Below are 133349 nucleotides of genomic sequence, written 5' to 3'. Positions count from 1 at the left end.
CTCCACCCCTGCTTCCCGCCATGGTAAGCTAAAATAATTAAACACTCGGGGTTTGTTTGCCTACATTGTTTATCCATCCTTGGTTTTGCTTCTATGTTTAACAGAGGAAATAACTCTCTATGATAATGTATCACTACATGCTGGTAACATCAGATAAACTAAGCTGGACAAAAATGTTTTCCTTGGCAATTCTCCACTTTCTTTAATTTGGCCAGGGAACTCGCTTTACTTCTGGAATTGTGAAGACCCCAGTTACATTTGATTGTAACACAAAGAGTTTCACAGTTTTTCTTGTTAAACTCCATGTAAGACTAGGAGAACAATCCTGCCATTCATTTTCCTGCAGTATAATTGAGCTGATAAGCATCAAGCCACACACATCAAAACCCACAGTGAATGTCATTTGCATTCGTTTTCCGCCTTTACAGGAAAAAAAAAAGCAATCTGCTTATCAGCCCCCATCGGAAGCTGCACAATGCTACAGGGATGCATGCTAAAAGCTGATCCCAGGGAAGGAAGAAGGCAGTGCACTTGTGCACTTGGAGGGAGCCCTTTTGGGGTGGAGACAGCATTCCCAGGCACAGCAGGAGGAGCTGGGTGAGCATCAGAGGAGCCACTCCATTCACCCACAGGGACTGGTGTGGGGACACTGCAGCAAGAGAGGGGGGACAGGATCGGGGTTCAGGGATCATCACATGGGAACAGCTTGTGCTGCAGCTCCTCTGTGCCTCCCATCAATGGGTTTCAAGCAACAGGGTCAGCCTGGAGATATCTGGGCACACAGAGAGAGGACAGGGAGGGCTGCTGGAGGTTCTACGCCTCTGCCCCCCAGGTGAGTGTGTGCTGGTGCCTGGGAACGTTCTGGGCTCTGATTTAATCACTCCTTGCATGGCACCCAGGATGCAGCCACAGCTTTGAGACCCTGAAACACTGCAGAGGGCAATGACCTTCACTGTGTGCAGAGTCTGCATAGGTGTGTGGGATGTATGTCCGTGTGTTAACCCATAACACATGAGCTCCTGTGCTATGGGTTAACACAGTGCAGACAACTCACACCACTGCACCGCCAAAGGGTTTTACCTTTTTGTTTGGCACCCAGCACAAAGCTTTGGCCTCATGTGCCCTTTTCTGCCTGAAGGGCAGAGTGTGGCCCTGCCATGGGAGACACAGGACAGCAGCAGGGCTGCAGGTACAGCGTATTTCCCCTTCCTGTCCCACCAAGCGCCTTGAACAGCACTGGCTGGCCTTGCTGCAAGCCCCAGCCCTGCACAGCAAGGGCAGCTCCTCTGCTCATGGTCCCTAACTCATCCAGCCCACACACAGTGAGTCTGCTGCTTCGGGATGCTGCATGTGAGATCTAGGGGCTTCACCCCCCAGATGTGCATTCCTGTGCATTTACTGCACTTGCCCTAAGAGCTGGTGTCTGCTCAAGTGTTGGGCATGCTGAGGATTTCTAGTTTCAAGGGAAGGCCAAGTGCTGTGGAAAGCTGAGCTTTGTTTCCAAGCAGCAAATGCACCTGGCATACAGTAACCCATACTGCTGGAATCTTCCCTGCAGCATATGGACAGACTGAAAGCCTTAAATACACTGGATTGTTTGTTGGGGATTTTTCCCACCCTTTCCTCCCTCCCTTAAGCCAAACATTCATGCAATAAAATATTTCTAGAGCACAATATATAAACAATACACACAATAAAAATAAGAAATTATATGCTCAAGTCAGAAAATAGCTGAACTTAATTTTATAGCCAGATAACTACTTAAGTTTCTGTCCATTTTATTTTGATTTTTTTCAGCTATTAAGGTGTTTTTCTTGCAATAGATTTGACTTATGAGTATTTTGCTTAACACCATTTTCTTAACAGAATACTTGATTTTTTTTTTCTTAGTTATAACCAATGTGTAATTTCTGTGACTTAGAATTTGAACCTCTGATCAAACAACTTAGAAGCAAACTATAATTATGTGCCTTGTGCTGGTGCAGCTGGTGCCAAACCATAGATGAGGAAAAAAGTGATTACAGACAAAGAACAACAGCTTGGTGACTGGGTTTCCTTTGGAGAGAGTCAAAAGAAGTAATTTCTGAGTAAATCCAGAGAAGAATCTGCAGCAGAGACCAGTATCCAATGTTAGGATGGGTCTTGTATAAAATACACAGTCACTCTGTATTGTATATAATATAATGTATAAAAAATCATTACAATTCTGAAGGAGGCTAATGTAGGAGGCACCATATTCCCTCCTGAGGGTCCTCTCCATGCACCATGGTTTCACAGGTCCCTCCATCATCTCCTTTGCTTCACAGCATTGTCCATGAGAAGTGAGGGTGCACTCCTCAGGGACAAGGAGTCGGCACCACAGGCTGAAGAAAGCCCCAGCCTGTGTCCTGCAGTGGGGGTGGGTTTATCTGCCCCTTATACCAGTCTGTAAAAGGGTTGCTGCCCTTCCAGACCTGCTTTGCCCCATTTATTCCATTAAAAACAAGGTGCTGCTGAGCTTTTATTAGGCACTGGACCACCCACACCAAAATGCAATAGTGCTGGACTGGGTCTTTTGGACCTTTGTTTTTCTGGTTCCAGCCCTTAAGATCCAAGAAGGGCTTTAATTATTGTGGTCTGAGTGTAATTCATTCATGTTTTCTCAACTACTTATTCATCTCTTCTGTGGTAGAGATTGCAGACCCAGCTGGCATCAATGAAAACTAAATTTCTTTTTGAAGAATCAGCACTACATTTTTAAATTGCCGCTCTGATACAAGCTAAGATGAAGGGAATATTTTCCCTCTCTCAACTTAAAAGGAAGCAATAATTTTGTCCTTTTATTTGAACACTACTCTATTCCATGATTTTTCTCTCTTTGCCATAGAAATTTTGAAATCAAGTCAAACAACAAAAAGAAAACATGGTACTGTAAATCTTGGACATAAACCCCTACCTTGGACTTTAAAAAATTAAAGTCAAGCAAAAATTAAAGTCAAAGCTCTTCCTCCTCTTTTACATTTAAACTTCCCTGAGACTTCTGCTTTCTAATCTGTAAACAGGAATAATACCTTCCTGTCTCGGAGGACTGCTGTAAGAAGCTTAACTGATTTGTGTTTGTAGGATGTTGGGACATGGCAACATATGCATGGGTATGGATATACATATATGTGCATATTAGTATGCATCTATGGTTTGATTTTTGTGTGCCTCCTGGTTTTTCACTATCTTCCTAAAACACAGGAGATTTCTTGTAGAGAAGATCAGATTGCACACGAATGAAACATATTTTCTTGACACATTTCTTGGTCTTAAGTACCAATGTTTGAAAGTTTTGGTATTTGATAAAATTAGCACAACACAGGCTCAAAACCAGCTCTCACTAGCAATGTATTGTAACATTACCATATCTTTCAAAGCAATCTCAAATGGAAAAGGGAAGTCATACTTCACCTAGATATCCCTTTCCCTCCCTCATTTTCCTGGTTCAAATATCATGTTTCTGAATGTCGTGGTTGAACTCCAGCCCTTTGCAGCTGCTCACTCGCTCTTCCCCAGTGGGACAGGGGAGAGAACCAGAAGGGTGAAAGTGAGGAGCTCATGGGTTGAGGCAAGGACAGTTTAACAGGGAAAGCAAAGGCCACACAGGCCAGCAAAGTAGAACAAGGAATTCATCCACCACTTCCCATGGCAGGCAGGTATCCAGTGAACCCAGGAAAGCTGAGCACCACCACGTGTAATGGTGACTTGAGATGATAAACACCATTAGTCCAAACATCCCCCCCTTCCTTTTTCTTCCCCCAGCTTTATATACTGGTCATGACACCCTATAGTGTGGGATATTCCTCTGCTCACTTGGGTCAGCTGTCCCAGCTGTGTCCCCTCCCAGCCCCCTCACTGGAGGGTGGGTGAGAGGCACAAAGGGCCCTGGTGCTGTGCAAGCCCTGCTCAGCAGTGGCTAACACACCCTGAGTTATCAGCACTGCTTCAGCCATAGCCCCAGACTGGCAGCTATAGAGAAAAGTAACTCTTCCCCAGCCAAAACAGTCCACCAAACTATGATTTTTTGAATTTAAACCAAAGCTGATATCTTCTTTCTGTTGCTTACAACCCTTTGAAAGAACATAAGCAGGGCCCATGACTGTCTTCCCTGCCAAAGCCCACATCAATGTCACCTTTTGTTCCCAGGACTTCAGAGGATGGCTCACCCCTCCTTTTTGCATGCTGCTTTGGGTTTTTGCAGGCACTCTCCTTTCCTCCAGCTTTTGAAACTTTTGAATGGAAACTTCATGGCTGTCAGTACAGGTTGCCCAACAACATATGTTGAAACTGCTTCCCTCAATGATGACAGTCTTACAGTGGGATAACCCTCTGCTCTGGCCTGATCCATACTTCCATTTTAATTTGTCTCCCACAGAGATGTCAACAGGCCTCATTCAAGTCTCAGTCCCTCTCAAACTGCACAACCAGAATTTCCCTTCCAGAAAAGAAAGCAGAACTCCCATTTTAGAATTAAACTCAGACCCTTGCTATTATTATCAGTTATTATTTATTATTATTATCAATAAGTAAATATACACATTTCCATTTGGATGAAGAAATCAGCACATCAGATATATTATTTTCCATTCAAATATGAACTATAAATGTTGATATTTTAATACATATATTTTCATACACTTTCCAGAAAGTGAATTTTTTGGTTTCTTGGTTATGTCTGTTTCTTGTGCTGCTCTGTCAAAATCCCCTCTGCTATTACCTTTTCCCCATCCTTTACACACACCAGAGATTTCACCACCAGCACTCCACTGACAAATCTTGTTGGAACAAGAAGCTGATCAATAAATGATTACAGAAAGCACAGTTTCCATTTTGCAACATGGACCTCCTGGAACTCTACTGCAGAGACTCGTGTCCTAAACAATTTAGAGATGCCATAACATTACTCCTATTTCATTGCATTAAACCACAAATTATAAGCTAGGTTTCTATTCTGGCATTATTCGGCTCCTTCCAATGCAGTTTAACAGCTGGAAATGAGAAGGCAGCAGCTCCTTGTTACCAGGCAACTCTTCCCAACCACCAGCAGCTTGCCCCAGGGATCAGGGCTTGAGAGCTGCTCTGCAGTGACAGCTCTTCTCCCTTCTTCCAAGCCCAGACTGATGCATGGAGGCTGCTTCAGAGCAGAGTTCCCTCTAAGAGCTCAGAGCATTGGCACGAGCTACATCTTGTTAAAACTCTGGTTTTGTCTCTCACTGTCCCGTTATATTGTGTTGTACAGCTGGGAGTTTTTTATTGCTTTGAGTTAATGAGAACAATAAAGAAACATCCTGGTCTTCTGCTAAGAGGCCCTTTTCACAGTCAGCAATGAATATCAGTACTCTCCCTCCTGCCTGGGAGAGGCAGCTCCAACTCAAGTAATGTCTCAGCAACTCCACTTGTCATCTTGGTGTTTCTATTATTCCTGGTGAGGTTTTGTAGAAGGTATTATATGGGCTTATATTTGTTCTTATTGTTTTGCTGCAATATTCTTCTCCTCCTCATGTCATCCTTGAATTTATTTATATTTATAATAGGCTTTATTCACGCAACTAAAAATCCCCTGGGACTCAAGCACGTGTGGAACGCACAGGAATAGAAGCTATGATGACCTCATGGTATATTCATGTACCAATGGCCTAATAAAACACAAATCCTGTCCACCAGCAATGTTTAGGACATCCCTTACATCACTCAAAAGTTCATTCCTCCTCACAATCTGGTTTGGGATTCAGGCCTGTTGAACCCTTGTCCTGTATAAGTCAGAACTGGGCTCTATCTGCCGTCACTGTGTTTTCTCTCAATGTCTTCCTGGCCATTACCCAGGTCACAATAATTTACCCATCATCAGGGTGCCCCTTGTTTTAGCTCAGCACACTTCCTCAGGGCTGAGGACATCAGAGGAAAAAGAAGAAACCTAAGTGTCCATGCTGGTGCAATGCTCCAAAGCAAGATTCAGTTGTCTCAGCTGCAGAGCATCCAGCAGGAAAGCTGATGGTCCTGAAGAGAAATTGGTCCCTTGCAAAGGCTATTCCTTAGCAAAGGTCATTCAGTTCAGCATACAGACATGGGCATGACTGGCATCTGAAGAAAAGAAGCTTTTCTCCTTCTCCCTCCAGCATAATGAATCACTGTCAGAAAATGGGATTTGGATCGCTTATTGAAGAGAGACATTACCTGAAGTCTTTTATGAAATTCTTTTTTAAGTAAATGACATGTGTGAAAGATAAACAACCTTTCTTCTTCATCTCTCTCCATGCAGTCAGCTCCACTTTTTACCCAAGTCTTTGATTCTCTCTCTAATCTACATTTATGTATTCTTTTAATCCATTTCATCATCACGAGAATTAAGCATATTTTGAAACCCTTTTCTTCTTGATTTAATATATGCTAATCACTCAAAAGAATTGTTCAGTATAAGGGCACCTTTTCTGTGATTGTTTTTATTAGAAAATGTTAAACTTGAACACACCAGAGAAGAGGAATTTCATGCCATTTACATTATTAAAGACCTCTGGATGAAATTTCACATTCTGACACAAAAATATTGGCCTGATTTAAACGCAGGCACATGTTTGTGTGGCTCCATGAAGAACTTATATTTAGAAGAGGAGAAAGTACTTTCTCGTATTTATCCCTGAATCCGAAAATAGCTTGAATGCAAGCATGGCTTCTAATTGCTTTTAGTTGCAGTTTCTCATCCTTCTGGCATTCTTTTTCATCATCACTTTCACTCTACATCAGTGTGTGTCTCGGAATAAGGTTTAACATCTTTCAGTGGAGCTGCATGACTCTCCAGTATTACACCGAGTGCCTGGAAATGTTCTTAGAAGGCTCACATCCTATTTTTGTTACCTTCCCACTTTCACTTCTCATCATCACAAATACTTTACAATTTTAATTTATTTTGACTCACTTAACCGCCAGGCATTAAATGAAGCTGATGTGTCCAAAATCTGTTTTTAAAGAGGAAAGCACAGACTGTGCAAAAAGCCCCAGCTCATCTGTGGCAGTGGCACATTAGGAGAAGGTCCAGGTGGATCTACCAAATGGGTTTCCCAAGCAGCAGGGATTGCATTGGTACCATGAAAGATTCCTGTCTTCAAGTCTGGGTTCAGTTCCTGCTGATGGCAAAAAGAAATCTTAAGTTTTTAGTGTGGGAACCCATACTTTTTCTAATTAACTGAGGCCCACGTGGGCAAGCTGCACACACTGCTACAGGAGCTTTTTCATCTTCGGGTGAAACAAAATTACAAATCCTCTGATCTTCAAAATGTCCCTTTTCAGTATGGAATTTTTATGTGATTTTTCCATACAAACAAGATTCGTGTGTGTGTGTGTGTATGTGAAGGCAGTAGGATATTTGGGATTCTAGTTTTTTTATAAAAGTTACCTGCTAGGGCCATTCCAAAGTCATTTATGGTCTGTCTGCCCACAGTAGTTCCAGTTTGTGAGCTCCCTTCTTGGCCTTGTCACACGTGTTGAAAATCAAGACATCTTTCAACCTCTACAAAATTCTTTTTCCAAATGGCAACATAAGGAGACACCAGAGAGACATTTAGTGATGACACAACAGGTGCTTAATCATCAAGCAAGAAACCTACTAGAACTGAATTTAACATCCTCAGCTGGATAACAGACATGTGAAGGCAGGAGTGAGATGAAAGGATCTGGTGTTCCTCCACAGTGCAGTTAAGTCCACAAACTAATGCTTGTATCCCAGAGCTACAGAGGTTGTTTCAAAATGGAGAAAAGCAAAGCTACTTTTTTTTTTTTTAAGGCAGTAAGAAGTAAAAAGCAGAGTCAGTCATGGAAGGTCTTCTCCACAACATCTCGTCACCATAAATACAACAGCCCCATTGGACTCCGTGCCTCCAGTGCTGAGTGGTGACTCAGATTGCACAGAAAACAGACTGCTCCTGCACCCCCACCCCAACCCTTTGGGGTCCTGCAGAGGCGTGTAATAAACCAGGAGCCACCATGTCCTGTGGGCTCTGGCAGGAGGTCTGTGCTGCTGGTTGGTGCCATCCAGTCTGGGAGCTCACCTGTGGATGGCAGTGGCTGGTTCTGCCCAGGAGTTTGCTCGCTGTCTTGCTTGCTGCAGACGGAGTGCCACTGTCCAGGTAAGCAATTTGGTTTTGCTAGTGCCTAAAGACATTTTCAGTCACCATTTTAGTCTCTAATGAAAGGAAATCTCATTCACCTGGAGCCAAGACAGGCACACAGAGAACAAGATGACAGTTCAGAACTTCCTTTCCCTTGAAACTTGCAGTTTATTTCCTGCCATCAGTCCTTGAATTATAGTTGACAACTAAGCAGCAAGTTCCAGACCTTAATGTGCTGAGTATAATTGGCATATGACCAGCCTGTACTGCACTCAGGTCAAGGATCATGGAATCAGCTCTCTTACTCTCAGAGGGATTTTCTGATAAAGTATGCTGCCTTTCACAATCACTTAATTTCTTAAATATTCTGATGTAATCTCATATCCTTCTACTCATAAAATACAAGCAAAAATAGGAATGACACCTTAGGAGCACTTTCAAAGGAAAAATAACTGGAAATGAATGTGGAATGAGCATGTGGAACAGTCACTTGCTCTAAAATCTGAGACACTTTGGCAGTGAGAGACAACTCATAGGATGTCTAACCAATTTTTCCTTGAGGTGAGAAAAGTACTTTACACAGAAGAGAGGTTCCTTCAGAAGTCAAGAACATGCACCTCACAGTGTCCCTGGCTAGGAGGCTGATAGAAGGAAGAAAGGACAGGCTTGGGAATCCCTTCCTCTTGTCCACAATGAATATTTAGAATCATAGAATTGTTTAGGTTGGGAAAAAACTCTAAGATCATCAAATCCGACTGGTATCCCAGCACTTCCAGATCCACCACTGAATCGTGTCCCCAAGTGCCACACCCACACATTTTTGAACACTTCCATGGGTGATGATTCCGCTGATTCCCTGAGCAGCCTGTGCCAATGCCTGACTGTTCTTACCGTGAAGAAATTTTTCCCAATATCCAATCTAAATTTCCCCTGGCACAACTCGAGGCCATTTGTCCTTGTCCTGTGTTTTGTTAACGGGGAGAAGAGACTGACCTCCACCTCACTGTGACCTTCTTTCAGGTGCTTGTAGGTGCCCCCTGAGCCTCCTTTACTCCAGGCTAAACAACCCCAGCCCCCTCAGCCGCTCCTCATCACACTTGTGCTCCAGACCCTCCACCTGCTCCATTGCCCTGCTCCTTCAGCTCTGGAGTTGTGAATATACTCTCTCTATATTCTCTGCTCAGGACATTTTAGTTTCATTCTGCAGTTTGGTGACTACAAATTAGTGGCAGGAACCTAAATGAACTTTGCTCAGTTAAGCCTTCTGCTACACCTCTGCAGCTTGTCTGCACACGACACACTGGTTTCTTTTGGGATTAATGAAGGAAGAGAAACCAAAGGACACCAGTTGGAATTTGGAGTAAGTGTCTCAAGGTCTGTGAACCAATGAACCACTTTTAGATTTTTGATCCTCAATGAACACCTTCTAGTTGTATTTTCAGTCACTTCTCTCCAAACTTGTTAGTTTTGGTGCATATTTCTGGTTAGGGTCTAAAAACCAATGGAAGCTAATCCTGCAGGTTCAGATTTATATTTGGAAACATCTGTGTCTAGATTACTCTAAAATCAAAAGAGAGTCTAAAATGGAACATGCTGAGATACAAGCAGTTCATGTAACATTATTTTAATATTTTCAGCATTATTTTTCTATGCTGTTTTTCATGTTCCCTAAGACATTACTGGGACAGCTGAGACCAGATAACCAAAAAAAAAAAAAAAAATCCGTGAATTCTGAAGAAAATTAAGCTGTTACTTTATTCAACTCATTGCTTAAATCTGCTTTACATGCTACCATGCCAGAGGAATGGAAGGTGGAAAATACAACTATTGAAGAGACTTCTGAGCTCACCAAAATCAGTGTTTGATGTCTGTGCCAAGTAACTTACTGGAAAACATAAAAAAGAATAGAACTGGTGAACTGAATGATATGTTGGAGAAGAATCAGCATTGCATACCAAGAAGGATGTCTTGTTTTGCAAATCCATTTGAGATTCAAGGAATGATATTTATTTAGACAAAAATGGTTAGATACTTGGATTTTAAAAGATTTTTGAGCTGGTCTTTTACCATATGCTCTTAAAGTGTGATCATATGGGATAAACAGAAAAGGATAAAAAAAAAATGTGAGAGAAAGAAAGCTCATCATTAGATTACACAATATAATGCAGTTTCCAGAAGCCACAAAAATTTCTGCTGTTCAACATCTTCAGAAATTTTATGGAGAAGCTTAATTCCATGAGATCAGTTGGCAGACAATACAAAATTCATCTGAACAGACAAATCTTAAACTGGTAATCAAGAATATCAGGAGACCTCTGGCAAAAAAACCCCAACTTTTATCTTGGCTTAGTGAGTAGAATTTACTGGCTGTGAGATCACATCAGTGACAAAAGCATACAAAGATTGTACATCTGGGGATAAGGTGGAAGCTTAGAGGGAAGTCAGAATGGGACAACCTGTTTTGGTAGCAAGAAGCTGTTCAGTTGGCTTGGCTGTATCACCTGATAACACTCTTCATGTGACAGAGTAATAAATGACAAGCAAAATTTAATATACAGACACACAAAAGGACATACCCATGAAAGACAGCCCTCACCTTCTGTATTCACTGGTAAATCTGCACTCAGGAAAGGCCTTTCCACTCAGGAAAGAGATCTCAGACCTCTTGTTCATGGCTTTGTGGAGAGAACAGGTCAAGAAATGACTCATGCAATGTTTGAAAATAGTAAGAAAAAAATAGAAGCAAGAAAGAAGCAGGACACTATTGCTATAATATCATATCTTGAATATTGCATGTAGTTCTGTCCACATTGTCTGAAAAGAAGTATAAATAGAAAGCATACAAGGCAGGATGAAAAGGTGGGGGTGGGGAATGTTTTCTGTTTGAGGGGCTCAGGCTGCAGTCCCAGAGCAGACTATGGATTTACTGCTGTAATCCCACTCCACACCTCTTCCTGCTGTCACTGAGCTGGTTCAGCACAGTAACCTGGTAAAACACACACACACACACACACACACACACACACCAAAAAAGAGAAGAGTTTCCTGCCGGGTGACTGAGCTGAAATGGCACAGCCCCATTTCTGGACATAGGCAGGAGGATACACGACAGAGGGAGGAAAGTGGCAGCCAGTCCTAGGAAATCTCTGCCTTACAGCTGCAGCTTCATAAACCATTTTGGCCAGCTCTGCTGATGAAAGCAGGCCCAAGCTCCTTTGCCTGCAGCTACTCGCTGCCACCCCTGAAAGCCTCTCCCTTTTGGTGTTTGTGCAGCTGTTCAGCAACTCAGTGGGGGAACTGATCTGAAACAAAATTAATCCTTTTTGTTGGATTATTCTGATAGAGTTTGCAGCATGCTAGCACAAGAAACGGATGTGGCCAAAGGATAGAAAAAGCAACAGGGACTGGAAGGACTCCTTTGAGTAATGCTAGCTCAAAGGGGTTTGGAAACAAGTAGAAGACCAAAGCTCCACAGATCAGGAAAAAGGATGGTTCTGAAATCATATGAGAGAGGTCTATAAACTGGTATGGAGGAAACAAATAGGGCATGATCATTCACTATTTCTTAGATGACAAAAATTCAATTACCCTGTAAAATTATTAAGCACTGGATTTAAAACCAGTAAGAAAAATTTGTCTAGCTTTTGTGCAAATTTGAGATCTCCCCACTACTCTTGGAGGCCAGGTGTACCAACAGATCAAAAAGCTATTTGACAAATTCATAGAGAAGTGGTACATTTGTGCCTGCTAGGGTTGCAGCAGATGTCACCTGAGAGCTTTTCCTCTGCACTTCAGGAGCTGAAAACAGAAAGAAAAGGCTTATAATGGTGGTTTATATGTTTTTATACCTCTTACCTGTATCTCTTACCTGTATTGGCCATTGTCAGATAGAAGATACCAGCCTAGGGACAGTGGCTTTGAATGAGGCTGGCTCTTCTGTTTTCACCTACTTTACTTCAACTATGTGATATGAATACATTGTTTACATTTGTCATATTATATTTGCAGTAATCATTGTGGAAACACAAAGTCTGTGTTAGATATACCTAAATAACAAAATAAAACTAGACAAGTTCTTTTTCTGAAACAAATTATGTCCCTGAAGTTTTCTCGAAGAGTGTATAGACATGGTGTTACTGGAGCTATCTGTCACACTTGTCCTTTTACAGAGGAGTACAGACAAAAAGCATGGCTTTAAAGCAGTGGCACTAGATAGCCTAAGAGCACCTCTGAGCTCTGACCCCACAGCTCTAGGTTAACAGGGTTTCCCACGGCGGAAGTGTCCTGTGGAACTTCGGATGGACAAAGGACAGTAAAGCATGGCTCGCCCCATATTGGTAACAAAAGACATTAATCTCTTTCCTGGGGAGTTCATCCTAAAATACTACAACAAACTGAGAATGCGTTTCTGACGAAAACCTGCGTTGGTATGTGGGGAGAGCCCAAGTTTCTAATTTACGGCAGGACTGGGTTGGGTTTGGTGCCAGCTTCTCCCTTCCTAGCGATGAGCCCCGGAGCTATTAAAGAGATGTGCCTGGAGGTGAGGGCGCAGTCTCCCCGCCCGCTCCCCGCGTCCTACCGGCCGCCCATCGGCCCGACTGCCCGCGACCGCCCCCGCCGCTCGGCACGGCCGCTCCCGGGCGGCCGGGCAGGTACGCGGGGCCGGGCCGGGCGGCCGCTCCGCCGCGAGGTGTGTCCCTGAGCAGCGGCTCTGCGGTGCCTTGTGAGGATTGGGCAGGGCGGGCGAGCGGCTCCGCGGCTCCCCCGCCGGGCTCCGCCGCCGCGCTCCCGCAGTAGCAGCGCGCTCGCCGCCCGCGCCGCTCCCGCTCCGCTCCGCTCCCGCCGCGCCGCCAGCGCCCGCCCCGGCCCCGGCCGCCGCCGCATCGTGATGCCGCATCCCGCGGCGCCCCTCGGGGCCGCCCTGCTGCTCGTCCTGCTGGCGGCGGACTCCTCGCAGAGTGAGTACCGCGGGGGGGTTCGTCCCTCCCGCACACGCCGCCGAGCATCCCCCGCCGCCCTGCGTGTGTGCGGGTGCGGGCTGTGCTGCCGGGGCGGGGTGGGGTGCGGGGGGATGCGCGGCTTGGCGGCCGCGGTGAGGGCGGCGGAGGGGTCAGGGGATGCGGGCGAGGGGCCGCGCTGAGGCCGCGGCGACCCACGGGCGGCGCCCCGAGCGGGGAGAGCGCTCGGTGCCCCCCGGAGGGGCGGTCTGGTGTGCGGGGTGGGGGTCGGGGGATCCGGGGCGATCGGGCGGGCTCAGCTGTTCACCGCTGCCTGCCCTTGCTCCCGCTCCTCTCCTCCTCCTCGTCCTGCTCCTGGCCTCCCAGCCGTGCTGCTGCGCGCCCCGGAAGCCGCCCAGTTCCTGCGGCAGAGGCAGCGGCGAGCCTACCAGATCTTCGAGGAGACCAAGCAAGGACACCTGGAGAGGGAGTGCGTGGAGGAGCACTGCAGCAAGGAGGAGGCCCGGGAGGTGTTTGAGAATGACCCAGAGACGGTAAGGACACGGAGCCGCCGCGGAGATCTGGGGGGTTGTCCGGCTCTGCGCTCCCGCCCACCCTCTGTCCGCGGCTGGATGCCAGCTACCGGCACAGCTGGGAAAGGCATCTGGAGGAGGAGGACCCCGGGCCATTAGGTGAATGACTGGAAGACACACTGTGCTCAGCGTGCACAAGGGCAGTGCCAGGGCTGTCCGGTCAGGAGCGTGTCTGCGAGAAGGTCTGAGTGAGCAGCCCAGCCTGGCAGCGGCTGGCAGGACTGCCACTGGAGGGTGGAAGGGTCCTGTTCACCCATGGTCCAAATCCATGGAGCAAGACCAGTGCAACATAATGATACAGCTTCTCTGTCTGGATACCCTGCTCTTCCCTCCAGCTTCCCATCCCAGCTGTATTTAAAATCCCCTTAGTGTTGCAGCATATGTCACAACTGGGCCTTCTCAGACGAATATCCACTCTTAAATCCGTGGGGGCCAATTCAGCTTGGTCAGCATCTTGGAATCAGTAGGTTCAGGACTTGTCACTACAACAGCAGGAGGGCGCATATATGGGAACGTGGTGCTGCTGCACTTCTAACACTGTGGATTCACACAGTTACAGACTGCACACCATACGTGGAGCTGTCTTTTCCAGTCTTATCAAGGTTGACTTTCACTTCAATCTTCTCACTTTGAGCAGCATGCAGATGCTTTACTAAGCTTGGCTTACTCCTCCAGCCACTTTACACTTCCTCTCAACACTGTTTTGGATAGGCTGTTCTCATTGCAAGGACTATCTGGCATTGATTTAGCAGTGGGAAGCGGATTTTCTTGGTGTTCAAACTGAAGCTCAGTTCTGCACAGCATGTTCCTGTTAATGGTATGATGCTCTAGGGAGAAGACAGGACAGAGGCAGGGAGAGAGAGAGAGAGTGAGCACGTGTGTGTGTACACAGAGGCACAAACCACAGGCAGGGGAGGGATTTAGCAGAGGAGATGTTTTATGCTTCAGTAAGACAAGTCTTGACACGTGTGCTTCATTGGCAGCCTCAGCACTGGATAGAGAATGCAGTAGCTTGCTGTCACAAGACAGTAGTAAGCACAGCAAAAGCAAAGTGATGTGGTTTTGACCACCTTTATTTTCGAGATTAATATGGAACACTTGCCCAGGGGGTGTTTAATGTTACACCTTTTCTGTGTACGTGTATTCACATCTGCATGTAGCAGTGTTTGCTTCTGTTCTGCAAAAACTGAGCTACTTCAGAATGTGGATGACTGTAATGGGGTGAGAGTGGCTGGCACAACTACCCTATTTGTGTTGAGTAATATAACTTTAAACTCAATATAAATATTTATCACATAGCAGTGAGTACAGGGAAAACTATGAGTGATTTTGTAGTCTTTTGGAACAAAGGTGATCTAAGGTCATTACTTTTACTAACAGGCTGCTGGCCAAGAAGGTAGCCAAAGGCAATGTATTGATAGTTTAAGGGTAGGATAGTGTAAAAGTATGTCAGGAGTTTTTAACAGTAGTATTTGGTACTGATTTTGTGAATTGTAAAGAATACACAGTTCTCCTACTGAAATGACAATAGTGATATCATTTTGGTTTAAAATCTTTTCGCATATAAATTCTTTAAGATACCATCATACTTTCAGTGTGTTTTGTACGACAATGCTCGCTTTCTGTTATTGCAAGTGATTTTGATTTTTGGTGCATTTCCTTTGCTATTACTGCTAGGTTGCACTCTGTTCTGAAAACCTGAAGAAAGGCTAGATGGGCTTCTGGTGTCTGTGCCCCCTAACATGTCCTTCTACACCAGGACACTTAGATGTGCAGTGACATAAGATCCTACCTTTTCTGAGACACAAACCTCCCAAGAACTGTGAAGTTGCTTGTTATGTCCTACTCCTTGCATTACTTTGCTTCAATTTGATTGAGAAGCAAGTGTGCAGTAATATATCAGGGGGATTTATGGCCCTTCCTCTCCCTTTTGCAATCACTGTGTGACGTGAAAGCAGCAGCGCTGTTCAGTAGCAGCTTTCTAATGCATGGTGGCACAGGTTATGTGTGTGGGCTGTTGCTGCTCTGCACTGGAAGGTTTCACTGTTTTGTAGTGCAAAGGTGACTACTCTTTCAGCAGTAACTGTGGATTTCATGGACAGAGTATTAATTCACAATGGAAGTGTATTTTAAACAGTAGGGAGTTCTTGTGCTGTCATTTCCCTGATGCTGTGTTGTACATCCAGTCCTAGTGACTGACAGAAGATGGAAGCTAGTTGAGACAGACCTGACTTAGGAAAGCCAAAACCTGTTGTAAACAACAGCAAGCTTTTTGAAGAATTACAGTAACTGCAGTCATGCTTCAGTGTATTGCCTGGCTGCAGCTGATCCATGCTGGTAAAGTGAGCTTCTATTGACCAGGGAAATGAAGAGATTGATGTTAACAGAAGAAGATTCCTTGTAGTTTAGGAAGGATGAAATTTCTGTGTGTGCCTGCTGAACCTAGTCATATGGATTAACTATTTAGGTTGTAGCAGAAAGAAGCATCTACAGTACTTTTTGCTCTGTGAGGCTATGGAGGCAAGCCATGACAAACACAGCAGTGCAATCTGTCCTGTTGCATCTCCCAGGTTTTATGCTTTAAATCACCAGATAAGCATCTGTGTGGGCATTTGGCCGTTTACTGTCCCACAGCAGCAATGGTCTTGCAGCCTTGACAACTGAAAGTTAGTTTCAGATTAGTTGATCAATCTTGATGCTTCTCAGTTCAGCCTCAAGGAAGGCTCGTGATGTCAGACCAAAAGTGTTGCCCCTCTTCCCTTTTCCCCTCCATTAGATGCTAATGAATGAGTATGAGTCTTCCTTACCAACCTTGCCATTCTTGACTATCCTGTGGCTGTGCGAGGAGAATTTGAAGGCCTAATTTTAAGACCTATGACCTAAAGATGTGAAAGGAATTTCATTAACTGATTCAATAAAACAGTTCCAGAAGTTGAGGTAAGATGAAGAAAGGTTGTAACAGCTCATGTGATGCTTCTTCCCACGCTTCCCATATCCTTAAGCAGGCAATTGTAACATCTAGCCAAGAATTTTGCGGAAAGATACCGATTTCCTGGACAGAGCAGTAAATGAAATGACATGTCACACACCTATGCCAGAGCACCCTTCTTAATTTTCCATTGTTTCAGTGGTCAGCTTTCCATAACAACACCTGCAGGCAGTCAGCAGAAGATGCACATTCTGTGAAACCTGAATGTGGATTTTGCCACATGTGAGATTGCTTACATCAGCTGCTAAGAATAGTGTATCAGGCGGGGCCCAAGAGCCATTCATGTGCAGGGCAGTGCAGCTTTTGTCTTTTAGGTTACGGAAAATATAAATATCAGCTCGCTCAGACTAGAGGAAGGAAGATCAATTGAAACATTTTTAGATTTATTTTTTTTTAAGAGGCAGAACAAAACTCACTCTGTGCCACTTGTATGACTATACATGGTAAAAGCAAGTAGCCTGGATTAATGAGTCTTGCAGCCTACCTTTTTCATGAAGCTGATTATAGCATCCTTAAACATTACTGCAGAATTCTGGGATGGTTCCTGTTTGTAATTTCATTTATTCTAGAGGTGCCAAACAGAAAAATTAAATATAATATAGAGGTAAAAAAAAAAGAAGGATAGAAAACATCTTGATGGGAGTTATGCAGGCTGTTTCTAAATGTGATCTATTCAAAATACATGCTAGGTGTGATAGATGGGATAAAGTTGCAAAATATCTTGGATACAGAGATAAGAATGTTATCTTATTTAAGATGCTGACAAGGCCTTATAAAAGCAGCACTGCAGAAATATTTGACCTTGGTATGCAGTCAAGGTATTACAGCTTGTTAAGTGACTGATAAACTGCTCTGGAATTTGGTTGACCCGTTCTAAAAATCTGGTCATCCACGCATGTAAAACAAAGGGCAGAAGGGAGTGTAGATCCTGATCTTCTTAGAAACAAAGTATTTCACTGAAGAAAAAAAGTGTCCTTGTGCAAGGAGTTTCTCTGTTTTGAAAGGCTCAGCATAGGGAAGATGTTTGAATGCAGCCTCTTATCCTTTGGTAGCATAGTACAGCATCTGTACCTGCACATCTTGCTTGCTGTTGTTACTGCTGAAGAATTGCTGCTCTTCTGCATAGAAATTGCTGTGCTGAATGCATTGAAAAGTGCTAGGCACACCAGAAACGCTGATGTAGGTCAGCCTGGCCACCTGTGTTTACTGTTTATGGATTTGGCCCTCGGTATTGCACTGTGGAAAGCCAGCTGGTTTCCATGTGTGTGCAGAATGGACATCTGATTCATAGGCAGACACGTGAAAATTCTGGATTTTGAGGGGCTTGCATCCAAAATGTTTTTTAAATCTGCGGCTTGTCAGATACACAAAACACTGGCAGAGAATCACAGCAGAACTTGGAGCTGAAGAGGAACCTACTCCACTGTTCCACTCATGGCAAGGGCAGCAGTGACACCAGACCAAGTTTCTGGGGGCTTTTAGCAATCTTGTCTTGAAAATTACTGATCCTAACAAAACATCCAGCAATGTCAGCGTTCTTTCTGCTAGGCTGGGTTTATTGAGAAGCTGAAATGCAGATGAAGCAATTTGTAGGGTGTGGTAAGGGTCAGTTTGGTTGGTTTTCAGCATGTTGATGGCTCACTGGTTTTATTTTTTATGTGTTCCATAACATGACACGGTCTTGGTAACATAGATGAGCTTCATCCATGGACTAGGGTCATCCAAACTTCATTCTGAGCTTTTAGGAGGCATGCTTGTCAGGCAATGTTTAGATATTATTTCTAAGAATAACAAGGTAGACACAAGCTTGTAAATATTAATCAGTAAAGTATGAAGGCATGTAGAGGGAGGAGAGGAGTTACTGGGACAGTAAAGCAGTGTAAGATTTCTTTGAGTAATTTAGTGAATGTTGTGTAGTCTAGACATGGAAAATACTGATATCATCTTTAGATACAGATGTCATCATCCCTGTATAGAGTATTCCTTTAATAACCAGGCAAAACTCTGGTTTTATTTGCTGTGACAGTTCTTCTCGATATACTGATTTGTTTTGACATTTTGGCAGAGCATGGAGAAAAGGCTAGATTTATAGCTGTATAAATTTCGTTATCTCTTCTTGTTGGTGCAGAGAGAGAGAAAGAGTTATTGGAAAACTCTGTGCTGATGTTTTAACCTGCTTGGACTCAGTACATGTAAGAATGGACTCCCAGGCACAGTGATACCTGCTTAATAGCTTTGAGAAAGAAAATACAGAGATACTTTGGCTTTTGTCCAGGAATGGGTTGAAGGAGAGAAAAAGGAAGTAAAAATCTGAGTGCCCAGTATATGCCACAGCCTGCTGGGATGAGATGCATGTGTCCACCAGGTGCACTCCCTTCCCTTTCTTTCCTTCTCCCTGTAGTTTGGTATAAAAGACAAGGGAGCTTTGTACCAAAATCCAGTGGGTCTAACTGATCTGCAAGACAAAAGGATTGGTACTGTGGACCAGGATGCACCCATCTACTTTGCAGTACAGACACAGTATTTGTTGGCAGTGGTGGTGTTCAGTAGCAGGAGGGTAACAAAAATACTCCTGCCTGCCTTAGGAGGCAGGTCAGGCATTTATTGGCTAAATGCTGCTTTATCAAAAGGTTTTGAGAAGGGTGAGTGAAGTTTGCCATTGGTGGAAGCAGACACAACTCCATCAACTCTACTGGACTCATACCTGCCTGATCTGTATCAGTTTCCACTCATGGGAGAGCAGCCCAGAAATTCAGAATAGACTTGGAAATACTGACACACCACATCACAGACATAGTGCATGTCCTGTGCAGCAGGAGGGAAGGAGCAAGAGAAGACAAAAGGGACTAATATTATGCTGGGGGGCTGTTTGAAGATAGTGTGGAAAAAGGTGCTAACAATGACAAATTGAAGGGGGGGTGGTTATACTGGTTTCAAGATGGTTGATAATGGAAAATATAGATGAAGTTAGGGTAAGTCAGTTTTCTAGAGCAGTACCATAAGTACGTGAGAAGGGAAAAAGTCAATTAAAAATTAAGAAAACAATTTTGTGGTCATTAACTAATTTCATTTTGTTTTTTAAATTAAAAAAAAAACTGAGCAGCCTACTGGGAATTAATATAATTTTTTAGTGCAGCTGCTAATGAATCAGGTAAGAGAAACATTGAATGTGTATAAATTGGCAGCTGTGATTCGTGTGTGTTCCATCCTCTGAGTGAGCTTAATGAATTACAAGCAGTCATTTTCCACTAAGTATGAAGAACAAGGATGGAAGCACGACCACAGATTTAGAAGAAACTGAGAAGGAGCAGAGCAGCAAGGTTTACTTCTCCCCTCACATTGCTTTTCAAGGTTTGGTTTCACACTGGGGATTCAGCTGCTCTAGTAGAGATAAGCAGCTCCTTTGCCTGTTCTTTTCACCCTTCTTGCACAGCGATTTGGGGGACTGCATGGACCACTTAAAGTAACTTAACCTAAAGAAAAGTAGTCTGCAGAGAAAAATGGTAATTTTGCAGCTGGATTGGTTCCCCAGTCCAATGGGGACTGGCAGGGTGGAAAGGACAGCCTGAATTAGGATGGGAAGGCCAGGTGCTGGAAGAGAAACAGAAATGGTTGTCACAGCTCAGCCTGTCAAAGCAATGAATGAACAACCAAGCCTTGGAGAATCTGATTGAAGATTTTCAGCAGGTCTTCCTTCTGTATCTTTGCTTTAATCACAGTTTTGTTATGACTGCTGTTCTATAGGCTCCCCACATGTCTGTGAAATTTACTTATTGATGGGTTTGTGTTTTCTCCCTGCTCCTTTGAGTGTCAGCAGTGGGAACTAGAAGAGCAAAGTTGGGAAGTAAGGAGGATACCCAGAGACGGGAACAAGTGTTGGTGTTGTCTTCACTCTACATATCTGCCAGGACAGAAGGGTACATAAATGAAGAGAGAAAAGGAGAACTGGTCATGCTTGCAGTGCACAGAATCACATGTTCCTGGAAAGCAACCATATTTGGCTGATTCCTGGAATGGGGAGTTGTAGTTCAATTCTAGAAAATATTTAGGACATGAACAGAAAAGCAAAAGTTACTTAATTATGAAAATAATGAACAGGGAAGTAGGAGATCAGATTCTGTCACAAGGGCCTGGTATCATCTAAGATGTCACTTCCCTATTCCTTACTTGCCTGTGCCCTCTGAGTCCAAATCCTTAAATGCCTTAATGTGATTGAGTGCTGTTAGTGTGAGTTGCCACCTCTGCAGATCAAGCAAGATGCAAAGAAACAGTGTGATTACATTACAAGGAGGGGAAAAACTAAAGGGGATAAAATGTCACAGAGCCCATGAGAGATCATAGATATTTAAATCATGTTTGATAGGATATATTACATGTTCTGTTTTAAATATGGCTAACATAATTACAGAGTAAATATAGATGGTGTTGGAGAGACAGCCTTTTACTTATGTTTTGTCGGATACTGTTTCCCTTACTTGGACTAAACTGTCTGAGCAAGTGTTAGTTTACCACATACAAATACTGTAATTCTTGCGAAAGTAAAGATTCAAACAAGCAACATTGAGTGAGATGACATTTGTCATCAAATTGAGATCTTGCACATTATTGCAGCTGGAGGGAAAGTAGCTTTTCAGTTCTGAAGCAGTGGAGGAAACCTCAAGGCATTTGTGATCAGATTTCTGTCAGAATAACTTAAAATCACATGCAACCAATTGGAATCACACTACAAATTATTTTTGTTGAAGTATTTGGCACCAGTTATATCCATTTCACACTGTTTACTGTCTCTAGTAAAACCCTGCCTCAGGCCACCTATAGAAATCATGTCTCCATGCCCCTTGCATCTTTACAAAATGTAAAGTCTCTGTGATATACATAAAAGACAAAAATATTTTTTGTCTTTTGTTTTCTTTCAGTATTTTTTTCCTCCCCTCTAATTATGCATTCCAGTCATTGGTGGTGTTTTCCTCATTGCAGAGAAACAGTTTTTGCTGAAGTGGCACCTCAGTCAGCTATTGGGAAACAGTCTTGCTGTCCAGAACAGAGCAAAGGAAGTTATGATGGGTTTTATTTCAGACTCGAGGGTTCTGCAGAGGTGCCTAGTCTCTATGGGAGATGTCATGCTGGAGAGTATAGTCTTGAATGCTTCTGTTTTGGAAACTTCAACAACCTGGTAGGAGGGGCAGTGCCAGTCTTTGTGCGCCTGAATAGCTGGACAGTGTGAAGGGGATACTTGACAAATGGACAAAACAATCTAAAAGCCACCCTCAGCAGCTGTAACTTGGGTGGTAGGAGATGAGACCTGGAGGCTGCTTTTGGACTGTAATGTGACCTGCTTGCTTCTCTAACTCCTCACTTGCCAGACTGTGGAGAGAAATTCTCTTTGCTCTTCATATGGAGAATACAGATTGCCACAAAGCACAACAGGAAACATATTACCCTGGCTGAGAGGTGGGTCCCTCATGATGAGGAGGAAAGCTTGTGCAGGCAGCATGGCCTTCATTTGAGCATAAACTCTGAAACTACTGATTCTATGTATTTAAAATTCCGAATTGCAGAACTGCTTCATGCCCTGATAGAGGAGGAAGGCCCGTATTGTGCAGTGTGAGATTTGCCGTGCACCTAAAGTCTAGGGCTGAGTTTTGGAAAAAGGAGGAGAGTTCTCAAGCATTACTGAGATTTGCATTCTCAGTTGTAACAGTTGACAGCTAGCAAACACTGAGTTACAGCCAGTTATGGTTGGATGGTGATTTCTTCAAGGATAATGCAAGCCCATAGTGTGGAAACATGAAGAACATTTATAAATGAGGTCTGGCCATGCCCAAGGCAAACATTCAGTCCTGAAGGAAAGAGGAAAAGGGAGAGTTATTATATGGAAATGAGGAAAGGGCATAATGTGGGAGTTGTTGCTACTCTCTTAGATGTAACTAGGTAACTAAGAAAGTGCTTTATAGAAATCACTGTTGCCAGCACAAGTCAGTGAAATGCTCCGGTGTTAGGGGCACTGCAGTCACAGAATCACAGACTGGTTGAGGTTGGCAGGCACCTCTGGAGGCCTTTTGGTCCATCCTCCTTGTCCAAGCAGGGCACCAAGAGCCAGATGTCCCAAAACATGAGCAGCCTTCCTAAAACTACATCTTTTATTTCTGGCCTCTAGAGCTCAAACATGATTTTGGTAAGATTGCGTGCCTTACAGTCTTACCTGACCTGGTACTCAAGCAAAATAAACAGAAGCAGTAAGCAGGCCCTTTTTTCTGAGGTCTACAGTGTTACCAATTGCTTTAAAGAACAGCAACAGTGAGAACATTTTCCTGGTGTGACAGGGTCATTGTTATGTTTTCAGAAGGGCTATTTTTACACAGTGACTCATGTTAACGCCTGCTCTGATTTGGTGTTTTTCCATCTCCTCTGAAAACGCAGCAGGACTAATGCATACCCTGTATAATTACAATAACTTCTGGATTTTACCACTGTGGACTTTGGCCATGGAGTTGAAAATAGATGGTGACCCCATCCCAATGTAGGTTTCCTGTGGCAGGGAGGCTGACATAGATGTTCCTGCCCCTTCCACTGCACAGCTGTGAATTCTTACCTTGATGCTGCTGTTCTCAGTTGTTTCAATGAGAGGCATTGGGGGGGTGGTGCCAGTGAATCCGTTCTTATCATTTGGAAGGAAAAAAGCCAAATATAAAAATGAACAACCTGGGCTTTTGGGGGGTCATTTGCTTGAGTTAGTTTTTTTGAAGATACTTTTTAAATTGTGCTCTCTCTTAGTTATCCAGATTAGGTGTTGTAGTAGCTGTTTTATCAGGGTAATAGCAAGCTCCAGCTGCAGGTGGGAGAGGAACACCTTAGCCCCATGAACAGAATTCTTATGCCCGTTGCTTCGTGTTTTATTTCAACCTTGAAATAAAAGCATGCACTCTCAGATCTTGCAACACTGTTTTGGAAGCAAATAATTGCATTTAATGCATCAGAAGACTTGCTTCCAGCATGTACATATATTTGTGTGAAATGGGTGGGGGCTGTAGAGCTTCTATCTTTTCTGTTAAAGCACAGATCTGTCTCTTGGGCAGCAAGAGAAAGATCTCTGAGCTGAAATAAGCAAGCCAGGACCTGCCTGGAGAGACTGGCCTGGTGCCCTGCTTTCCACCCCACTGAAAGGGCGGAGATGTGTAGATCTTAGGCACTTCCCAGTCCCTCCTGTTTCTTCCTCTTTACCTGAGATCTCTGCTGAGCTGTACTTTGGGTGGCACACCATGTGTAACTCACGGGTGAGTTACAGCTCATACTACAAGTTTGACCTGTAGTGGCAGCAGATAAAAGATGTAATTTACAAAAAGACCATTCGTGTTACTGGGGCACCACAGGCTGCCACTGCCTGCTGCCAGGCCCTCGACTGTTGTGGCTTCTGCCATCCCAGCCATACTGGTTGATAGGTAGAAACCAGACAGACAGAAAGTTTGGTGGGTCACAAAGAAGAGAAGTGGAAAAACATTTAAGTTTTCTTGGGAACAGTCACAGAGGTTGGAATTTTGAGGCTGCATTGGTGATGTTTGGTCTCTTGTGGAGGTTGGAGCTTCTGCAGCCTTTGTCTTCCTTCTGCCTGCACTGGGACATTACTACTGGACAGATGGATTAGAGAGCTTGGTGAGGTCAGTGTCTGAGCAGCAGCTTTTCCAGAGGATGTTTATGTCCAGCATGTATGTGTTTATAGCTTTTTATTTAAAAAGCCAATTGCTCCTGCTTTTATTTTCAGCAGTAATTAGGAAGCAGATCTAAAGAGGAAGGGCTGACCACACTTAAATGTTGACCTTTTTTGTCAGAATCCAAGCTGAAAATTTAACACTTACATAATTCTGTGGTGATTTTTGCCGCCCTAGTGGTAACAGTTAAAGAACTTCCTGTGTTTTGATCCTGTGAACGGTGTGTGACTTTCTGGATGGTGAGAAGTTTATTGAGCCTGAAATTGAAAGTGGCTTGTTGAGAAATCAGCAAAATAGTAACGGAGAATCTTTGCCAACTCCTTCTTAGCAAGCCTCAAAGCATTTCTCCTGGCATTTTTGTAGAATCCTGAAAATACAATTGAACACTTCTAGTAGAAAGAAGATGAGTTGCACACTTTAACAGGGACCCAACCCGGTGTATGATTTTCATTTTCTCTGACATCTGGGGGTCATTAAGCCTTAGTACATCACAGAAGACTGAAAAGACATTGAAGAGTTGAGTGCTCACATGAGAAATAATGTGTATCTGTATCAGGTTAGGCACTGCTTGATTTTTTAACCAAGAAAACTTCTCATCAGCGTTTTTTGAGAAGGACTGCAGTTTGAGCAGGTTCCTTTTCTCAAGGTTTAAGGTCATTCTATATCAATCTTTTCTCTGAATGTAAATGCATTGTCACTGTATTCACAGAAGCCAGGTGTAAGAAAAATTGAATATCGAGAAAGATGAAAAGCGAATCATACAAGAATGAGCAACGTACGAGCCTGTGAGCACGTGTCTTTATTTTAGAATGGTAGTATCAGCAGGTTTTGTAAACCTGGAGAAGTGCTACTGATCAGCAAGTGCCATTGTATATCATAAGCAAATGAGAAAGACAGGGAAAGAAGAGCTGAATTTCTAGTAATAGCCTCCTGTTTAAATCACTTGGCTACATAGTTTGTGGAATGAAACTTGTGGTGGTACAATGCCTTGGAGTTTCACTTATCTGCTGTTCAGCTGGCATTGAATCAATACACAGTCAGTTTGAGTTTGGAAGTTATGTTTACAAAAGTAAATTCTGTACCACTTTTCTAGCACTCAGCTCATTCATCAGAGGTCAAGGAGAAAATGCCTTTGCCACCACTGACATGGAGCGATTAGGCTGATAGCCATGAATATGAAAGCTCCTATTCACTGTCTTGTGAGTGCCAAAATAGTTGTTCTTGTCAGAGTCTGGATTATCCTGTTGGTGGTTAAATACATCTACACATTCTTGTGAAGTACATGGAACAAAGGGGAAATAATGAAAGAAATGTTTGGAATATTGTGCCCCTATCTTTTTCTCCTCATGTGCTAGTTGAAGTTCAGTTTGTGGTTATATATGGCACATATGAGCACCCATCTGAATATTTAGACTGCTTAGATTTATTTTTATTTTGACTGCATTTTTTATGACTTGTCTTTTCCAAACTAAACCTTAAAAAAAAAAAGAGTGAGCAAGGACCATAGTGGGTTCTGAGCTCATCATTCTGATGACACATTACAAGCTGAAGAAACATTTCAAGGCTCAGCCCCAAAAGATGCCAAGCATATCACTCTCATATCAGAATTGAAAATTAACATTAGTATAAGCTGCTGCTTCTGCTTCTTTGCTGATGCTCTCATAATTTAGGCTGAATATTTACATGGTGCATTTAGATAACTGGAGCATATTTGCCAGAAGCAATTGATTCTTCTGGTAAATAACAGCAGTGCAATTGATTGCACTGGACAGTCCAGATCAAACTGAACCATGGTGTGTGCCTGTCCCTGTTGTTTATACATGCCTGTATAGATCCAATCCAAACATCTGTAAAAAGAGGAGAAGATAAAATAGTTTCTTCTCTTGCACATTGTATAGACCAGTTAAATTTTGGAGAATGCAGGGTACTTACTGTCCCAATCTCACTGAAGAAAATGTTATATGGAAATTGCTCCTCTGGCGTAAAAGAGAATTATACTGTGCATATGCTTTCTAATTAGCTGAGAAGTGGTTTATTTTAAAAAAAAGAAAAAAATTAAACACTGATACAGTGCATAAGTTTTTCCTCATTCAATGTCCCAATTACCATTTTAACAGCACTTGAATTAGTGACTTTTATATAATGAAAAACAACATGAAGGTGGGAAAAATTGCTTTTTTCCTGGCCACAAAGTTTTGTATTTTTTTAAGAATGTGATACAATTGTCAGCTTCAGCCAATCTCCCATTCTTCCATGCAGCACAACTGCATTTTTCTGCTGTTTTCCTGCGCTGATGCAAGCAGTCATGTGGCTTGCCAGGCCTCACCAGGCTGGCTGTTCTAACATGCAAGGTTAGATTCACATCACAGCAGCACAATGATGCTGCTCTCACTGTAGGGCTGCACTTTGTGATGCAAAGTCGGGAGCAGTAATACATGACCATGTAGCATGAGAGGAATGGCAATGCCCTTTGCAGACTGGCTTTAGAGAAATGGATGTCAATTTCCCCCCTCTTGCAAAGTGTCATTGCTCCCTTCTTTGAGCATCCAGGATGGGATGTGTGGTACAGCAGTGGGTGCTGTTTGAATTGTAGGGTGCTCCTTGCAAGAGCAAAAAGTACTTTTTCTAGTGCCTGTGGTATTCATGCCCATGTCCTTCACCAGCAGAATGCCTTTGAGGAGGCACAGGGTGACTGAATGATCCTGTACTCTTCCCCCTAGGGTTTTGCTCCAGATTCCCATTCCTTCCCCTACCTCATACCATCAGCAGCAGCTTTATCTCTTGGAGGGTGTCTTCATGCTCAGTCACTGACCACATCAGCTGCCATCAAAAATACCTTGAGACAAACTAATGTTGCTTTACTTTTCAAATGACAAAATGCATGTTTAATACTGTGCTGCTTCTGGTTCTGAATAAAAGGAAATTAGGTGTTTGGAATTATTAAACAGCTCCATACAAGACCACTAAAGTAAGAGCAGCTCTTAAATAGCATGAAAATAGAAGCAAATATGATTCAATAAATCTTTGCTTTTTTTTTTTTCCCTTCTACAGGAATATTTTTACCCGAAATACTTGGGTGAGTTGCAGCTTTTATTTCCACTTTGTAGGAGTGCTGGTATGTGCCTAACACTGGAGCTTGTCACAGCTGAAGTCTGCTAAGGAAAGGGATGGAAATTGATTGCAGTAAACATGCATTGCTAACTTTTAAGATAGACTTTATGTTCCTTATTGTACTTTGAGGTGTGTGTTTTTACTTACGTGTACATTTGCAGACAGAAATGCTCTATGTGTTTACTGCATGTTAAAATCTTGATGTTGCATGTATATCAGTGGCTTGCAGTGTTATGAAATAATTTGTAGTTTTCTACCTTTTTCCCTTTTTAATGAAGTTAGTTTTTAACTAATCTCCTTTTAAAAAGGATATTATTTTTTAAAGAGAAGAGGAAAAGAAGATTTCTTTTTAAAAAAGAAACAGGTGCCTGATTGAACTACTGGCTTATTCTATTAACTGTATCATAGTCATGGCATCATACTGTTTTCTATTTGTGTTAAAAATTATGTATTTAAGATCACAAATGGCACAGTGGGAGAAAAAAACATGTGCTTTTAGATATTTTAAGAAGTTTAGATGGTCAAACTGGAGTAGCTACTACCATAGTTTTAGAATGGTAGTAGCATCTGGTTAAGTGATCATCTTCTTCAAATGGCTTTTAACTGTTGTACATCAAAGCTAAAAGATTTTACTGAACTTCAGAATTTCAAGGCATCTGGGAGATGATAATATTGCATAGATTTTGCATATACCTTCCCAATCCTTTCAGGCCAGGTATCATTTTACGTGCTTTGAACAGCTGTCCTTCACCACTGCAACAATAACAATTTCATTTTCTGTTTTTCAGCTTGCATTCAGAAATATGGGTCGCCGTATACGAGAAATCCAGATTTCCTTACATGTGTTCATAGTAAGCATTTTTGGTTTTTATATTGTAGTTAAATGTTCTCTTATTCTACCTGAAGGTGTGGGACTGGCTCAGCCATCTCTGGTTTTGGTAGTATTTCAATACTGGTCTTTCTATTCTCCAGGCCTAAGACTCCATACCACTAAACAAAATCTTTCCCATTTTATAACCTAATGCCATCTTGCTGTCATGTTTTACTGCTTTGATATTTCATGATGCAAGTTTCTGTCCCACCGGTTTCCCAAAGTTTGAATAACGTGAGAAGCTAGAGGGACAAGAACTAGGAGGTGCCATAAGGCTGTACACAATGTTTGGCCCCTCATTTTCTATTCCCTTCAATGCTAGCTTTGGCTTACCCCATTAAGGAACCTCAAGAAAAGTTTAAAGTCAAACCAGGCTTGTGCCAGCCTTCTTTGCTTTAAGACATCAGTTTCATGTATCATGTGACTATGCTTTGAATATTGCTACCTTTAAAACCTCAAATCAGTTTGGAAGCCAAACTGATAACTTTGTAGAGGATGAATTTTTTGTCCTTCACTAACACTAGAAAAGAAAATGTAATGCATTCTTCTAATACCTTTCTAGTTGCCTTTAGTCAACTTTTTACATTTATAAACATTTTTATATATATATACATTTACATTTAAACAACCTTTTTAAAGACTGAATTCCAAGGTTAATAAGTGGTATGTGAAGAATTTCTCTCATATATTGCAGCAGTATCACTTATGGATGTTGAGTCCTTTGAACTGGGAATTCTCAGACCTGTGGTACCTGTGCTGGCTGCAGTATGCCAGCTAGTCCAAAGTGGGATGTGAGGCTGAATGCTTACATTTTCTTGTGCATGTGGCACAGCAAAGAGGCAGGAGTTTCTGCTGAAAATGTTGATATTGACTGGGAACACTTGTTCCAAACAGCTAATCAGGGTCTCAGAAATAAGAGTCTAAAGGGTAGTGATGAAAAAAATCTGCAAAAATAAAAGCTGAATGATTGTTTTTAGGGATTTCTGCCCATTGCAGATGAAGTGGTTTGGAAAGAAAATGATAATATTTTCCCCCATTAAAATATTAACAGGTTTTTAAATGGCTGAGTTTTGGCTAGCCATCATCAGTTCACAGGAGAAGTAACAGAGAAGCAGCCTGAAACATGCTTGGAAGCATGACAGGCTTCGTGCTTGGCCAGTTCTAGTGTGCCTCTTAATTTTTCACAGATGCTGCCAAAAGACTGTGTAGCTCTATGGGTTTGTGCTTGCAAGACACTTCTAAACTTTGTTTCTTAACAGCCTTTCTCCTCTCAAAACAAGGTAGTGGAATGTTCTTTTAACATGGTGTACAAAGCTACCGAGCAGCCTAAGGGCTGGAGGGTGACTGACTGCACAAGTTTATACTGGAAATCAGGCAGAAATTTTAAGTATGACAGTGATTAGACAGGTTAGACAGAATATGTGAGGACTCCTAATTTCATAAACTCTTGAGATCAGGTTACAACTAGGACTCCCCTCCAGATTCAGAGGATTTTATACAGTGTGTAAATAGATATTTGCATCATGGGTGCTTACATGAGCAGTATTCCCATCAGAGTTAGCAGAGAGTTCATCTCCTCTGGTTCTAGAGGGATTCCCCCAGCCAAACTGTGTCTGCTCTGAGGAGACCTGAGTCCCTCCACAGACTCTGGTTGTTGTACTATCTCCACTGACTGCACTGAGTATTTATAATTGCTTTGCAGATAGATGCTTACTTTACACATGGATACCGATACTTTCTCTGCATATCTGGATCTTTTTCTAAAAGGGATCCTTCAGGTTATCCAGGGATTAAGGATTTGGTTCTGCAAGGCTCTGGAAAGCTCTACAGGACTTTTGGGAAATGAAGCTACACATGGCCTTAAAAAACACCATGAGATTTTTGTTACATATGCTTGCCTGCTTTTTGCTATTAAATTACTGAGTGTAATATTATTTGCAGCCTAGCATTTTATGAAGTTTCAATATGAACCATTTTTTGTGTATCAAAAAATAAATTCACAGAACAAAGTAATGACCTGAAAGTGACAGTCAGCAGGCATAAGCAAAGTCTTGTTTCCATATAGATTTCAAGGATGGAATTGGTAGTTTTATTCTGTGTCTGCACTTATGAGCTTCATAGGTGCTATCAGACACAGCTCAAAGCACATGGAAAGGTCATGCTCATCACTACTTTTAACAGCTTTGCTAAAATCTGTCATATAAATTAATAGTAACAAAAGCTCAGTTTTTTTCTTTTGCAATGCTTTCAATCAGGAGCACCTTCTATGAAGCCAGCAGAATAACACAACTGTGAAGCCACCAGAAGAGTCTAAGAGATTGTCTTATGTTCTCAAACTCTCGTGATAAGAGGGAGCAAACAATCAGCACAGTGCTGATGTGATAGAAATCTCTGTGGTTGATATCCATGTATTATACCCTGGGTTGTTACCCTGCAAGGCATGTCAGAATCCAGTTTGAGGGCAAGAATCAGAAACTTGTGGATATACCAGATAAATTGTGCATAACCCTGTTGACTGGATTTCCTTATCAAATGACTGAAAACACTGCCATATTTAGGAGGTTTGGTATGTGCTGCTAAAAAAAACCCCAAACTTTGCTTACTATACCCAAACCATTCTGTTTAATGTAAACATTCTGATCTGTCTAGGACAAGGAACATCCAGGACAGGCTTGCTCTCTTGTGGCTCATTGCCACCTTAACCTGGCCTCTCCTGCCCCAGCTCCTCCCCCTCCAGCAGTGCGTCAGCTGGGATTTACTGGGAGCTGTTCTGGCAGCTGGATGTTAAGACAGCCCACGTAGCTGTGTTTTGTTTTGTGTGGCCTGGCCTCTGTGGCTGTGCCTTTGCCCCAGCTCTGCACATCTGGAAGATTTTGTCTGAACATCAGGAAATGCTTTTTCATTGTGAGAGTGAACCAGAACTGGCACAGGTTGCCCAGGGAGCTTGTGGAGTCAGCATCCCTGGGATAATCAAAAGCCTTCTGGCCATGGTCCTGAGCTGTAGGTGGCCCTGCCTGAGCAGGGAGGTGGCACAAGTGACCTCGGAGATGCCTGCCAACCTCAACCACCTGAGATTTAAATCCAAAAGTCAGTCAGTGCAAACAAAAGTGCTGTTCAGCGCTTCATGAGACATCAAATGGAGCTGCTACTGCCTGCACTCACAGAAGTGTTAAAGTTCTTCACAGCAGCTGGTCATGACAGTGACTTTCAGGATCACACAGAGGAAGCTAAGAGGCATGTAGCAGGATAATAATCCTGACAAAAGTAGGAGTCTTTTCTGAGTTTGAGAAGTCTGATGGGGCAGCTAATCTACAAACGGTTCCTCTCCCAGAAGCCTCCCTGTCGTGCTACAAAGTCATGTTTAGAATATCAAGAGTCCATACTGGACTCAGCAGAACCAGTGCATGGAAACCAGTGCAGGTCTTTTCTGCTGCTGCTCACTTAGTGTGTACAAATTGGGCACTTTCAAATGCTGAGAGGAGATATGAGAAAAGAAAGGGTCCTGAGCTTTTCAATCTGCAGAATGAGCTCCTGCACTGTTCCTTCTGGTTAAAGTTGTGGAAACAGTTCACACATTCATGTTTTTTGAAGACCACTGATCTAGAACACTGGTGTTAACAGGTTACTGCTACATGATAGCTACCAACTCATTTTTTGGGGAAACAAGGGTGTTCTCTCATCCTGCCTTTAGCCACTTCTGTGAAGCACTGTCCCTGGGTGTTGTGCAGGTAAGTGGGTGGGTGATTTTGGACAGGTGACTACAGTTGGTGAGTAGTTACATGATACTTTGAGATTTATTCCTTCAGTTGTTCCCAAAGTGTGGTGACTACTCTCCTGCTTATTTCCAATGAGGAAACTCATTGCCAAGTCCTGGAACTTGGCTTAAAAATCCCCATATGAACATTGTGCCCTTTGTAAACAGGATTAATGGTTTGCTATTCCTTGGCTGTTGAAATACAGGTATTCCTTTTTTATTTTCATTCTACATAATAGAAAATATCTATCAAGAATTTAATCTAAAAACTTTTGCTAGCTAGAAATCTATCAGCCCTGGTAAGATCCTCAGTTCAACTACCAAAGGTGATTGAAAAGGGTACCCATCCTTTCTTGAGTACTTTAGTTGATACTGCTTTTTTTATTTTTCTCAAAAATTAGTGAGAGTAGAAAAATAAGCTACTTTAAGTTATTTCTTTCAAGATGTGTCCTTCAGATATGGGGGTGGTAGCTCACTCCCTTTTGCAATTAAGTGAATTCCACTGCATGTGCTCTGCAAAATTCCTGACACAGTTTGTTTGGCATGTGAGCACTAAGAATTAGCTGATACTAATAAAAAATAAAATCAAATACTAATAAAATACTTGCCAGGTGCAAGTATTTTTGAGTGATTCCCTAATACTGTTTAGGCTTCCCGTCTTCTAATGAGAGTGAAACACCTGGTTGTCAGTGACTTCAATGTATTGTTCTGTTTTGTTTTGGTTTTTTTATTCCTTGTGGAAATCAGATTTGCCAAACCAGTGTTCTCCCAATCCTTGTCACAAAGAAGGGACTGTGAAATGCGAGGATCTCAAGGGGGATTTCTATTGTGAATGCAAGCGTGGCTGGCAGGGAAAGAAATGTGAAAAAGGTAATTTGGTTTCATTGTCTTTTATTCTTGTAACAAAGATATTTTTGGTTTTGCTGTATTCTCTAATGGTCACTGATGCTGTGCTGCACAATTCAAAAGTCACAGAACTGAACCTAGGTTACACATTGTTCAAGTTTTTACCCTTCTGGGAAACAGGTAGTTTTTTCACATCTGCATTTTTATATGACTCTAATGGAGCTCAGCTTGGTCTTGGCAAGGTAATCCAAGAAGCTATGGTCCAACATTCTGCTCCACCCCTCTGAAAGCAGCAGCAGCAGAAATAGAGTAGTAGTGGCTTTTCAAGCAGAGCTGCATCAGCTGCTGCTGTGAACCCTGGTGTAACACATCACAGACCACAGAGCCCAAGAAGCTGGCCCATCTTCCCATCTAGCATCCCTGCAGTGGGAACAATGACTTCCAGCTGGCAAGTTGAGGTTTGAGTCTGATGATACACAGATTGATAAAATTAGTCTGTTGAAGCCTCCTTGCTAGTCTGACCTTATTCCATGTCCACTTAATTCCACATATTCCATTGGTGTATTTCCATCACCTCAAAAGAGAATTTCAGACAGAAACTATTCATGTAAGAAGTTCCAGCTGCCCACGGAGTTTTCTCTACAAGATATCTTCCCTCCTCTTGTTTTCTGGTTTCTTTGGTTCTTTTTCTTCTGCCTGCAAGGCTTCCTGTCAGGGCCACTGCTTTTTTACTTGCCAATAGTAAGTAATGACTAGAAATTGTATTCAGCCAGTCTAGAATTGTGGCGACCAAGACAGCAGGAGATCCAAGCCTTTCCTTCTCATGTAAATATTGTGAAGAGTTTATAAGATCACTCAAGCATCTTATTTAATCAATTCAGAAAGCAGACCAGTCAGTATCCAGTTGGCTTTGAGAGCTCAGACACTGATCAGTCTGAATCATATTTCTTTATTTTCTTACAAAACACCATGACATGCTGTTCTACCCATCAGTAGCTCTGGAGTCCCATAGACAAGCATAATGAGCAGGTAGGGTAGATTGAGGGTGAAACTCAGGCTCTGCTGGATTTTACAGGCTTTTGCTGCCAATTTCAGTGGGGCACAGTTAATCTCACAAATGTTCAGCAGGTGTGAACTTGGAACTTCCTCTGTTCTCATAAGTTCTGTAATAGTAACAATATAGTGTTCCTGTTTTATTTAAAGCTTTTGTCCTGACCTTACTGGCCATAGCATAATTTGAGTACTTAGTTATGATATAAAATACAAAACTAGTTTGCTTCTGCAAACAAGCTTCTTTGCCTCCACAGTGACTAAAGATACTTTTATGTATTCTCAGAGCTGTGAAGGAGATACTATTCAGTCACAGATCCTTCTCCCTCCCCCCTTTTTTTTGTAAGTTAAACAAACTTGAGCTTATACACATGAAATGTTTGAACAAAATCTTTGTGCTTTTTGCTTTCACTGTGTTGCATCTGTAATACTTTTCTTGTTTGGTCTTTCTCCTTCCCAATGCCCATTGCACTGTGACCCTGTAGATTATTTACAGATGTGAACAGCTGACTGTGACACTCTCTTTTGATGTAGATATTGATGAATGCAGAATGCAGAACGGCGGCTGTAACCAGCTCTGCCTCAACAAGCTGGGCAGCTACCGGTGCTCGTGCTACAGCGGTTATGCTCTTAAAGACAGCAAAATATGTGAAGGTAAGCTTTGCTGGGACTCTCAGTTTGCTTCAGGGGATTTGCTTCAGGACTTGTGTCTGTATTTTGGAGAGCTGGGTTGCCCTGAGCAGTCCTGGTCTGCTCCCTAGCCCAGCAGAAACCTGCTGGTAGCTCCTCTTAGATTTACTCCACTGGGGTTGTGCTGGGTGCTCCAGCCAGCCTACATGCCTGGGCTTGTCAGCAGTTGGACCATGATGCTCCCAAGAGCATAACACAGGCGTGATTCACAGAGGATTTGTGGCTTGGATTGTGCTAAATTGGTTTAGTGGATCAGTCCTCATATCCTGACATTGAGAGGAGGAAGCGCTGGCCAGATGTGTTGTTATGATTCTTTCCAGTCTCGCAGTGCTGCAGTATGTGAGCCATTTGCTTTTCTTTTGAGTGTTTCTTATTTTATTATTTTAGATTTGTATGTGTGCAGCAGCTAATGAATTCAGATAGATACAGATGGCTAAATTCACTGCAACTCAATATTAATAGGTGTAGAAAGGCCCTAGTGAAGTTTTACATACCAGCTGAGAACAGAAAATGAGGACCTGAAGTTTCTGATTGAAACTGACGAATGAATTTACATAACCAAAACTTAAGCAACTGAGATTTTAAAAGTGTTAAGAGACTGCATGCTGAGACAAACTCAGTAACTCAACAACAGGTGGCTGTTAAAGTTACATTCATCTTATGAAAAAGGTATATATGAAATGAAAGAACAGGTATATATCTCTTAGAGATGGATGTGATGACATTTCTAAACAATTTGCATACATGGTATGAACAAATTATTAATGCTACCAGGAAAAAAAAAAAGAGCAAGATTTTGTTTCTATGTCACTTCAACTCTAAAAAGTGATGATTGTATAGATAACATGGTATCCATTCCTAAGGGGAGCAGCAACTTAGAAGAGCCAACTTCACTTTTGAATTGTCCTCTGGTGCCAGTCAGCATGGACAGGTGGCTGGCAAGGGGCTCACATATGTGTTTGTTTTCCTGTGTATGTACATTTGTTCCATACCCTAGTACTGTCTCCTAGAGCACTGTGAGCACTGCTATATAAGCCTTCTGTAGCTTCAATATGTGACCTTCCAGCTGCTGAGATTACTGTCAGGTGTGGTTATTGATAGCTCAGATTTATCATTGCATTTTGACTTTTGAAATGTTTCTTCCTGTCATTGTGGGCATACACACAAAAGTTCCCTCTTGTCTTGATTTGTAGCTAAGCTACATGGAGTACTCAGCCAGTTCACTCATGTGTGGGAAAATCAACAAGACTAATGAGTAATGGTAGTTTTAACACATACTAGAAAGCAAAAGTAAATATTAAACTCTCAGTACACTGCAAATGTTTTGTCAACACCAGGATTCTGCAGGGTATTAATTAACACATGAGGAAAACAATCAGGTTTTTTTATGGACTTCCAGTTCCAGTTCATTGCCTGCCCTTATGGCGAAACCCCACGTCTCTCTGGCATGGTTTGTTCTCTGTGACAAATTGGGCTGCTTCAATTCTCCCTTGCCACTACAGATCAGCAGATTCAGATCTTAGCTTTGTAAATATATGAAAATGCATTGTTTACCTGTCTGGGGACACAGAGCATAAATGTCTGAAGTGCCACAGGCTGAGTGTTCCTTCAGTGTTTTGGATAATATTCATGCTGCCGCTCCTAAGTTTCTGCCTGTTGCTTCTTTAAACCTGCAGTCCCCCAGCTGGAGAAAGTGGGGCTTTTTGGTTTTGTGGTAGTTGTTTTGTTTTACAGTTTTTCTCCTGGTTCACCTTGCATTGCTCTTTCCAACAGTGGCTAATGGCTTAAGGTAAAAAAGACCAACTGATTTTTGAAGCCTGAAGTCACTAATTATAGCTAGCTAACCCTAAAAGTAGATTCTTAAGGACACTGGTTTTTTTCAGTTTGCAATGTTATGCAGGGATCTCCTTGCCCTAAGGTCACTCTATGTGAGCAGTGAAGTGATTATACTCCTCTGAAGTTGTGTTGTTTAATTGCTTGTTTTGCAGACATAGATGAATGCACAGCATCAGCAGACATCTGTGGAGAAGCTCACTGTAAAAATTTAATAAGCTCATATGAATGTCTTTGTGATGCAGGCTACAAGTACGATGACGTGAGAAAAACTTGTCAGGGTAAGCTCAAGAAATGTGTTAGCATTTATGATATAATCTAAATCTGTAGAACCCCAGAAATTTGGTTTCAGGCTTCAGTAAAAGCTTTTTTTATTTCTTTTTTAATCTTGCTCACACACTGGAGTTCTGTTCCCTTTCCCTAGCTAGGACTGAGTTTGCAGTTTGCGGTCACTTTTGAGTTCATTGAGCTTGCTGTCATCTTTGAGTTCAGTGAGTTTGCAGTCACCTTTGATGACTTGAATCGAGTTTTATAAGCCAAAGTACAGAGGCTTCTTGAAATTTCAACAAGTGCAAGATCTGGTGAAAGCTCAGAAGCATCTGTGCGTGTTGCTGTCTCTCTTCATAGGACAAGAAAAGTTATAAAGCAGTAGCTTTTTTCAAGACCTGTCTTGCAGTATTACTGTGAACTAGGAATTTAATATGTACTGGAACCATGCAGAGTTCTGCTGGCTACACTGCCACAAGCTTTCTCAACAGAGTAAGTTTTGGAAATATTCCAAAACCAGCATTGTTCCCGGCCTTTTGTCTAAGTTAACTCAAATCACACTCCAGCCAGTCGTGTTGGGCGTTAAGTGTTAAACTCTGCCTGAAGAGATCCCTGTGGGCTCTCACAGTTTGCTTTCCTGCATTTGTTTGTGAAGAAGATAAAAAACAGCTGAAGAAAAAAAGAAAAGGAAACAGTGAATGAGAAACTCAGGTTTTATATGCAGTCCCTGACTGCAAGGAGCAGAAGCCAGTCACTACAGGCATAGCAGAAGGGGCCTGAAGGGAGGAAATCTTGTCTAGAAGTTAAAGCCCAGGGCTCTGCTCCAGCAGACAAGTAGTTGAGCTCTGCTTCCAGCCTTCCCGCTGACTTGCTATGTATCTTTGGGCAGCTGGAATCTGTCTGTGAAAATAGATTTCACAGAATAAGCTGAGTTGGAAGCGACCCACAAGGATCCAAGGATAGAATCTAACTCCCAGCCCTGCGCAGCACCATCACCAACAGTCACACCATGTGCCCAAGACATTGTCCAAATGCTTCTTGAGCTCTGTCAGGCTTGGTGCTGTGACTGTGCACTTCCCTGGGCAGCCTGTTCCAGTGTCCAACCCCGCTCTGGGTGAAAAACCTTTTTCTAATATCCAACTTAAACCTCCCCTGACACAACTTCAGGCCATTCCCTCAGTTCTGTCATGTTTAAACAAACTCGGGGTTTTTATCTCTCTTCTTCTCTGGTCTTGTGTAGATATAGATGAATGCAAAGAAAAGCTCTGTGAACAGACCTGTCTCAACTCACCAGGGAGTTACACCTGTCATTGTGATGGCAGAGGGGGAGTGAAGCTTTCCCAGGACATGAATACTTGTGAGGTATGTCAGTGTCCATTGCTGGAACTGCAAACAGACCTTTACTTCACAGCACTCTCTGATTCTCTTTCTCCTGTGTGAGGAGAATAAGCACTCAGAAATGTGTTTTGATTATAGAACATCATACCATGTGTGCCTTTTGCTGTTGGAAGGAGTATTAAATCCTTGCACCTGGGGAGGATGTTCAGCGGCACTCCTGTTATCAGGCTGCGCTTCAAAAGGAAACAACTGACGAGGTGAGGACAATTTAGAATGACAGTCAAATCTCTAACTGGCTTTGATGCATGCAAGGGAGCTGTTACAATAATAATTGACCCCACATTCATCATTATTTGCCTGGATTATGAAGTCCCGTTAGGCTAAACATTACCTAAACCAGTAATTGAGAAAGACAGCCTTGACCACAGAGCTGTTAGGATAATTACTGAAATATAGTATTGTATTCTTTATTCTTGATGATGTACTCACATCTTAAGGCTTTCAGGAGTGCATTAGAAGCTAGTATATTTTAACAGAGCTTTAGAGCTGCTAGAATTGATGCTATCTGTATGGAAAGTACTCTGTGGTTTTTGAACTCTGCATAACTAATTTATTTCTTGGCACCTGTGCGGTCAGACTTGTGGCTGAGTTCGACTTTAGAACCTTTGATCCTGAAGGTATCCTTTTCTTTGCTGGAGGCCGTCAAGACAGCACATGGATAGTGTTGGCTTTGCGCAAGGGACGGCTGGAGCTGCAGCTGAAGTACGGCGGGGTCGGCCGCGTCACCAGCACCGGGCCGCTCATCAACCACGGCATGTGGCAGACGGTGAGCCCAGACCCCTGCTGGGGCCGCCCTCCTTCCTGGCTGCTTGGGGTGCGCTCATCAGGCACAGATAGACTCTGTATTCCTGGGAAAACGCTTTCCCAACCTGTCTGTCCATTATGCATCCCAAGGTGAAAATATTTTTCGTAAGACGTTGAATTATACTTTATATCCATTGTAATATACGCTGCATCTCTAATTTGCACAACCACTTGCACAAACAGTGCCTTTGAGATGCAGTAGGGCTGAGATAACTTCCCATCAGGTCAAGAAGATGCCCTCTGGCTGAGGGATGGAAGTCAGTAAGAGGGAAGGAACTCTTTATCTGCTCTTTTAGGAGAGTTTCCAAGTGTGTTTGCTGTGGGGTTGTGTGGTTGCTTTTGTTTGTTCACTTGTTTAGTCACTTGTTTAGTCACAGTTCTCAAATCTCTTATGCTACAGTATACTTTTTATAAAGTCTTCAGACCTGTTTGTATACAAAACAGACTGATTCCCTTGTAAAGATATCGGGGTATACTATAGCATCAGGGAATTCCAAAAAGGGTTGGAAGAGACCTCTAAAACCATGAAGTCCAACTGTCAACTCAGCACTACCGCTGTAAACCCCAAAGCATCTTTTTATTGATAGCATAATCCCAGCAATCTCATGAGATTGTAAGGATTGCAAGGGTTCCTGTTCTTCTTGGCTGATCTCACAGAAGATCAGCTGGTGATTTTGGGAGCGTCACAGTTGTTGCCACTTGTGCCAGGATCATGAAAAACATGTTGCAGTATGATCTAGACTAGATGAGCAGTTTGTACATGCCTTCTCACTTCTGCTTTTTCCTCTCCTTTCATTTTTTCTTACTTAATTAGTTCTTTTAGCCTTTAAATTTATGTGCCTCTTGGGGAGTGGGTGGAAGTTCTCAGCTAACTCACATACGAGACAAATGCAGATACTGGTAACTGTGAATCATTTTCTGGTTTACATTTTTTAGTATATAAAAGCTCCAAATTGTACATTAAAGAAATAAGCAAAGTGGGAAAAAAAATGTTTCTAATTAGTAAATGAAGAAGTCCTTGAGTACATTCACTATCAACCACTGACATTTGGTAATGCTTCCAGCAGATGAGGTGATGTTTGGTTCAGTTCCTTTAATGACAGTGAAACAATTTTAGATTCCAAATGAAGAACTGTAGAGGTTCAGTGAAGCTGTAGATAAAATGTGTGACATGCTGTATCTTTACATATAGGAATAGCTTCAAGCCAGTTCTTACCGAATTTTATGGTAAGAGTTGTTCTGCTAATTTGAAATATGACATTTGTAATTGCCTGCAAAGAGAGGATGGTGACAGAAGATGTGAAAAGCAGAGTGGATGCCACTGGAGTGACTGGGGAGTCACAAAAATCAGCAGCTGTCAAGCTAATTAATTTAATAGAGGAGCTAACATACTTGCTAAGTGCCTGACCTCATCATGAGATAATTACAAACTACCCCATATTAGTTTGTGGGGGACACAGCTGAAATGTGTTTTCTTTCTTCAGGGAGAGAAGTCAGTGTGATGACAGTGTCATGTTTAGCCAAGAATTAAATGTCTCCTGCCAGATACCGGTGTCAGGGCTCTTGTCCCCAGGTACCATCCTCACCAAGAAATTGCCTGGCTGAGTGGCTGCAGAAAAGCACCCTGCACATTTTCTGAGGGGTTGTGTAAATCCCCCAGAAATCCTTCCCCAGGCTTTTTGGGACAGTAAAGACCAAGCTGTGGGCGCTGTGTGGGGCAGGAGCCACACTGATGGGATGGAGGCAGAGCTGTCCCTGCAGCCAGGGGTGCTGCCCTGCCTGTGGGCTGAGCAGGGCTGGCAGCTGCTGGAGGCACAGATAATATGGCACGAGTGGAGGAGAGAGCATCATGCACTGCTGCCACAGGAATGGACCTGGAGCAGGCCAGTGATCATAATTCTGGTGCCTGTCTCCCAAAGTGAAACAGTGCAGTGCTGATACTGCCCCAAAGCAGAAGGATTTACCCATGGATAAACAGCAGCAGGAGGAGGAAGGAGCTTTTAGACTCTTGACTTCATATTTTACACCTTTGAGATCTGGGACCTTGCCTGGTTTGCTGGGGGGCTGTTGGTTTCTCCTTTCTCTGCTGTGCTTTCTTATCTCTTGCTTTCACCCTTTGACTCTCTTCTGCTTGACATGTAGTGTCACACACCTCTAAATGCCATTTAATCTGTATGGCTGAGTGATATGACTGTAAATATGTTCCTATATTTTATCCCCTCCTACATTTCTCCATTTTTCTTTCTCTCTGGCATGGTTTTTGATTTAGGAAATCCTGTTTAAGAATTTCTTTTTACTGTCTCCTATTGTAAAACATGTAGCCACACATTTCATTTTGAGCACGGACTTGTGTGTGTACTTTGCAGCCTCACTTTCTGTGAAACACAAACCCAACAATCTTCAGATGTCACAGTCCAGGCTTTAATGCAGTTGTGAGCTTTAGTCTGCACTTCAGTATGCACAGAATCAAGCCCTTAGTTTTGGCTAGATCTTAACCAGAGGATATCTTAACTTTGGATACTGGAGAGAACTTCATATGGCTTGTGAGAAAATAGCAATTTTACTATTTAACTTTCAGCAGATGGAAAAACAATGAGTATTTAAAAGCAAAAGATATGTAAAAGCACCAGCAGTGTTCTCATCTCCTGAGCAGAAGTTACATACTTTCACTGAAGTACAGTGGCATTTTCAAAACCAATATTTCTACCTAGGTATTTTCTCTGGTGTTAATCCTTCCTAAAATATTTTGCAATGAGCATTGAACCAGCATTGAAAACACAAACAAGCGAACCTCGGGGAGGACTTTTAATGTGGTTATTTGTGTGTAATTCAGCTGGATGAAGTGGCACGTAGGAAATGATGATAGTAGAGAATGCACTTGCCTTCTGTTTGTTTTGCATTTCCAAAAACAGTCATCATTTTGTCTTATTTTCAGTGTTCAGTTTAGTCCTGCTCTGAGGACACAGTCTGGTCAGCAAAAATAATAACTTACCTGCACTGCTAAATGTCAGGGCTGAAAGTTAAGCAATCACAAGGTTGGTATTTGGTTTTAACCCTGCAGCTGGCTGTAGGTCTGTCCCTTTTCAGTGCTGTCCACTTGCTCTTCAGCAAACAGTGGACAGGCTGGCTATGTGCTATGAGCTATCCAGAGCATGAATCCAAAACACAAAGCTGACTGCCCTTATGCCTCAGCACATGGGAACACTTAGCTATGAGAACTGTCCTCCTGAATGTCCCTAAGCCATGGTGGCAGGCAGCAAATAGCTTCTCCTTGCCACAAGAGTAGGGAATTGGAGCAGGATGGTAACTACTGAAATGCTTCCTCTTTTGGTTTATATGTGATGGCGGTGCACCAGCAATTAAGCTTTGACTATAAGAAGCAGGAGCTTAAACAGCCAGAGGGCATTGTAAAGTAGGCAGAATGTAATTTCCTAAACTGGAATCTGTTGAGAATTCCCATGGGGATTAACCCCTTCTCTTATGGAAGTTTTCGCTGATTTCAGTTTGCTTGTATTAAAGATCAGATGCAGCTAAGAACTCAGAATTTTTTTTTTTATTTATGTGTTATTACTTGCTATACAATCTAATAAAAATTTAGGGGGCCCTGAATTCTGGTGGCTCTGTAAGTAGCAGTGTTTCTTCACAGTATGGGCACTGCTGCAGCCAGTTTTTCCCAATTCCCATTTGCCCTGTGTCTGCCCAGTGTCTGTGCCAGGAGCAGGGAGATGCTCTGTGCCAGCTCCTTGTGGCACTCCACACCCTGGAGCATTAGGGCAGTGGTGACCATGACACTGAGGTGTCTGAGTTTTTGGCTACACAGCATGTGTAGCTCAGCCAGCTGGGCTGAGGCTGCCACAACCTGTGGGCTTATGTTCCCACACACTGAATGGGCTTCACAGCCATCCAATACTCAAAGAAATCTGTTTGAGACTGGCTGGTGTGTCTCCATGGAATGCAGTCTGTAGATGTAGGTGCTACTTTAAACAAGCAAGCTGCAGACAAATAAATTTGTGTGCTGTAGGATGTGGCACAGGGCAACACACCAGGTGGAAACTGTTGTAGCAATATAAACCAGATTGTACTGGAATTCACAAGAGAAGAAAAAAGGTTCATGACAGGAGGAAAGTCTGTGAATCTTTCCTACTATCAAATTCACTTAATCTTGATTACTGAAGACTGCAACCCAAAGGGAGTGCCCAGGTACAAACCTGCTCAACCCTGTCCTCCTTTATGTTACAGCCACAGAGCAAGAGCTCAGAATGGCTGATAAGAGCAATCTTGGGACTGCTAGTCAGAATACAGAGAGAAAGATGCTCAGGACCTGGCCTACTAGCAGGGAGAGGGCAGGACATGTCTAAACATCCTCTGAAATAAATAATTGGTTTGTACAGCAGCCCACTGATGGAAGCAGCTTCTGGGTGTCTCAGGGAACAGAGCTGTACAGATGAAGAGTGAGTAGGTGGAGTATCTGTCATAGAGTGGGAAGAAGATTATGAAATAGTGGAGGTGTGTTCCTTTCTTCTTTACAGAAGGATTGGGATTGTCTTTACTACAGCCACAGAACACCCCACTGATAGCATGACCCATGTCCCAGGGCAGCAGAATCTTGGCTGCTGGTCAGTCTGGTGCATCAGCTTTGGGCTTCACCTTTCCTCCCTCCACAGAAGCTTTGTAGTGCTTCTCTGTGCAGCCTGGTCATAATCAAAATGATGAAATCTTTTTGAAATTTCAGTGGTAATAGGATCTTCCTAGAAGTAGCTTTTCAGAGACATGGAGGGAAAACTTGCAGATGCTTTTAGAAGAGAAAAGTTATTGCCTATTACACATTTTTATTACCCTCTCAAAAATTCCATTCCATGTTGTGCTTTTTGAAGAGGATGATATTGAAAGACTGGGTCTGGGAGGCTTCTGCATTATCTTACTCTGATCCAACAAAAGACATCTTGTTTGTCCTTCCAGCTTTTCCTTTCACATGCAGTTGCAATAGGAAGTTTCTCATTAATAACTCATTATTGCATTTACATTTTGCATAAAGCAACCTACAAAAGTCATGTATTTAATCCACTCACATTTTTCTGCAGCTGTTTTGAAGTAGGTGGACTGTCTTCACCATTAAGGTTAATCACAGACTGCTTTCTAGAGTAGATTTACATATCAAGGTGGAATGTAAGTTAAAAGGTGAACAAAGAGGTTTGGGGACTGAAAGTATTTCTTTATCTTGGGGATTTCACTGGGGTCTGTCCTGTACCTGCAATTGCAGATACTAAGTTCTATTCATACTTAATAACACAATTTGGAATTTTACTTTTTCAGATCTCTGTTGAGGAACTTGAAAGAAATTTGATTATAAAGGTCAACAGAGATGCAGTTATGAAAATTGCTGTCTCAGGAAACCTGTTTACACTAGAGAAGGGAGTGTATCAGCTGAATTTGACAGTAGGAGGCATTCCTTTCAAAACAAAGGACCTTATTCTACCAGTAAGTACAGCATGATAACTTGTGTTCCTTTGCATGCCTGAAGGGCTTGAGTTCATCTTCTCTTGGGATAATGTAGGTCCTTCCTGAGAGCTGTTCAAGCTGCCCTGAAACAGGTGGAATTATCACCTTCTGGACAGAGCTTTCTGCCCATTGACTATAGCAGGAGCCTAAGCCAGTAGCAATGTTGAGTCTCCAGATTTTTTGATTGGTAAGTTTGGGTGAGATGTATCCCACTGCAGAGTTAGGGCACAGCAAAACTGGAGCACATAACAAAATTCACAGTGGTCATGCTGGCTTGGAGTGGCCTGGGGAGGGGTCAGTGGGCACACTGCTCTGTGAGAGTGCCACTGTGCCTACTGAGTCTGGAACCAACGCTGGGCACTCTTTGTGCTGTGACCAAAGTTTGTTCTTCACGTGTTACAAATCACAATTTGCTGCATGTGTTTGCTGTGTCAGTATAGTGAGACCCAAGGAAAAACAGAAGCTTATTTTTCTTTATTTCCTCCTAATTGAAGTAGACACAGCAAATGAATAAAAGTTAAGACAGTCCTTGGATAAGATTGGATGATTGCTGTGTTTGTGGAATAGCTGCTGCTCAGGCTGGTTTGAATGTCCACCACAAGCAGAGTTGGCACGTTGAAATCCAATTTTGCATCTCTTTAGTCCTAAATTAGGTGACAAGCTTGTGGCTCTGTGACTGAGAGTGCAGCAGCTGAGCCTCACAGCTCCTGTGCCTCACAAGAAGTCATTCAGGGCCACTGCTTGTCAGAAACAGTAAGCCCAGGGTGTAGTCAGAATCTAGGATTGACAGCCAGAAACTCCTCAGGTTTTTATCCTGGCTCAGACACTTAATTCTCTCTCTCCTTCACTTAACTGGGGGTAGTGGTGCTGATTTAAAGACTTTGCAAGGAGCCTTCTCTTTACGCACTGACTCACATTTTAATGCTGACATTAGGTACAGGATAGCCTAAGTAGAAGCTGGAAGGAATGAGGTGTGTACAGAGTGGTGTGCCAGTCTTGTGGTGCAGGGCACCCCTCCCTGAGTCAGAACCCAAAAACTTATACCATGATCAGCTCCAAGGTCTGTCTTGTGTGTCCTGCAGGCTGCTTGCAAAGACAAAAAGGATTGGGATTTTCAGCCTTAAATTAGCCTCCAGCATTTGCAATGCTGAATTATGGAGCTTTGGCTCCAGAGCTCTAGAAATAAGTTGTACTAATGATGGGCAACACATAGAGGAGCTTAGAGAACCAATACCACCAAACCAGCACCTGCACTAGCTAGTGCCTTTCTGGCCTATGGAGACAAGCTGAGCTCAGGGGAGTTCCCTGGGGAAATACTGACCACTCGTTTGGGGTCGCAGGATTGGGGTTGCTGCCTCTTGGTTTGCATGTGCATAACATGTCAAATTTCTACTGTTTGGTATGGTAATATAACTCAGTATTCCTTTGCACACGATTCCTCTTCACTGCACAATCATTTGAGGCATAAGATGCTGCTTTATCTTCCCAGATAAACCCTCGGCTGGATGGTTGCATGCGGGCATGGAACTGGCTGAATGGGGAGGACACCTCTATCCAAGAGACCATAAAGATGAATGAAAAGATGCAGTGCTTTGCTGTAGCAGGACGAGGCTCTTTCTATCCTGGCCGAGGTTTTGCTGTGTTCAATCTTACTTACAGTAAGTAGGCTGGGGTTTTTTATTTCTGACCTGTTGTCCTGATGTTAACCATACCTGGTTAATAAACAGTGTTAAAACTTAGGTGTATGCCAGACCCACTGTTGATTGATGCAGAAAAGATTAAACTTGTGGTTCTTGGTAAAGGAAGGCCTACAAATCATAGTTCAAGCCAGTGCAAATATGCCCAGCAGGGATTAGTTTCTTTCTGTGTAGCTCCAGTAATACATTTCACAGCCAGACTGGCTCCAGCTCATCCTCAGCCTTAGAGGCTTTAAATCTCTCTGTCAGCAGCTTAGGTGCTTCTAGTCCTTTACCATTGTTTCCTGCTCAACAGGGAGACCTGAAAGCCATACTGCTGTATCTTGGGATTATGATAGACAGAAAAATTAATATTGTCTATTGTCTTGGATTCACTTTTAATCATGGGATGTCATTACTTACACTTGGGACAAATGCAGTAAGCATATCTCTAATAGAAGCCAGTGAAATTGGCATACAGTAATAACAAGTTTCAAATCAAACTTGGACATCTCTGAGTCCATACTAACATAGCACTCAGAAAAGCGGCTTTTATTGTTCTTGATTATTGTGTTTGCTTATCTGTGTAATCAGCTATCAGTATTTCTGAACCCACACAAATGCTGGCCATCTATTTTGGTATGGTGTGTGTGTAAGTTCTGCTCTGCAGGAGCCATCTGTTTAGTGTTATGTGGATTTTTCTGCTGTGCCATGGTAATTTAGGGAGTACTGTCATATTTATGGATTTAAAAGTTGCAAAGACAAGGCAGCATCTAAAATGCAGGTGAAGTGCAGATAAGGCCTCAGCACCTGCCTTTTTTTCAAACAATCATTCTCTTTTTTTTCTCTTTTTTTTTTTTTCTTTGCAGTGGTAAACTCTATAAAGAATGGACTATTGTATTTCAAGGTGTGGTGAACTAGCAAAGCTAATAGCCCTGTCAAGGGAGGTTGCAGGAGCAGGTTGATAGCTTTTAAATTATTAGGGCACTGGGGCAGCAAGTAAATACCAGAAAATTTAATTCAGGGTTCAACAGGTGCAATAAAACATGCCACACTTGTGAGAGATCAGTGATCAGGAAGAGTTTGAGTAGGGGATGAGTGTAGTATGCTTATACAGTTTTTGAGTTTTATACAGGCTTTCATAGAAATGTTTCCTACATGTCAAATTTCAACTCATATTTCTCAGTGATCTTTGGACAGACTGGTTCAAAAACTGGTTTTCAATTGACCTATCTTTGAATTGACCATTCTTTGAATGTGTCAGATTGGCAGCCATGGGAATCTGACTAACTCATTGTGATAAAAAGCTTAATGTTATCCTTTGACATTCTGAAAAGCAGCAGAATGCATAAGGTAGCAAGAGGAAACTGATGCCATTTTCTTGTCCAATTTTATGTTCAGGCGCTTTGGAATTATTTTTTTTTTTTAATTAAAATAAATGTGGCAGTCCCTCCAGATGCTTATCTGCCTATGCTCTTCTCCAGGAAGAATTGAACAGCTTACCCATTTGACACATTGTCCAATGAATTTCTTTTTCTGCAGTGCAACCTTCTTCTGGAAATGAAACCAAGACAAATTGGGAAATTGAAGTAAATGCTGTCATTCAACCAGCAACAGATACTGGTGTGCTGTTTGCCCTAGTTACAGAAGAAGCATCTGTCCCTTTATCGCTGTCTCTGATTGACTATCACTCCACAAAGAAACTGAAGCAACAGGTACAAACATTTTTTTTTGTAGAGAAGTTTCCTTGCTCTTTCCTGGTAACTGGAATTCAATTTCAAAAACAGTTGTCGGGTTTGCTGCCTGCCTCATTGTTTGTCCCACCTATTCAGAGCACAGTCTGAAACAACAGTGCTTGCCTGAAGTTCTGCCTCTTCCAGGTGTTTGTCAGATGCTCACAGGGAGCTTTTTGCAAATGTGGCCTAGGTAAAAGAACTGCTCTCTTGAATGCAGGCTTTTTTTTTTTTTTTTTTTTCCTGGCACAGTGCCATAAAGCAGGGATTTCCATTCTTGCTTATCAGTAACTGTCCCAAAGTAGCCAAGAGACAGGCTTTAGGTGTGGGAAAGCTACTGGGAAAAGCCAGTCATGGTGGAGTGTTGAAGCTACTATTTAAAGGCATTCATAACAAAGGGATAAATTCTGGCATTCCACAAGGGTGAACCAGGAAGGATTTCACTAAATCCCATGAGCCAATTCTCATTTATAGTACAGCAGCTCCAGTTGGTTTGTCCCCAGTGCAATATAATGACTTCTGCAAGACCCACTAAGAACTCTCTCTGAGAAAACACAGTTTCAAGAATTAGTCCCACTGGTTCATTGTTTTTTCATCTATGCAAATGAGCTTAGAACACAATCAGCAATAGCAATAAGCCTAATTCTCTGGATGCTCTGCAAAATATTTGTAATAAAGGGCACATTGGGTTCATCTTGGTACTGGGTAATTGTAGCTAGGTATTTTTCTGCTCATTGCCTGTTTTTCTTTCTTTCCCTTGCTGTTCAGTTTATCATCGTGGCCTTGGAGAACACAGTTGTGTCCAGACTGGCAATAAATCTCTGTGATAAAAAGGAACACTCTGTAGACATCCTCCTCAAGAAAGATCACTTATCCCTGAGGGTAGATGGGGTAGCAGGAGAGAGTGAACTGAGCATCTCTGAGTTGGAGGACAGTCTGTCCATCCTGGAGAGCTCTTTGCAGTCAACGAAGACATACGTGGGAGGATTGCCAGGTGAGCCTCCAGTTTTGTACCCTGGGCCACAGACTTCCAACTAGCTTTGCTGAGCTGGGAGTCAGGAAAACTGTTTCTGTTCAAGCTGTGAGAGTCCTTCTCTGTTTCTGCTTGAGCAGGCTTTGTCTGCAATGCAGGAACATAGTGGATCTGGGGTTGCACTTTCCTTGAATGATTATGTCCTGAGGGCTGCTGGAGGCAAAAATAGAAAGAGAAGGTCTTGCTTGTTCAACAATAATTTAATCTGAAGGATTGCTGTAAACTGGGTTAATATCTTAAACCTGGTAAAATCCATAGGAGCTGGGCTACAGGTTCCTGCAGTCCTTAATTATGTAATGAATCTGTGGGAGCACTCCTTGAGGGGAGTACTAGGGCCTCAAGATGCTTTGCCTGAAACTTGGGAAGCCCAGTGTGGGGATTCTCCCTGGCTGATGCCCTCTTTGAAGTGATCACAGCATGACACAGTTAACTGACTGCCTCCCAGCAAGGGGCATGTAAGGCACAACCAAGGGGTTAACACCATCTATAGTGTCTCTCTGGCTTCTCAGCAGCAACAGGGTTTCTTCTGGAAGGTCAGTCTGCTCCTCTCTTCTGAACCTGTAAGATCAAACTTTCATCTGAATCATGAATTTTGGCCAAGTTTGGGAGTTTGTTTCTTGTTCTGCCTGAACAGGTTTATCAGTCCCTTCTGCTGAGGAATGCTATTAAACGCACTTATGTCTCTGGTGCACATGATGCCAGCAGCTAAGCAAAACCTTGCCCTTACTTGCCCAAGCAAGGGAGAGGTGCAAATGTTGGCCTCTTGTGAGGTGCTGAAGCAGTCAGGCTGGAACAGGGTGGCTGAGGTGCCACATGTTCTAGGACACGTGGTGTGGCTGTCCTCACCAGGGGCAAGAGTTTACAGAGGATTTATGTTGATGATACAAATGGCTCCAGTCACACCTGAAAGGGGGAGGCCACATCCTCTGGGACATTCACACAGTGGCAGGAACAAGGCTGAAATCCCAAACATGACATTTTCTACTCTCTGATTAAATTATCTAAGCTGGCCATTGCACAGTCAAGAGAGGTTGCCTGCTTTCTTTTAAGCTGCTCTCAGATGCACAATGGAGGCTTCCACAGCTCAGAAAATCATCCCATTCTGTCAGTGCCCCAGGTTCTCTGTGGTTTGCTCAGACTACCTGTGCTGGGAGCAGCCCTGGTTTTAACTTGCCAGAGCTAAGGGTGAGCTATATGGCTGTGGCAGCCCAGGCTCAGCTGGCTGCTGTAGGTTTAGCTGCTATCCCCTCTTTGATCTGTTGTGCTTAGCAACGGGAATTTCTGCCAGCACTCTGCTTTTGCCATTGAGAGGAACCCGGCACTTGCATGAGAAACACTGTCATCTGCCAAATAAATAAACATTTCAGCACTTCAGTTGGATTAATCACTCTGGGTTAAGTAACAATACCAAATGGTCAGATCTGAGTGACTTTGGCTCATTCAGATTTTGAAAACATTACGTAGTTTTTAGTTTTTCCGTGCTTCCATACCCTGTGGAAAAAACAGTATAGTGGTCAAACTTCACGTCTTTATTCCATTTGCCACAAAGAAAGAAAGAAAGAATTCTGGATCCAAATATGTATTGTCTGATCCTAAACACAGCTAGTGTTGCAGATGTGGAAGAAATACTACTTAGAGCTTCAACAGATAAGAGGGAACATGTAGACATTAATTACATTTTCTATAGGGTTTTCAGCTCTGGTAAATTCTTAATTATGTAATTTATGTGATGCATAGGTGATTTTTCAGAAAATATGCATTCACCAAGGTGAAGAAACCTTTAAACTAGGCTTCCAAATCTTTACATGACCACATTTTGGACAGATCCATTTCTAGTCATAACAGAAAATGAAATATTTCACATAATTTACAATACAATTAAAAAAGTTAATTTCCTTTTACTCTCTTAAAAATCCATCTGAAAGCCCACACTGTCTTTCAGTCAGCCCTGTGGCACATGTGATAGCAATCTGCTTGATTCCTTAGACAAGCCTTCAAGTTGTTAAGTCACAACTTCAACTCTTCTGACTCAAAATTTAGTTTACATTCATGTGAGATATTACGACAGAAATGCTGCATTCCTTTAAGCAGACTTTGCAGATAAACTTTGGTAAATGGGGAGGAATGGGAAATAGATAACATCACTAAATAAAGCAACTACTGAGCAATGGTAGCTCTCCCCCAGGAAGCTGAAGAGGTTTATAGTATTTCTTTGTGGCTTACAGATCTCCCACAAATGTTCTCTCTCCCACTCAGTCCTAGATTCTGTCTGAGCTGTGTCTGAGCACATCAGCCCTGCATATCTCCAGGCAGAACACTTTAAATTTCATATAATCTTGGGTCAACAGGACAACCTATTGTTCAAGTTGTCCTTGCTCCGATGTAAAGATAAGTGATTTATTTAGCTACCTGAATCACGGCGAAGTTAAATATTCTTTGAGGCATTCATTATTTTCCATTGCACAACCAGTTTGATTGGGTCAGCTTTGGGTTGTAAATAAACTAAAAACCTTTGGGGAAAGGTAGAGGACAGAGCTCATGTAGATTTTCTTGTCGCTATGTTATTGTGTTGGGTTTTTGTTTGTTTACAGTCAGTGTGTATATGATATTACAGAAGTTAGTAGTAAGATTGACTAATTTCCTCTAGTCTATTGGATTGTACTTAGTGTCTTCTTCCTTGCCATCTGTTTTCTGTCTCTGGTAAACTGATTAAAAGAACAGTGGATCTCCACAGTAAAAATTAGTCTCATTAGTCTGACCAATTCAACTGATGCATTCCAGCACCTTGCTGATGAAGGCCAGCAACCTTCCTGTAGTCATACACAGCAAAACCATGGTTAAGATGAGTCCAGCAAATAGTAGAGGCAGCACATGGGAAGTGCTTTCCTGTCATAAAGTTCTTCCTGTAATCTTTTGGAAGCTATTTTGAAGAGAAAGAGCATTCGAGGGAGGTCTAACATCGCTACCAGTAACAAAGCAGAGGGTTTGGAGATGGAGGGGCGAAAACATGGAGCTGTGTGAACACATTGTGCCACTGCAGTGAAGCCTTGCTGCTGTGCAGCACAAGGTTTCATCCAGGAGGCCTTGCAGGGGCACAGAGCAGCTGAGGAAGGGTTCAGCCTGGGAGAAGGGCTTTTGTGCACCAGAACAGATGGTGTTTTCCTCACTCTGGGATTGTGCTCTTGCCTTCTGGCGAGGGGGCAGGGGGAGGTAGAAACGCCAGCATGGAAAGAGGTGAGCATGAACTCTTTGAAGTGATAGCCATCTGAGCCTAGGCAGGGCAGGTATTTGTTTAAAGGCAGCTGTCAGAGATATTTATCTCCCCTTTCCGACAGACGCAGACATTCCTGTCACCTCCACTCCGGTCACCGCCTCCTACCACGGTTGCATGACCCTCAAGCTGAGCAACACAGCACTGGACTTGGATGAGGCTCTCTACAAGCACAGTGACATCACCTCACATTCCTGTCCTCCAGTCCAGGAGGGTCAGTAGGTACCACTGCAATGCGAAAGTTTTATACTCAGAAACTTTCAGTGCTTTTCTTTTTTTAAAAGATATAAATTATTCAGATCTACCGCACTGCGTGTATAGTTTCTCTCAAACACTGAAGTTATGTAGAAGCTACTGATCCTTATGTCAGATTGATTATTGAAATACTCTTTGCTTTGAGGTTTAAAGGTTGTAATATATTTGTAAATAGTTCAGAAGACTAATATTAAATAAGTCAAAAGTACAGAATGTACTGAAAGTGAATACTATCTTTAGACTGTAAGAGAGTTTCATCTGTAATGTGGGAAACCTGGTAATATATGAGTGTGGACTGGAAGAAAAATAATAATTCTGTATTATTTTTTATTACCAAATACTGCTTTCTGATTTGCAAAATATGAGAGAATAAAATATTTACATACAAGTTTTTAATTTACCTGTACTGAGATTATTCTGCATTCTGTTATTTGGAGACAGTGACTCAGACTGTGCCTGATCTGGAGGTTACACTGGGAGAGGGGAAGGGCTTTGAGGTTGAGGGTTGGGGGTTTATATGCTTCCATCAGTATTTCATATATTTCATATTTTCTCAGCTGCAGAGCAAATGGTGGCTGCTATTCTTACTGCTAGAGCTTCTCTTTCTGGTACCACAGAAAAAAAGACTCAGTTGTGACCTTTAGAAAAACTCTTGGTCAACAGAAAATGGAAAATGAAGTTGGGTCAGCAGAAAACATTTAGAAGAAACTACTCAAGAAGTTGAAAGCCATACAGTTTTTGTGTCAATAGCTGTTGGAGTAAATGATGAGGTGTTGAGAATTGGGGAATATTATCTGGTGATGACATATTTTTGCTGCTGCATTTTTAGGTTGGCTCATTCACTGTGAGCCTACTGGGAGCAGTGATGTAGGAAAGGTTTTAGAACCATAAAGTGTGTTCAGTTTTTCAGCTATCCTTCTGAAGTTGGGATGGGCTTTGCCTAGTCTCTCTTGAGTCACTTAAATCTTGTTTTATTTGGTCCTTGTCTTGCATCAAATTAATAAACTGAGTAATATTGGTATATGCTGCGGTGCAAAATCCAAGCATTGGGTGGCTAAGGTTACAGTATCCTTCAGAGGATTAGCATGAAAAAGGTCGAATTCTACAAGGTCTTTTATAAATTATTCTTGGTCAGTCATGTTATGTTTTCCCTAAACAGATAAGGAGATAACACATTAGTCTAATAATCTTCATGTGCAGCAACATCTGTGACCAAACTGTGAAGATACAGCTGTCCCAGAGGAAAAGAGGCAAGAAGGGGAAGACTATTCCAAGCATATTTTCTATCAAGGATCCCTGCTTTATTTAGCAGAGAAGAGGAAGGTACTCTATTAGCCATTAGACATGGCATCATAGCTTCTTATCATAACTAAAACAATCAGCAGTAATGCAGTAGGGCAGAAAAGAACAGAACTTATCACTTTGGACCAACCTACTCATTTATACTTGGAGAAGGACTTACTGTCAGCTCTGACCAGACACAAGTTTGAAAGGAAATTTCCCACTAGACAGTAATAACTTACTGGATAGGAAAGCCCAGGAGTAGTTCTATGTTTTTGCTTTTTTTTAGTTGAGCAAGGGACACCACCTTGTTCCTGAAAGTGCTTTATGTTACCACTGATTACTCTGGATCAATTTGTGATCCAGTATGGGGCTGTAGTTTGGGCTTGTGCTGGAAACAATGTTGATAACTCTGGGATGTTTTAGTTTCTTACCCCATCAGTGAGGGGGCTGGGGATGCACAAGGAGTTGGGAGAGGACACAGCTGGGACAGCTGATCACAAGTGACCAGAGGGATATCCCACACCATGTGGCCTCATGATCAGCACATAAAGCTGGTGGACAAAAGGGGAAGGGGAGGGACACTTAGAGTGACGGTCTTTGTCTTCCCAAGTCACTGTTCCATGTGACGTTTCCCAGCTTTCCTGGAGATGTCTGAACACCTGCCGGCTCAAGGGAAGTGGTGGATGAATTCCTTGCTCTGCTTTGCTGGTGTGTGTGGCTTTTCCTTTACCTATTAAACTGTCTCTATCTCAGCCCATGAGGTTTCTCACTTTTACCTCTCTGATTCCCTCCCCAGTCCCAGCAAGGGAGAATGAGTGAGTGGCTGCCTGGGGCTGGGCTGCCAGCTGGGGTTCAACCACAAAAATCTCCCATCTTTTAGACTTGGAGTAACTCCACTGAAAAAAAATACAGTTTTGGAAGACACCTATTTTTAAACCAAGATGAAACAAGCACTGCTTTATGTTGTTCTTTTCAAATGAAACAACCTAGCAAAATAGCTTCATGTCTGGAATTTTGGTAAAATCTCTGTGGTAGTCCCCAAAAAGCTACCATGTGGCATAAATGAATCACAAACATGTCTGACTTTTGTGTTAATGTAAGTGACACTATTTATGTGGCCAGAATTATTTTGGGTCCTGGAAAGGTGAATCCTGTGGTATGTTACAGTACTCTGCAGTTCCATACTAAATGTCACGTGTACAAGAGCATTTAATTCTCTAATTCAGAGCAGAGATTGCTCCTGAAGTTTGCATATGTGTGCACGTATGTGTAAATATTTTGCATAGACCACAACGCACCCTGACTCAAAATGTGGTTTAGAAGAGAAACTCCGAATTTCTCAGTCTGGAGAATGACAGAAGAGGTGGGGGGGAAAGGGGGGGCAGAGTCTAAAAATGATTTTTTTTAATACCCTACTGCAGTACCATACTGGAGAAAGGTTTGGAAGAAGAGGTTGCTGCAATAAGCATTCCTTCATTCCTTCTCAGTCACTTGCTTCAACCCAAGAGAAACATTGATTTCATCCTTGTTCAGTTAGTCTAGGTGTTTAACCCAAAGGGATCAAGTCTGTTCTGGACTTTGAGTCCTCAAAATGGACCCAGGTGGTTCCCCTGGTAGTATTCATAGCAAGTAAAAAGAAGTAAATGTGTAGCTTCACTTCATAATCAGAGTGACTGTGCTTTTCACAGCGTGTACTTGCACAAGAACTAAGCATTTGGGATGCATTAAATTAATGTTTGAAACAAAACAAATGATCTCTTTTCTGACTTCTCTTTCTCAGCCACATTCATATAACTCACCTTGTCAACAATACACATAAGGCACCTCATCACTGGCCTAAAACTTTGCATCTCAGAAAAACCTTAATTGAACAAAAGGTGGCTTTTATGGTCCATATAAATTAATCTTTCTTCTTACCTGTATCAGTACTGAATCTGCTTTTTATACATAGAGGTAAAACACATGAATTAACAGATATTTTTTGCAAGTTGCAAAGTATTATGCAAAAGGATGATCACTCTTTTTTCCATTTTAAGCAGGTCTGATGGTGTCTCTTCTTTTCAAAGGCAACTGTCAAGTAAGCTGGTTTTGTTTATTTAGTTTTTTTCAATATCTTCATAATACAGAGCAGCTGCTTAAAATGTTAATGAGAAATACCTTCCATTCCCTCTTTTACTCTTTGGCATTTCAGGAAATTTCTAGAGCTTCATTGCTGTCTAGACTGTAAGATCTATGGAGCAAGCAGCACCAACACCCTTCCTGCAGGAGCAAAATGCAGTGAAGGGATGCAGCATTTAGATGGGTTTTCATGCTGTTTGTAAGTACCCCTGTCCCAAAATATGGCAGGTGTGTGCCAAAAGGAATCCCAGCTAATGTGGTGCGTGGTGAGGAGGCAGGGTGCAGACAACAGAGACATGGCTTTTTTCCTGTCAGTGGCACTGCCAAAGGTATTGTTGCTTAGGCTTTGGAGAAAATAAATACATTAAAAAAGGAATTGGGCCCCTTCATTCCTTTCATCCACTCTGTTTCAGTCATTGTGAAAGACCTGCATTAGGTCTTGGATTAACTTAAAAATAAGTAAGAGGCATTTAACCTAAAATGATTTTGATTGTGGTGCTCTTTTGACTAGAAAAGAATTAATTTGAACACTAAAGTGTAGCCTAAAATACACATCTGGAAATGATATTTTTAGTGCATTAACATGACATTTTATTATGAAGACTAGACTGGCACAAAGTTCAGCTAAAACAGTCCAAACAGAATTAGCCTTTTTATCTGAAACTTGAAAATAGAAACTATTTGATAGAGTACTTCTTCCTCTGTTCTTTTGTTTTCCTTTCCTTCCAAAGATACACAGCCTTAGGATAGTATAAATATACACAGTCAACTTTATTGTAAAATAATTGCCACACTTTATTGGTACAACACTTTCACCAGAAGAGTTATTAAACACTACAAGCAAACAAACTCTTGCTACCCAAAATTATTGACTCTGGGAGCTCCCGGCTACTCACTCAGACAACACAGGCTAAAACCCCTCAATACTGGTTCATGAAAGCAGAACACATATCTGGAGTATTTTCTTAATTTTCCTCTTGAAGAAAATCTATTCTGCAGTGGACTGGGAGGGAAACATCTCATGCTTACAGTAGCCAGAAAGTTCTGCTACATCTGACTGCAGGCACACTGAGTGGTGATGTGCCTGCCTTCACAGCTCCAGGGCTCTGCCCTGCCCACAGGGAGATGTGGGTAAAAGCAGAGTGGCAATAACACTCTGTGCTGGGCTCCTTTGGGAAGTCTAGTGCCTGCACAGCACAGTTTCCAGAAGTTTCTTTAAAACAAAATAAAAGCCTACCAGCTACTAAAATAATTTCTTTGTTCTATGGTGCATATGGTGGAGGCTTTTCCCCGGGCAAGCAGTAAGTTGGTGTATAGAGGGCTGGAGCATTTGGGGGAAGACCATAGCTGGAGCTGGACTGAGACGGAGGCTGAGTTTCTTCTGATAAAGAAATGTCAGTAGATGATGTTCCTGGAAAATTGCTGGCAGGCTGTATCAGACAAGGAAAAATAACTTCTTCAGTAAAGGATTACCACCCCATTGCAGCTTTGTGTTGTTTGCCATGTGTTATGTAATAAGCTCCACGATTGAATTTCTCATGCATTGCAGCACAACATTACCTTTAGTTCTAAAGCACCTGCTTAAGTGTAGCAATGACGGTGTCTAGTGAAACAAGAGATTCCATCTGTAAACCAAGTCATTTTTAATAGACATTGTGCAGACAGCTAGGCAATACAGCAGAACAGGAATTTCTGCAGGAAAAGATGCTTGGCTTCCTGGGTGAGGCACAGCACCTGACTGACTGATTAGGTTATGTGTGGCTGCTCCTTTCCAGGCCTCACTGTGAAATTTAAATTACCTCAGATGTAATTAATCTCAGTTATAATACTTGCATAATTATTTGCCAAATGCAGATTCCTCTTAAGAGAAAATTTTACAGGTGGGCATGTGTTTCCTTCTTTGGCAGTCAGCTATGATGGGGCTTTGCCTGAAAAAGGCACATTAAATAAACAGAGCTTGGGAAGCAGCCCATCTTCAGAAACAAGCAGGGTTCATTAAAACAAAGGAATGCATGTAGGGAATCGTATTCTGGATAAAACCCTACTACTGGTTTAAACCAAGTTTTATCACTGATTTCAAGAGGGTGAGGATTTTACTCCTCCTCTCATATGCCAGCACATGCCAGTCTGAAGACTCGGGCTCAGCTCCGCTCAAGTTCAGACTTTAAAGTGAACTTTAAGTGCCTGGAATTTAAAAACAAGATAAGGTAATCATGTATCTTTTTCAAGGGAAATGAAAAATCTGGACAAGTGATGTTCCCTGCTGCTAAAAAAAATTAATAGCCACAACCTAGAAGGCCAGGGCTGCCCTTGGACAATGGCATCTCAGGGCTGGCAGACCCCATGCCAAGGTGTTTGCTTCCTCCATGGGGCTCCATGTGAGCAGGGGCTGCTGGGTCAAACCCTCCTGGCAAGAAGAATGTTGTCCTGCATTTGTACCACACAGTGACTTAGTGAGTGAGATGCCAACAGGAAGGCTTGTCTACGCCCTTTAGCTCTCTGAGGCAGTGCAGGTACACTGACAGACCTGCTAGATACATCACCTCCAAACTTAGGTGTTGTGGTTTTGGGTTGGCTTGGGGCTTTATTTATTTATTTCAGAGTTGTTGCTTCCCTCCCCTCTCAATCTGCAACCACTGCTTCCATCTGTTTGCCTGGAATTGCTTCTGCAGCGAGTTCTCTCTAGCAGGAATAACTGGCACAACTCATAAGTGCTGTCATCACCACCAGACCCTGCCCAGCTAATCAGGACCATTACCTGCCCAGCTGGCTGGCCTGTTACCAAGACTAGTTGTGGCTGAACTGTACCAGTAAGGGTTGTATTATTTTGTTGGCATGTGTCACAGTAAACAAAAGAAATGCTGGTTACATCCTTTCAAAATGCATTCCTGCTATCACCATTTCTTTTTCCCATATGGTTAATTTCTTTTATAGACTTTACCTCTCTGGCAAGCATTTTTTTCAGTGAGATACTGCATTCAGCAAAGGACCAGGAATGAATGTCGTATATCTTTAACCTGAGATAATCCACTAGTGACTCTAAAGGTTAGACCAGCTCAGTCAGGGTCTTCTACTCTGTGGACAGCTAAAACTTAGTTCAGTTCCTCACATCTAAGTGTGCAGCCCTTTTGGAATGCCATGGGATATCCCAGACATCCCTACAGATGTGACCCAGGGACAATGAGACCTGAACCTGGACACTCTCAGAGTAACAGTAGGGAACAGGTGGCTACTTGATCTCATTATCAGGCAGAACTAGATCCCTACATGCCAACAGCCCCTGAGTTCAGTCAGATGAATCCCAGACTGGGATTAAGGACTACAGCCGTCTGAGCAGGGCTTGTGAAGGTCTGAATCCAGCAGCATGAAGCACTTAGATGGAACATGAAGACCTTGGGCCTCCAGCCCCATGTATTCAGCCCACAGCTCTCAAGCAATGGAAGCAGATGACAGTTAAGCTTCTGGCTGTTCCTAATCATGCCTACTTCCATTATTCACAATTTGTACCTCTGAATAAGTTTATTATTTTTGAAAATTCATATACTGATGCAAAAATTACTTTTCTCCAAACAGCAACATAATGATCTCATACATACAGGGAGGTGGCTTGCTTTTACTTTTTTCACCAGGAATAGAGTAAAGTTTTCCTACTGTTTTTTACTAACCATCCCAGTGGATCCCAGTGTTTCTTACTAACCTCTCCTGACTTGGGGACAGCTCATGGTGTCTGCCTCGTAATGTTATGAAAGTGAAGGAAGATAAATGAACAGACTTACTTGAAAAAGTAGAAATTTAGGGAAATAACGGTGTTTATTTTGGAGTGCAGATAAGAATTTGGGGTAAATGCAGTGTATTTCTGTTTCTCAGTGGACACAGGGCTGAGCAGTGAGCAGTCACAATGGATCCTCATGACTACTTACATGAATCTTTTCAGCCCGATTTCATGTGCTTCTGTTCCCTTCTCTCTGTACTCTTGGCAACTCTTACCTCATCAGCAGGTAAGAGTCCAAAGGACAGCCAGAGAAATCCTGAGGTCTGAGAACAGACCAGAAAACTAGGCACAGACTAAGGCATCCCACAGACAAACCTAAGGCATCCCACAGATCCAGCTAAGACCTACATCTGCAGAGTTTGTGCTGAGTAGCAGCTAATGCTTTTGTGATGGTGTGAGAAGGGTGTGTGTTTGTACTGTACCTGAAGAGGCAGTGGGTAGGAGGGATAGGTAGAAATTGTTGCTGCAGAAGGACAGAACCCAGCGTAGGTCAGGATCTGCTGGGCAGGATTGTACAGGATCTGAGGAGGAGGTGCAGCACTGAAGGCAATTTGGGACAGAGGTACCTGTTGAGCACACAAGACAACAATATATCAGTACAATGTAGAGGGGGCTGGAGCAGGAGCTGCTCCTAACACAAGCAACAAGACAATTTAACAGCTTTCTATTTTCCAACACAATACCAGTAGTACAAAAAACCAGCAGACAGAATGAGAGGAGGGTGTATCCGGAATGAATTTTCTGAGTAAAAATACACAGCTATTTTAATCTTCTTCCCTTGGAAAAAGGCTGCTGGTGCTTCCCTAGCAACAGTTACAGAAGCACTGGCAGGACTCCAGATCCAAGACACCCTGAAGTGCACAGCATACAGCTTTGGCTGCCTCTTCTTATTCAATCCAGCACCAAACACCAAGTCCTTCAGCATTTGCTGCTGACTCCTTCCAACAGCAACTATCTGATGCCTTCAAGTCTTTTTTCTCTGCTTTCCTACACAGACTTATCTAGATCTCCCTTTCCAGACCAGTTGCTCTTCTTTCACAGCTCACTCTCATTTGGGAAATGGAGTTTGCTGCTGGCTCTCCAGCATCACTCTCAATGTGCTTACCTCATTCCTACTGCAGAAAATCCGTCTCTCATGCCTTTATTGGCATGTCTTTTAATTACAGTGCAAAATGAAGTTTGAATGAAGAAGTAATAGCTCACATTTAACCAGCTAAAAAGTCTTGGTCAGGAAGAAAGATCAAAAGCTGGATGTGAAAGAGGGTTTGTGTTAAACCCTAAAACCCTCTGCTATATAACAATTTGCGAAGGACAGCAGAGCAACAGAGCTTTGTGAAATATTTTCATGAGATTAATCCAGTGGTTTCTTTTATTTCCTTTGTTTTTGTTAGCATATTCCTCCACATGAGAGCATGGAATTTTCTTTTCACTGAAATAATAAAATATGGAAGTTGCCAGACAACTGCTAAAAGCAGCAGCCAGGATTCTTTTTTTTTTTTTTGCACTTTCTTTCAAATTTATCAGTGGGAGAGATAAACCACTGCACCCTCTGGAGATAGTGTGAGATCTCTCTGTGATTGAGAAAGAGGTATATTAATTGTGTTTGTACATGGAAAACATCATCTAGGTTACTGATGTACCACATAAAGTTACTGAAAAAAAATCTAGGCCTTAGTTGCCTGGGGAAATCTGGCATTTCAGGAGGTAGCATGGAGAAAGGCTGGGATCAAAGGCAGAGAGCTTATTTCACAGAAGGCAAGTCTCTCAGCTTCAAGGCACCCTCCTCAAAATACTCATCTGCAATGTACCCACCTTTCTACCTGCCCTGCTGGGTGGATATGGTGGGGAAAAGACACTGCCTCAGGAGCAGGTAACCTACTTACTTCAGACCCAAAGGTTTGGGGGCAGTGCACAGCCCCAGAGTGCACCCTTCCTCCCTCAGAAGAGGGATAAAATCAGACCCCTCTGACATAAATGAGTCAAGAAACTTTACCCACAGATGTGAAATATAGGAGCCTGTTCTGCATCTGTCACCAACTTTCTGGTGTGGGTCTCTTTGGGTGCTGTGTGACCCCCTTTGGCTTCTTCTCTTAAGAACCTCTCTCAGTCCTCTCACATTCCATCCACCCACAGAGCAATGCTCTCTAATTGCTAAGGATGAACATCTCAACACTCCTAGAAGACAATTTTGGGGAGTCATCCATTCCACACCTACTAATTCAAAGCACCTTATTATCATGCTATCTGGTCTCAGCCCAGGGCCAGCAACAATTTGTGGTTACTGAAGCTGGTTGGATGCTTTTATCAAGTATTCCAGTAATTACTGTGTGTTAAATTACCTAAAATACATGGGTGGGTTGAGACGTTCTAAACTGCACCAACACCCAAGTCAAAGAGATAAGGAGCTATGAACTAGCTAACAGTGCCAGCTCACTCAGCTCACTGGCCTCACACAGACCTGCCAGAGCATTTATATCTGACCTCCAGCTTCTTTTCACATCAGACTGCACCTGCAGTTGCATGAGTGCTAAGACATAAACCCATGGCAAGTAGATCAGTAATTAGGACTTCATTTCACTTTCCTTTTTAGAGCAGGGTGAAGGAAGAGGAGAGGGGATAAAGCAATGCTATTTAATCTGTTCAGATTCCTTTAAGAACTGCAAGAAAGAGACTAATTAAAACAAATTTTAAAAGGCATCCCCTTCCCACCCCCCCATCCTCCCCTCGGGACTATCAGTAGTTCAGATTAATGCAGTCCTAAACTCAGGGCAGGCAGATTCCTTGGCAAGGTGTGTCAGAAAAACATCCAGAAGTCATCAAATGAACACCAGGACAGGGAAGGGAATTTCTAGATTAACTCCTCATCAGCAAGTGAAATTTTCCATGTAATTCTTTACCTGCAACTTCTGTAAGAAATAATCACAGTGTGTTATCATTTTGGGTACCTCGACTACATCTCTTGATGCAATATCTTGATCTGCTTTTTTGTTAGAGGTGTCTTGAAGGTAACTGCCTCCATGTCCTTTATCCAAGCATGCTGTAGATCTTAAAAGGAGATCAGAGGAGCATGCCAGGATCTGCAGGGAATTTGTCACAAGAAAGAAAAGCCCAAATAACCAAAACAACACTTTTTTTCTGTCCAGGAAATATGATGGGTTTAAAGGAAAGGGCACTGTTTTGCAAACTCTCCCCTTTGTAACACGGTTTGGCTGCCGGCATTCCCCAGAGATAAACATGATGTTTTTTGTGTGACTAGTCAGCCTGGCCTTGTGTTTTCTGGAAGTCAATCCCAAAGCAATGCTGCGAGGCATTTCAGAGGGCTTTGCAGTTCTCCCTGCAAAATGCCAGTGAGCATTTATGTGAGAAGGTGACATCTTAAAGCAAAGTAAATAGTTCTCTCACATACTTTAAAGGGTTTTTTTTTTCCCTCTTTTTATTTCAGTCCCATGCCCCTTTCTCTTCCTCTTCTACTTGATGTTTTCTTGGCCCCCGTCTTCCCCCAAGAGTCACTCCTTTTGTAAGGAAAGGGAGCAGCAGATTAGGAAATTATTTCTGGTACTAACTCAAAAGAACCCTGATAAAGCACAGGCAGGAGCAAGGAGCGGTCATTGCATTTTGGATTGCTGCTTTAGTAAGGCTTTCACGAGCATAGCTGAGGTGACTGACAAAAACTCATCTTTCCCTTGAACTATGACATCCTTTTTCTGCTCACACTCAGTGGAGACATTGAGCAGCTTATTCAGATGAGGTTTTTAGTTGGAGCCCTGACAGACTCACTCCAGCTAAACAAGGGGTCAAGCTGCACATCCCCTGCTGCTGTCATTTCCCTCCATGGTTTTATGCTGCCCAGTCAGAGGACCCAGACCATGACCCAGGCTCTGCCTCCCAGCAAGGGAATGTTCCAGATCATGGAGACTGCAGTTCTCCCAGGAACAGCTCCTTGGCTCGGTGTTCCTCACGAGCAGTGCAGTGATGGCCCTGCAAAGCACAGAGCTGTATCAAAGCATCAGCCCAAATCTCATGCAAGCTTAGGTTTGAGCAAGACAGGTTAGGTGGACTCAAGCTGGCTCTCTGCATGCTTCCCACAGTTGCACTCACACCCATCTGCTAGGCAGGAGAAAACATTTAGGGGCCCTAAGTTGCAGTGCTCTCCCAAAAACTTACTGTAGATGATAGCTGCCTTCACTCCACACGCAAGCTGCTCTTCCCTGCATTTCCCACTGTGGTTGTTTCTGTTCCCCTTCTGCTCCTCTCACAGGGAGGGGGTGAATTAAGATGGGAAAACTGCTTTCTACTCACTTTGGGCAGCTGCAAGTCTTCAGTGGCTGGCTGCAATCTGTTACCAATTCCTTGCAGGAGTCCCCTGCATAAAGGAGAGCTCAGCTGCACATTTCTTACACGTGACAGCTCAGGGCTCTTGTTTGGCTTAAGCTGGACAGAGGAATATTTCCAGGAAATGTTGCAACTCTTAACAAAGGTGAATTTCAAGCAATTCACATGGCCTGCTCTACTTTAAATATGATTTTAAGCACATTGCAGATAGCCGGGGCATGCTTCCTAAGGAATGCTGGGTGGTCGGTGCTGTCAGGCCTGATGGCCTCGAGTCTGCCTGGATCTTTGGCTCTGACTGGGTGCCAGCTCTGAGCAGCCCCTTCCTGCCACTCTGCTCCCCCTCCTGTCCTGATGTACAGCTCATCTCTCTTGCCTGCTCTCTCAGCTATCTTTCATGCCTTCTCTTGCCTGCTCTCTTTTTTTCATGTTACCCATCCTTCTATTCAATTTTCTCCTCTGCAACAGTGACCAGACACATCATGGATCTAAGACAGCCCATGCTGCTATCACACCTCCCTTTGGTTGCTGCATTTCACCTCCATCTCTATGCCTCTGCCCATTTAGTTCTACTACTCTTCTGAGAGCCTAGGAAATCATGAGGCCCTTGCTTGGTGTTTAGGCATTGCTTTAGCAAACAGGGCCACTGACAGTGATAATCCCAGGAACAGCAACTCCACCCTTTGCCAGTAAACCCAGGCAAATGAGGGATTTTATTGGAGAATCCCATTCACTGCACAGTCTCTTCTGAATGCTGTGGTCCACACAAGCACAGCACGGTGGTGTGGCACAGGGAGAAGTTAGAAGGCAGCATTCCTTAGTGAAACAAAAGAGGATGTTGAAGTGTCCCAAGCACACAACTGTTTAAATAAAAATTTAACTGGTACTTCAGAATTCACCCCCATTCTAAGGGAAAAGAACTACACAAGCCTGAGCAGTCACACGTAGGACTTGACTTATACATGTTAGCTACAAACTAGCATCCTCAGACTCCCTGCTGGCCCACACATTCTGCGATGAATTAGAAGGGAAAAAAATATGCCACTAATTGAATTGCCAGCATTTGTTCACACTGTTGTGGTATTTTTCCTCCATTCATGTATTTGACCAGGCTTGACTCACTTAGCTGTGAACAGCTGGCAAAAGCTTTGCCTAAAGGTATAAATCCATGAGAGAGGCTGAATTGTTAAGGGACAATGACTCAAAACATACCTCCATTTGTTGAGACCCCAAGGCACTCAGCTGAGCTGGAGGAGGTGAACTTTCGGGTGTGTAATGGCTAAACCTCTGATCTGATAAGGCACAGGGTGAATGATGGATTGTGAGTGAGATAGGAGCTGGACCCTGTGGAGATGGATTGTTCCCATTGTCATGCTAATTTGTGGTCTCTCGCTGGGTTTTGGGGGTCCCCTTCCCCTTCCCCCACCCCGGGAATTCAGGACATTTGCTTATGGTCTCAGAGTCTTTATCTCTACTGATGGGACATAACTGACTCAACTGCTGCTAGGATGGGCAGCTATGCTGTCTTAGAAGGTGTCAAGGATTCCCAAAGCATCCCATAATTCACATTATGTCAAGCTCCCCGCCTAGTGGGAGGTACCTGAGCATTCCCACCTGAACCAGAGTGAATATAGACCCACTAGATGCTGTGTTCTGGGGATTTCTCTCCACCACCAGACATACGTGGTCAGCGACCACCACCTTGACCAAGGCTGCACAGCAACCAAGCCTTGTCTCTTGTGGGTGGTGAGATCCTCACACTCCTGTCCTCTCTCTCTTTCTTGGGTGATGTTGTTGCACTTTCATATTGCAATGCTTTAATCTTGTATTACTGTAGATAGCCACCAAACCGGGTCCATAACTGTTTTCCTTTGCAACCAAATTGCTTTATAAGAAACCCTACATTGTTTATTTAAAAGCAGTGATATTAAGTGTTGTTTCATTCTAATCTGCTCCAAGGGAGATATTAACAAGAACCTGGGTTACACTCTTGGTACCTGCTGCCATGGCTCACATTCCAGACTCCCACAACACCCTGGAAACCCATTTAAAGCATCTCCTTTGTACGTTTATACTTCCTTGGTCTTAATTTGATAATGCCAACATGCAGAAAGCCCTCACATGAGGCAAAAGACTGTGAGCCTTACCATGTCTTTAAATGCCCCAAGAATGGCTGCTGTGATAATCCCCAGGAACAAGCCAATGATGTTGAGGACTGTGGAGGACCACAACAGTCTGTACAGGTGGAGCACATCCTGACAGCTGCTCACACCAAGAAATTCGTAGTAGCTGGAGGACTGGTCTGAACTGAAAGAGAATGCAGAGACAATGTCACTGCAATGGGAATGGTTTCACACACAATACAGGATCTGACTCCTTCCTGCTTGCTTTCCTCTTTGGCAAAGTACTACACCCATGCTCCCACTAAAAACTGCTCAGAAGAACTGGAGAAAGCCATGCTGAAAAACTGGCTCTGCTAAGGCCAGCATCAAATGCAATCCAACCCTAGTTTGGCTGATTGGTGGCGGTTAAACCACCACCATAAACCCTTCTTTATTTTTTGTTTAGTGTCTCTAAACAGAGACATAATCTTGGTATATGGAGGCTGTCCTTTCTATTTAGCTACCAGATAAAGCTTGCTTAGCTTTGCTTTTTTTTTCCCAGCTCACCTAGAAATCTGCTGGCATCTCAAAAATTGGGGAAGGCAAGTTGCTTAAGCATTAGTTCAGCTACAGGAAGGGAGATATTGCCAGCTAGCTACATTTGTTTATGGTGTCTGGGGTTCCAAATTAACGCAACACAGCACAGTATAAAGATGTCTTTACACTCAGGATTGTGCTATCCAGAAATCTTTGTTCATATTTCTACACCACATTGGTTATTGTAAATCAGGCATGTGGTGAAGTTATACCTCATTGTCTTGCCAAAAGCCAGAAATATCCTACTGCAAAATTTGAAACCACAGGTTCCTGCAGTTCTTTCCAGTACCTACCTTAATTTTAGCCCACTAATGATCTTCTAGGGCAGCTATTTGAGTAGGAAAGATTTTTTTAAATGCCAAGCCTGTTTTTCCACCATTAGGAAATTGCCAAAGTGCCATCAGATTATGGTGGAAACCAGAAGTGAGCAGTTTGTGTTCACTCTTCTGTTCCCCCATCCCCAGTGCATGTGTGGTTAGGGGAAAGCTCTGCAGAGCAGTCCACAACATTTCTGGGAAGAACCAAGCCAGGCACAGTAACTTCTGGAAAGATCCAATCAATGGCTTCAGGTCATGGTTCTGGCCCTGAAGAACCACTACTGTTGAGTTCACCTGAGCCCTGCCATGAGCTCATCTTAACTAAATAAACCTACAGCTTCAGCTGCCACGAGACTGGAGAAATTTGGTTTACAATCCTGCCTTAGTCTATTCTAGGCTAACAACAAATCACTTAGTGGGCCTGTGCCTCTTCCTGCTTCTCTCTAGCCATACTGTGAACTGGAATTGCCAAGTCTCCAGAGCAGCAAGACTGCTTATTTACCCTGGATTTGTCCATGCCAGTGCCATAAGATCTTGCTGTCCACTGTAGAATGTTGACAATGGGAGAACACACACACTTAATATATAATTGGATAATGTCACAGCAGTGAGCAGTCCCAAGTGTTTCAAATAAACTCAATGTCTTAGAACAATCTCCATCTGAAAGGGAAATATGCCTGATCTCTCTTTGTGGTTACTTTAAGCAACAGTTTCAGTCACTTTTTTTGACAACTCCTAATACTTTCACCTGTTTAACAGTCCTGTTCTTTTCTGTGTTGAGTTGGGCTGGTTGGTTCAGTGTTAACATGCAGGCATTAGCTGTGTACCATAGAAGGAAGCATTCTCACATACTGCATTGCAAACATGATGTTCCATCATCTGTTACAGAAAAGGTACCAAAGTTGAGCATTCTCTAACTTTCCCACTTGTTTTGTACACCTCTGTCATGTCCAGATTTAACATTTCTTACATAAGCAAAAGACTCTACAAAGGATTTTATTCCATTTCATAGACATTCATTTACTTTGTGTCCCCATCTGCATAAATCATTTCCCTCTAGTCCCAAATGTTCTTTTACTTCTTTAGTTGAGCTATCATCTGGCTAAAAGCTACCTTTTCATGCAGAAGCCTTGTGTAGAAACTTGACTGCTCCCACCTTGTTTCCCTACACCTAAAATGTTATGTCTGGCATCACACTAGCCAAGTCCTACAGAGGACTGGGGTTATTCAGGGCTGCTAGCACGTGAAGAGGAGGCAAAACCAAAATAAAATAGATGTGGGAAGGAAGAAAGATGAGAAATACACAGGGGGAAAGATGGAAAAGTGACTGTGGCTGAACTACAGAGAGTTGCAGAGGTTGCATGAGAGTGCATGGTAAGATGATATACAAAAGCAGGTAGAGATAAGACAAGGGAGAATGGTTTTAAACAAAACCAGGGAAGATTTAGATACTAGGAAGAAATTCCTCACTGTGAAGGTGGTGAGACACTGGAACAGATGGCCCAGAGAAGTTGTGGATGCCCCATTAGTGGAAGTGTTCAAGGCCAGATTGGATGAGGCTCTGAGCAGCCTGGTCCGGTGGAAGGTGTCCAAGCCCATGGCAGGGGAGTTGGAACCAGATGGTCTTGAAGGTCCCTTCCAACCCAAACCATTCTGTGATTCTATGACAGTGAGATGTGAAAAGGGTGAGCCAAGTAAATCTAATGGGAAAAATGCATTGCCAGACCAAAGTATATCTTAGCAGGGATCAGTTTTGATCACACAGCAAAAAGCTTATGGACATATTCAAAGAAAAAGAAGCTGAAATAATACCAACACTAACGAACAACTCCTGACATACTTTGTGCTGGACTTCAGTTGCAGAGAAACTGGATTTGTCAGCGTACAAGCTCCTTGCGTTACCTCTTCATGCCTTACCAGTTACAAGGACAACCAACCAAGAATTTCTCAGAGGCCACAGAATGCACACAGGTACTTACTTCTCACAATTGTACAGATCACAGCAATAGCATGTGTTACTCTTCACTTTCAGCTGGCACTTGCTGTTTAAAGTATGACATGTAACCTGCCAAAAAAGCAGAAACTTACTTTGATGCTCAACGTTTCAGTGTTGTATGAATCATCCTACTGTACTGACCACAAAAACACCCCCAGCTACTATAACATTGTCAAGTCGTATTACCTGTTGTGCAGAAAGATCCTGAGATTCCAAAACTCATGACTGGAAGCCAGAAGGACCAGGACCAGCCTGAAGCCAGGGCTGCCAGAGTTTTCAAGCACTTTGCTGCATGGCCTGGTGCTATTCTGCTGAGACCCAGAGTGTGCAGCCAGGAGATTCAGATCTCCACAGCTGTGACAAGCTGACTGTGGGTCTGGGGAGATACACTACAGCAAACACTGAAGTGGATAAGAAAACCAGTCTATTATAGTGGGGAAATGGCAAGGAAGCCGATTTATCTGAACAGCTTCCAATAAATGGGAGCTCTCCCCTTTTAGTGAAATCCTCCTGAAGAAGGAAGTAATTATGAATAACAGCAAGAATAATCTTCAAACCCACAAACAGAATAATTCAGAAAAGAAGCAAGCACTCCAGCAAATAAGTATCATTTATTGCAGGCTCTCAAATTCAAAACTGAAAAGGTTTATTTATGTGAGGAGGAGTTGCAGGGATGGACAGATGTTAGAACAATAAAGGCAGGCACACACGTAAGCCACTCTCCATCCAGACACAAAATCATTTTAATGACTCCTTAAGTAGGGTAAGCATTAATCACTTCTAGTTGGCACTACAGACCACTTGAAATACTTTATATAAGGTTTTGGGGTTTTTTTCCCCTGAGAATTTTAGCTTATTGACTTTGAAATCCTGGAGAGCTGTCAGGTTTTAAAAGCTAGCAATCAGAAAATACATTCTTTCTATAGCTTGTATTTGATAGGGAAAAAAAAATCTCTGTAACCACTGAGAACTATTTTGTTCACAAAACGCAATTAAAATATATTATTAAATGGAAAACTTCTCATAATGAAAAAGTAGAAGGAGCATGCTTAGGAATACAAGCCTGCTTTTGACAAGTTTATCAGACTCAGGCTAAGCTCTGGCTTAGCCACGAATGTGTTTCTCTATGGAATAATGTCAACAAGAGATGTTAAACTAGATGTTTCTCACTTCCTAAGTCCTGGATCTGCGCATCCTTTTAGTAGAAAGCTGTCACTGTTGATAAGTTTGTACTCCTCACATGCTTGTTCCCAGCAAAAAGGAAAGCCTTAAACACACACACTCAGCAACAGAGCAAGTTCAGCTCACAACTGATCTTCAACTTGCTACACTTGTCCTTAGCAGGATTTGATCAAGCAGTGGAAGATAGGTAACAAAACTAATGTAAGAAGGAGATTAAAATGATTCCTTGGGATTGCTTTGCTGCTCAGGACAAGGCTGTACCTGTGGTTAGTGTCTCATACAAATCAGCTCTTCTATCCTAAAATGGTAGGTAATAAAAGAACAGTCTCAGTCTAGGTTGCAATCCGGAAATGGAGCTCACAATTTGATACAGGCACATCGCACTTGTCACAAGGACATCTCACCCTGAGACAGGACCTTGTTTCATCACCATTGCTCTATTGTGTCTGAACTTACTGGAGTGTAACCTAAGGGCTTTGTTGGCCTGAAGTCACATTCAGCTGCAGCTGTCAGCCTGAGCTGCAGTTGACTGCAGAAGAGGAGAACTTACTGTCACTGACAGCATCAGCTTAATCAAGGCAGTAATTGAATCCCACATGGCTACTTCTCAAAGCAAGTTGAAAACCAATCCTGGATCACAGTGTGCTACCTCAGCCATTTTATGGGATGCCCTCTACTTTTGCATTCAGTGGATCTTCAGAGTTTGGTTTTTACCTCCCCTATGCAGCGACAATGGCCCAGGATCTGCAGAGTTAAAGTACCCTTTTCCCGTTACACATGCATGATTGGGATAGGAGGGCTTTATAAGATGGAATGGGCTGCTAAAAAGGGGTTTGTTCTGATGCATGGTTTGGGGACCACTTCTGATAGAAAATAAAAGTAGTTTTTCTCTCTCCAAGCATTAATAAAAGCCAGTCTGCCTGTTTTAATGGAGAAGGCTAGAAGCACAAAACAGGGAGATCAGCATGACCTTAAACATGTTTTTGGCTTCTACACTACGAGACACATATTTCTGGCCTAGGAAGTTACTGTAGTTATCTATTTTTATCACTGCATTTTTAAAACATGCATAGAACAAGACACTCCTTTTTAGGAGAACAGCAAATAAACAAATTAGTGTGTGGTGTGAGCAAAGGTGGTGGAAACAGGCTGTTTGTGGGTGTTCTGCATGTCAAGACCTATTATTTCATTTCAGTGACCAGACACACAGCTTTTTCATGTCCTGGACATTTGTGATTTATTATCTCCTCAGCACCAATAGAAGATGTGTTCTCCTGTCATAGTAATTGCCAGTAAATCAAACTCTTTCTGCTTTGAGCAAAGAGAACTGAAACAGGCAGACCAAATGAGCTAGAGATCACTTACAGGTGAGAGATGTCAATCAAAAGGAAACTTGCAGTCAGTAAACAATCTGCTTTTCCAGTTAAGTGTTTGCCTGGCATGCAGAGCATGCCCCCTGCTCACTACCTGGCAACCTTTGGAAAAGCAAAAGCCAAGTATAAATGCTATGAATTCCTAACTCTGAATTAGTATACACTGACTCTAAATCAGTGGAGAGCCAGACAAGAATGTTATTAGAAACTACCTACGCTTCTAAAAGACACAGGGTTTGGTTTTTTTCCAGAATAGAGGAAGGAGCTCTGGGTGGCCCAAGTTTAGACATTCCCAGAACCAGCAGAGCTATGGAAAACCATCTGGCCAGAAGCCTGAGGCTGGGATCACCTGCAAGGAATTGTGGTCAGTGGGATGCCAACCACATTCTCATTACAGGAATCAGAAGCATTTCTCAGGCCATGTCTGAGTCTGAGTGTGCATGCACGCTTTAGAAGAGGAAGGAGTAAATCTTACAGGAAAGGGTGTTGTCACTCTTAAAAAGTTTTTCTGGGTTGGTCTTTTACATGAGATTAGGGAAATATTTTTGCCATACATTTTCTGGAATCAACAGCAGGATGCCCTAGCAGCTAGATTTAAGGAGCTGCTTAACCTGCTAGTACACGTCACTAAGCTTTCTAGAAATATTAGTCGTACCATTCCCCATCCACCTTTTCCTAGCTATGGTGGGAATGGTGATGAAGAACAACTGGCTTGTTGAAAGTTATACCACTGTTTAGCTGTTCTCCATTGCACTTTTCTATTCACTCCCACCAATTTACCACAATAATAAAATAGGAAAAGAAACTAACTCTGGACTTCTCAGGAAGCCAGCCATTTGGATATGGGCACTTTGCTGACCACACTGAGATAATAAAAATGCTGCATTCAAACTACTGATGCTCTTCACCCATGCTGGATAAATACAGAGATTTAAAGTCTTCTGGAGAATACAAATGGATTAATTTAGATATTTCCTATTCCACTCAGAGTCTACAAAAGCTTTCTTAAAGTGCTGTCGTTATATCACAAAGATTCTATTGCCATTATATTGCAAAGGTTCCATATTGCTAAAGTTTCATACCTCCTCAATGTTTCTCATAGGCAGCCCCTCTAAGCACTGACTCTTCCTTCCTCTCACAGTAGCCAACTGACTCCAATTCCCCCTCAACCAACCAACCCACTCTTTTATAACACTCTTCTTCTTATTGGCTACAGCTGCAGCCTGTTAGAGTCAGGCCTGTTCCTAATTTCTAATAATTCGCTCAGCTGCACCTCCTTAGGGGTAAGGTCACTTTCTACACTACCTTTAATTTGTTATATTGTATCCCCCTACATTAGAGGAAGATGCTAATGGGACAAACACATTCCAGAGAGTTATTCTACAGCATGGGTGGACTAGGAATCATTCCAACCCCAGAGTAAAGTACTGGATACAAACACTGATGATGACTCAAAACCTCACTGACTGTAGTGATTTTAAATCACCAGAAGCCTGGGTAAGCAGAGAGTCACTTGTGGGAGAAAAACAGTGGCATTTCTCTCTACCCATGATCTACATGCACGAACATGCTCTCAAACATCTCCCTTGCTCCTCCCCAGCGCAGCAGAAATGAACACATGATGAGGTGAGTTTGTTTACCTCAGTCTGGTAGGCATCATATAGGAATCCTATTCCACTTGAATAAAACTGGCATCTTTTGTTATACAGAGGTCTGGGTTCCTGTAAAGAGAAAAACAGCCAAAATAAGTAATTGGTTTGGAGGAGGTGGAAGGCACCATGTCCATGTCCCCATGAGGATGCTTACAGCTCTGTGGAGCTGAAGCAGTACAGTCACTTGGGTAAAAGGCTCAGATCCCCTGTGTTGGCTTTCTTTCCTGAATGGCTCTCCTCAGGGTTACATTTTCCATCCTCACTCACCTCTAAGATATGTGAGTATCATCTATTTTTCTGTAAAAGACATCGCCTCTGGCATTTAACTACTTGACATCGTACTACTTAACGACACTCGATGTCAAATAGTACCGCTCTGACAATGGTCCAGTCATTCTTTTTTCTGATGCAGTTTCTTACCTAAGAACCAAGATTTATTTTGCAGGTTGTTTTCAAGATATTGGACTTTCTTTTTAAAGAATTTCAACAATGTCCATGGTGAGAACAAATTAAAATAGATAATAATTTGAGTATTCCACTTATAACACACACTTCAAACCCCAGAAGTAAAACAAAGAAATTAAGGCATAAATAGAAAGCAATTTACGTTGTTTGGTTTTGCCTTATTTTCCATTTATGCAGTTGCAAAAGATGCATTCACTGCTCATATTTCATATTTTGCTTGTAACCGTTCCCACAAACTGATATAAAGGAAGAACACAATGAAATATCCTTGGCCAGATGGAAAATATGTGCTTCTGACCTTGGCAAACAGCCACTTTGAAGCCTGGAGGGTGCATACCTCAGTCAGTTTCAGGACTAGACAATATTTGTTTTGGGAGGATTTGACAGCTTGAGTCCTCTGTGATCCAATGTCTATCCCAAAGCAGTCTCAGAATTACTTATATTTGCAAAAAAAAAAAAAAAAAAAAAGACTTTTTCAACCTTCCATCACTTATCTAGTAGTCCTGATCTGTGCCTTCAAAAGCATGAAGCATGAAGATATTGGAGCATGTGTTGATCTGTTGGAAGGCAGGAGGGCTCTGCAGAGAGACCTGGAACGGTTAGATGGATGGGCAGACTCCAGTAGGATGAAGTTTAATAAGTCCAAGTGCTGACTCCTGCATTTTGGCCACAATAACCCCCTGCAGTGTTACAGGCTGGGGGCGGTGTGGCTGGTGGAAAAAGACCTGGGGGTACTGACAGCCGGCTGAACATGAGCCAGCAGTGTGCTCTGGTGGCCAAGGGCATCCTGGCCTGTATCAGGAGCAGTGTGGCCAGCAGGAGCAGGGAGGTCATCCTTCCCCTGTACTGGGCACTGGTGAGGCCACACCTTGAGTGCTGTGTCCAGTTCTGGGCCCTCAGTTTGGGAAGGACGTTGAGACACTTGAGTGCCTCCAGAGGAGGGTGACAGGGCTGGTGAGGGGCTTGGAACACAAACCCTGTGAGGAATGGCTGAGGGAGCTGGGGGTGTTTAGCCCGGAGAAAAGGAGACTCGGGGGTGACCCTATCACTCTGTACAACTGAAAGGTGGCTGTAGTCAGGTGGGGGTTGGTCTCTTTCTCCAGGCAGCAATTGACAGAATGAGGGGACACAGCCTTAAGCTGCACCAAAGGAAATGCAGGTTCGCTATTAGGGAAAAGTTTTTTATGGAAAGAGTAATAAAGTACTGGAATTGTGTGCCCAGAGGTGGTGGAATCATGATCCCTTGATGTGTTTAAAAGAAGACTGGATGTGGCACTTGGTGCCATGGTTTAGTTAAGGTATTAAGGCATGGGTTGGACTCTATGATCTTAAAGGTCTCTTCTAACCTAGTGATTCTGTGATTCTGTGATCCCGTGGAAGCACTCAAGTGCTCTTTGCTCCTCAATAGGTCAGTCAGACCAGATCTGAGACAGAAGATGCAGACCCACTATCTGCCATCCCCTCTTTCCATGCCAACTTACAAACAAAGGACCATTTAAGTTGTTAGCAGAAATCTTTGCTGATTAATTTACACTGCATTTTAAAGCTTTAAAATCCATCCAGGAATAATTCAGCTTTTTGCATAAGGATCTGCACTACTTCATCTCCCAAGCAGAGTATTCTTTGCTTGTTGGATAATAAAGTGTGAACTGTATAAATCTGCTGATCCAAAATACATAATTAGTTAAAATGCAGAGCTAGGCAGGAATGCAGAGAGATCAATGAATAAAGCTTCTCCATCAGCTTGTTTGCCTTTCTGATTACTCCAGCAAGCTTAAGCAAGTTTGGACACCAACTCTCAAGGGTTAGAGAAAGGTTAGCTTCCTGCTTCCAAAAATATTTATTTATACTACACAAGTGTAAGGAAAAAAAGCTTCAGTAACTCTTCTTCTCTAGAGGAAAAGCAAATACCACACGAACAGCATGCCATGTCTTGAACTAGGTCAACATTCTTCCACAGTCCTGGGAAAGCATTAGCCTTTAGCCATGACTTCCAGGGACAGATCTGATTGGGAGGTCTAAGTGGATTGCAGTTCCTCTGCCAGAACAAGGAGCTGACAAGGAGAGGAGCTCTGCTGGACTTCATAGTTAGAAACAAGAAAAGATTGCTCAGGCATGTGAAGCTCAAGAGCAGCCTTGCCCCTAATGTTACGCTGGAGTTCAGAATCTAGAGCGGTTGGAGCAGGATTCCAACTCTGGACGTGAAGAAAGGAGACTTTGGCTTATTCAGTGATATGTTTGGAAGACTCCTATGGGATAGTCTTGGAAAGCAACAAGCCCCAGGAAAGTGGATTGATAGTCAAGGTTCACCTCCTCCAAAGTGAGAAACAGTTCATCCCATCTAGCAGGAAATCAAGCAAAGGCAGCATGAGGCCTGTGTGGATAAACAAGGAGTTCCAGATGTAACTCGGGCATAAAAAGGAAGTCTATGAGAAAGTGCAATAAAGGGGAAATCACCAGGGAAGAAAAGAGAAAAATTAAATGAGCATGCACATATGGGGTTAGGAAAGCCAATGCTCTCTTGGAATTCAGTCCAGCAAGGGTTGCAAAGGGCAGGAAGAAGGGCTTCTATGGGGTGTATTAGCAGCAAAAGAGAAATCAGGAAAATATGTGCACATTACTGAATAAGGCAGGCAACATAGTACAGACATGGTAAAGATCAAAGTATTAAGTGCCTTCTTTGCCTTGGTCTACAGTGGAGACCAATGGGAAAATCTGGTACCAGAAAGAATTACCCTTGCTAAAGGTAGACCAGTTTAGAGAACATTTAAGCAGACTGGGAGATACATCCTGTCTTCAAGGATGACAAGGAAGACAATCAAGAGAACTACACCCTGATGGGAAGGGATTGAGCAAATAATATTGGAAACAATTTCCAAACATCTCAAGGACATGAAGGTGATTTGGAGTAGTCAGCATGGATTTACAAAGGGAGAGTCATGTCTGAACCACCCATTGACCTTCTACAAGGACGTGACTGGCTTGGTGGATGAGTGGAGCTTCTTGCTCACTTGCTTCTGGATCTTTATCTTCACTAATCCCTCCAGCAGTCTCTCATTCTCACAGACAAGCTGATGAAATAAGGGCTAAATAACTGGAGAGTGAGCTGGACTGAAAGCTGGCAGAACTGTTGAGGTCATAGTGCTGGGAGCAGTGACATGAAGTCCAGCTGGAGGTCACTTAATAGTTGTCTACTCCAGGGGTTAATGCTAGGATAATATTGTGCAGCATCTCAATTACTGAACTGGGTGATACGTTGAGGGCAGTCTCTGCTCACTGGCAGATGATACAAAACTGAGATGAGTGGCTGAAACACCACAGGACAGTGACATTATTCAGGGAGACCTGAGCTGGAGAAATGGCCCACAGGAACCTCAACAAGTTCAGTACAGGAAAATGTCAAATTCTGCACCTGGGGAGGAATAATCACATGCACCAGAAAAGAGTGGGGCCTGACTGTCTGGAAAGCAGCTTTACAGAGGGTCCTGGTGGGTAGCAAGCCAAACAAGAGCCAGCAATGTGTCCTTGTGGCAAGAAAAGCCAGCAGTATTAATGACTGCATTACAAAGACCACCACCAGCAGACCCAGGAAGATGATCCTTCTTCTTAACACTGGTGAGACACATCTGGAATACTGGGTTAAGTGGTAGATTCTGCAGTATGAGAGACACCACAGACATGGTCTGTGAATTAACAGACTGGAATATCTGTCACAAGAGAAGCAGAGCTGGGACTGTTCAGCCTAGACAAGAGAAGGTTCCCATGTACCTTATCAATATGGATCAATACTTGATGGGGAAGTGAAGAAGATAGAGCCACATTTCTCTCAGCAATGTCCAGAAAAATGACAAGATGCAGTGGGCACAACCTGAAATATGGGAAACCCCATTTAAACATAAGAAGAAGCCTTTTTTACTCTGTGGGTGATTAAACACTCTAACAGGTTTCCCAGAGTGACTGTGGAGTCTCCATCCTTGGAGATACTCAAACTGGACACAGTTCTGAGCCACCTGTGCTAGCTGACACCTCTCTAAGCACAGGTGGTAGGATTAGAAATCTCTAGAGCTTCTGCCCAGTCTCAGCAGCTCTGATTTTGTGAAAAGGGTCAGAGTCTATGTCAGGCTATGAGCAGACTAACAAGTTCTCTCAAAGTATCATAGGTTATGAGTTCAGCACCTGGAAACAGATGCTCCCTGGCCTTACCTTCAGGGCATTCACATCTTACTACAGGTTGCTGATAAGTGACTCCACCACACCACCACCACCCCATCATGAGGCTGAGTCTGGCCCTGAATGCTAAGATATTCCCCTCAGACACCTCTATATGTTCTTAAAGGCAGTGAGAGAGCTGTCTAATCTGCCTCGATCAAGTATAGGAAGATCCTCACTTTTGGTCCTGATCTCTTGGCTTACACAGTTTTTCTACCTGTTACACTTTCTTCCTCATAAAAAATAAATTGATCCTTTTATTGGTTTGGTTTTCAATGGAGAAGACAAGCACACTTTTCATCCAAGTGTGCTTGTGACTGGAAGCAGCATTATTCTCTGAGGAAAGAGGTGATTGATTAATCTATACCAGCCATTATGGCTTGATATTGCTGTGCAGAAAAAAGGTCAGAGCTGTCACTTGGAAGCGACCACAGTGAATACGGTTATTACATTTGCATGCACAATCATGGCGAATGAGTACCTTCCTTCATGCATCTAATTTTGAACAGCAAGCCTGCTGCACTAGTACAGCCAGTCTTCTGCATTCAGTCCATTCTCTAAATGCATTCCTATGTGCAATGAAATAAATGAGTGATGATCAAGTGTACAAAAATAACAAAGATTAGATAACATTGGCCATGTCCAGACACCTACAAAATTTAATACCTAAAGCACACAGCTTTTAAGTAAAGGTACACTGGGGATGCCAAAAAGTTGTATTGGTAAAAGCTTCCATTTTCATGTTACAGAGGTGCTGTGGTCTGTCTGTCTGCTAAGGTGTTTATATGAATAAGGGACCACATAGATATTAAAAAGTGCTTAAAAGTTATCCAACAGTATGTCACACCACATAAGCACCCGCTGGACTTTATAGGAGTGTCTATTACCAAAGGCAAATGAGACATACTTTAAAGCTATAAAACTATTCCTGACAGACTGGTCTTAAAATCCTTCACATTGCTCATAACAGATTGTGTATGAATATAGTATATACCTACTGATCCTTGATTCCTCCTGATTCTACTGTTTATAGCAATAGTGGTTGAGATAGAGCTACTTTTAAATACCATGTATGTGTGTGTATGTATATATATACATTTCATCTATTAAGAGTAACTCTAAAGTATATAGCAACAATATTCTTTTTAACTAATTTAGTATCATTTGATACCAAGAACTTTCTCAACCACTATTACTGAGACAGAGCTATGCAATACCTCCCACTAATGTATATTAATATATAATACATAATGTATTCCCTTTCTCTGCTTCTTTGAGTAAGTCCCTTTAAGTGGAAATGGGCAGGTGGGAAAGTTCTGTTGGTTAAAGTTCTGCTGATACACACAGAGGACAAAATATGTAGGCTGGTAAAGAGAGGAAGAATTCTCTATAAAAATGTTGTTGTATTCTTGGGTTTGTTTATTTATTGGTGCAAAAGAAAAATGAACAGGTTTTATTCAAACCTTCTGAGCACTGGGAAAGATGATTTCTTAGCAAACTACATTTCAGTGTGTTTGTGTATACCAAGCAGGTACAGTCAGAATGCCATCAAGCTAAATTTAGAAAATTTTCAGATGTGTCAGAAAACCCCCCAAAACCCGGGATACCCAATACTTCTCTTTAATTTCAGACAAATCAGAACTGCTCAGCCTTAAACCCTACAAGGCAAACTGTAGCTTTCCCTCTTCTTGAATTTTTTATTTCAATAGTTTTCTAGTATGTGTATTAAAACCTGAAAGTGACAGACAAGAGGGAAGGCTTTATGCCAAGGAAGAGAAGATATGGTCCAAATATAGAGAGTTATGGTTTGGCTGATTGCTTTATTTTACGAGCATACAATAGAAACCCCACATTGTCTTTGATGGTGGGAGCATTGCAGTACATTTTTTGTGTAAGAAAAGTATTCTTTTAACAGTATCTTTGGTGGACTTGATAAAATGCCTGTGGGGAGTTTGAAGGGCTCTAGGCTGAGGTATGGAAAGAAGCTTTTTCTCTGCCAGTTTTTGTTTCCTTGGAGAACAGATATATTTTGGATAACATAGGGAAAATTCCATCTCCCTTATGTGTAAGGGAGATGGAATTTTCAGAAAATGGAGATATAGCTTAAACAGTATTGACTGAAATGTATGCCACACTTTACAAAACATGGCTAATAATTTATTGAAATAATTATACGGTGAGGGCTATTTTTTTCCAATTACAGTATTTATTTAGTCTTAGCTTCCGTAGTTGTATCAAGAGAGGTGTAGATTGATCAGTGCCAGGGAATGTTCCCAGGGCTGAAATTCAAGCATCAAGCCCATTAAATTGTTAGAATTGTGCTGGTGATGGCTTTGGCCTGGGCAAACTATCACTCTTCCAAAATATTTTCTGGGCATGGTTTGTAAATTAGTATGGGCCAAGAACCATTCCCAGTAAGTAATCTGGACATTGCCATTTACATTCCAAGAGACTTTGAGAATGAGGACGTGGGTTTCACCATGCCAGTTGGCCCGGGGAGCAAGGAACCATCCTGGTCACATGAAAGAGATGAATATAGATAAAATTGAGGAGTCCAAACCCAGAATAATGTTTTCAGTGTCTCATTAGTGTCAAGTTTTAATTCTCTGTTTTCAGTTGTTTTCATCTACAGCAAACCTAGCAATGAATAGGAGAGGGATAGCTGCCAAGATTTTTCAAGTTTAATCCTAAAAACAAACTGAAACATCACCTTTCAGTGCCAGCTCAACCTTGTGCCAACAGCTGGGTGTTCTGGAGATTATCATTCCCTTCAAGATCACCCTCACTGCTAACGTTCTCAAAACAGGCATGCAAATATGAACAAATAGAAGTTATTAGTAATTAGTTTGATGCTTCTCTGGGGGGCAAGATGGAGCACAGGTATCTGTGTCTGCCCCACACTGGCTGACAGCACATGGCACATGGGAGCACACAAAGCTGAGAGCTTTCAGACCAAAGATAAAGAAGCTCCTAAAAGAAGGGGCCAACATATTAGGAGCCTGGGAAAGCAGGCAGACAGGATCACTGTCTGGGGGCCCAAGCTAAAGTTGGTTGGATCCTACCCTGTACAAACAATGAGAGGAAATGCTACAGGTCTTTTGTAATTCCTGTCTCCCTCTGACCAAGGGCTATTTCTCCATCTTTTTCAACAGCATTCCCAATGAGAATGGTTTCTCCTGAGGAAGACTGCTAGAAAATCCTAGGGATTCACAGGAGTGATTAATACAAAAAATTGCTTTCAATCACAAACAAATGAAATATGTCAATTTAAAAAAAAAATATGAACAGTTTCCATATTGGTTCTGGTCAGTTTGGTGTTAGGAGCTTCTGAGTCCAAGGCCGGTATCATCAACACTGCACAGAGGGGGCGTCAGCTTTGAAGAACAAAACATTTTATAGCTCATTTTGCTCCTGAGCCTTGTGACTCCCACATAGAGCACATGACCATTCCCTCTAGAATCAAAGAGTGGGTTTTTTTGAAAAGTGTTTTGGGCTTTTATTCACTGGCAGATAAACCTGCAATTCAGTTTTCAGTTTGTAATTTCTGAAGCAGAAATGTCTTTCATTTCAGAAAACAATTTATCTTGCAGTATTTCACTGTTATATGGAAAAAGAAGAAACAATACCCCCTGAAATCTCCAAGTCCATATTTTCAACTATTGAACCCACATGAACTGCCAGAAAACTAACTAATTAAAATAACAATTTTAAAACTGCTAGTTTCCTAAAGACCTGTGTCTTCTCTTGTGTTGTTAAAGAATCTTTAACTGCCTGTAGTCCAACAGAATGCCTTACTCATAATTCATGAGATATAAAATTGTTGTATACACATAGTTACATACAGTTTGTTTTGTAAACTATTTGTTTACATATAGTTATTAACATAGTATTCCTCACATGCTTCATTAAAATTTATTTCTGTAACTAATACCATTATTTTCAAACCTTTCTATTTCAGACAGCAGCTGGGCAGAGAGGAAGAGAGGGGGTCACTGTTCAGTATGTGCCAGGAGCCTCTGGGCAGGACAGATCAAGTGCTCCCAAAGGAAATGTTGCCTCCTTGGAGAGGCCAGTGTCCTGGGCTGCCCACCACCACCATGGGGCTCAGTGGGCTTCTTTTCCCTCCCTTCAATAGCTCTTATGGGAGCGCAAGGCATCAGCTCCTGCCCTCTGCCAGGATGTGCTCTTTCAGTCAGTGCCAGGGATTCTAAAGGGGCTGCCATTGCCGTCTCCACCTCTCTTATTCACAAAGAAATTCAACCCACATAATAAATTGGCTGTAAGCATTTGGCTGGCAGCTATCTGGAATGCTGTGGTTGCTATAAAACTTCAGGTTTAAAAATCACTGTGACCCTGAAAGGAAGTCCAGGTGCTAGAAAATAAAGTTATGGACGTCGTGGAGAGATGATTGAAAGACAGAAACTGTAAAACAAAAACAAACAAACATTTTTTTTTTTAAATTAGGGAAGTTGGGAAAATACAGTTATGGTCAGAAAATTCAATGTACTGCTGGATTTGGCAGTGTTAAGCTTACATTGAACTTGATCATCTTAAAGGTCTTTTCCAACCTAAATAATTCTACCATTCTATGATAATCCCTTCCTGTTTCACCTTTTGATCATGCACTAAGACAGTTTTTTCTGGAATTATTAACATAGACACCAAGATCATAATCAGCTTTTGAATCCAAATGTGTTGGTTCAGTTTCACTTCATCAAGTGGGCCTCCAGGCCTTTCCATTTCTTCATGTCAGCTGTTTTCCTCCTCTGTGATACCAGTGATTGTTCCCTACTTTTTCTGATGTTTTGCTCTCTCAATACCATCATGTTGACTATTGACATGGCTGTCAGGGTGTGCACAGCGCATGCTGGGTGGGATTTGGAAGGAAGACTGGTAAAAAAAAATGAGCCATTTCTGGACTCTCACAGCCCTGTGTGAGTGCAGCAGCCCAGCTCTAAGGTCATGCCACTGCCAAGGGCTACAATGGAGCTGACTGGCAGGAACAGAATGTTTTCAAATTTTTTGCTATATTTTTTCAAAATGTATACAATAATTAGGAAAGCATATTAAGAAACTTTAAGCACTAGAATTAGGTTTTCAAGTGTTCTTTTTACCTAAGCTGCAGACATAGCTAGTGTGTGTTAATTCAGTTTCTACGCATATTATCCATGCCTTAGGAGTCAAGGGCTCCCAAATGTACAGTTGATCAAATGCTTCAAAGCGAGGCAGAGTGAGACAGAGACATGCTTCTGTCCATGCCATACTGCTACTGTAACTACAGCACTTTAGTGATCCCCTGGTGGAAATAATACATCCCCAGTGTTGTTCAAGCACTTCAGAGGCAGCCGCCAGGGTATCTGGTTGCATTCTTTGGGTGAGGTCATGCTATGAGAGCAATTCCACTGCAGACTGCAGACAGCACTTACCCTTCTTGCGCTTCTTCATCTGCCTTGTGTGAATTTAAGAGCTAATCTTCTTCCAGAAATGCTGCACTTCAGCCTAGAGACTCTGCCTATTTTGTCTGCTATGCTGAAACAACCCAACTTCAGTGCTGAAAATAGGAAAAGCAGCTGGTGGGGCTTAAAACTTTACTGTCACAAACCAGATTTACTTCACATTTCCATGGGGTCTTTTTAGAATTTCTTTTTAATCTGAAAGACTGGATCCTACTGAATCCTCTTCTCTTAATATTTGGTAGCAGCACATAATCATTTCAGGTCTTACAAACCAGTAAATATTCAGAATACCTTAAACTGTCATGGCTGAAAGCCACACAAATATGCTTCTGTCTCACTTTATATTTCCTCACTGTTTTTTTTTTTTTAATTTATACTTTGCAGTGGTATTCTTAGTCTTATTGTTCTTTATTTTGGTGAGGTTTGTGCTCTTGTAGTACTGCTACAGTCAAAGGAAAAGCCTCCAGATGCTGGAGCTGCCCCTTTGTTGGACAAGGGGCACAGACAGAATACTTCCTGATGTGGACTGACAGGTCTGTTCTCAGGTGGATACAGATCTATTAGGAGAGGTTAAGACCTCTTCAAACAGGTGATTTTTCTCTCAATGACCTCTGGCCACACTCTCTGTGGCATGAAGGTAGGGGGAAAGGCCTGTCAGCCTTCACAGGCAGATGAAGCACAGAGGAAGAGGCAAAAGAAACGGGAGCTGACTCCCTTGCACATTCCCAAGGAGGTTCAGTGGCTGCAGTGCCTTTGGCTGAGCAGGCTTAGGTGGTGGTAGGAAGGAAAGACGTGTGTGCAGAGCTGCTGAGTGACACGGTGTGTGTCTGCTTGGGGGCTGCTGCTCTGGCTGCTCTGCGGATAAGGCCACCCAAGGCTCCAATGAGGAAGCCTATTCCTGCCTTAATACAGCAAATCCAAGCCTTCCTCTGCTTTTCTTAAGTCAAGTCTTGCTAGCCAGTGTGTCTCAGGATGAAGCTATAGACCTTCCCATAACACCTGCAATAGCTATGTTGTGTAGTTAAAAACTTAGACTTACCACTGGCTTTTACACAAGTTTCTAATGATGCAATTAGCTGATACTATTCAAGGCTGTAATTTTAGTTATTGCTTGATGCAGTTAGGTATTTAATTGCTTATTACAGTTGATTACTTCCATTGATTACATTACTTTGATTATAGGGTTTGTTATATGAACTGATTGCTCTGACTTGATTGTAATGATGTTGTGCCGCGTGAGTAATTAACGTTTCCACAAGAATGCAAGAACTGTTTATTCTGTTTCTGGTAATGTGACTCAAATACATGAAAAACTGCTCCATCTCCTTCCTATTGCCTTAATGCTATCAGAATATGTAAGAAATCACTAAACCACAATATATTCTTTATGTATGTCATTTTCATGTTAGGTATTGAGCAGAAAACAGCCAGAAAGCAGGTGTTTATGCCCAGCAATTTGCCATGAAAGGTCCCTATCATTCCTGTAACAGGGACACCTCTACTGCCACATGTCAGCCAGGCTGACAGGCCTCATCTAAATGGGAGGAACTGCAGGACTGGGACCCAAAATGTAAGAGAGGAAAAAGTCCATGAGTGAAACCTCAAGAGGAATGAAAAGACATGAGTTTTAAAAGTAAAATAGTCTAAAGAATTAGTGAAATGGTTCATGAATGCCTGCACTGCTCAGGTACAATTAGCTTTTCCCCATCTCCACTGGCTTGTCATTTTGAAGCTCACATGCACCTCAAAAGATCTTAGAAATGTTGAAACACTCAGTGCTCCAGAGGCAAAGGAGTCACTGGATATACTGATGGCTGGGAGTGTGGAGAGAACTGCTCTGAACCATACAAGAAAACTCTAGGCAGATTAGGTAAAAAAAATTTCTTAAGTATGTTACCCTCTTGGAATTCACCATAAAAGACTAAATAAATATATTACAAGTGTGAATTCCATAATCTAGCAGCAGTGATGCAACACATTTTAATAAGCTCTTAACAGAGCCATAAATAATCATAAATCAAAACTTTGTTGAATACCTGGGAACATACTTTCCATGGACAATATATGTAATTGAATAATCATCCACCCACAGAGAGAGAAATTCCTGCTCTATGATATGATTATTCATACTAGTCGGGGTTTCTTCTTAAAGGTGAAGCAAATAAAACCTTTTGCTAGGGCATATTGCAGCATACTGAAACGCCCTTCATTACACCCTTAATTTTTACTCAAGTAGAATTTAAGGACTTCAGATCCATGTGAATAAACAGTGCCTTTACTTTTTTCTTTTTTTTTTTAACTCCACTAGTTTCTGCACTGTGCAACTGAAAACAATGTTTTTCCTTTGAGAAATGATGAAAAAACTATGAAGTATTTTTGCTTCAATCTGAAGTCTGCAGGTGGTTATTTTTGCTCCCTCTAAATGTCTGTGTAGAAGCTTTGATTTTTTTTCATAGAAAAGAAACATCTGTTGTTAGTCTAGAACCATTTCTGAGAATAGGAAACAATAAAGGAAATTATCTTCTGCTGGCAGCCCATCAGAGTGAGGTAGAGTATGCTTTTCAGAACAGACTGCAGGCCCTTTGCCCCAGTCACCCACCTTTCTGAGGATTAAAGTGTAATTAACTTGCTTTGTACACTTTGCATAAATTCCATCATTCCATCATGCTTTGCAAAGTAAAAAAGTAAAGATGGAAGTAGAAAATTAATCTCCCCTGACCCAAGCTGCTATTCTGCATTGCTGAACAAGTTCCACTGTCTCTGCCATTCACCTGGTTTTTGGATGTATAGAAGCCACACAGATGCAGAAGCCAATATCTATGTACAGATGCAGAAGGCTATAATCTGTGAGAACAAAAATACCAGTGTATTTTAAATTTGGATCAAATCCTTCTCCCTTTCTCATATTATTTCTTGCATTAATAATATGATTATTAATATCAGTAAAATGTACAGAATTTCCCTATCCTATTCCCTTATTTCTGGAGCTGATTTACAATATACTCAATGGAATTCATGCCTATCTAAGTACACTAGAAGCAAAGCTAAAATAAAATAATTTAATTTTCAGAGCCAAAGAGATTGGAAATGCCAGATTTGCTACAAGCCCAATGCACTAAAAATTCTGCCCAGTTGTACACTTTAACATTGTGGTCTCTGTGCAACAGGATCATGCATTTAACCATTAACTTTCAAATATTCAAATGCATGGGTGATTCCCTTAACATTTTCCCACAGTACAAACTCCCAATTTAAAATAAAAGAACAGTCTTCCTCCCTCCCTATTGCATGTAATTGCAGTAAAATGCATCTTCACAGAACTCTTCCCCCAAAGCTGCCTTGCTACAGTTTGAATGACCAAATAACATTAATGAGAGATCTCAGTTTGGGCTGTTACATCTCAAAGAGAGAAGCCAATGGACCAGTGTTTATGGCAGGAGGCTTTGGAATCCTGGACCAATCCTTGGTTTTTTCAGCAGTGAAGGCATTTGTTCTACAGTGGGGCAGATGGGAAAGGAACTCGAACCCCTCTTTTCCCTTCTTGTCAACAAGTGAATTCCTCTTTGGTATCCAAACACAGTGTGTGTGCTGCCTAATGGTTTAGACATTTCTGTTTGGTTGGCATAATACCAGCCCTTTTCCCTCAGGAGAACAAGTCACAGCAGGAAAGGAAAAAAAAAAAAAAGGATTTTAAAGAATTTGCAATTTGGCTAAACCTGAAAGGAATTTCAGGGATTAAAAAAAAAAAAAAAAAAAAAGCACTGTACAAACTGGGAGCTTTGTAGCTTTGTCCCTGCCAGTGTGAGAGGCTCTGCAAACTCAAGGGGGAATGATAAGAGGTTCTCCAAAAAAAAAAAAAGGTTGCCATTTGCCATTATTTTTCTTACTGCAAAATATCTGGCAACCATAATGCATAGTACCAGCTCCTCTGTAACATCAGTATATTTGGGCTGTATACATAATACTTACCTGTCTGGAAACAGAGGAATATCAGATTGCAGATTTGTGGGTACAAAAACCCTGCATCTGTGTTCTAGACCAGAAAACATTAGCAAGATGGCAGTTTTGCTGACAAAACCCTGGATGCATCCAATATATTCAATAGATATGTACTCATATATATATATATATATATATATTAATATATTGAATGTATTCATCATTGAGTTGTCTTGTATGTTATCCAGGACATGAGGAAGAGTGGTTTTAGCAGAGATAGTTTTAAAGTTATGTTCATCTTAAAGACTGCATTTCCTCTGTTGATTTGAAGACCAGCAAGCCTATATCAGAAATCTTGATAAATAGTTTTCAAGTGTTTTTAATCTCTCAAATCCTAAACATTTTCCAGCAGAGAACAGGTCCTGGAACCATACTGACAGGTTTTACAAGAGGTAATAGAGTTTCTACCTGACTGTAAAAGTAGTTCACAGGAGCCTTCCTTGAAGACCCTGCTCTAGAATGACCTCCTGAATAACAAAGCCTAAATAATTTCATCCCAATACATATGCTTCAAATTCATAACCTCTGGATATGCTTCATAAGATTACACAAAAAGAAGTTTGAGATTTAGGTATTTCCATGATGGAGAATTATCCATTACCTTGACAAAGCTGCTTCCAGAATTCATTACTGTCAAAACCATGTCTGCTCCATGGTTTGAATCTCTTTAGCATTGACTTCGACTCACTGCATTCCTTTTGTTTTTGTGTGAGAGACTAAAAGCCCTCTGCTAGCAGATAACTTTTGACTACACAGATACCTTAGAAAGGCTATGATCAATTCACCTGTCAATCTTTTCTATGTTAAATAAAACAAATTCAAACTTCTGAGTACTTTTTCTAAAAGCTACCAATTCAAATTTCAGATTTTTTCTCCTCCAAACTCTTTCCAAGTCAATCAGGTCTTTGGCAAACAACAAGAAATACCAGAGCTGGATTCAGTAATCTAGCAGTGGTCCCACAGGCTATTCCTATACCCACAGGCTATTCCTGTATTGCCAAATAAAAGCCAGAGACCAAACTCCACACAGTCCCATCACTTTGCTCACACCAACACAGCTTAGCATTATATGTCTAGTTCAGATCTGGCTTCAAAATAGCTTGTGGGGGTGGTCTGAAACTCTTCTGTGATGTCAGTACCTTCTCTTCTACGAGATGTCCTTCTGACTTCTGTTGTGAGGCTTTTGGCTTATGCGCCTCTGAACTAATTCACCTTTCACAGGATTGGGCACTCCCAAGATGTAATGTGCTTCACAGGGAAAATATATCTGAGTAATGGGAACAAAAATGATAGTACAACAGGCTCCAAGCTCTTCAGGCCCTCCAGGAAAATTCTTTTTCAAAGTATTTGCCCTTTGATTTAAAGTACAGTCAACTGCATTTGGATGTGTGAATGGGATTGTCTTGCAGCACAAAAGAGATCTCATGGCAGATGGGCTTAAGCTGGTTGCAAGAATCCTCCTTTGCTCCAACCCTTGAACTAAGCTCATAAAAAAGAATTAATCCCACCCTGTAAATGGCTGGTTCTCTAAGAATGCAATCTGTGCTTCAGTGTCAGATGCAAGGTCTAATACTGTGGGATTAATAGTGTGGGATAGTTGACCATTGGCATCAAAGTGTACTGGTTGCAAACTTACACACTCTCTATTTAGGAAGTTCACAATGAAACAATGCTTGGTGGACCATCAACATAAAAATCGCTACTGTACTAGTGCTGGTTTTCAGTTAAAAATGTTTAGTACTTTGCTAAAAGAGAAATACAATTGCAAAGCCTTTCAGAGAATCACAGAATAGTTTGGGTAGGAAGAGACCTTTAAAGCCCATCTAATAGCAATGAACATCTTCAGCCAGACCAGGCTGCTCAGAGTCCTGTCCAAACTGACCTTGAATGTTTCCAGGGATGGGGCACCTACCACCTCTCTGTGCAATCTGTCTCAGTGTTTTACCACCCTCATTGTAAAAAACTTTTTCCTTATGTCTAACCTAAATCGATCCTCTTTTAGTTTAAAATCTTGTCCTATCACTACAGGCCCTGCTAAAAATTTTGTCCCTATCTTTCTTATAGGCCCCTTTAGGTACTGGATGGCACCAGTCTGGTTTCCATGGAACCTTCTCCTCTCCAGGCTAAACAACCCCAGCTATCTCAGCCTGTCTTCATAGGAATGGTGCTCCATCTCTCTGATCATCTTTGTGGGCCTTCTCTGGACTTGCTCCAAGGGATCCATGTCCTTTCTCTGCTGATGAGGACTCCACAGCTGGATGCAGCACTCCAGGTAGGGTCTCACCCGAGCAGAGCCGAGGGGCAGATCACCTCCCCTGACCTGCTGGACGTGCTGCTTTTGATGCTTTTTATGGTATCAGCTATGCCATGCTATTACATTAATGAGTCATACAGGATGGAAATGGAATTAAAAGTAATTAGGTGTAATTTTGTCCCATGTGGCAACACGGAGAACACAAAATGCATTTAGTGTTGTTCTCCAGAGAATCTACCTAATTTAATTCCAGTGAGAAATTATTCTTTGAGTTGTGTTAGACATGGAATAAAACTACTTGGTTTTTTCTTCAATGGGAAGGCCAACAGGTTTGCTCAGAACAGTTTCAAATGGCTTTTTAGAGGATCTGGCCTGCAGTGTGGAAAGACTATGGCCTGTGTTATGTGCCAGGGGCATATGAAGCCATCCTGTAGTAAAATGCAGCAGTGGCCAGCAAAGCTGCCAGTCACCCCTGCTGCTGTACTTGCCTGAATGTCTGCAACCTGCATGAGAAGCTCCAGAGATGGGAAGGGGATTGACATCCTCGGTTACGGCACCTGCAACCCCCGCCTGTGGCTGCCGGCTCCTGAGGGCACGCACGCAGCAGCACCGGCATCCTCGGGCCCAGGCCTCGGCCAGCAGCTGGGAGCATGATGGCCGCTGCTGGCAGCATGATGGCCACTGCTGGGAGCACGATGGCCACTGCTGGGAGCATGTAGGCCACTGCTGGGAGCATGATGGCCACTGCTGGGAGCATGATGGCCACTGCTGGGAGCATGATGGCCACTGCTGGGAGCATGTAGGCCACTGCTGGGAGCCCTCAGTCACTGCTGGGAGCCCTCAGTCACTGCTGGGCAGGGGTCTCTGCCGGGGAACTGCTCTCAACACAGAAATCAGCAGATCTTCATCACATAGAACGTGTTTATAATGTAGCTATTTGTTCACTAGGTCGGGGCTGCCAACTTTACATTGCTTAATACAGCAGCTTTGGAGGTCTACCAAGCAGAGCTCAATCTGCAAGAGCATTCCCCAGATCAAAGACTCCATTTTCCCATTGCCTTGTCTCTGCGCTTCACAGAAAGTGAGTTTATATAATGCTCATCTTATCAAACAGTATTTTGAGTTAACATATATAAAGAGAAAGCAAATATTTCAAGTTTAATTTCTAAACTCCCAAACCAGGAGGTAGTTACCCAGCTGATGTACTTCAGCAGTCCACAAGCTGCACTTACATCAAATGGGTGAAGATCTGAATCTAGGAATGTTTCAGCATCCTCTAGTTCAGCTAAGTTCGTTCCCAGGTTCATTTCAGGGCTTAGCACCTAATGACATATTCTTTTAAAATTAATTCCTTAAGCCATCACTATCAAGAGGAAGAAACTAGGTCAGCTGGAAATTAAATTAAATCACTGTTACACAGAAGTGGCTTTGCAGAAGAGGAGAGGAACAATTTAACAATGCTTTGTTTGGTGTGCATTTCAGATGTCACAATGGACAAGCAACTCTGCCTTCCAGAGCACCCAGCTTTTCCTTCATAAAATCACAGAATAAACTCAGTTGGAAAAGGCAATTTCTTAACGTCATACCTGGATTTCTTGCTGTTGGCTATTCTAGATTCCACCTGGAGCACTACTGCAAAGCTAAAGATCATGTGGCAATGGTCAAGGCTTGTAGTCATGAATAGGAGGTCATAGCTACTGCAGAGAGCGTGCACCTGTGGTGGGACAGGGCATCTCCCTGTGTGGTGGGAGGATGTTGCTGAATGATCTCCAACAGAAAAACTGGACTATTCTCATGTGCTAAATAACAAAATGTCTCAAGCAAACACAAATGCACATAAATTCCTTTAATCACCATATTTTTCTGAAATAACATCACTGCAATTTAATTTCAACTTTGATTTATTTTTCTTGATTCTGGTTTGGTTGTTTTTTTTCTTTTTAAGGTGAATTATATCTGCATTATTCTTACATAAGCTACTGCTATTTTAAATCAAGCTACATTTCCTTCAGTGTTTTTAATTTTATAAATGGTGTGATCCAGAGCTTTCTACAAAGCAAAGTAAGTCTTAAATAATTTAAGCATCTATTTTCTGAAATACATCCATTTCCTAGAAGAATTTTTGTCAATTTCATGCCTTCTTGGGAAGGAAATAAAACAGAGGAAAGTATTTTATTATTCTATTCACAGTTTTATAAAAGCAGGAGAAAATGTGCAACAATCATTGTCTCCATTCTACTGCAGGCACAGAAAAATATGTAATTATGTGATTTGTCCTCTTCACATCTTTTCCAGCTCAAATGAAGCCAAAAATAAAACAAAAAAGGGGCACACATTTCTTATTCCAAATTGATATGAATGTTGTATTTGTAGTCAGTCTGAAGACTGCTTGGCTTCAGCTACCATTTCTCACAAAAAGTTGATGGCTTTAGTACAGGTACCTGCTCTGACATGGCTGGAATTTGTCCTTTCCCTGACTGGAGGACAGTTTACTCCAACTCTTCAGCAGTTGTGCCCCAAAGGCAGTGGACAAAATGGCAACAGCACAACCCAGGTCTGAAAAAAGCTGGTACTGCCTGTAGGGAGCAGACTGAATGTGGTGTTGCTGCTCTTCCTGAAGGAAATGAGTTGTGATGCAAAGAGGATGTAACACAGTGGAAGTGACACCATAATCTCATAGTCCACATGGAACATGTTCTTCTGATAAGGCCCCACCATTCCTGTAGATTAAATTGGGAGCACACTAACACTGTCATCCCTACAGACCTTCCCAGGTGTGTTAGTCAGAGAAACCTGGTGATGTACACCTTTACTTCACCTGATCCTACCAAGTCCTTTATTAGGCAGAGGAGAATGAGTTGGAGTGTGATCATGCTGAAATGCAAATTAGTTTTCCAACAAATGGTGCTACTTAGTATTTCTTTGTTCTGTCATATGTGAAGGAGACAGCAAGATACAGATGTGACAGACAGAACTAAGCCCAAATTTAAACAACTGGTGATGGATTTCCATGAAGCTTGTCATGATGTGACTGAAGCAGGATCATGTCACTGGGTTGTACATCTGCAGCACTCCTGGGAATGGATGAATGGCGACCAGCCCCTTCCAGCCTCCACCTCTGCACGGGAGATGCAGTCATATCCAGTCACTGACCTAACCAGATAAAGAACTGCACCACATATTGTAAGATGCTTTTTTCTTGGATAGGTGCAATGACTTTGTGCCTTGGTGTTCTCCTACTGAAAACACCTAGAAAGGTGTGAGGTGCAATGGATGTGTCTGTGCTTGAGACTGAGCACACACTGTCCCCTAACACAGGACCTCACCTCAGAGAAGCTGTGTCTACCCTCAGCAGTGGGGGGCTGTGGCTGCACAGCTGCACTGCAGTTACAACGTGTAAGACTGCACAAGTGCCATCTGAACATTTCCTAATGATCACATTAAAGCAGGACAGAAATAAGTCAGGTTCCGGGGAGATTACAGAATCACAGAATTCTCAAGGTTGGAAGATACCTTCAGGATCATACAGTCCAACCATTAACCCTAAAATGCCTGTACACCATATCCTAAGTGACACATACAGCTGCCTATGTGGACTTCCAGAAATGGTGACTCTGCCATCTTCCTGGGCAACTTCCTCCAATGCTAAACTGCTCTCTCAGTATCCAATCTGAACCTCCCCTGGCTCAAGTTAAGGTCAGTTCTTCTCAAACTTGCAAGTGGGTCATAGCAGAAGAGACTGACCTTCACTTCACAGTAAATTCCTTTCAGATAAATAACCTCTGCTTCTCCAGACTAAACAACCCTAGTTGCCTCAGCCTCTCCAGCACAGGTCCAAAATTTCAAGGGGCCTGTTTTCCAGGGCACAACCACTGAATGTTCTGGAGCAGGGAATCTAAATAGGAATTTGCTCTGCTCCTTTTTTAAGCAGCTTCCATGGAAAGGCTCCCTGGGCCTTTGCTAATCAGAGACAGTTAAACCAGGTGTCATCTAGACCATCTACAGGGTAAATCCAAGAAAAAGCAGGCCACTTTGGCATCATGCAGGGTATGTATACCACAAAACATGACTACAATCCAGAACATTTATCCATGCTCACATTGCACACCTCAGCTGTTTACACCAACAGATGTCTTTTGTCTTGTGCAATGCATATGAAACTCTGAAACCCACATTTGGTTTAAAGCCCTCTTCAGTAACAGTAAAATATAAATCAGTTTGTAACTTTATTCTCCAGGTGATATAAAGCCTACTTATTCTGAGGTATTTGCTAACAGAAATTCAATGGGGTCTCACTGATCCAAGTGGAGTTATGCTGCCCCTTGATGAACATAAGCAGAAAGATGAGCAGGCTCATGGTATTTCATAGCAGAGAGAGGCTCATATACTATCATGCTGTATTATTTAGCATACTGACCTCTAATGTCTGTTAACACATATGACTACTTATTTCCTGATGATTTTGGAAATCAAAGCTCAATTAAAAGTTAGGGTTTAGACTGATTTTTTAGGTATTCTATCACAAAAGATAGAACAGCAAACAACACATTTCTAACATATAAACTAGCATATTCAAATCCCATCTGGTGATGGTGCTTATCACTGGTGCATTCCTTTTCTAAGCAGATACACTTTTTAGCATGTCTATCATGACATCATTTTATATCACCTTTCTACTTGGAATCTCCACCAAGAACTATCAAAAAACCCTAATATACTGCTAAACATAAACCAAAAGAAAATACTTTCCTGCTAGAAATGACATAAATAATCAAAATTGAAAGATGACAAAATCACTGCACTTACTATGTGTCGTGCTGCGAACACTCCGTCAACTATTGCACAACAGAAGGCTGCCACAACACCAAAGCTGATAAACACAATGGAGGCCACCAACTGAGAAGAGAAAAACAGATTGAGCAATCTTTTCAGTATAATTCCTTAAGTAAAACAATTACACTAGTTTTTCTAGTATTCTGAAACGATGGTTCCTGCTGCTGTAATTCACTTTAGATCAGTGTGTCAGGATGACAGTCATACACTAGTAAAAAGGCAGAAATTCTTGATGCTGAATTGACAGACCATCAAGCCTACTAGAAAAGTTTAAATCTTTCAAGAGAAAATTAGGTCAGCTGCAAGAGTTAAATTCAATGGTGATTTCTTCCAAATCAACTTACTTAATAAAACAGCAGTGCTTCCACAGGGACATGGTAAAAAGTCATCTTCCTATTGGCTTACATAAATCTTTGGAGCTTTACTACATGGTAGTATTTCACATCAATAGATAAAGGCAGCTGTAGTAAGTTAATAACTAGCCTGTGAATGATCAGAAATCTTTTATCATCCCAAATATCTTATGCCACAACAAAATCAGACATTCAGAGGACTGGTACCTGTGGAAGGGCTGGGGTGTGCTGCCTTGGCTCCCACCCTTGTTGGGGTTTCCAGCCTGGCCCTCAGTCTCAGAGTGGACAGAGCAGAGAACAGCAGAGCTCAGTGAGTGTCCCAGCTGCAGCACAGAGAGCGCAATGTCTTCATCAACCTACTAGTCATGGCTTCAGACCTCGTTCTGCCTCCCAAAGCACTATTAATTCTCTCTCAACAGGACTGCACATGGTGCATTGCTGGAGCACAGCTGTGGCACAAGCAGTGGTGGTATGGAGGCCTTGGGAGAAAAGGCTGTGCAGGTTGGGCATGCTGAGCCCTCTGCTCTCTGTGCTGCAGCTCTGACAGCAACTGCAGGGCTAGGACAACCCCAGACACCATAAGCTCCTGCCCAATTCATTCTGGAGAGAGCAACAGGACTTGGAAAGAATGCGGAATGCATTTTCACCAGGGACCAGTCAGTCTGCTGCAGGCACACACTTCTGAGGTGACAATGGCTTCTTCTGAGGCCACATCTGAAGGGAGCAGTGCTGTGAGCCAGGTGAGATGAAGCCCTGAAAGACCAACTATACACTTGGCAAGGCACTCCCCTGGGTTTTCTAGCCCCAGTGCCATCACATGAGGGAGAGAACCTGACAGTCTTTCCTCTCCCAGATTAGAGGATTTTGTGATGTTGAGGACTCTGCACCCTGAGTTTGAAGGAGTGAGTTCCTGCAGATGAACCTAATATGCACTATCTGGCTATGCTTTTTAATGTAATTTAATGTATACTTCTCATGTCTCTGACATTTCTCAGGCAAACTCCCAAGAGGAACCCTTTGAAACATCCTATATGTTGATTTTAATTTACAACAGTATTAAGTTATAGTTAATAACAACAACAGATTAAACAAAATTCTTGAAAACTGACAGAACAGCATTCTTCTTTTGATAGGGCACATGGAAAAGGGATCCAGTTAAGAATGTGGAACCTTTTTTTTATTTACTAGTTATCAAATGCTCCTTCACAGCATGTATTCCTGAAATGCCCAGGTACAGATTACAAAATTGTATCCATACAGTTCATCTATCCTTTTGCCTATATAAAATCTGCATTACCTAGATGCCATTTTCACAAATTTGTAAGGCATCACTAACTCACTCGAAAAATGGACTCTTTAGCTTGTGTTAGGTTAAGAATAGTACATTGTCAATAGTGCTTCCAGGGGATTCAGCATTCTTGATTTTCTCAAAAATATTTATATTGGGCAGGTAGGAAACTACAACCATGTAAACCCACAGCTTGGATGCACAGATCAAAGCAATATCACCCACTTGGAGGTAAGAGCTCTTGGAGAATTTGCAAAAATTACAGCTTAAAAGCAGAAGAATCACAATGCTTACTGACACACTCCTTTAATCTCCCCTTAGCTCATGTCTCATGCAACCAGAGATGAGCCAGCACTGCCATAGGGATTGCTGTGGAATTGGAATCCTCAGCATAGGGAGAAAAGGGGCACACAAATATGGCTGAGATGATATTGGCTGATCTTGGGAGCCTGCTGCATTCCCCCTGCAGCCAGCTCCAACTTGCTGAAACCCTAGGAAAACACCGTTGGCTGTATCACCCTTTAAGCTCTGCTATCCCATGGCTGTCCAGGGTGGAAGGTCATGTCTCATGAATCTGGTTGTCTAAAGACCTTGGCATGCAATTCATCAGATTGAGAAGGCTGTGGACACCTATCACTGCAGGGTAGTGGGCTGTGCTGCCCTGTGGCAGCTGCATTTGCTGTAGATCCTGGTCTCTTTATTTGAAAAAGCAGCAGTGTTTAAAAGTTTTGATTAAGCCATTATTGTCTCATACCTCTGTCTTGTTTTTCAAGTCATAGCAGTCAATCAAATAATTACTGGGCTAAGCCAGGTGTTTCTAAATTGCCTGAGCTCAAGATGAATTTACTGGAAGCTGACCTCAAGGTGGCTTTTCATTTCACACATGAACAATTTATTGATGATCTACAATCCCCAAACCAACATTTTCCACTCATTGAGATAGCGTAAATCACCTAATGAGTGTATTGGCCTTTCAGTTTCACCATATAGCCTTAGGAGAGCACATAAAAAGGTGCAGTAAATCACAATATAGAAAGGAGCTACAAAAAAAGCTGAGGAGCTTTGCACTCCTCAGTCATGTTGGGGATCATCTAGGCTTCCAAGGAATTGTCTGCAAGTCGAAGGTTTACAGCCAGAGCCTGCTGTTCATATCCATAACTACTAGCAACTATTTCAGTGAGCAGTCCTTTTAAAATCAATTTCATTTCTTAACTGAAGTAATATTTATCATGATGCCAAAGTGGCAGAACATGACACTGAGAGCTTTTTATGACTGAATTTGCCTCATATATATTCGAACAAAAGAAGTGATAATAAAAGAGCACCACTAAAAAATTCTTAAAATAAAATTACAGATTTATATTCTCTCTCAAATCTCTCATTGCTTATTAAGCATGTGAAAAACATAAAAAAAACAAGTACAAAGTTAATTACTTCTGAAAATTGCCAGGACAACCAAATGAAGAGCTGTTGTAAATTCAAAAGCTAATTTTCCCCAGTAGTAGGTGATTGCTGGAGCAGTGAGTTCACAAGCCTAGGACTGTCTAGAAAGAGAAGAAATGCAGTTCATTTAAAGATAGAGAATGTTTGCTGACAGGTAAAAGAAATAACACTTTAAAGAAAATAAATACTCTTTCATCATATCATCTTATCTCCATTTTCAACAGCATTATGTTTTGTCAGGACAGTTATTCATTATTTATAGCAATATATTTGAACAGTTATTCAAGAAACTGTTTTGCTCTTGCTTTTCCCTTGGTGTGCAGTCAGGCTTTTCTACAGTTGTTGCCATCAGAACATGTTTACTTCTGGTTCTTATATAGAATACAATAATTTGATTATTTACAAGGGGGCCATAAAACTATCTATTAAACACTGAAAACTGTACTGTGTGGGCCTAACAATCAAACTCAAAAGGCAGTTGTTTAACAGAGGGGTTTTAGCAAAAGGGAGAACAAGACAGCACATGGAATGAGGGACTTTTGTACACAGTATTAACTGAAGAGCTGTAATCTATCTTCAGCTGTGTCACAGAACTATGAAAACACTCAAAAACACAAAACTAGTGAAAGGCTGGACTACTAAATTCTTGCCTTCTCTCAGAAAAGATGTGCATTTTTTCTCAGAATTCACCTGTCTTGGACAACCTCCCATCCTTCAGCAGGCATACAACACCACTGCCTGCACTATCACCCTCCAGCACAAGTGAGATTAGTGAAGGCAACAGGGGACACACAGTGGCCAGAGATGCTGGTCACAGACTCTTGTTCAGCTGCCAGAAATGCACCTGACCCAGGGAGTTGGCAGCTAATCCCACAAGGATTTCCATAAGAGTTGGCCAGAGATCAGACCCAAGAGGATTTTTGAGTTTGATGAGGGCAGCCCAGCTGCAGGCACACTCTCATGTATAACTGCACACAAATACAGCACCTCAGGTCCCCAGGCGCACTCTGTGCTGAATGACACACCGATAGTGCCACATCCCTGCTGTGTGACACACAGAGACCTGCAGCCAATGTTTGCCAGCAGACCCACAGAAAACCACACTGCTCCTCAGCATATGCACATGCTGGCTACAGGCTGGCACCCCTCTGGCTGTTTCCAACAGCCCTGTGGAATACTTCTGGGAGCTAGCTAGACTCTCAATTCTGGCACATCCATGGTTTCCTCATGATTCTAATTTAGCCTCTACCTATCCTCAACCAAAGAGCACAACTTCTCAGATAATGACAGTCATTTCTAGCACCAGATGCTGTGTGAGATGCTTCATTCTCTTGATCTAGACCAAGTAGATCTGAGACTGAAAAATGCATGGATTTTTGTTTTCAAAATCACCTCGGTACTGGATGCAAGTTGCATTACATCTAACAGATTCACTTCCCTCTTGCTAAATGTCTACTTCTGCATTGCACAGCCTCCAATGTCTCCAAGCATTGTGCTATTCATCAAGCCTCCCTGGGATTCTTTTCCAGGCAGAGAAGGAATCAGAATTACCCTGACTGATGTAAATTGACAACCACTGTCATTCAATAATTTTTGTCCTAGAAAGTTAAGTCTTTGCAAAAGGGTGTGTAAATGTTATGCCACAGGTTTGTAAAGTCCTTCTATATTCCCACACAGGTTCGAGTATTTGGAAAAGAAATGCATGGGGGAGTTTGTTGCAGGCTGCCCCTAACATTACATTTCCCAAATCACAGTTTAATTCTGTGGGCCTTTTTATTGGTTTGATTTCCCTATGTCCCCAATATCAGAATTGTAGGCTTAAATAAATCTGCTGCACTTTTTCAACGGGGATGTAAGAGTAGAAGTTTACAAAAACTCATATCACAAATCAAAAACAGAGAATGGTTTTTCACCCTGGTGCAACCAGGGAGCTGGAACAACCAATCTCAGCCAGGAGCTGCATCTGTTACCATGGTACCTCAGCGGGTCTATACATTAATAGCCTGCAAAATTAAGATAATTAAACTCATTGCACTGCATTGTATTTCAGATGCTGCTGTCAACTAAGCACTGCCTGTCTTGTGAAATGGGCCTGTATATAAGTATTTTATTTGTGAATTAATTTTGTCTTGGAATGCCCTCTCGTGTGTGGCTGCTTCTCACACAACAGCCAATTCTTTTTCCTGCCCTATGGACAGATGTTTTGCTGCTGTGATGAAAATGAAGCATGGGCAAGACTCCTACAGTTTTCACAACTGAGCTAATTAAGAGGTTTCTCACTACACCAGGTAATATGCTCCACAGTTTATGGTCTGACAACATATTCTTTCCATAGGCAGGTTCTTAAAAAATGGCATGGCTGTAACTGAGGCTCTGCTGGAGGGTTGTCACACCACAGGAGATGGGATTACATCATGGTCATTATTCATTAATGCCAACTCCAGTCATAGCTGTGCACTGGTTACAATCACAAGAATTCTTAATGGTGAAAGACTTTAATGACTGCCCAAACTATGTATTCTAGTTCCTAAAGGAGCCCTACAAAAAAAGCTGGAGAGGAACTTTTTATATGGGCCATGTAGTGAGAGGACAAGGGGGAATGGCTACAAACTAAAAAAGGGGAAATTTAGATTAGGTATTAGGAAGAAATTCCTTACTCTGAAGGTGGTGAGGCACTGGAATAAGTTGCCCAGAAAACCTGGGGATGTCGCATCTCTGGAATTGTCCAAAGCCGGGCTCGATGGGGCTGGAGCAACTTGGCCTAGCAGAAGGTATGCCTGTCCATGGCAGGGGGGCTGGAACTAGGTGATCTTGTCTTTAAGGTCCTTCCCAACCTAACCCATCCTGTGATTCGATGATTGTGTTGTCCTATGTTTAGATTAAGTCTCATCCTTAGATCAAGTGACCAAGTTAGAAAACTATGGCCTTTTCACAGTATAATCACTGTTGAATTCAGCAAGTCCAGTCATATTGTTCAATATTATCAGCAAAACCAAAGATCTTTGATTCAGATTTCCTTCCCTCTCTCTGTTGTTAATAGCACCTCAGGGCATAGACTTGAGCCTGTGTGATTGCTTGCTCACTGCCAACTCAAAGGACATCTTCTTCTCCAATCCTTAATTTGGTTCCCTGCTGGCCAGCCCTTTCTCCTGCTTTCTGTCCCAAAGGGCTGCATCCCTTCATCCCAGCTCCTGTGCCCACCCAAACACACAGGAAGCCAGTGAAATTCACTCCACAGGCAGAAACTACTTATTCCCTCAAATGAGTTAAATCAGAAGACTGCAGAGAGAGATGAGCACTAGATTCAGTGCAAATGAAAAGGTGACACCATGTAGCCATGAGGGAGGGGAAGGAGGCAGAAGTGCTGACAGCAACTAATAGATTGTTCCATGTAATTTACAGTCCTAGGGATTATCAAAGTAAAAGCTAGGTTTTAGCTGTAATGAATAAATCATAAGGACTGGGGTTATTTTGTTGTTTGTGGTCAAGGAGACTTTTGTTTTACTGCCTGTGAAGAAGTCTGCTGTTTCCTAGTATCGTGTCAGGGATAATTAGGAAAAATAGCAACATGAACAGGCCAGTTGGTGTAACACAGGCAGGGGAAAAGTCCCATGAGACATTTAAGCAACCTCACATGCATAAAAAGGTTGAATTAATTAGATAAACAAAGGGAAAAGAATACAGAAACCACATGAGAGGTATAAATTATTGTGCTAAAGAGAAAAAACAAGATCAAAATCCACTTTCAAAATCAAAGTGGCATTTTCGTTTGGAAAATTTATCTTTTTTTCCTTGTCCCACATCCTGAAGGGCAAAATTGTGAAAGGCAGGATTTGCAACATCTTTTGTTATACCTTAGATAGTCACAGTTAATTTTTATCATACATAGGCATCAGTAAAAGAGTAGACACGTTGCTTTCTCTTTTTCTCTTCCAGTGGTACTGCTGCTCAGCTTTTGTAGATAATTCATCATTTAGGCTACACACAATGGCAAGGGACTACAGAACTATCCAAGGATGGGAAATGTGCAACAGGGTGACTGAGCAGTCCTGGCTCTCCCCCAGCACAAGCAGGTTTATGCAGCACAGTTGAGTAAGAAGAGAAAGGGAATACAGGTCCTGAGCCTGCTTACTCCAGCTCCTAAAGGCACACACAGACATCTTTAGGACAGGGACTACTTCTTTACTGATCAGATTAAAAGGCTGCTCAATTGCTGGGAACTTTCCTTGTGCCATTTGAGGTGGCAGCTTGTTATGGAGATGGGAAAATTGAGCAACTGAGCACACTGACACAGGCATGGGGTTGTGTGACGGCTGTGCTGGGTCCCATGGCAGGAGGGCTCACCCACGGCAGGAGGGCTCACCCACGGCAGGAGGGCTCACTCAGCCAGCTTTGTTTGCTATTTCCCTTTAGGGCATGAAAGCCCATAGTTCAATACTGTCCCTAGAAAAGGAGCATGGAAACATTTTGCCTTAACATTGTACTGTCCAAATAAAGTATGCTAGCTCTAATAGTTCCCTGATCTAGGTCTCTCTGTTTTCACCCTCTAGAAATGTTGTCTTGAGCATTAACTTCTGCCAAGGCATTTGCTCTACACTTTCTGTAATTCATCTTGTCTTTTTTTTTCTAACTTGAAGAACACATTAAGATACAGTTTCTGTGAAAAACATTATATGAAATAAAGACAAATTTTCCCATATTTTTATCTTCAAGCAATGAAAGATTGGTAGGAATTAAATCAATAGCCATTACAAAACATGAAACAAAATTACTGGGAAAGGTTAGCTGATTAATACATTCTTTCTTCTCTCATAATCTAATATCAGCTACAAAACCAGACTTAGAATAGCTAGGAAATTGTTTCAAATTGTTTTAGCAAAGCAAATCTTTACTAGAATGACCAATCTACAGAATAAAAAACCTATATCATGCAGTTTCTGTGCACTTAAGAATATGAAACTGGAGTCACCATTACATTGCAATCAGAGAATGAATATGATTTATGTGTTAATGAACACATATTAAATTCAAGATAATTCATTCACTGATGAGTAAAATGCTTGTCTTGATGCACTTAAAAATGCCACCACTGATGATACACTATCAAGTCTCCTGGGATTTTGGTAGAATCTGAGACTTCACTGTACTCCAGTGAAGTAAATATTATTAAAACAAAACAAAAAAAAGAGACGGAACTGTACTTGCTTTACATTTTCTAAGACAAGAAACAGAAGGAAACCAAAAAAAGGAATTTTCTTTTTTTCTGGTGCAGGGTTAGCTTTATTATCTATAGTGCTCTTTTAAGACTTCACAACATCTAGGAATCCCAGATCATCCTGGTAACCATTACTGCAGTTCCTGATTTCCTTCTCGCAGCAGCACATCTCAGCTTTACTTAACTCATTCAAACAGCACTGCTGTATTTTGTCCCAAGTTTGAATTGATCCAACGCCCCTACTGGCTGAACCTCCCTACTTCAAGGAGGTGCCGTGCATATGCCCTGTTCCTGTGTTTTCACTCCTTTTAGAGAGATTTTTTTGAAATAGCTGCTCTACTTTTCTTCCATCCCATTAAATCAGGTATGTGATCTGCCCCCTTTCCTCTGTTTCAGACTCCTGTTGTTATGTAGGGCAGCACTGGGGCTTCCCAGGGCAGTTCAGTCTAGTGTGCTTTTCCAGATAGCACCACTCTCTGGCCACCCTTACACAGAAAAGAGAAAAAAAATTCTTCTGGATTCACAGCTACAGAAATGCTAATGGTTTGGGAACCATCTTAATCAAGTCTTAGTCCAGTAGGCACTTCCAACTGGTAAGAATTCCCCTTTGCAAACATTAATAAAAGCACCTTAGATAAGAACAGTTAAAAATTATTACGCATTTAAGGACATCAAATTCATTCTGAAAAAAAAGCTAAACACAGCCTTAAAGGAAAGGGAACAAAAGTGAAACAAATTTAGATTCACTGATCAGCAGTGCTGACATTATAGGAATTCATCACATATTTCTTTTTATGGATGCTCTTGTATTGCTTAAGCTGGAACAAGGTCATTTCATCACTTGAACAGCTGTTCTGAGTGGTATGAGAGCAATAAACCAAAAAGATATAGCATACATGTGTCATAAAAGTTTATGCTTCCTGGTAAAAAATGGTGGAATTAACATAGATTGAGATAGTCAGAGCTGACTGTTTGAAGAGCAAGAACTGTTTTTACACCAAAGTCTCTGTTTTGACAAATCCTCTTTCCCTATACAGTAATTGCATGCACACACTCTCTCTATAGAAATGCATAAATTACAAGTTTTTTTGTAGTGAAATTCTACCTGAAGGGTCTGGAAGATTGTACCTGTCCTTCAGGGATGTTCAGCTATTTATTTTGAACTAATTCTTCTACAAGAGGTTCAGAAACTGGCTGTCCTTTTCACAGGGCACATCCCACCTCACCTTCTTCACAATGCACACACCAGAAATTAGATTCCTTACTGACATTTTCTATCCCATGCTCCTGCTTGCTAGGAAGAGTAATTGACATCTTTATTGTTCCACAAACACATTTCATGGGTCATTAGGTTTACTTTTGTTTTCAACTGTGTGACAGAAACACTTTCATTACATAAACAGCACAAGAAAACAAACTGGCAGTTAAAAAGTGCCCTATTATGCACTTAATCCCATGTGCTGTTCCCAAGCAAGATCTGAAAGGAACCACATCCCAAAAGGCTGCCATTTAATAAGATAGAGAGCTAAAACTGACTTTGTGGCTTGAGTCTCTGACTCAAAAGAATGGTGACAGCCTTTAAAGACTTCAGTATTGGAAATAAGCTCTGGTGGTGGAAAGACATTTTCTTTCATACAGGTATGCATCTTCTTTCTGTTTCTATTGAATTTAAACTTCCAGAAGCAAACTAAAGTAATTCTGGTTGCCAAGGAAGCCCTCCTAATAGGAACCAAAGAATCGCTTTCAAAATTTCTCCCTTTGTAATCAACATTCCATTTCTTTCTTCCAATGAGGTGAGAAACCTGAGGTGGGTAAGACCTGGGACTGGTACAACCAATGGACCAGCAGAGGGCTGTGTGGGAGGGAAGAACTACAGCTCTGGGCTGCACGTGGAGGTACTTGGTGGCATCTCTCTAGCTATGTCAGACACAGCCCTGATGATGGAGCACAAAGATTGCTACAGACCTGACTGTGCTACCCATTACAGCTTTGCCAGCTGAAACAACCTGGCACACACATCTATGAAGAGTGTAAAGAGCATTTTGCACAATAAAGACATAATGTCAGTGGCACAGTGGCATAGACTTCTTTGTCATTATTAGAGGTATTTGCCAGGACATGTCAGCTGTAAATACATAAATGTACGTGTGAGCATATATTACAGGTTATGTATTATATGGTTATAATTACGTAATAAATTTCTATATTAAAATATTTACATATAAATAAATATTTGCATGTCAAGCTGATGCATCTGTGCTGGTAAAATCTGAAAGCATACACCTGTAGACATGTAATATGAAATGCCAATCCATAAGGAACTAGATCAAGGAAGAGCTGAAACACCTCCCACACTTCCTTTGGTAATTCACACAGTGAAGCATCTATTTTTGAGTCTTTGAACTTCAAAATTCTCCAACACTGTTGGGAAATTTATGCTCTCTATCTTCAGGCATTTAACTCACTGACAACACTTAGATGATGGTTTCACACCACAGTGAGTTGATATAACAGATTATTCCTGGCAAAAGGGACAAGGCTTGTTCCCTCCTTCCACAGATTTCTCTCCACCCTCACCCATGCAGCCCCACCAGTTAACCTGTGCTATGTCTGATGCTCACTTGGCTGTGAACCTTTTTACTCACTTCACCAGTGGAGAGTATTTTTAGCCAGGGCAAGGAAGAGGAGCAGAAAGAGTCAGCAAGGCAGAGGAAGGGGCAAAGGAGGGAAGAGAAAAGAGCTCTTTGTGTCAGTGGGTATTTACATTTATTATAAATTGGAAATCCTCACATTAAATCCACAAGGTCAAAGAACTGCATAAAGAAATCAAAAGTAATTTACTTAGTCTTTATTCATGGACTATATAACACTAATAATAGAAAAATGTCTCTCATAATATTATACTATTAGAAACAACTTTTCCACTTCTTTACATTTTACTTGCCCACAGAACTTTCTTCTTTTAATTTTACTTGTCTTCATTTTGGATGGTGCTTTCAAACCCACCAATATATCACCTATCCTCCTCCTCTGCAGATGAAATAATTTAGCCTTCAAAACATTTCCAGCATTCATCTCACTTCTACTCCTGTTTTTGTGGAATATTTTCCTGCATTACAGGGAATAACACAGATTTCCCAGACCTACCATGGATAGACCACATTACAAATCCCTTCCAAAAAGGGTTAAAAGGGGCCTCAAAGCTGATTCCTGCAAAATAAGGTAGCTAATATCCAAGATTTCACCATGCTTATGTGCCATCTACACTTGGGCTGGTCTGCTCTCAACTCAAAATCAGACAGAATTATAGTATGATATCTTCTGTAATATCCTCAATATTATACAACACACAGGATTTTCCTTACCACACTTTAATTAACTACAACTCCAGAATGTAGTGTAAACCACCCTTCAAGGTCTCTTCCAGAACCTTAGGAGAGAATAAGATGCCTCTGAAGAGCACCTCATCACAGTCTTGAAGAGCTAGTCATGAGAGCAGGAAGACATTCTCAAAGAATAAGCTACTTGAAGTTAACAGCTAAGAAGATGCTGTTATATTTTGAAAAAAATGCAGATTCATAAAGAGGAGCCACTCAAGCTCATTCAAGTGTCAGTGTCAACCAATTCTGATTATCTTTATATAAATCCTGTCTGTATCTGAAATGTGCAGTTAGATCACACCACAAAACCTAGCACACATTTATGCCTGAAAAGGTATCAGTAGGTCTTTTCTATTTCAATAGTTTCAAAGGTGCTAAACAAGAGAAGGATAATTACTAATTTCTTCCATTCTTAACACTTTTACCTCAGCATTAATTGTTTTTCTCTGAACTGTGTGAAATATGAGCTTACAGAAAATCAGCACTGAAATAAAGAAGTGCTGTTAACTTTGTCAGAAACTTGAGTTTAGGAGAGAAATAATACCTTGGTAATTACAAAGATTACTTTTACATTTTCTGCATTTCCCCTGCAACAGTAAAGGCTTCTTCCATTTATTTGCACAGAAACATCAAAGATAGTCTCAGTGGATCTGCAGAATTTCAGGGGTCTTTCTTTATTAAAACAAGCCACTTTAATTAGCCTAATATGTGATATGAAATCAATCAGCAATTAGTATCTTTGATCAAAATCTGCACTAAAGCTAGTTTCTTCAGAATGTTTGATTTGCAAACAGCAAATGAAACAGAACATGTTTGAACAGAGCTAATTAGGTGTATATATAGCAGTATTTTTTGGGGGGGTGTATATATTAATAACCATCACCTTTACATAAAATGCCCAGTGGGCATTTTCTGATGGGCATAATTTACAAGATATATTGGTTTTGAAAAAAGTGAAAGAGGTTTGCCTCTTCTGAAGGCTGGTTCACACATGTACCTGCTTCAAAAAATTCTCTCTTCTGAAACAGATGTAAAGCCCAGTGTTATGAAAATAATCAGAGATTATATTAAAATCCTACCTCACACAATGTCAATGCAGGACAGGGATGCTTGCACTGTAAGAGAAGTCTATCAACTGAAAACAGAAGAGAAAAGTATTGCTTTGTTTCTCCAACTTCAACTCTAGTGTCTTTTCAACACTTCATTTGAAATTGAACTCTTGTTGACAGAGGTTGGGAAGCAAGCATATTAAGGGACCTAAACTTAGCATCCCTTGAGAAGCCTGAATAAATAGCTTTGCCTTTTCTGTCTGTATGCAGAGCTCCACGTTTGTATCTTCCTCATGTTTTCAAATTCTGCTTTGTTGGAAGCTTTGTCTCCGTTTCTCCGAACAAGTCAAGGACCAGGCTGAGCACTAGGTTTATATCTGAGTATATCCTAGACATGTCAGTGAGAAAATGAAATGTTTTAGCATGAAGAATACATGAGGAAGCCTCAGCAGTGGATGACTTTGGGTGTCAGACCTGCTGCACACAGCAGCTGCACACAGCTGCTTCCATTCTAATTACCAAGGTTTGTACTTACTCACCATCTCATGAGGGGTCACTCCTGCTCCAATGACCCCTCTCCATCCTCCCTGTGTCCTTTTTCTCCTGTACCTCCTCCCATGCCCTTCCTGCCCGCTCTCTGCCACAGCTGTGCTGCTCTGATTGTAGCTCCCAGAGCCTCTTGCAGGCAGCACTGTGATACTGCAAACATTCAAAACCCTGGCAGCTATGATGCTGCCCTTGAATCTTCCCATCACTCTTGTAGGCACCACAGCTTCAGGGTGCTCATTTTCAGCCTTGCAAACACTATGGCTGGGTGAGGCTGGCACTGGAGAGAAGTGTGAGTGGAAGCTGTGAGCCATTGCTCAGTTTATGCATTGGCTTAGCTAAAACTGCATGCATGGTGTCACATTGACACTGCACATTTAGGGAGTGATTCATTTCTGGGTGCAAGCTTGTGCCACCTCCTCAGAAAATATGTATTTTCTGAGGAGAAACCTCTTACAGCTCTCTCTCAGCACTACTCACTGCTCTCAGCTCAACACTATTGCCAGGAGCCCCCTGCACACCCAGCCTTCCCCACTCCTGTACGTAATTTCAGCCTCTCACTTCCTACCTGGAAATACGTTGTACTGCAATGTGAGGAGATGGCAAGCAAGCAAACAAGCAAGAACACTTCATGTCTTACAATCAAATCCATTTGACTCGGGCAGTATCATGTTTTTCAGCCATCTGGCTGGACTAAGTGTGCCTTTGGAAGGAAACAACATCCAGCTATACCCTGCCCTTCAATCCATAACCTGCTTTGCAGAGTGCAAGAGAGGCAAAAAGGGAAAGTGACACATTATGCTTGAAATGCCTTCTGTTTGCCAGTTAGAAACATCCCAAATCAGTGCAAATCTTTAGTCAAAGGGAAATTTTGTTCTGCTGGTGCCAAGCTTTGCATATCAGAGCCAAGCACAAATGCTAAGAACTGAAGTGAAATCATGCTAGTCAATGAGGCAGAGCCTGCTTCTTCAAGCAGCAGCTCCTTTGAATTAAGGGTTATACCTTGGTCAGCACATTGAACTCCCACTGTGGGCTCTAGGATGCCAAGGAGGAGGTCAAAGAAGTGCAACATTATTAATGTCATGTTTTAAGAACAAACCATTGTCCACTCTGCCTAACTGCTTTTGTTCTTTCTCAAACTCCACACTCATCAATTACTGAGTGCTGGGGTTTTGCTGTACTGGTTCTGCTAATCATTATATATTTTATCTTGCATTTAGCATTTCATCAACCATGAAAGAACCTGGACTTAAAATGGACAGGTCACAGTGAAATAGAACTTCAAGACAAAAAGAGAAATAGATTTAAGTAGAATGGTCAATTTGAAATATACCTTTTTCCCTAGAGCAATGGAATTTGCGTTCATTTTCAATTTAAATAACAAATAAAAAATGAAGAACTGAGTCATTAAAGGGACCAGATAACTGTCAGAGCTACACTGGGTTAAATTCAAATCATACTGCAGTAATTGCTCAAAGGTAGTCTAGTTAGAATGAACTGAGTAAGCAATTTCTTTTCCTTTCCACTCCCTTTTGTCCTGCTGCAATGCATATAGTTTTTAGGTACAGGAATATAACATTTATTCTACATTTCTGTGCTTACTTACAATCTTTACAATCTTACCAACAGCTGCAGATTTGTTAAAGCTGCCCTAAACCCTTCCAATTGAATGCACTCAGTTATGTCCCAGGGAATAACTACTGCCTTCCATTGTAAACCCTTTCAATCTAATTTCCACAACTTTTAAAGTCATCAGTTCAGCCTCAGCAAAGACAGTGTTAAAAAACCCACTGTGGATGGTTCTCAAGGCAAGATGCATAATTAGACTTTCTAGTTATTCTCTTAGTCTGTTCCCCAGAAACCAAATCTTCCAACAGCCAAATCATCTGTAAATGTTATAAGCAGAAAGTAGTTTTCCTTGTTCCATGCTGGGAAATGCAAGCAGTCACTAATCCTAAGCATACTGGACACTTATGTCTCCACAGTCCTTGTGTAAATGACACAACATGTCAGGGAATGCATACTTTAACTGCTGCTTACCCACCTTATGGCTTTTCAGATATTTTACTTTTGCTAAGGACAAAAAGAAGCATAGAAAACCACGAGGCAGATTAGAAAAGTGAAAAATCATACAATCCTAAAATACTATGCCTGTTAGGAAGATAGTATGAATGCTGTAGAAGATAAAGCTATTTTCATCTGCCCAGCACTGAGCCTGCAACTTGGAACCTGCTGTTCATCCTGGTCTCTGATGTGGAAATCAGGAGCATTAGTTCTTAATTAAGCTGTTTCATTAGCAGCAAAATCAATGACACCTGACCTACTGCAGATTTTTTCTCTCACAGGTCATGTCCCGTTTGGATTCTCTACTTTTAAATAGTGGTGAGCTGACATTGCAGCCTTCACCACTTTGGGGGAACTAAGTTGTGATTCTCTCCTCTACCCACCTGTGAATTTTCATGAACTTGATGGAATTGCACACCTTTGAAGTCTCTACCTCCCTTCTGAATTTGCCTGAAACTAGTCAACATGTTCAAAAAATGGAATAGGGAACAGAAAAAGACAGAGACAAATATCGCAGCTTTATAAGTCTTATTTCTTCGTGAAACCCAGCTAGAAACAGAAGTTAAAAGCAAGGGAATTCTTGCAAATACACAACTGACACAGGTAATGCAAAAAAAGAGTGATCCTATGAAGGAGTGATATTATGTCTATTTGTAAGTAAAGTAGTTACTTATTAGTAAAAGGCAAGCTAAATCCATCAGTTCCTCCTCTGAGCTTAACATCACTCTTGATTTATAGCATGGAAAGCTCTGCATTATGAAATTAATAATATTTCATAATGCTTGGCTATAACCAGTCTACTGTGAAGTGCCCCCTGGACATGCTGTTATTCTACCAAGATTGTTACTTTTTGCAAAGAAAGAAAGGAAATTGCTAAGAATTTCTATAAATTCCTTCTTTCTTCTTACACCCTCCTTCTTACACCCTCCTTTACCCAGATGGCCCAAAGACTTTCTATGACTTCCTCATATAAATAAAAGCAAAGTATTTGGGAAGCCAAGCTAAATCTACAAACAAATCACACAGTATCTCAGATCCTGTCTGACATAGCCAGGCAATCTTAACAGCAAGAGCTCTGGATTTTTTCTCCTTCTATTTAACAAATAGAAGGAAAAAACAACAAATTGTTTCAGGAAAGTGTTCCTGACAAACTTCTTGGACAGGATGAGATCATCTGCTAGGGTGGTGCTGTTCACATAGCTTGCTGCTGCTCAAACTGCTATTTTGCTCTCTTCCCATCCTTTTCCCAGTTACATGGTCCTGGCCAAGCTCTGGCATTTAAGTGATTCTGCCCCAGTACAACTCACTAAACCAGCAGGAAAGTGAATTCAGTAAAACAAAGTAAGCTGCTTTTGTTTTGCCTCGTACAAAGGAACTTACTGGCCCATTCATGCTTCTCTAAAGCTTCTCGGAAGTGCTGAAACAAATGACTAACATTTTGAGGCTGAAGCAGTTTTAAGTCAACTGGAAATCACTGCTTTTCATATTTAATACAGTCTGATACAAAAAAAAAATTAAATTAAAATGTAATTAAACATTAAAATTAATGTTACTTACTATTTGCCTTCTGTTTTCTACCAGGTAGATGCCAACAATTCCTAGGAAAGATCCAAAGCCAAGCTAAGGCAAAGAACAAAACCAACAGAAATGCATGAGGTCAGCTTATCTGGACAACATACCAACACACACAGTGATATCTGAGCTAATGCACCACACAGATGGGCTAAATGGGCTGGGTCAAGGGAAAAGGTGGAAGTTACTGTTGGACATAAATCATATAATGTAATGGGAAATGGCCAGGACTGTAGCTCTTTCATAGTTCAGTGCAAAATTTGTCATGCAGTAAACAGAAGTCTGTATAGACACACATCTATAACCGGACTACTGTTACCATTGTCATGTATAGTTTTACACACTGTAAAGCAAAAAACTAAGTAAAGCAGGAAAAAAAACCACTTACATTTAGTCCATACATCATACTTTTTGAAAATTGCAAAACTTTAGGCAATTGCAGACAGCTTTTCTCAAGAAATTGATGTGTTCCCCAAAGTTTAAACCCTTAGAACTACACTTGTTTGATTTTAATGATTAGACACTATCACACAACTCAGAAAAAATCCTTGCTACAATGCTAAAGGGACCAGTACAGTCAGCTGCATCACCAACAGCCACAGGAGAGAGAGGGGAGGAAGGGACACTGAAGTAAGATGGCCTTCATGTTCCAGTGTTGCCTCAACATCGGGATGGTAGGAAAAGCCTCTCCTTATGATGGGCCCATGAAGGTTTGGAGCAGTAGAAACTCCTTGGATTCCCAGTTCCAGCCCCTCTCTGTAATGAGGCCTCTGAACCGAGCTCAGAGCCTCTCCTCCAAGCCCAAATTAAGTTTTTAAGGACTACATGTCCCAGCCAAGGGCTTAAGCAATGCCCATAAATTCCTTGCTGTTCCGCACAGCTGCTCACAGCAGAAAGCAAATCCCCTGCAAGCACTTTACCCGCTCGGTATCACAAGAGGAATCCGTCACTCGCTTTCAGGAAAGCGACTGTAGGGAAAGGAGATTTGCTCTTGAGTGCTTTGGGAAATTTATGTGAAAGGGAGGCACAAGGACTAAAAGCAGAGACTTTGAAAGAGTGGGCAAGTGCACCCATGCTGACAGCTAAATAGTAGAGATACTTGGAACGGTGAGCAAGGACACTCTGTTCAGGGGACAGCAACTTTGCAAATTAAGATAACTACATCAAAATGACATCTGGTTCCAAGCCCCATTTTTCATTCCAACAGGAACGATCCATAAAGCCTCGCTTATGGCTGATGCAAGGAACACAAAATGAGTAATATCCATGTGAACAAAAAGAATGACCAAACACAGAACAATAACAATTAAATCAGAAGGAGCAGAATCACAGAGATCATGATGAAAGCCACAGCATTACTGAGATTGTTTTAGAGTCATATGAGCTAGTTTTTTGTCTTTTTAGACAACAGGCTATTTGGGAGCTCTGGGAGTCCAGGTCAGTATGGTGCTGGGGACCCTGTTGAAAGAGTATAGAAATAGCAAACAATAATACAGTAAGTAGTCACAGAGAAGTGACATTAAATATTTAAGTACAAACAATATTTATAAGGAAATGAGGCTGAAGCAGTTCCGACTCTGTCTTTGCAGATCATTCCAAAAATACAGGCCAAACAGATGCTCAAGCACTAATCTACTAAATGCAGACACCTTCCAAAGAGTAATATCATATTAACTCACCTCACACAGAAATATTTTACATTCAAATACTTTGGATGCATAAGTATGGTAATACCTGGCACTATAAAGATGTATGTAGAAAAAAGATTTTTTTCAAAACAAATTACAAGTGACCACATAGGCAAGGAAATTCAGGCACTAAACTCTTCGTGAAGCCAGTGGGAACTTGGCAGGAGCCAAAATGTATTATGGATCTAACCCTAAAGACTTGTTCTGTAAATACTTCTAGAAACAAGTAAATCTCTGCCAGTGGATAGTGTTACTCATCCTCATAGGAGTCTTCAAGGCAGGGTTAATTCTGCATAGTTTTTAAGACCAAAATTGCTTACTAAGGTCAGTGGAGGTTTCACCTCATCTACCAGCTGTGAAATTAATATTTTACTACTGAAGTCTATGAGAACTAGACCTCATTTTAAATTTAAATTAACACTGTCTGTCCTCATATTCTTGCTTTTCTCTGAGCCCAGCAGTTAAATATGTAGTAACAAATTGACTCTCCTGGTTTAGGAATCTGAGAGTCTGGGATCAGGGCTCTGCTGGTTTTCTAAGCTCCCTCTACTGTCAGCAGAGAAGAGAAGCACCTTTCGAGGGCTGTTCCGGTCATTCTGAAGGAGGGGATGGTGAGAGGGGATTCTGCCCCTCTGCTCTGCTGGGATCCCACTGGAGTGCTGCCTTCAGTGGGGCTCCCAGCACAGCAAGGACATGGACATGCAGGAGTGAGGATAGAGCAGGGCCACAAAGACAATCAGAGGGCTGGAGCACCTCTCCTCTGAGGGCAGGATGAGAGGGTTTGGGTTGTTCAGCCTGGAGAAAAGAATGCTCTGATGAGACCCAGTTACTGCCTTCCATTCCTAGAGGTGCCTTACAAGAAAACATGAAGGCACAGGACAATAGGTAATGCCTCCAAACTGAAGAAGGTGGGTTTAGATTAGATATTAGGAGGAAATTCCGTACTGTGAAGGTGGAGGGACTGGAATAGGTTGCCCACAGAAGCTGTGAGTGCCCTGTCCCTGGAAGTGTACAAGGCCAGGTTGCATGGGTTGAGAACCTGGTCCAGTGGAAGATGTCCCTGTCCGTGGCAGAGGAGTTGAGATAACCTTTAAAGTCCCTGCTATCCCAAACCATTCTATGATTCTGGGACAGTTTGTCTGCCAATGCTGCACTGGAGTCAATCACTTCTGGCAGTGAGGCAGAAACATAACAGTGCTGTCACACACATCTGACCAGGCTTTTGACAAGATACCATGTAAGATTTGCACAGCACTTTTAATGCTTCCTAAATGCTTGTGATATTTAATATCTTGCTGACATTTACATTAGCAATTACAAAGGAAAATGATTAATAAAAGGTTTTGTTTTCAAGGTATTCTAATAAATTCTTGCTTTTTTATCTCTTTATTAATGAAAACAAGATTTTCAAAAAATATTTTAGCAGGAGATGTTTTTCAGATGAGTGAGTAGACATTGCATTATTCTTACAAGAAAATAAATGCTGAAATAACCTGTTTTGTACACATGGGTTTATTGCTTATAATTATGAAAAACAGCAGTTTAAAAGCTAAACTTCTTTCTAGGACTGAATGCAGATAATGTGGTCTTACAAAAGATTTAATGTCAAATTTTGGAAGAAGAGACCTTCATCAGTAATAATCTATCTATTTTAGGTTAATGAAAGGAAAAATCATTCTGTTAAGGTCTTATTCCTGGAACTGCTTTTTGCTCTATTTTTAAAACACCAGTCCTTATAGATCATTATCCTAAAATTATCTTTCTGAAAGTCCTGCTCTCAACATAACACTAAGATGTAAGAGGAATTGTTTAGGAGGAACAGTTTTAACTCACAAATTATTAATGGTGTATGCACAGTATTAGAAGACCCATATCCCTCTTCCCTGGGCATTTCATTCCGTAGAGAGCAAGAAATTATGGTACCCTACAACATACTTTGGCAGTAGTGGAGCCACACACCTAAGTAGGATCTAACTGTAAACACGTGAATTTCTTTCTTCACCTCTACCTCCCCTCAGTTGACTCAGCCTTTCTCTGTTTGCTGCCCACACTCCTCATATTTAAAACCCAGCCCAGGTTTTTTTGTGTTTGTTTTTTTTTGTTTGTTTGTTTTTACTCCATGCATTTACACACTTTGGGATATAACTGATCCCTTCTCCTGAGATCAGAAAGGGCCTGGGGGTTGAACCACCAAGGGGCTGGCAGAGTTACTCCTCCCCAGAAGCCACAGAGGTACCACAAGGCAAAGCAGGCAGAGTTTGAACCTTGTGCCCACTGCAGGAAGGCTTTTAAGCAGTCTATTCCCAAGGCAGAAACAAGACCAAGGATTTTGAAAACAGGATCTTGTATGAGAGGACTGGAAGCAATCCTGCAAGAAAGGATGTTAGGGATTAGCCTCCACCTGTCCTTTTGCAGGGCTTTCCCTGCCATGGACACAGCAGAATTCCTGGCACACACTCACAAGAGTGGAGGGGCTCTTCTTCCATCAAAGCAGTAAACTTCTAGGAGGTTGTTCAAATCTGTCCATTCACACAGACACTCACCTCTGATGGAGACCAGCGGGAGTCTAGCACAGGTTTTCACACAGTTCCCTGATCCCAGCAGTGCAGTGCAGTCTTGAATTCTTTCCACCCCCTAAAAGCCTCCCCTTTGGGGCACTTCAGAAAAATATTTTACCCCCCTGCCTTACAACACCCTAGAACTACATCAAAACAAAGCAGCATCTCTCTCCTGTGAAATGACACAGGACTAATGGTCTTTTTTCTTTTTCTTTTTTTTTTTTTCAATCTATCAGAGCTTCCCATTTACAGCTGATAATAATTTATTTGGATGTACCTAATATTCTAAAATGGGTTTTTTACTTACAACAATGCCTGGGTAGTAGCCTCCCACAGTAACATTTTCTGTCCGTGTGGTAGCTGCCAGACCTATGGTGAGTATGAAAACAGACACCACCAGCAGCGCGACTGTGAACCAAAGGGAAGTCTTCTTCCTTTTTGCAAACTGTCCTGTAGGGGAAGAGGGGAGGGGGAAAAGAAAAAGCTTTTCATTGCAATCATGGCAGAACACGTACAAAATTATGAAAGATTTTCTTTTGTTAATCTTTTCTGTAGGTAATATCTGTTGTTCTCCCACTAGGGAAAATTGCTGCCAGACAACAGAAGGAATTAAAACCTGCAGAGCTAGCTAGAGTATAGCTTAATGCACAAGCATTGGGTACAGGCATGAGAAGAGTTTTTATTAAACTGAACTGTAAGTCAGTGACAATGATAATTATATGATTATTATGATGATAACAGTGATAATTATGCCTTGTCTTCAGTAACATTTTTAATGGTTGTTCACGTTTGTGAGATCCTTCAGGCCTTAAATTCTTACCTGTATGAAGTGCCAATTCGACTCTATCTGGCCTGAACATAAAAATGAATATTTTAAACAATATTAGCAGGCGGTCTGCATGCTATCATGAAAATGAATGTGCTCTTCATGTTTACTGGGGTAAGAAATCTCTATCCTTGAAGCAAAGCTGTAATAGAGTTTATCAGGTAATGATACATGAGACTTTTCTAGCAGAGGCTGCTCAGTGAAATCCTTTCAGTCTCACTGGGATTTGGGTCCAGATACCCCAAAGTGAAAACCAGCATGCTCACCTCCAACTTCCAGCCTGCTCCAAGGCACTTAACCTTGTTATCCAGTGGCAGATCTGAGCTGTAGCCAGAGCTTACTCACACCAGGGCCCCAGCCCATAGCACAGACTTATGTAAGACTACAAGTCCATTAATACATGACTCTAACTAACAAAAGACACCCACGTGAATCAAACTGTGGTCCCCATTTTTGGGGGGATCACCCTGTAGCACTGGGCCATGCGATGCCGTGGTACCATACCCTGCACCTGGGCAGGATGGAGCTCCTGAGAAAGCACAGCCTGGCCACAGCAGTCTCTCTCCCTCTGTGGCCTCAGGAAGCTGCCTGACTGCCCAGGCTCAGGAGAAGGCAGAGACTGTGAGGTTGCACTGAACCTGGAGGCAGCAGCCCTCAGCAGGAAGCAGGAGGCAAGAGGGGAAGGCAGGATTGTGTGGGTCATGCTCTGGGAGCAGTGCTGGAAGCAAAAGCAGGGGAAATGCAGGAAAGACAAAATGAAAGCCAAAGCCATTTGCAATGAGTCACTTGAGTTTTGTGGCCATTTTAAAGTCACATGACTCAGTTAAATGTTTATAGTTCAAAAGCCAGACTAGATTAGTGATGTTTGCAAACCAAGTCAAATAATTTCAATCAGTAAAAAAATGAATTTATAATAACAAGCTGTGTTTGCTGACATTTCTCCAGTAGAACAACCAGTCAAAATTATTCCAGTCTTTTAGTATAAAATACAAGCAACTTTCCTAAAGACAAATACCATCTATCGAGCTTACAAAAGTCTCTTTCACCTGCATGTACAAAGTTTTCCTGCTAAAGGTAAAGAATTAATTCCTAAGACTTGCCCAACACCTCTCCTCCAGCCTGTGTCTTTGCTATCTTCCTCTGGCAATTCCCTGTTAATCCATGAAGGGTCACTGGGCACATGGAAGCAGAGAGCAACCAGTTTTGTTAGCAACCAGTTTTTCACCAAGTGCATGGAGTTGAAGATGGTTCTTTCAGAGAAGCCAGTTCACATTGCCAAGAGAGAAAAGTGGATTTCAGATGTGCAGCTCCCCAAATCAGCTGTCATTCCTACAGATTCATTCAATATATCTTCCAGATTGTAAATAATATCTGATGCCCTTGCCAAACCTTATCATCTTTGAAAAGTCATGGAGATTAAAGAATCCCCAAAACTGAAGAAAGGCAAATGCTCCACCTGTTTTTAAAAAGACCAAAATGAAGATTCAGGGAATTATAAACCAACCAACCTCACCTTGGTTCCTGGTATGCTGGGATCAAAAAGGTGGAGTAAGTCTTCGTGTTAGACATTTCTGGGCACAGAAGGAAAAGGTGATTGGCAGCAGTCAGGATGGATTTACCAGAGCCAAGTCATGTCTGACCAGCCCAAGTGCCAGCTTTGGCAAAAAGACTGGACTTGAGGAGCATTGGACGTCTTTTGCCTTAATTCTAGCAAGGTTTTTGACATGATGCCAAGTTCTGAGCAAAGGAAGGAACAATGCATTGCAATGATGCAAGTAAGGGACTGCCAGGCTGCAAAGCAGCTCTGCTGGAAAGGACCTGGGGGTATTGGTAGATGATGAGCTGATCATGAACCAGCAGCGTGCCCTAGCAAGAGAATCCTGGGCTGTACCAACAGGAGCATCACTAGTGGACAGAGGAGCAACTACACCCATCTATTCAGCACTTTTTAGATGACACAATATGGCACTCAGATTTGGGCCCTCAGTATAGGGAAATGCATAAATTAACTGCAATGAATTCATCAGAGAACTGCAAAGAAGGTCAGGGGCTGGCTTTCTCTGTATGAGAAAAGGCTGAGAGAATGGAGCTTGCTCAGACTGAAGATGAGATGACTTTTGGCAGGGCTAGTTGCAGTCTTCCAATTCCTTTGAGCTGTTGTCAAGAGAACAGACTCAGGCTTTTCATAATGGTGCACAGCGGGAGGAAAAAACACCAGCAGACAAACTGAAATACAAAAAAGTGTTTCAGACTGGGTATAAGGAGGAAAAAAAATCAACATTAGGACAGTCAAATATTGGAAAAGGTTGCCCAAATAACTTGTGCCCTCTCCAACTTTGCAGGTTTTCAAGATTCAAGCAGAAAAAGCACTAAGCAGCCTGGCCTGAGTTCATAGTTAACCCAGCTTTGAGCAGGGTTGGAATTACAGCTGAGGTACCTTCCTACCTGAATTCTTCTATGGTTTTATGATAGTCAAGACAGCCAGACTGAAAGTGGTTGGGTATGTGTGCTCCTATCCTCTGATACGAAGCTGCAGCTGCAATGTAGACATACTCTAAAGGGACATAGGAACACAAACCTTCCCAAAGCCAGTGGGGCACATGCTCCTCAGCCAAGACTTCTTGAAACCACTGAAAAGAGCCCGAGGAGCCAACAACTCCTCCACAACTTCCTCAGAGTAGCACCTGTTCTGGCAAAGGTTGACAAGATTGGATTGAGATAAACTATTGGTCCAACCCACCCTCCTGAGTTCTGATTATGAATAATGAAAGGTATGAGTTTGATTGCCCTGAGCTGCTGGAAAATGTCTTAGGAAAAGCACACTCTTATTTATAATTGGAATAAATCTGATGTGGATTTAGTGAGACAGAATAGAAAAAGATGTCCTTATTTGTAGGGACATTTTTTTGGTATGAACTACATTTTGACATTGAAATTTACACATGCCAGAAGAAATTTATGAATGCAATACTCTTCAACCCTCATATTTATTGATCTTTTACCACCTGCATCTCAAAATAGAGGCAAATATCCAATTGTATCTCCCCCTTTTCATAGTCTAGGAAACTCTGATAAATAACCATGTCATTGGCTATGAACTCCACCCTTAGGAGAGATGACTTACATGCAGGAGCACAGAAAGGCCCTTTCTGGAGAAGAGGCTGGCAGATGCAAGGACTTATTCTCAAAGGCTTCCACATGCTCAGAGAAGATGGATAGAAATCAGCCTAAATTGGTTTTTATCACGGCTGTTTGGTTTTCCTTAGTCACAACAATAAAAATCTTTGCTCTATCAAGGTATGTATAATTACATGCATATAAGCCACCAGCATACTGGGAGGCCTATGTAGTATTTGCAAAGCAGCTTAATATCTTCAGAAGTTACTGCTGCAAAGGGTTCCCACAATTAAAAGGCTTCCTTTTGCAATGTCAGTCATGTTGGGTCCCAAGATTTTTCAAGCCTTTGTTTACTGCTGTTTGTAGCAGTTGCCATGCAGTTTCTTTGGGTCTGTTTTTCATGTACCTGCCAGCCAAAGCCCCATGCCAGACTCAGAAGCCCTGTCTCCAGCTCAGGCATTGTGCCTGGCCCAGCCTTCTTCCCCGACACTCTGTGGCAAGGCTTGGACTGAAGGCTGGCCATACACAAGAGTAGCAGTTAAATTAAGAGCAGAGGAAACATTGCAGTCAATATTTGTAGCCTGAATTTCCTTCCAACACCAATGTTCCTGGAGTGCAGGAAACAGTTAATGGAGGCTATTCGCTTTCCAATCTTTTAGTACTGAAGTAACTCTCAGAATAATTTTGACATTTATTACCTTCAACTTCTTTAGCAATGATTTGGTATGAATATTATTAAGCTCCTAGTCTGGACCTTAATGCAATTTAATTATAACTTTAAGTTCTTATATTTAGCATACCAAAAACCAAGCTTGTAGGAAGAAACCTTCTCCTATCCCTATGAGCATTAGCTTGAGGCTGGGGTCAATAGCGGGTGTGAATATGTTGTCAATATCTATTGGCAATATTCTTCAGCAGTTTTGGCCAGTGAAGTATTGACTGAGCCTTGGGCACTGAGATTTTTGCAGTATTAACAGCAGCAATAGGCACTACAGATAAATTAGAGAGGTAACAGAACTTCCACATGACGGGCTTGTACTTTGTCTGGCGCAGACCTAGACTGTGCACATAAAAGAACAGTCACAGAAACACTCTCTGCTTTGCTCACTAAACATCTGGCAGGAAAAATATCTGCTTGAGCCCTGCTTCCATAGTGGAAGGTGAGAAAATGCCACCAGGACAAGGCAGGGAGACACCAGACTGCTGCCTCCTTGGGGCAGAGAAAGGCCTGTGTGGAGGGAAATTGAGATCACCCTCCAGAGAGCAAAAAGAAAAAGTGCCTGCTGAAGACCACACTCTGCTGCACTCAGAAAAAACTTCTGCCTGGTCTGCCTGAAAACAAAATTGTATCACAATGCTCTGTTTGCAATGGGTGGGGATTAAATTAAAGTTATAGAAAGACTATGGAAAAATAAATGGTTTTGTGGGGAGGGTATGTGTGAGATTGCAAAGTGCTGGGTCTAATAATGAATAGGAGGGTCTAGATTTGAACAAAGCAAAGAGTGAGTTTGAGAGGGGAAGGAATTAATTGATGATGAAACATGTCCATGGCACAGAATGTGTCAGGGGCCAAGGGAAGGAAAGAATAGAATGAAATGGCATCTCTCCACCTTGGAAAACCTCCATACAATCTGCAACTAAACTAAAAAAGTCTACATTTAGACCAAAGAAACTATACTTTGCTAACTTCATTACTTCTTTTAAAATCTATCTACAGACATCATAAAGTTAGAAAGTGTGGCATAATTTTTGTGAGGAAAAAAGTCGCTGCAGGACGTAGCAGTTAGCTGGGATTATAGTCACATTTGCTGAATATTAGCACTACAAAATTCCATACCTCCTTCTTTGATCTAGTTATGGTGATCAAAATGCAAACACTTCTTTCAAGTAATGCCCCAGCCCGATGTTTATTAGCATCTTAGCATGAGAAAAAGAGGGAAACTTTTGAAACAGGAAAAAAATAGTGCATTTTTATTAGTAATGGACACTACTAAAAATTGTGACATGTTTCAGAGAGTGGCTTCAAGCACACAGAAAAAGATAATTTAAGTGGAAAGTCACCACAGACAAATCTTAGGACCAAATGTATCCGCTGTTTTGCTGCTATTGAGAAAATTTTTAGATTTTTGGAGCTAGATTATAAATTTTTAATTGCTGCAACACTCACTTCAGTGCCATCTCTCTCTCAACTACAGTTTTGTGTATTTTAAAAACTGTTTCATGCCAGTGAAATTGAATTAATCCTACATTGCCTCCCAAAATTAAATGTGACGGATAGAGATGCTTAAAAGAGATGCTCACACCTGCTGTTGGTGATTACTTTCCCTATTCTGATTAAATGCTTGACTTGTCCAGAGTGCTGAACTAATTAAACCAGATGCAACAGCATTCATTTCAAGCCACAAGACAGCAGCTTTTATCAGGCCCATCTCTTACCTTTTTTATTAATTTGTTGAGTAAGCTTCTTCAAGTGCATTGTATATTCAAGACCATGGGAAACAGTTTATAATTCTGCTACAAAATATCCATACTGAACAAAATGAAAAAGCCATCCCACAAGCCCTGATATACTATGCAGTATGGTTATAGTAAGTGATACCATGCAGTATCACTATGACCTCATTGTTTTGGCAGCAATTGTTTCACCAATAAATAATTTAATGAGCAGCTAATCACTAGTTTAAAGCCAGCATACAGATTTTTCTTTTTTCCATGACTACCTGAAAATGTTTTTAAGTTACAGCACATCTTCCACGGCCACATTTTCAACACCAACATAATTTTTCTTCCAAGATTAAGACAAAAATTAAGATCTGGTACATTTTTCACTCATCTGTTAAGATCCTTAAGTGCATAGCAAAGTCTCTGCCTACCCTTTCAAATGTTACACAGAGTAATTGCCAGCAGTAAGGTCTGTATTTTCTAAACTTTAACAATTTTCGCTTGCTTATTCCGCTGGAATAAGGAAATACTTGACCTTTCTTTTGCCTATGCGTTTGTATTTCAGGACGTATGCTGTAAACACAAACCATACCATTAGGAGAACCAGGAGGACAGGAACGAACCCAACACCTGTGCCCAGCCCGCCCCGCACCTGCGGGCACCGCCGCCTGCTCCAGCGCAGCCACCGGCCGGCACGATGGCTCCCGCATTAATCTCCTGTCCGCGTCCCGTACCAGGCTATTCCTCCGAATGTTCAACCTCCAGCAAAGGGATTCGCCCAGCACAGCTGAAAGCTCTGAAGAACAGCCGGTATTTTTAAACACCTCGGCGAGCGAGCGGATGAGCGGCAGAGCGCACCGCGCCGGAGATCTCGGGCTGAGCCGCGGGGCACAGCCCGGGCACAGCCCCCGTCCCGTCCCATCCCATCCCGTCCCGTCCCGTCCCGTGCCGCCGACTGAAGCGCCGGGGCAGCGGCGCCGAGCCCGGGACAGCCCGGCCGTCCAGCCCCGCCGCCGGCTGCCGCTCTGCCCCGCCGCATCCCGGGGCTCACGCAGCCGGCGGGGCAGGTGCCGCGCTCACCTGTGGGGTCCAGCACGGCCAGCGGGCCCGGCACGGCGGGGGCGGGCGGCAGCGCCATCCTCTCCCGGGGCGCCTCGCCCCGCTCCGCTCCCCGCCGCGGCCGGCGCTGCCCGGGGCGCGGCGGGTCCGCCCCGCGGGGCGCGGCGGGGCCGGGGCGGGGCGAGCGGCGCTGCCCCCGCCGCCGGGGGACCCGGCCGCCCGAGCCCACACGGCCCCGCTCGCCGCGGCTCCCGGTGCCCGTCCTCGGGAGTAGCACGGACCAAGTCTTTTCTTGTGCAGCCGTCAGCTGCTGCTTCATTCATGATATGTCCTACCCGTGTCTCAGCCTTGCCGTCACTTCTGGGTTTCTTCTTGGCCAATCTGACACCTGGTAGAGATCAGAATTGTCCCAAACTTTCCTTTCAGCTTTATTCTTCACTTAAAAATATATATTTGTATATAAAAATCCGAAATAAAATGCAACAGCAATCAGAAATACTAAGTAAATTACTAAAGCTGGCATCTCAGAGACGTAGGTTAAGGAAGGTGTAAGACAGAAATGTCAATAGTCAAGAGATGCTGCAGGGCCGTTCTTTTTCTTACATGGTGTCTATCAATTTCTTAACCTCACTGTCTCAGTTTTTATTCCTTCTGCAGATCCTGACTCTTGTCATAATCTTGCCCACGAACAGCCAGCTGTTGCTTCTAGTGCTACTTACTGCAGGGTTGTATGACTTCTGCCTGCAATAGAATCTAGCAACAACTGAGAAGAAATAGCCAAAGGCACTGTGCTGTTTTGATGTCCACTGTTCCTTTTGCCTGACTTCCCTACAGCAGAGAACACAAATTTTTTTGTGGAAAGTGTTTATGATAGGCTGCCAAGCACTTTGCTTGTGTTGTGTTCTCCCACATGCAAAAAGCACAACTCTACTTAACATTCTTGTTTTTCTTCTGTTCCAACCTCTAAATGTATATGTATATATGTATTTAAGTTCTTCAGTCTTTGGCAGATTTCCCCAGAAAATGGTTAGATGAAAAGAGACAGCTTTCTCAGGTATTACCCCTGTAGTGTATAAAGATAAGTAAGCCAGGAGTTAAGGCTAAACACAAATCCACTTTTTTCTCTTTGCATCCTCTAACCTGAAGAGGTAGAAGAAAAGAGAAAAAACAGGGTAGAGGTAGTATCTGTACTATTAATCACTAGTTTTTAATAGAAATAAATTAAGTAATAGACTGAGAAAACAGAGATGGTGATGGTACAACCAACAATTTGTTTGAAAGTGGTAGTGGATAAGAGTGATATAAGTGCCCCAAAATCTGGTAAAGACTCTCGGGTTCAGAGATGGCTATGAATAGACGTTTTCATCAACAGTAAATAACAGCAAGGTTGGGGAAGACTTCAATTTCCTAGACAGATGCAAAACAAAGACCATACACAGCATTTATTATCAGGTCTGATGGGCAATAAACCTTTTATTTACCAGCAGTCACTGTTCCAACTCAACAGCCTGAAGGGAAGTTGTTCTATAATTCTTTTCAGTAAAATATAAGGATATTATAAATCCTTTAAAAAATCATTTCATCATAGAAAATTAACTTTGATGAATGACTAACATTGTTTACTGCAAATTTCTTGAGAACCAAGAATAGATCTACAAAAATATCCTACAGTCTTGGATATCAGAGGGAAAACATTAAGAAACTATGAAAAATCATTGATGAGGTTGTATGGCCTAGCATTTGAGTGTGGAAGAATCATGGACTCACTTTAAATCCAAAATGGAATGTCCTGTGTAGCACTTACATCCCATAAAAGAGGTCAGAATAGATCAAGAATAATTGTGGAGCTAGCAGATAAGTAACTACCTGAAAATGAATGGACCTACAGGAAATAGGAGAAGTACAGTTTGCTGGGTTGGAAACTGCAGGGTCAGAGAAAAAAAATTGATAAAAATCTAGCTGAACCAGATGTTGCAAAGGAAAGGATAACAGATGGCAAAGAATTCTTCAACTACACAAATAGAAGTGATTCAAAGAAGCAAAATATGTGGTGGATAAGTGTCAGGGATGAGATGAAGGCTGTTCAAATATTGAAAAAATACATTGCCTCAGTTTTCAATGAAATTAAAAAATTAAGGTGAGAGTATTTAAAGAGAGCATAAAGTAAGCAAGATAATGTAAAAGATGATATTAGCATAAGTTAGGCTGTTTCTTGTGACAGGTCCAGAAAATCATTAACCCAAATGTTGAAAAAATTGGTATTTGTCTTGTAAAATCCTGAGCAACGCTTTTGATAAATCAGTGAAGTTAGGGTTGAAGCACTGTTATTGCAGACTGCTGGAGAACAGGAAACCTGTCTTCTAAAGAGGCAGAGGGAGGGAGAGGGACAGCAACTCCATGACCTCTTAATTTGACTGAGGAAATTCTTAGAGGTAAGTGAAAAATGGATTCAGCTACAGGATGGTTCATCAAAGCTAGATCATGTCAGACTACCAAGATGATTCCTCAGGCAAAAGCATTGCCTAAGTGAAGCAAATCTGTCTGGATGTCTACACATTAATGGGGTCCTTTAGAGGAAAAGTCTTAACATGGAGAGGACAGCTGCAAGTATGGGTCACCATCGGGTATGGGGTCTGTGTGTTTGTGGCATATTTGTCAAGATAATGTTTGCATTGTCACCCAAAAAGTGCCTCATCAGCAGTAAGCCTGAGAGCCTCCAGCATGTCCTTGATTTCCTCTCCTGCTTTACTGTGGCACACTGCAAGTTTGAAGGATTTTTGCCTTTTTTCCTACAAGTCATCACTGGGGTAGTTTATTCTTTGGAAGTGAGGTTGGTCATTTGTGAGCTTTTGATCCTGTGTGTTCCTGAAGTATTTTCTTCTGTATTTTGAATGTGATCAATCTGTTTAGTCTTTCTTTTCAGGTCAGGTTTTCTAGGCTAACAGACATGCCCTTTGCTTCCCTCTAGCCTCTGTGTCATCACATTCTTTGTGGGTCACATCTTTCTTTAAGGATGATGCAAAATGACTGGGCAATATTCACAGAATCACAGGGTGGAAGGGACCACAGTGGATCACCTGGTCTGACCTCCCTGCTCAAGCAGAATCATTCTAGAACACATTGCACAGGATTGCATCCAAAAAGTTCTTTAATATCTCCAGTGTGGGTGACTCTACAACCATAACAATAATTTTTCAAAATAATTTTGAATTAAAAGTCTGTCTAACAGCAAAATTCCTCTAAAATACTCAACAGTTTCTCCCAGCTTTATATTGTCTGCAAAATTTAATGTACTTTATATCCAAGGCCATCAGTGACTGTGCTGAACAGTACCAGAGAGCACATCTGCACCTTCTGTCTTCCAGGACCATTGATAGGCATGACTCTCCAGCTCCTTACTTCATCTCCTCTGTGCTACTGTAATTTACACTGTTTCTCTGTAAAGGGTCTGGTACAGGCTCAGAAATCAGTCACAGGGACTACTAGTGTGAAGCAGCTTAAATGGCCCCAATGCACCTAACCCTTCACCACAGTGCTTGGACTACTACTGTGCTCCTCAAAAAGTCTGGGAACCGTCTCCTCCTCTCATTATTTGAATGTCCAGCAGAAAGGCAAGCCAGTCATTGCTGAGGCAAAATTCAGCATGTTTAATAAGCTGGCTTGCCCAGTCATACAAGGTCATGACAGCAAGGCAAGTAAATTTCCCTGGTTCATAGTATATAAATAGTATTTATTGGCATGGTTAGTGGTACAGTCCCTTGAGAAGTACATTGCATTAGTTCAGCTGAGCAGTGTAAGGGAATCATGCAGGAAGTGAAAGGACCAACAGAAGTGGCCCTGAGGTTGAGATAAATGGCCACTGAATATTTGACTAAAATGGGGCTATTAAAAACAATTTATGGGCAATTCTCTTCAAAAATTCTTCTTCCTGGTGCCAGTCAGTATCCAGGGTGTGTTTTATTAGCACCACATTTAAAAGACTCTGCCGAACTTCTTTAAAAGGTACTTGAAAAGGTAAAGCTATTTACAGTGTTGTTCAGAGGCATCAGAAATAAGTGAATGACACATTCATTCATGGTATGTTTGTCAAAAGCAGGCTTAAATTCTTTAATTGCCTTCACTGCACATTTCACCTACTAATTTCTGCAGTCAGTTTTTGAATTCTATAAACTTTTAGCATTCACAGCTTGCTGCGACAGGGAGCTCCATGTGTGCTATGTGAAGACATGGGATACCCCAAAGGGAACAAGAGGCAAACTGAAAAGAGCAAGATAAAAGTCAAGTTAAATGTCAGGTATATTTGAAGTCATAGGAGAATATACCTGAGGACAGGTACATGGCCCTTACAAAAACACTCCAACAAAATAACAAGCAAACAATTGCCATGTGATACCAAAAGACATTGTGGTATTTATTTGTTGATAAAGCTAGATAATGAAAAGTGTGGATAATGTACTGGAGATCATTCTTGTGCTGTAACTCATAGCCTATCAAGACACCAAATCTCTGAGAACTGAAGTAAAGAAAAGGTTTTCAGAGAAGTATCTGGTTTTGAAATATTGTCATACTGATAGTGCCTAAATTTATATAAGCTGCATATGTACCTCTGCGACATGGTTAATAAAGGTGTGTTTGAAAGGTACCAACAATAGCACATCAGAAGCATGACTGAAGAAAAAACCAAAAAAACTTGGTTGGTATTGTGAATAGTTACAGTAATTTGTATATGGGTAGAAATGTCTGCACAGAGGTGTTTATACCAGCCCGAACAGGAACAGATCATCAATTTTAGGAATGCTTGAGGGAACTCCTCTGGAAAATGCCTCTTAAATTTAAAAACTATGCCATCACCAAAAGAATAAATCAATCTGGAATGCAGATGTAGTAATGAAATTTTTATAACAGGCATAATTTCAATTACACTTCTAAATAGTTAACATAAAATTTGATTAATTATTTTTCCTAGCTCAAAGCATCTTAAAAAATTCCTTTGATAGCAGTGAATTATACTATCCTTCAAATTAAGTTTTTTGAAGCCCAGAACTAAGTAAGACACACAGTACATTTTCTCATGTCAGCTGGTGCCTTATTTAGTCAGGTGCCTTCCATCCCTGTCTGCTGTAGTGACACCAAGTCAAGGACAATGTGTAGCACAGTCTCAGTGAGGGAAAAGAGCTCCTCACCCCTCACTTGTCCCATCCAGGCAAGGTTGTTTGCACCATATATTCTGAGCAGCTCTGCTTGGTTGAGTTTTAAGTCTCACTTACGAAGTTCTCCTTTCACTTGACAGGCAGTTTTACAAGTTTAATGGAAAATGAAGGGAGTCCAGAGCCAAGTTCCACACTGACAACCCCTCAAGAGCTGTAATGTACTGCAACATTTGTCAAACTGATCTCCTAATTGTTTTACTGATGTACTCCTTTAACTTCAGGAACTCGCCGTACTCTTCATAAACTCTGGACAATGAAATATGGAATTAGAGCCATATTCTGACATGCACTGCTGTTTCCTCAGAATCAAAAATGTCTTGTAAAGTCTGTAGAATGTAGTAGGGTGGCTCAGCTGGGAAGAAGAGAGAAGAGGAAGAGGGTGAGCAGAGACATGTGGGTCAGCCTTGGAAGCCTGTTCTAGAAGAAAATCTAGCAGCCATGGAGAGGTGTCCCAGTAATGTCGAGGCAGTCTCTTTCTCCCTCTCAGAGGGTCCTTAGGAACCGCCTACCTCCTTAGAGGGGAATAAGATGGCAGGCTCGTACTGCAGTCCAGTGTTTCAGCATTTTCACAGCACTCACATCCATTGAGAAGAACACAACTGCAGCATTTCTTTCATGTATGAGAGAAGCAGCTTGCCAATTCTTAAAATTGTGCTTGTGTTTAGGAATTAATAAAGATGTGAAGGTGTAACAGAAGAAAGATCTTAAAACCTGACTTGGAGGCTGGGTCCTCCTGAAGGACATTGTGTGATGCTGGGGGGAGGAGGGTTCCTGGTCATTTGATAGAATGAGATGAATCACTGGAATTTAGCTGGAGACAGTACATGCAAACAGCAGGTGGGTTCTGAGTGTCAGATCCAAGGCTGTTCAGCTAGAACAGTGACTTACAGTGGCCACTGCTTTAGCTCAGCTGCACCTTCAGCCCTGTAAGAGTCACCTTTGCACCATCCCACTTGTGAGTGTACCCATGCTGGCTCAAAACCACCTGAGGAACTCAGCCTTTACATTTAAAAGGGAGGATATCCTCTAAAAGGGAGGATATCCTCTGTTCCCTCTTGTTACTTCTGTGGGAAAGAAATTCCTCCATTAAAAGTTAAAATGTCAGCACTCTGTCTTCTCAGTGCCTAGCTTGGTTCATTATGGCAGCACAAAGGAAGGGCTATGGCCTGGTTTATTTCTTCTGCTTGATTTGAAAGTACCAGAATTAATGGGGCATATGGTGACATGGGCTGCTTGTGGAGATAAAAAGAGATGTAGGGTTGAAATGAAAAACGATGAAAGGTTTTAAAATGAGTTCTCTACCATCAGGGCTAAGACACTTTCAGCAACAGTTCAGAGTCTTACATGTACTTTGTTTTGTAAAATGCTATGTTGTCAATAAAGAAAAAAAGAGTTAAAAGTAGCTGGTGGAAAATTGCTTGCTGCCAAGGAGATTTAACTGGCCAGGAGATGGACTATGGCTTGCTGCCATGGATGTTTAGACATACAAGAAGATGACAAAAGATGTAGAGCCATTGCAGCCCAAAGTGTTTCACAAAGGAGAAAAGCATAGCAGAAAACTTTATTTGGATATTTTGAGTAGTGTTCTCCTTCCCTGTCCCTTCCCCATCCTTTTTTTTACAGCTCTGGGCCCCTCATATTCAGAGTGGTTAAGTGGAACATGTCACATGTTCTCTATTGCCTTTGGATCTCCTTGTCCAAAGTATTCTGTGTCATTACATCACAATTATTAGCATCACATTTTGATAGGAAGCACTTATCACTTCTATGTTTCTTCTGCCCCTAATTTTTTTGTTTCCTTTGGGTGTCAGTCATAGACACTTCCCTTGACCACAGAGCTGTCATTTAAGCAGCAGAGTCCCTGTGCCTTGAGTGGTTAGACCAAAAAACCAGTATTTTCAACTGGACAGGACAGCACACACAAGAAACCAAGAAAAACCTCTCTAAGCTGAAAAGATCTAAGCCATCAATAGATGCTGAGACTGGATTAAAATGACCAAGAGTTAGACTGATGTTTGCAAGGCTTGCATCCTCAGTAATAACACCCCTTTGCTGTCTGTGCACCCCCAGAGATGGAGCCCTGAAGTCACCAGATGTATTTTGTGCAGAGGTGAAGAGAGTGCTCCTGAAGGAGCAGGACAAAAATCAAAGCTCTTCAGTCTTGCTTGGCCACCATGGAGAACATTCTGCTGCCCTGGAATAAAGCTCTGCACAGGGGAATGGGAGGGTCAGCTCAAAATGTGACAAAATGCCGTGGTGAAGGAGGAGCTGGGGACTCTCTGCGTGCCACCACTGAGGAGAGCCTCATGTTAGTTGGCTGTTCTGTTCCTCCTCAGCAAACAAACTACAGCTCTGGGGAGCAAAACAGGAGATATTCTTGGCCCATGGATGTATGAAAGCAGATACATAAGAGGAATAGAATGAGAGCAGGAAATCAGTATCCCTAACATGTTTTTTCAGCATCAATGAAACAAAGTCACTAAAATGTGGGTGGGGGGAAAGCAGAGTGGGAGGTGAAGCTGTGTGGGCTGGATACGCTGAAACACCTGTGAACATAAATGTGCAAATGGAGCCCAGGCTCATGCTGATTTCATAGACTTCTAAAGAAAAAATAGATTGTATTTGGAGGTGAGGTGACTGCTGGTAGTGAAGAGATTCCATGATAAATGGGACATTCCTTTTGCCTCACAGATCATGTATGATGGTTTACATCTGATATCCCATTTGTCCACTCACATGACAGTTCCTTCAAACAAGTGGGGACTTGAGGTGGTAAGTAGCCATTATGGTTTTGCCTCCAGGGTCCCTTACAGGTCCTTCCCAGATTTTGGTTATGACACCATTCCCAGGCTGATTCCCTTAGACACTGCTCCTGCTTGATTCCATCATAAATGCAACAGCAACAGATGATTCACAGATTTCTGGCCCTTTTTCCTGAGCATCTACAAGAGCATGATTGTTTATCTGTGAATTGAGATTTTGTGTATGTTGATAAGGAAAATAAAGCTGCAATAAGCCTATTTTTATTTTTTTTATAAGTCATCTTCAAACATATTGTCTTTTTTTCCTAGTGGATTTGTTATGCAAATAATGCAAGAAACTTTTAGAAAAATATGCTGGCCACTTTCAGAAGAATTCAACACTGTATATTTATTTATGTAATATTCACATATCTTTCCATTTCCAGGAGCAACATGGATATTATCCAGCTTTCATAAAAAACTGTTATGCCATGTCAGCAGTGTGTCTTTATTATTATGTTTTGCTGTATCTTCCCATCTTCTGTGAAAGTCTGAGCTGATAAAACAGAGAATATCTCTTATCACACAGTTCTGTAACATCTTGATTTCCTATATATATTTTTCAGGCCACATTTGAAAGTGTTATTTTTAAAATTATTTTTGTCATTAATGAAACCATTTAAATAGATACTGAAAACTCTCGATACAGCAACCTAGTAGAAGTCTGCTTAATGTCCTGTCCTACAATTCATCCCTTTGACTTCCATGGACACCTACCCACCAACTCCACTGTACTGTGAGGAAAGCAGATCCCTCAAACTAAGTGGCAAATTTTTCTGACTTCAAGGTGCCAGTGGGCTTCAGAGGGTGTGTAAAGTATATAAATGCCCTTTGAACACAGCTCAGGGCAGAATTGGGTCCTCTAATCTTATGAGGTTTTTACTTTCACTATCTATACAGAAAGGACTGCCTAAAGTGAAGTAATAAAGTTTTATTAGCATGACTGGGCAAATGTCTGAGCTACTGGTCTGTGGCAAAGGTCTGGAGGCATCCAGGCAGATCCTCCAGAACATGAACCATCTCCCAGCAGTATCTAAAGGGTATGGTATATATAGTAGATGGTGGTAGGAAAAGGCACTTCTCTGCAAAGATACTTAAACTATGCTAAGGGCAGTTTTCACTGCCTTACTACAGAGGTATCAGAACACAAAAGAGTCTGGAAGCTAACCAGTAAGTTTGTGACTTCCTTGACAATTATTTACAACTGCTGTTCCATGAGCAGTAGTACCTTGGTGTTAGGAGCTGTGCCATCTGTGAGAAGATCAGCCATAAAGGTGGGAATCTCCATTTCCAATTGTACAGAGCCTTCATTCCTGGCTTTGTAGCATGTTGTGATTCCAAGGAAAGGACACTGTATTGCCCTGCTGCCTGAGTCACCAGCAGGGATAGGGAAGGCTGTGAGGACAAGCAGAAAAGCATTTTGGAGATGGTGTCAGTGAAAAATCTGTCTTTGGAAAAGGAACATTTGCCTAGAGCTCATGATAATGTGAGGGCTTTGCTTGTTCACCTCTATGGCAGCAGCAGTTTGGAAGTGTCAGGAGTTACAGTGTCCACACTAGACCATGAGGATACTGATAACTGGGACAGGGTGCAGATGAGGCTTCAAAAATGCCTAGTGAATGAAATGTAATTTCACACAGCTAAAACTGTCACACTGCCATAAATCCCTTATATAGGCATATCTATTTCTATTTAAATATGTGTACAGGCATGCTCACATGTCCCATTGAAATGTGCTGTTGGATAAAAGCATGAGCCGTATCATAAGTCCTTAGCTGGCCTCACAGCAAATACAATTTCTTTTAACTGTAAAACTTTGAATTTACTTTGACTTTTTCTTCATTAATTGATCTTAAGTTCTACACATATATTTGGTACCATAATTAATCCTAAGGATACAATTTCATATTAGAAATAACCTGATGGCTCCCAAACCCAAGGTTTCAGCCTGCATTGCACAAACATACCTGCTCCTGCCCCTGTGCCTCTGTACCTTGCCCAGGAAAAGAAAAATTTGAAGACTAACTCAAATAACAATTGGACATACCCCATATGCTATTCTTTGCCTATCAATCTGCATGTTTATTCATAGAAAAGCCATTTCTTGAGCACCTGTGCAAACCAAAACCTCACCCACACAGAAGTTATGAACATGTAACTGAAGAGACACATTGAGTAGTTACAAAGAACAACCCAGCTGATCTTGAAAATGGAACTTTCAGTAATCCTGAATGATAATCACAGAATCATTTAGGTTGGAAAAGACCACTAAGATCATTGAGTTCAACTGAGTTACCTCAATCATTACAAAAATGCGCTCTGATTTTGGGTAAGGGTGCAGTTTTGTGGTTCTCTGCATCT

At 42.0% G+C, this 133349-nt stretch overlaps 2 protein-coding genes across 3 annotated transcripts; one reads left to right on the top strand and one right to left on the bottom strand.

Annotated features, from left to right (window-relative positions):
- Positions 1 to 12922: 12922 nt before the first annotated feature.
- Positions 12923 to 52788, top strand: GAS6 (growth arrest specific 6). 2 transcript variants are annotated; one of them, XM_084226113.1, is made up of 15 exons: positions 12923 to 13081; positions 13448 to 13614; positions 27400 to 27424; positions 28248 to 28310; positions 32832 to 32954; positions 34515 to 34634; positions 36659 to 36784; positions 38011 to 38132; positions 38247 to 38365; positions 38745 to 38934; positions 44286 to 44450; positions 45961 to 46129; positions 47690 to 47862; positions 48649 to 48874; positions 52249 to 52788. In XM_084226113.1, the coding sequence occupies exons 1-15, from the start codon at positions 13012 to 13014 to the stop codon at positions 52404 to 52406; spliced, it is 2016 nt and encodes a 671-aa protein (XP_084082239.1). In that variant the 5' UTR covers positions 12923 to 13011; the 3' UTR covers positions 52407 to 52788. The 2 variants fall into 2 exon arrangements, with proteins under 2 accessions (XP_084082239.1, XP_084082240.1); XM_084226114.1 differs by lacking the exon at positions 48649 to 48874.
- A 4190-nt stretch (positions 52789 to 56978) lies between these two features.
- Positions 56979 to 123056, bottom strand: TMEM255B (transmembrane protein 255B; the record flags this gene model as incomplete). Its single annotated transcript, XM_084226939.1, has 9 exons — positions 56979 to 57271; positions 60036 to 60179; positions 66090 to 66249; positions 68938 to 69023; positions 73150 to 73230; positions 94351 to 94440; positions 111273 to 111335; positions 115841 to 115983; positions 122999 to 123056. The coding sequence occupies 9 exons, from the start codon at positions 123054 to 123056 to the stop codon at positions 57104 to 57106; spliced, it is 993 nt and encodes a 330-aa protein (XP_084083065.1). The 3' UTR covers positions 56979 to 57103.
- Between the last annotated feature and the right edge of the window lie 10293 nt (positions 123057 to 133349).

Source organism: Fringilla coelebs (genome assembly GCF_963513975.1).
Source record: "Fringilla coelebs genome assembly, chromosome: 2".
Taxonomy (NCBI): Eukaryota; Metazoa; Chordata; class Aves; order Passeriformes; family Fringillidae; genus Fringilla; species Fringilla coelebs.
Note: the sequence above shows the minus strand (reverse complement) of the source record. Positions and strands in the feature narration are given on the sequence as shown.

Coding starts and splice junctions, on each gene's coding strand:
- GAS6 (XM_084226113.1), top strand. CDS start 13,012: ATGCCGCATCCCGCGGCGCCCCTCGGGGCCGCCCTGCTGCTCGTCCTG. Junction 36,785..38,010: donor CGTGAGAAAAACTTGTCAGG/GTAAGCTCAAGA, acceptor GGTCTTGTGTAG/ATATAGATGAATGCAAAGAA. Junction 38,366..38,744: donor AAAAGGAAACAACTGACGAG/GTGAGGACAATT, acceptor CTGTGCGGTCAG/ACTTGTGGCTGAGTTCGACT.